Source organism: Vicugna pacos, chromosome 2, assembly GCF_048564905.1.
Source record: "Vicugna pacos chromosome 2, VicPac4, whole genome shotgun sequence".
NCBI lineage: Eukaryota > Metazoa > Chordata > Mammalia > Artiodactyla > Camelidae > Vicugna > Vicugna pacos.
The window spans coordinates 103,398,803-103,542,981 of record NC_132988.1 but is presented as its reverse complement, the minus strand read 5'-3'; the positions used below and the strand labels follow the sequence as shown (position 1 = coordinate 103,542,981).

The 144,179-nt window shown below is 43.6% G+C and overlaps 1 protein-coding gene and 1 non-coding gene across 2 annotated transcripts; one reads left to right on the top strand and one right to left on the bottom strand.

The window, feature by feature from the left end:
• Positions 1 to 25,487: 25,487 nt before the first annotated feature.
• On the bottom strand, positions 25,488 to 123,595 carry SEL1L3 (SEL1L family member 3). Its single transcript, XM_072945547.1, has 24 exons — positions 123,260 to 123,595; positions 110,417 to 110,987; positions 98,709 to 98,835; positions 96,942 to 97,063; positions 96,462 to 96,577; positions 93,918 to 93,976; positions 87,595 to 87,727; positions 85,609 to 85,741; positions 83,937 to 84,077; positions 71,977 to 72,188; positions 70,564 to 70,743; positions 62,169 to 62,288; positions 60,281 to 60,421; positions 56,648 to 56,710; positions 53,460 to 53,636; positions 51,006 to 51,133; positions 48,123 to 48,206; positions 41,110 to 41,200; positions 40,893 to 40,977; positions 39,692 to 39,801; positions 35,473 to 35,600; positions 34,758 to 34,860; positions 34,604 to 34,676; positions 25,488 to 26,626 (listed from the first exon to the last, which is right to left on the bottom strand). The coding sequence occupies exons 1-24, from the start codon at positions 123,422 to 123,424 to the stop codon at positions 26,499 to 26,501; spliced, it is 3,390 nt and encodes a 1,129-aa protein (XP_072801648.1). The 5' UTR covers positions 123,425 to 123,595; the 3' UTR covers positions 25,488 to 26,498.
• Positions 79,176 to 79,282, top strand: LOC116276867 (U6 spliceosomal RNA). The gene has a single exon (XR_004186388.1). It is a non-coding gene; the product is annotated as a U6 spliceosomal RNA (small nuclear RNA).
• Positions 123,596 to 144,179: the final 20,584 nt, after the last annotated feature.

The window sequence follows — 144,179 nt, the reverse complement described above, 5'->3', positions numbered from 1 at the left end:
TATATATGTCCAACAAAAGCTAATATATTCCCCAAAGCACAAATTACTCAATGCACTCCCTAGTCAATATTAATAACACAAATAGGATCAATGGAAAAAGCCAATCCTATGAAAATAAAGGAATTCTCTCCTAAGTAATTCTTTTGTCAAAGATGAGACCAAAATGCAACTGTGAGATACTTAGAAAATAGCAGGAATGGGCACAGTACACAGCAAGCCTGTAGGACCCGACAAAGCTGTAATTAGAAGCAAATTCAAAGTGGCAAATGCTTTCATCATTAAACAGGCAAGAATGACAATAACAGAATGATGCAGTAAACTAAAGAAGCCAGAAAGCAAAGTAGCCTGGAGGAAGTCCAGAGAAAGGAAGTACAAAGATAAAATAGAAAAAAAATCAAATCAGAAAATGGAAGGGATAAGTAAACAGTCTCAGATTTTTATAAACAACAATAAAATAGATAAAATTTCACTTAAGATCTATTTTTTAAAGGAACTTATAATAAAAAAGAAAGTGAAAAACTCAAATACCCACTATTAGATGCATAAAAGTAGCCCATATTTATCAAATATTTCCCATGTACCAGGTACTATGCACTTTACCTACTGTAGCTTACTGCCAACTTCCTTATGAACAACAAAGCATTAAAATCTCTGTTTTTCATTTTCTGTATTTCAGGAGCCAGGATCAGAGAAGTCAAAGTAATTTATCAATAATTGCTTAAAAGTAGTTGCACATTTTGGTATACCTCTGTTTGACAGATCTAGCAATCAATCATGCTTAGTTTTATGTACTGGAGTTTTGTTTAAAATTTTTGTCTCTCTTTATGTAAGTAAACATCATCTATCCCTTTAAAAAAAAAACAAACTTAGTGCCTGAATTAGCTTTAAAAATGGAATTGTGACACAGTCTAAAGTTTCTGCTCTTCCTTGTCCTAGAATAATTTCTTTATCATGGGGATTACTTATTCTTCAAAGATCTTTTTAAAAAGAATGTTCTCTTATAAGAACTCAGCCCAGCATTTTTGTGGAGGCAATCAGCTTTTCCTTCATGGTTAACTGCTTTGTTGAGGTTACCTATTTCTTGAGTCAAGTTTGGTGATTTACATTTCACGTGCGGCTCACATCCTTTGTAAGGATTTTTAAATATATCAGCATCAAGTCGCACCCAGAATTTGTAATTTTTATATATATAAAACACCAAATGCTGTTAGGTCAGGAATGTAAGAAGATTTAATATAAAACTTCTAAAGCTCACATCAATATCTGTTCTCTTGGCAGATAATTTTGAAAAAATTTAATAAACTCCAGTATCTATTTCTGATTGATTTTAAAAAGTAAACTTCAATTTAAAAAACATGCTTTCTTTTCATGATATAGAACATCTCTCTCAATAGCCAACATCTAACAGCTATAAATAAGAATTAACATCATGCTTAAAACACCAAAATCATTCCCATTAAAATCAGGAAGAAGACAAAGTCCCCACAGTTATTACCACCACAACTATTTACCATGATTCCAAAAGTTTTAGCCACTTCTAAAGAAAGTGCAAAGAAATATCATTCACAATAGCAACGATGCCATTAGAAACCAAGGAAGAAATATGGAAAAAGAAGGAATCAAAATTATATACACAGTATAATCTTTATTAAATAAAAAATGCATTGATAATAGGTAACTTTTTTATTATACTATCTTAAACTTTTCATTTAGCATAAGCATAAATTTTATAATCATAAAAAGATAAGCAAAAGCAACAAAATAAAAATTTAAAAATCCCTGGCAAGAGAGAGAGCTGGGGTGGGAAATGCGATGTGTTTGCAGTGTTAGGAGAGGGAGGGAAGATGGGAAAGAAGTAGACTTGGAACCAAGGTGCATGTCCTCCTCTCCGCATGATGACTTAGGAAATACTATTTCTTGGAATATGTCTCTATTCATCCAGAGCTGAACTTTAGGACATGGGAGTTCAAATTCCTCAGTGAGTCAGTCTGAAACTGGCAGGCAATTAGATGGCTGTAAAAGACACCAGAGGGCAAGCATGCTGTGTGATAAAGTTTTCCCATCTGGTTAAAGTCCTTTAATCCCAGATGGTGTGCAGACTGGGCTTCTGGGGCCCGAAACTGAATTGGGCTAATGGCCCAATCCTTCTCAGTGAGTGCACAGCCCCAGCTGAGGGCAGGGTGTCTTTGCTGGCCAACTTTTCACCTCCATTTTCGTAGGGCCAACCTAGAGACAGGGAGAAGGTGTTTGTGTGCGCGGATGTGTGTGGATGCACAAGTGTCACTATATTCTCTAGATGTTTCCTTTACAATTCACCCTCTGTCTAGGAGAACAGGAATTCTGGTTCACTCCCATCAAGGTCTGCAGGTCAACAAGAGGACTTACTTACACCTTTGGTGGTGACTGGTCACCTTTTATTCCAAATTACCACCTTTTGTTCCAAACCACCTTTTGTCTCCTGCCCGCAGCTCCCGGTCGGGTCACCGCATTACTGCTCACTCGGTGTTGCTTTTACCCTTCATGCTCCTGAAGCACCAAGACTGTTATTTAAAGTCAGAGGCTTTCTTGAAAACTTGCCAATGTCGCAGGGTGGACAACGCAAGAAGGAGAACGTTCATCTCAACTCAATCTGTTAGCTCCCCTATCCGGCTTTCCCCCTGGCTTACCTCCCTGCATCTCAGCCAGCTCCTTCCTCTCAGATCGTAGCCTCGGTTCAATTTCCCCTCCGGCCAGGCCCAGGGACCTCCAATCTCCCTGCATCCCCGGTGACCACAGAGGAAGTCCCAAATCAATGAACATCCTGGCAAGCCACGCTGACTCTTGGCTCTGCAGGACGGTGGAGCTGTTTCTTCAGACCTGCGGACGTCCAGGCCAGGCCCCAGCATGAGCACTGGGGAGGTTTTCCGCCACCAGAAGCGGCCCCTCCAGGGCCCCGTCTTCAGGATGCCTTCTGTGGGCCACGTGTTCCTGGAGTGACCACATTTTCACAGAACCGGTTAAAAGGCAGAACCCCGGGCCCATCCCAGACACTGCCATTCCGCAGGTCAAGGGCCAGGAATCTGCATTTTTAGAAAATGTTCCAAGTGATGCTGATGCTGGATAATCCTGAGATAAGATTTGGAAGGACTCTGCCCCCAGCAAAGGGCAAAAATTTAGACCCTTTTTAATCAAGTTTGCCAGGCCTCATCTTTTTCTCTCCATCCCTCCTTTTTTTCTTTTTTCCTTCCTTCCTTTCTTCCTTGCTCTTCTTTCCTCTCCTTCCTTTCTTCCTCTCCTCCTTCCTTTTTTTACAAACACAAAAATGTTTTTTTTAAAAAATTGTGTAACATATGTTCTTTTTTAAACTATTTCTTTTTTCTTTTTCTTTTCCTTCGTTTCTTTCTTTTCTTTTTCTTTCTTTCTATTTTTTTTTTCTTTTTTGGTGGGGAAAAGATAATTAGATTTATTTATTTATTTATTTTCAATGGAGGGACTGGGTGGCAGAGCCTTTGCATGCTAAGCACGCACTCTACCACTGAGCTATACCCTCCCCCTAAAAATGTCAACAATCCTTTCTGGGTGGTAAGAAATATTTATAAAGAAAATTGTATATATATTATATTTATATTATATATTTATAATTCACATGTATAAATATATAAGAAAATATAATCACTTGTATATATATTTTTTGGCCCTCCTCCCAATTTTTTGAACTTATATTATTTTGTCACTAGTTAAAAAAAAAAAAAAGAAAAGAAAAACTTGAATGACTCTTGGAAAGTGTGTCCACTGGGAAAATGGACTGGACCCTGGAGTCTCCCTCTGCTCAGGGACAAGGCTTCATCTCCTTGTATCTATCTCCATACCCAGGGGGTAACTCCTGTGACTCCAGAGAAATCTCCCAGTGACTGTCAGTGTTGCTCCGGACAGGATGTTCCCCGTGGCTTTGGCCAGATGAGCCCCCAGCCTGGAAACGGAAATTGTGCTTGAGATGAAACGTCATCTGTCTCAGGTCTGCAGAATCCTGCTGACCATTTCCCTCCCTCTCCACCTCCTCCCTCCTGCCTCACCTCGACAGTCCCCTGGGGCCTCGGTGGCAGCCTGGTGACTTTGATCCTTCTCTGTATCGCTCTTAGCAAGACTCGGCATCAGCGCTCTCACCTGTGAAGTGGGCAGAGCAACAGATCATCTTTTCTTCAGAAAGGTTTGGGGGAAATTAAATAAAAATGGTTGTGAATGTGCTTTGCAAAGTGTGCCCAGCAGTCAGTCCCTCTTGCAGCCCTTGGCTCTTTCCACAGAAACCTTCAGAATTTCCACTGTGCATCAGGAGTGCGCTGGCCATGGGAGCAACACACATTCCTGCTTTCAAGGAACTTCAGCTGTCTGTCCAAAGAGAAACAGACATACAGACAAAGCCAGTGTGCTAGTTCTGCTAGAGCAGGAGGGCTCAACCCAACCTCAGAGCAAATTCTAGCCCCTCCTGAAGACCTGTGACACGGGGCAAGTTATTTTACCTCTATGGGTTGCTATCTCAGAAATGTGAAGATATGGATTTCACAGGGTGGTTGTAAGGATTAAATGAGACTTCCCCAAGCCCCAGGAATTAGCATCTCTCCCTTAGAATGTTTGCTCCATCTCTCTGCAACCTCTACAATTAGTTCATTAACATCGCCACCCACTTTGCTTCCTAAGCAGCAATATTTGTGAAATCAGTGGTTCTAATATGTGAGTCCTATTTTTTCTCTAATGAACATTAAAACAAATGATAGCTATAGAAATTCAAGTCCACCTAGAATCATTTCACAGACCCCCTGTGGTATAACTATAACACTTAGATGGAGAAATACGGAGATTCTTAGTTATTTTGCTTGGTGCCTGATAAGGCTGAAATACACACAATTTTGTTGATTCTGAGAAGTCAGCACAGAGTAGGTGAGAGGACCCAATGCCTTAGGGCTGGGATGGGGAGGCTTCCAAGAGTGGGTGACATCTAAACACAGCATCAGACTGATAAAGGGCAGGAGGAGGGGCCAAGGGAGGTACTTTCCAAGAAAAAGGGACAAGGGTAGGAGCAGAACAGGACCTTAGAACATTTCTGAGGAACTGCTCGCAGGGCAGCAGGTTGGGTATGAGGGGAAGCGTGTGAGAGATGAGCTTGGAAGCGTAGAGAAGTCATCAGATACAGATTAAGAAGGGCCTGCATGCTCTTAGGAGGAGTTTGGACTTGATGCAGGTGGTTGGGTGAAACCCTAAGGAGTCACATTGACAGTGACATTTAAAGTCCAAGAAGATCTCAGAATTATCTGGAGTAGCTCAAGACGAAAGGCCCACAAGGCTGCCTGGTAAACCTGCAAAAACACTTCTCTCACTTCCTAGTTCTCATCCCTTCATTCACTAACTGGGGCTTCCGCATAAATCCTGTTGATTTCAGCAGAAATGAGCACTTTGCTTCTGATGTCAGCTTCCTCTGTCTGAAAGAGCTGTGGCTGTTAGAATTGTCACGCACCCACCTAGTGGTAAAAGCCAGAAACCTGGGAGCTGTCTTCAATTCCCTCCTGGGCCTCACCCTTCACAACCAGGCTCAAGCAGCCTGTTAACGTCCCCTCTGCGATACTGATCAAATCCTGTGCATTTACTGCCCCTGCAGTTCATGCCCTTTCATCTCTTGCTTCGATGATTTGTAATGGTCTCCAAACTAGTCTCACTGCTGGTTACATCAGGATTCCTCCAAGCTGCTGCAGCACCCTAAGCAAATCCCTAATCTTATTAGATCTCAGTTTCCTCATCTGTCTAATGGGGATAATGTATTCATATATCTGTCTCGTAGAGTTTTGGGGATTGTGTGAGCTACTGAGTGTCAAGCCCTTACTATACTGCATGGTACATAGTAGAAGTTCAATAAGGTCTTGGTATTATTCTTATAGCCCCCTCTCATTTTGTAATCTATAGCTGCATTAAAACCCCAAACTCTATATGGCATTAAATTGGCCTTCTAGTGTTAGTCACCAGCCTCCCAGACAGGGTCCATGGAGTCCCATGGAGCCCTTGAGAGTCATATCTGCTCTCTGTGTGCAGATTACTGAGCCATGCATGGCTAAGGATCAAGAGGGACAAGGCTAGGTTGAGGCAAGAGAGGCACTTGGGCCACAAAAGTGAAGGAGACTCTAACCCTCAGGGTCATGCAAGTGCTTCCTTTGATTCCGTGCCCTATTCCCAAAGGTGGGTGTACAACCTGCTGTCTTTTCCTCCAGTTGAGTGAGCTGCATGTAGAACCAGGCTCTCTAGCTGTGGGTAAAAAGCAGGCAAGTTCCAAGGCAGCCTCCCGGGTACCTAGGACCCCAGCAGGCAGGAGGAAGAAGGAGACCCCCGGGGAGGCTTGAGGTTACAGTGACACCAGTGAGAGCAGTCCTGGCGGGGAGCTTAGTGTCAGTTCCCAGGCACCCAGACGCCCAGGGATAAGGATCCGCCGTCAACCTTAGGAAGACACAGGCTGCCCATTAGGCTGGTGCCTTTCAGTATTAAAGTGTGAATCTATAATTTCTCTTACCACCAGCTCAGCTTTTCAGCAAGGAAGCAATGCTCCCGCTTCCCTCTTGGTTGGCCCTGATCCTAAGCAACTAAAGCATATGCTGATTAGCTGAGGTCATCCTTCCACGCCCTGACCAGCTTTATATTGCTGATTATCTGGGCAAGTCTGGATCTACCGGGCAGGATTTTGAGGTTTTAGTGGGTGGCAGAAGGCAGGGACAAGGCATCATCCTATGAAGAGGTGATCTGGGCAGACACGTCTGTCTTGATCCCTCAGACCCAGCGTGAGCAGAGGCTTCTTCTCTTCCAGGGCTGAGTAATGCAAGGGGTGTGGGGCAGGGGTGAACTGGAAGTAGAGGACAGAGAGAGGGCTCAGATTTCCCGTGCATCTGTCCTGGCCAATATTTTAGAACTCCTTTCAAATCAGCAAGTTAATGTAGCGAGGCGAGACCACATCAGGCTGGTCCCAGTCTGGTGCTTGCGATTAATGTATCATGAAAGGAATCAAGGATGTTGCCGAGGCCAATTAGAAAGTCAGCGGGGTTGGGAATACCAGTCAGCAGGGTGTGCACCCCACTGCCCCTCCCACTGGTCCCCACCCTTGGAGGGCCTTCCCTTTACACCGTGGCTCTTTCTTCCTCTTCCTCCTTCTCCTTTCACCCTTGTCCCCCTCCAATAGGCTTGGCTCTGAAAGTGACTTTGAGTAGAGAAGGCAGTGCAATGGCCTAGGAAGCATATATGTTTGGGTAAATGCCAGACTAGGTTTGAACTCTAGATCTACCACTGACCATTGGCGAGGTATTGGTCCAGGTATGTAACCTCTTTGAGCCTCAGTTTCCCCAGCTGCAAAATGGAGATTCTATACTTACCCAGAAGATGGAAGATAAATGTGGTTGGATTTGCTAAGGACCTGACAGTAGAATCCACTAATGAATTCCTAAAGAATTACACTCAGGTTAGTTCTGTCTCACTTTTTTTTCAAATGTAGAGGTGGCTGTTGATTATTTTTTTATAATCTTCATAGGAATGTAGGAAGAAATAGTTTTGTTAGGACTTTTGAGGAAGTTTTCTTGTGGGTCCCTTGGGCGAGAATTATTAATAATGATGATAGAAAACACGTATGGGGTCTTTACCATGCGTGTGGCTCTGTTCTCAGTACTTTGCATGGACTAACTCGTTGATTCCTCACGAGCTCTGGGAAGCAGGAACTACTGTCATCCTTATTTCACAGACCAAGAGAAATACCCTCGTCCCCTCGAGAGTGTGCTCACCTGTCTACTCCTGCTGGATTGTTCGTTTGTTTGTTAAAGAATGACTTTGGACCTCTCGTGATTTTTAAAAAGAAATTTATTAAGGTGAGATTCCTATAACACAGAATTAACCATTTTAAAGTGAGCAGTTCAGTAGCATTTAGTACATTCACCATGCAGCCACCACCTCTATCTAGTTACAAAACACTTTCATCAATCCAAAGTAAAACAGCTTATCTGTTAAGCAGTTTCTCCCTGTTACACCTTCCCCCAGTCCCTGGTTACCTCCTGTCTGTGTTCTCTATGGATTTATCTGTTTTGGATATCTCATATAAACAGATCATATAATTTATGACTTTGTTGTTTCTGGCTATTTTCACAAAGCATAATGTTTTCGAGGTTCATCCATCCACATTGCAGCATGTATCAGTAACCTTTTTATGACTTAATAATACGCCATTTTATATACCATGATTTGCTTATCCACTCTTTCAATGATGGTCATTTGGACTGGTTCCTCCTCTTGGTTACTATAAGACCTGATGCTATGAACATGCTTGCGCATTTACTGGTTTGAGTTTCTGCTTTAAATTCTTCAAGATATATACCTCGAAGTGGAATAGCAGGATCATATGGCGCTTCTAAGTTTAAATTTTTGAGAAACTATCAAACTCTTCTCCACAGCAGTTGAACTAGTTTGCATTCCTACCAACAAAGTATGAGAGTTCCCATCCTTCCACATCCTTGTCTATACTTGTTATTTTCCATTTTTAAAAAATTCTAGTGAGTGTGAAATTTAAATGCTTCAATTTGCATGTCCCTAATGACTAAGGATATTGGCATCTTTTCATGTGCTTGTGGACTATTTGTACATCTCCTTGGGAAAGTTGTCTGTTTAAGTCCTTTGCCCATTTTTTTCAATTGAGTTGTTTGTCCTTTTATTGAGTCCTAAGAGTTTTTTATATAATCTAGATACCAAACCCTTATCAGATGTATTATTTTAAAATGTTAAAAAAAACACCCAAAAAAGAATGTTTTCTCTTATTCACAGGTTGTTTTTTTCACTTTCTTTCTTTCTTTTTTTAATATTTTTTTATTGGGTAATAGTCATTTTACAATGTTGTGTCAAATTCTAGTGTAGAGCACAATTTTTCAGTTACACATGAACATATGTATATTCATTGTCACATTTTTTTTTTCACTGTGAGCTACCACAAGATCTTGTACATATTTCCCTGTGCTATATAGTATAATCTTGTTTATCTATTTTGCATTTTAAAATCCCAGTCTGTCCCTTCCCACCCCCCGCCCCCTTGGCAATCACAAGTTTGTATTCTATGTCTATGAGTCTGCCTCTGTTTTGTATTTATTTATTTGTTTGTTTGTTTATTTATTTATTTTAGATTCCTTATATGCACGATATCATATGGTATTTTTCTTTCTCTTTCTGGCTTACTTCACTTAGAATGACATTCTCCAGGAACATCCATGTTGCTGCAAATGGCATTGTCATTTTTATGGCTGAATAGTATTCCATCGTATAAATATACCACATCTTCTTTATCCAGTCATCTGTTGATGGACGTTTAGGCTGTTTCCATGTCTTGGCTATTGTGAATAGTGCTGCTATGAACACTGGGGTGCAAGTGTCTTTTTGAAGTAGGGTTCCTTCTGGATATATGCCTAGGAATGGGCTTGCTGGGTCATATGGTAAGTCTATTCCTAGTCTTTTGAGGAATCTCCATACTGTTTTCCACAGTGGCTGCACCAAACTGCATTCCTACCAGCAGTGGCTGCTTCTACTTTTAAGCCTTCAGGGAGAGAGCAACGGGTGCAGGAATATCTGGTCACCAAGGGTGGAAATGCAGCAGGCGAGCAAGAGTGAGCAGTGGCTGAGCCCACAGGGCAGCTTCAGCCCAGGAGGCTGGAGCTGTTCAGAAGCCCGTGGAAAATCCAAGCATCTAAACTGAGCGGTCAAGCCATCCTCAACCTAAGCCGCCAAACACAGTGAGCCATATACAACCAGTCTTAAATCGCACTTTCCCTTTGATCCAGCAATGCCACTTCTGTTGATTTATCCCAAGGGAATTACTATGGAAATCACAGATTTAGCTACAAGTTTTTTTTTGTTTTTTCTCAGAATTTAATACAATAACCAAAAAATCAGATATAACATAACTGTCCCACATAAGGGGATTGGATAAACCAAATAAATATATCCATATATGAAATATAATTCAGCCATTTAAAATATGGTGAAGGAAAACTAATTTTTGATATAGAAAATCATTAAGTGAAAAACAAGAGTTAAGTCAGAAAGATCAGAAATCAGTATTGTCTGTGTACCTATTACCTCTAGCTCCATAACCTGAAATGTAAACTCTACTAGCAACAGGAGACCTCAGCTACAGGAATTATGGAGGTTTTTGTGCTTTTCCATATTCTCCAGATTTTTCTGTAATTTACTTGCTACTTTTGTAATTAGTAAAAAATATTATTCAGAAAAGAATTAAAATCAAGCCAGAGTCTCATAACTATCTGCAGGCCTTGGTAACCACCACTCTACTCTCTGTTTCTATGAGTCAGCTTTTCTTAGAATTCATATATAAGTGAGATCATACAGTATTTGTTTTCCTCTGACTTGTTTCATTTAGCATCCATACTGATGCAAGTTCCATCCATATGGAAACAAATGACCAGATTTCCTTTTTTCTACTGGCTCAATAACATTCCATTATACATTCATAGCATGTCTTCTTTATTCATCCATTGATGGACAATTAGGTTGTTTCCCTATCTTGGCTATTGTGACTAATACAACAACATGAGAGTGCAGACACCTGTTCAATCCCCTGTTTTTTGATTTTTTTTGGACATATACCCCGAGGTAGGATTGCTGGGTCACATGGTAGTCCTATTTTTAATTTTAACAATACTGTATTATATACTTGAAATTTACTAAGAGACTCGATCTTAAATGTTCTCACAAAGAAATGATAATTATGTGATGTGATGGAAGTCTTAGCAACGCCATAGCAGTAATCATATAGCAACATATAAATCATATCAAATCAACATGCTGTACACCTCAACTTCACAATGTTATATGTCAATTATAGCTCAACTTAAAAAAAAGAAAGTGAGAATTTGGTCTCACGTCTGGATGAAACGTAACTGAAAATAAGGAGATAATCTTGGGAAAAAAAATTTTTTTTAAGTTTGCTCTTACCAGGAAGCTGAGTTTTGACAAGAGCTGCTAATTAAGTCTGCAAGGAGGATACAGAGCTGATTAAATCAGATGTACTTGCTGGTGGAAAATCCTCCGAAATAATGAGGAGATGTCAAATTCTTCCAGCACCATGGGGCCACAGGTACATGCTCAGCTCTTTGGGGCTCATTTGCATGTAACCCACCAGGATACCCACAGTGGCACTTACTACAGGTTTCTTGGTATGAAAATAGGAAAAATAAACCTGACCAGCCCTTCTCCAATGACTTACTGTGATCCTTTTCTGTACCAGCATTGTACAGGGGCTAGGGGTGGGGGACCCCGAAGTGCCCCTTCTTTAATAACTGAACAAGCAAGTTCCAAAGTACAAAGGCCTGGACAATGTGACAAGAGTATGTAATTAATTCCTTCATTGAGTGGTAAAGTCAATGAGCTTGGGGAATTCATAGGAGGGGCAGTCAATGAAGGCTGCAAGGCAGCAGCTCCAGCTTTGGTGTCAGACAAATGGAAACTGGAAGCCAGCCCCTACCCACCTCCACAGGAGACATACTCTTCCCTCCTTACTCACTTAGTTACCCATGTAACTTGCTTCAGCTTATGGGACATGAGTGGAGTTAACATAAATGAAAGCTTCAAAATGCTTGCCTGGTTGAGTTTTGACACTTTTGTTATGAGATGGTTGGGGAAGATAAACTTGTCTTCCATCTTCTTCAGTTTAGTGAATGGGAGCCTGCAAATTAAACCAATAAAAGACATATTAACCAAAAAAAGGCATATACTTTTTAATTAATATATTACACCCATGAGAAAAAGAGAAATGCAAAGAAGTGATTAGACAAAGGAGCTTGTATACCATTTTAGCAAAGGAAAGGGGGTTTGGGATTTGAAGGATAAACTAGGAAGCAACTAGAAAATATGTGCAGAAACCAATGGGACACATGGGTTATTTTAGTAAGCTTTTTTAATGTAGACTCATCTCAGGGCTGACTCTCCAACTCCAGTGATAAGAGTTGCTGGTACAGGAGAGAAGGAGGTACTTTCACAAAGGAAAATTTATGCCCTGCTTTTGGGCAGAAAAGAAAGGGGCAGAGAACTCTCCCTGCATCTGCTGATCGTCAATAATCTTTATGCCAAAGTGGTATATTTTGGGGTTGCATATCCTGATCCCATTCAATATGCCCCAGTTGCCTACAGACCCCAGAAAAAAACACAGAGAGCAAGTTTGAACCCACCCTACAGCCTGGAACTAAGCTGAGCCTAGATTATTTGAACCACAGCCAACTTGCAGGTGCCTGAGCAAGAAATAATTGCATATGGCTGTGTGCCACTGAGATTTTACAGTTACTCATTCCTCAGTATGATTGCAACACGAGTTTATTCATCCATAAAATGGGAGAAATGTGTAGCTTATTTGCAGTGGTATCATGAGAATTAAGTGACATATGAACCTGATGTCTCAGAGTTCCCCAACTTGAGGATACAACTGAGGTTGCATTAATATTGATACCTGACTGACAAGGGCCCCTATGCTCATGAGGAAATTTCCTTCCTGGAGGCAGGTTCATAAATAGCCCTGATGTCCCTCAGTTTTGGGATGTGCCTCCTCACCCAGCAGCCCCTGGTTCCCACAACTCTGCCAGGGGACCACTCTCAGTTCAGTTTCCTCATTATTAATTGGCTTAAGCTGGTCATTTGATGGAACTGCAGGGGAGACTCACCGATAAACAGCAGAGGATTTGAACTTCATGATGCAGGATGGCTTGGTCCATTTACTTACTTAACAAACGTCTTCAGAGTACTGAGCAATGGATTTCAGCAGCACACGGAGCAGGATTCGTGACTTAGGGTAATGGTTCTGATAAGGAGAATGGGATACAAAATATCCCCTCCCTCACTTACACTCTACAGCCTGTTAGGGCCCCAGAGAATCAGAATTTAGGGAAACAGCTCTTTCCAATATGACATATTTCTGGAATGGCAGGGTTAAGAAGGGATCATCTGTAAAGTCGATCTAGTTCTCCCCAGCAGCCCCACGGGTACATGGCTGTCTAGGGTCTGTTTCCCTCCTGGTTTCTGTAAGGGCTTCCCAACCCATGGCCCTCAAGTGTATTAGGCATGTCTGAGCCCCAGGCATGAACAGCAAATCAAGATACATTCCCAGAAGACATTCCAGCCTCCACCCGAAGATGAGCTTGCAAATGGTTTTTTGAGAGACGGGGTACCCTTTGACCACTCCCAATGGATAGATTGGATCCTACTTGGATTCCAGCTTATGAAATATGTATGGCATGTACCAGTGAATGCTAGATAGTCAAGAAGTGTTGATTCTCTTCCACCTCCTGGAAGAGAGGAAACTCAACCGGGATTATGGAGTGGCTGAACAAAAAAGAGAGGGGCCAGAAGTCTCTGTACCCAGTGTGAGTTAAAAAACCCAATCCCTGTAGGTCAGAGCTTGAAGACAGCTAGACCGGTGAAGTGGGTTCAAATGGCCTGCTGGTTGCTCAGGGCCACACAGCAAGCCATATAGGCCGAGTGTCCCCACTCTGGGCGATTGTGGACCTATGGGTCCTAGAAGACACTCTTCTGGGGATAAAATTATTTTAAGGCCTCTCAGAATTCCTATAAATATTTCCTTAAGTCCTAATGAATACTATTTTTCTTACATTTGTGACTCTTCTTCAAATGTTAATGTTATTCATTTTAAACTGTTACTGGTCCCCTTCAGCTTTAAAAAAATTAAATGAAATTTATTTCTTTAGCTTAGTTTCAGGCCCATAGCAAAACTGTAGGGAAGGTACAGAGATACAGCTCCAACATGATACTATGCTGCAGAGGAATAGGGTGTGTATGCGGTGGGGCGGGTGGGGGTGGGGAGGAGGTTTCTGAGCGAGCGGGCGTTTTCCCTAAAGAAACTAAACTACTCGATGGCACTGTATTAGTTTATTACATTGGAGTAAAAAGTTTCCTGACCCCATTCCTCTATCCAACCCCACCAGTACCCTGAGGACGTACACTCAAAAGCAAAACTAGATTACAGGCAAAAATAAAGAATTTTGAGTGTAATACATTTGTAAACCACTCCCAAGATAAGATAAGAGATGTTTTTCAAAGCATTCAGTGTCACAGGGCAATAGTGGTAGCCAGTAAACGAGAAATAGTCACAGAGGTGGGGCTGAGTCTTACGAGATGGGCAGCACTGGGCCCACGTCAGAAGAGGGGAACCACCAGAGCAAGGGCTGGAGATGAGAGTATGCATGTGTTGTTCAGGGGACAGCAGGGAGAGGGTGGGACAGAGAGCTCCTGTTGGGCCTGTGGTGCCCCCCGTTGGTTAGCCCGACCTTGGAACGCAGCTATGAGTAAGCTCAGAAAAGGCCGGCTCTGATAGGGCCTGGATTTGCCTTCTGGAGACTTTGCAAAGAGAAAGCCAGAGAATGTGGCCACCCGAATGTTAGTTGGCTCCTGAATAGGCCGAGGAGCTGAAAGTGACGGTGGGATGGCTCCCGGTGCCTGAGCAGCAAACAGCGGCGGACTGGGGTGATCCTCTGAGCGCACGGCTGAGGCCCTGGAAACACCAAGGGACATTCTCCCAGTAGGTCAACTTAAGGAAACCAGGGACTCAGAACAAAGGTTAGCTGGCTCACCAAAATGAACGCTCTTATTTTCTAGTTCCTGTTCACTCCATGAAGAAAGTACCTGGTCAGTGTTTGAGAAATGGCCTGGCTCACGTTTCATGCCACCTCCTGGGGCCAAGCTGCTCAGCCAGGCAGAACTCCTTGCTGAGAAGTCACGAACAAGAAAAAGTTGCTGGTCCTGTTACAGAAGCAAACAGGAACTCTCAGTCATTGCTGGTGGGAATGCGAACTGGTTCACCACTTTGACAGCTCGGTGGTTTCTTATAAAACTGAACATACTCTTAACATATAATCCAGCAATGACACTCCTTGGTATTTATGCAAATGAACTGAACACTTCTGTCCTCACAAAAGCTTGCAATCGATGTTCAGAGCAACTTAAAAATAAAATTGCCCAAACTTGGAAACAACCAAGATGCCCTTCAGTCGGTGAATGGATAAACTGTGATCCATCCAGACAACGGAATATTACTCAGAGCGGAAAAGAAATGAGCTAGAAAGCCATGAAAAGACATGGAAGAAACTTAAATGCATATTACTGAGAGAAAGAAGCCAATCTAAAAATCTACATACAGTATGATTCCAACTAAATGGCATTCTAGAAAAGGCCAAGCTATGGAGACAGTGAAAAGAGCAGTGACTGTCAGGGCAGGAGGGACACACAGGAGTTTTAGGGCAGTGAAAACCCTCCACATGATACCATGACGATGGAAACAGTGTTCATCAGTGTACAGAGCTTAAAAAAGTGTTTATTCAAGGCCGTAAGAATTACAGTTTGGAAGACACAGAAGAGAATGTTACTCCGAAAGAATGTTCTGAGGAAGAGAGAGGGACTTATAAAAACAAAAAGGTGTGAAGTTGTTAAAAGTTGCCTGGTGAGAATTGTGATTGACTCTGACCAGAGTCAGAAAATCTTTGTTCTCAAGGAATGACAATTAGTTTTAGGGTAGGGATCTGACACTTACATAGACCGTCATGAGTTATTTTAGGGTAAGGATTCGATAAGTATCTTGAGTTTCTGGCAGTTTCTGTACGTCACTTTATCAGGTCAAAACGTGAGATTTCATTCAGACCAATGTGTAAAAGTCACACTTCCTTAATGACCTCCTGGCTCCATTTTAGAGACCCATCTTAGCGATAGAGACCCATCTTGATTTTTCTTTCACAGTGGGGTGCTTGTGGTGATGTGTATAATGTCCTCATACTGTTTAGTCATTGGTCAGCCTCTGAAGCTAACATCTGCTTCAGCAAACTCATGATCCCTTCCTTCCCTTGTCTAGGGCATTACTCTCAGATACCCTCTCCAACTTCCTCTTGCTGATGGGCTCCACTTTTGGCTCCACTGGTGTTTAAAGAATCCCAAAGATGCAGTCCCTGCTGGCATCTTGGCAGCCAGCACCCTCAGCAAATTTCCACATCTCCTCCTTGGAGCACATAAAAGTTTCTCGACACCTTCTAACCACACAGAAAGCTGGCGAGACTCGGGGAAACCAAACCCAGGCTCTTTCCTTTGGCTGCAGCAAACAGAGGCACTGTTGAGCCCCATGTATGGGCAGGGAGTCAGCAAGTCTGGTGCCTTCCAGTGGAAGTAGGAGAGTATCTCTCTGCCCCAGGACCTTCCTGTGTTTGAGGATCAATCCTCCTGGGCACTTGAGAGGATAATAAAAAAGGAAACTGCGGGATCTGCATTCCTCCTCTAAACTCTGTTTTCCCCTTCTTTCTTTTTGCCACCACGCTTCAGGCTGGAAGGAGAGGATTTTTCTTTTACTTCCCTTATTATATTCTTTCAACCATAGTATTTAGTTGTCACAGATGGAAGGGATACTGTCCACACTGATAGAAAAGTCTTTGAACTAGTACTCCAAATCTATCTTGATATAAGTAAAGACTGTAGGAAACCCATCTCTACTATGCTAAGTTTGCAAGTCCATTACTTTGTTAATGAAGTCAAATATCTACCTTCTTCCGTCTCTGGTATAAGCTTCAGGGGTCTCTCTCTCTGAGGGAGAAAGCTGCAAAGGAACATGAGTCATAGGGTAAATTAAAATACACTGGCTTAATATTTGCAAATATTAACCCAAATTTCATCTTGTTTAACATCTGTGCTTTTATTTAACTTTTTCTATTTGTTGGTCTTGTCTCTACAAGTAAGTAAAATGCTTGTTTCATCTACCAGAGTTTCACACACTATTATATACAGGACAAAAAAAATTAAAAATAAAATTTTACAGCTTCATTGAGGTATAATTGACATACAATATACTGCTTATATTTAAATAATATAACTTGATGAGTTTTGAATTATGTATGCACGAGTGAAATCATCATCATAATCAAGATAAGGATGACATCTATCACTCCAAGTTTAAAAAACATTCTTCCCCATAACTTCACCTCAATCCTACATGCTGTAGGCAGTCAATGCTCAGCTTTCTGTCACAATAGATTAGTTGGCACCTTCTAGAATTTTATGTAAATGAAATAATTTGATATGTACTCTTTTTTTTTTTTGGTCTGGCTTCTCTTACTAAGTATAATTACTTTGTTAATTATTCTTTTTTTTGTATCAGTAGTTCATTCCTTTTTTTGTTTTTTAGTTTTTTTTTTTAATTGAAGTGTAGTCAGTTTACAATGTTGTGTCAGTTTCTGGTGTACAGCGTGTTTCTGTCATACATGTACATACATATACCCCTTTTCATATTCTTTTTCATTATAGGTTGCTACAAGATATTAACTGTATTTCCCTGTGCTGTACAGTAGAAACTTGTTGTTTATCTAGTTTATATATAGTAGTTAATATCTGCAAATCTCAAACTCACAGTTATGAAGTAATTTGTTCCTTTTTATTACTGGGTAGTAATCAATTTTATGGATATACAATAATTTGTTTATTTATTCTTTTGTTTATGAACATTTGGGTTGTTTCCAGTTTAGGGCTATTTCAAAGAAAGCTGCTGTGAACTTTGGTGTGCAAGTGAACATGCATTTTCCTTTTTTTTCTTGGGTAAATACTGGGTTGGCTGGGTTGGAATGGAATGGAATGAAATGGCTGGGTTGTATGGGAAGCAGAGTTGCCAGATTTAACAAATAAAAATAGAGAGCATCCAATTAAATTTAAACTTTAGACAAACAGCAAGTAATTTTTTAGTACACGTATGTCCCATGTGATATTTAGGACATATCTATATTAAAATTTATTCATTGTTTATGTGAAATTCAAATTTAACTTTGTGTCTTTTATCTGGCAACACTAAATTAGGAAGAGTACTATTAACTTTTTAAGAAACTACCAAACTTTTTTTCTGAAGTGATTTTATCATTTTACATTCCTGCAAGCAGTAAAAGAGAGTTTCAGTTGCTTCATGTCCTTGTCAGCACTTAATGTGATCAATCTTTTAAATTTTAGCCATTCTAGTGAGCATGCAGTGGTATTTCAGTGTGGTTTTATTTTGCATTTCCATAACAACTAATGATGTTGCGTATATTTTCAGTGTGCTTACTTGCCATCTCTATCGCTAGCTTGATGAGGACCCTGTTTTGTTCAGTTTGTTTCCTCTTTTTTGTATTGGGTTTCTGGTCTTTAATTATTGAGTTGTAAGAGTTCTTTACATATGCTGTATCCAAATCCTCTGTCATACACATTTTCGGCAGATATATTGTCCCAGTTTGTGGCTCGCCTTTTCATTTGTGTACCAATGTCTTTTGAAGAGCAAGAGTTTTTCATTTTGATCAAATCCAATTTATTGATATTTTTTCCTTTTATTCTTGTCCTTTTTGTCCTACATAAAAAATCTTTGCCAAATTTGAGGATACTAATATTTTTGTTCAGAAGTTTTATAATTTTGGTCTGTACATTTAAATTTATGATGCATTTTGAGTTAATTTTTATGTATGGTGTGAGGTAGGATCTGATTTTGTTTTCTTTTTGCTTATGGCTTTCAAGTTGTTTTTATGAAAAGATCTTTCTCCAAGGTAATTAAACATTTTGGCAACTGTGTTGAAACTCGATTGACCATATAAGTGTGAGAATTTCTGGAATCTCTATCTTTTCCCATTTATATATATGCCTATTTTTATGGGAATACCACACTCACTGTCTTAATAACTGTAGCTTTATAATAAATCTTAAAATCAGGTAGTGTCAGTCCTCTCATTTTGTTCTTTTCTTCTTTTTTCAACATTGCTTTATCTATTCTAGGTCCTCTGCACTTCAATACAAATTTTAGAATCAGCTTGGCAATTCCTACCAAAAAAAATCCTGCTGTGGTTTTTTGATTGTTATTGAACTGAATCTATAAATCAACTTGGAGAAGATTGACATCTTGAAAAAATTAAGTCTTTTGATCCATGATCATAGTATATATGTATCTCCATTTTATTTAAGTTTACCTTAATTTTTCTCAGAATACTGTTAGTTTTCAGAATACATATCTCATAAATCTTTTGCTACATTTATCCCTAGTATTTCATACTATATGACAACCCTTTTAAATAGTTTTAATTCTTTTTCATCTTTCAATTGTTTATTGCTGATGTATCAAAATATATATTGGTTTCATATGTTGACTTAGGATCCTGCAGCCTTGCTAAGGTCACTTAGTAGTTATAATATCTTTTTCTTGTATTCTTTAGAATTTTTGAAAGGACTTTCAGTTCAATACTGAATAGAACTGATCAGAGCAGGTATCTTTGCTTTATTCCCAATCTTCGGGGAAAGCATTCAGTCTTTCACCGTTAAATACAACATAGCTGTAAGTTTTGTTATAAACATCCTTTATTTCGTTGAGGAAGTTACCATCTTTTCCTAATTTGATGTGTTTTTTTAATCATAAATAAATGTTGGATTTTGTTAAATGCTTTTCTGCACTTATTGAGCTGCTCTTATGTTTTATCTTTTTTAGTCAGTTAACATAGTGAGTTGTATTGATTGGTTTCAAATGTTAAATCAACTTTGCATACCTAGGATAAACTATATTTGGCCAGGATATATCCTTTTTGTTAACTGCTGGTTTTAATTTGCTAATATTTGGTTAAAGATTTTTGTGTCTATGTTTATGAGAGATACTGATCTGTAGTTCAATATTCTTTTCTTATATTTTGTCTGATTTTGATTTCAAGGTCATGTTGGCCTCATAAAATAAGTTCAGAATTATTTCTTCTTCTTTTTTTTTAAGAAAATGTTTGTGTAGAGTTGATATTATATTTTTCTTAAATGTTTGATAGAAGCACTGCTACAGCCATCTGGAATTATCTTTTGGGGAAGGACTTTAAACTATGAATTCCATTTCCTTAAATGCTGTAGGCCACTCAAGTTTCCTATTTCCTACTTTAGCTTTGGCAGTTTATGTCTTTTAAGGAATTTTAAGATGTCAAATTTATTGGTATAAAGTTTCCATAATATTCCCTTACTATTATTTTTATGTCTATAGGATCTGTAGTGAAATCATTCATTTATTTCTGATATTGGCAATTTTGTGTCTTTTTCTAGAGCTTTATCAATTTCCTTGATTTTTTCCAAAGAACTAGCTTTGATTTTGTTGATTTTCTTTATTTTTCTGGTTTCAATTTCATTAATATCTTCTTTTTTATTGATTATTTTTTTCCTCTGCTTACTTTGGGTTTATTTTGCTCTTCTTCTTTTTTTTCTTATGGTAAAAATTTAGATCACTGATTTGAAATCTACCTTGTTTTCTTATGAACAGTTAATGCTATAAATGTCCACAAATTTTGGTGTGTTATGTGTTTATTTTTATTCAGGTCAAAGTATTTTCTAATTTTCTTTGAGATTTCTTCTTTGACCAATGGATTGTTTAGCAATGTGTTATTTCCCAGCTATTCTAGCTGTTTTATTTTTGTTTTAGTTTATTTCCTTGTGGTCAGGTAGTATATTTTATGAGATTTCTATATTTTGAATTCTAATGAGACTTGTTTAATGGCTCAGGATATAGTCTATCTTGGAGAACATTCTGTGCACCCTTGAATGAATGTATATTTTGTGATGATTAAGGTGTAGTGTTTTGTGAATATTAATTAGGTTAAGGGGGTTGGACAGTGTCATATAGATCTTCTGTATACTTACTGAATTCTTGCTGTATTACTGAAAGAAGTGTGTTGACACCTACAAATTCAATTGTGATTTGATTATTTCTCCTTATTTCTCTGTTTCTGCTTCATACATTTTTGATACTTTGTTACTAGGCATATATATATATTCATAATTACTTAATCTTCTTGATTTACTGACCCTTTGAATATAACGTAATGTCCTTTTTTGTCTTTTGTGATACTCCCCGTCTTGAAGTCTATTTAGTCTGATATTAATAAAGCTACTCTAGCTTTCTTATTTCCCATTGGTACCTTTAGTAATATGCTACTCTTAGAAAATGTTACTTATCTTAAAAGGCTTCTTTCTAGCTTTTCCTTATTGTAAAATCCAGGTAAGTTCATCAGGGCTGATCTTTTCTCACTTGTGTTTGGTTCTCTGTTTTGCGGATCTCCACAACTGATCTCTGTCTGTTGGCTAATCGGGCACAGTCTCCCTGACACTAGAGCTTTTGTGAAATACACTCCAGCTTAGACTAATTAAAGGAAAGCCAAGGCTTTCTCACTGTCTAAAGTCACAGTGAAAGCCAAAAAGCAAGAGGTTATATAGTACGCTAAATTTCTTTGCCTTCAAGGATAGTCAGGTTGTGGCAGACTCAACTCCAACAAACACCTGCCAGTTCTGAGCACTGAAGCCGATGTTAGTTTGTTTTATATTTCTTTATTTCTTGTATTTGGATCTCAGGTACCCAAAGTTGAGTTAATCATTCTCTCAGTTCATGGCACACCATCAACATTGTGTGCAAGACTCTGCTCTCTTTTTATTGTAATATTTTTCCTTTCCTCACACAATCCATCTCCCAAGCCCCACCTCTGAATATCTAACTAGCCACCCTAATATATTTGATATATGATTTAAGCCAGTAGTTCTCAACCAGGGCAGTTTTGCCATTCTTGCCTGCCACTACCTCCTCTTCAGGGACAGTTAGGAATGTCTGGAGAAATTCTGGGCTGTCACAACTGAGGGGGTGCTACTGGCATCTACTAGAGAGAGGCCAGGGATGCTGCTAAGCCTCCTGTAATGCATAGGACAGACCCCTACGACAAAGACCCATCTAGCCCCAAACGTGAGCCTTGCTGAGGTTGAGAGCTGTGTATGAACCCTGAAAAAAGGTATGTGTGTGTGTGTGTGTGTGTATATATAGATAGATACATGAATATTTGCATGTACATAATACATATTTACCCACATATGTGTGTAAAATGTTTTTTGAGGGTTTGATTTTTAATTTACACAAATACTATTGACATATAGATCTGCTTTAATTTCTTACTTTTCTCATTTATCAATATATTTTTAACATCTTTCTATGTTGCTCCTCTCAAGTCTAGTTCTTTACTTGCTGACTAGTGTGATTTTCCATCCAGTTTCTCCTACTGGTCTTGCAGTTCCACTTTTCACAGTTAAATCTTTAATTTATTTGAGATTTTTAAAATAAAAGACATGAAATACGGTTTCAGTCTTATTTTTCTGCATGTGATTGACCAATTCCCTAACTCTTTAAATATTAAATATGAAATATTCCACTCTTAGTCCAATTGATTTGTGATATTATTTTGTCATACCCCAAATTTCCATATAAATCTGTTCTGCTCCTTGGCTCTTGATTTTTTTCCCTTAAACCATTTGTGTGTTCCTGCATTATCACCTCACTGCTTCTGTTATTATGGTACAGTGGCTTTGTAGTATAATAATATTTGGTATGTCAGTTCTCTTTAGCCCTTTTTTAAAAATTAGTTATTCACGGACTTGTATTCTTTCATATAAATTTTAAAATTAGTTTGCCAGTTCCCCACAAAATTAGAACTTTGATTAAAATTTCAGTGAATTTATACATTAATTGTGAGGAAATTGACATATTTATATGTTATTATTTCATCCATGAACATGGTATATTGCTTTCTTTATATCTTCTTTATGTACTTTAAAAAATTTTCTTGGTAAAGATCTAGTGAGTTCATGATTAGATAAATTATCAAACTTTTTATGATTATATTGTTTTGGAAATGAAATATTTATTTTTAATAAATACAATTCTTTAATATTTTATATTTTAGTTATCTATTGCTGGTATAGGAAAATACCTATTTTTAACTGAAATATAGTTGATTTACAATGTTATGTTAGTTTCTGGTGTACATTTTTTTTTTATTTGACATTTTATCTAGAAATATTTTTGAATAGTTCATTGGGACTTTAAATGATGCACAGCTTAGCATCTCCCTCTACCAAAGAGTAGAAAGACTACCATTTCCCCACTTTCCAGGGACTCGACAGTGATTAAGCAGTAGATGAAGTTGATGGTCTGTTTCAAACTTGCCAAAATGAAGTCATTAAGAATGAAGAGAAGGAAGTCTAAAGCATGGATCATAAATTCCAATGCCTACATGAGCTAAGTGTAAAACAGCAGGGAATGGTGGGGACTGGGGCAAATCAGAAAGCACAAGCTCTATCTTGAAGGAGCAGACCTACTTGGCTTCAGCTAATTCTTGCCATGCAGCAATGAAAGCTCAGCTTTTTCACATTTGTAGATTGTTTTTTAAAGAAAAGCCCCAAATCCTTGATTTTAAGATAACAACTTAATCAAAATTAAAAAAAAATAATGGATGGGCCAAAGAAATCACATCTGTGTGCTCAATCTGTTTCATGATCTACTAGACTGCACCCTCTGGTCTAAGAATGTCCTAAGGGAAGGGGACAATAGGGAAGTAACTGAATGTCAACTGTGGACCCCATCCTTCCATTTCTTTTTTCCTTCCTCCGGCTCCCTGTTGATTTCATTTTGCAGGGTTCTACTCCAGCCAGCTTGGACACCAGCCTGGAAGGAATTGAGCTTAGAACTTGAGGAGAGAAGAGGAAGGTCAAGGCTGGCAAAGGTATGGTCTGGACCCAGATCATGTAGGCTGAGAACTTTCAAGAGAACAGGAGTCTAAGCTGGGACAGGAATTGATGTGTGGCCTACAAGCTTCACCTGAAGTGGTTTGGCATTGGAACCACTCCAGCTCTTTCCAGCATCACCTGGAGATAAACATATTTGGACAACTGTCTCAGATCAGAGTGGCTCCTGTAAGTCCATATTCTGGACCTGGACCAGCCTCCCATAGTGTTTTAGGTTGGTGTTATGAGCTGAATTTTGTTCTCCCAAAATTCATATATTGAAGTCCTAACGTCCAGTGCCACAGAATGTGATCGTATTTGGAGATACGGCCTTTAGAGAGATAATTAAGGTAAAATGAGATCAGTGAGGTAGACCCTGATCCAGTATGACTGGTGTCCTCGTAAGAAGAAATTAGGACACAGACATACACAGAGGAAAGACCATATAAAGATGCTGGAAGAAGACAGCCATCTACAAGCCAAGGAGAGAGACCACAGAAGAAACCAGCCCTGCTGACACCTTGATCTTGGGCTTCCAGGCTCCATGATGCAAGGAAATACATTCTGCTCTTTAAGCCACTCAGTCTGTGCCACTTTGATACAGGGGCTCTAGCAGACTGTTCCTTGGAAACAGACTGTGGAGGGGTACAGAGTTGTATGCGAAGGTTCATGGGAGCAGTGTCAGGAAATCCTATGTGAAAACAAGGAAGACAGAACTGGGCAGAGACAGAAACTGAACTATAATGAGAGTGCTACCAAGTGGTGTTTGTGGTGGATGGGGGGAGTGACCCTTCAGGACTTCCAAATTGAGGCAAGGAGCCTTTGTTTTCCTACAGTCATTCTCAAGGTGAAGGAGGGAAGGTGATTCCCACCCCCCACCCCCCATCAGGGAACATGTGGCAATGTCTGGAGACATTTTTGGCTGTCATGACTCGGGGATTGGGGTGTGTGTGGCGGAGGTGCATTTACTACTGGCGTCTAGTGGGTAGAGACCAGTGTTGCTGCTTCTATACATCCTAATGCACAAGACGGCCCCCAAAACAAAGAACCACCTGGCCCCAAATGTCAGTAGTACAGGGGTTAAGAAAGCCCCCACTATATCAACAAGCCACTGGACATGAGCTGCTCTTGCAAGGATTTAACCGTGGGCAGATCCCTGCAGCTGATGGCGATTCGCAGCTGAGGGACGCAGCTGTGAACTGTCAGCAGCCTATGTTCCCAGTAGCAGGGAAATGGGCATGCTTGCCGTGAAGAGGATCTGGGTAGAGCAAAGAGCCCTTGGTCTAGCCCCTCAGCCTTCTCTTTCTAATAAAAATAACCAACCATGTTGAGGACATTGTCCTGGGAGTTTTACATATGTTATCCCACTTAAACCTCATGAAAAGCCCAAAAGCTGGATTTCATTGCCTCTATTTTATAAAACAATAATCCGAGACTCAGAGAGGTTAATTGCTCACCCAAGACTGAGCTGGTATACTAGCTACTGAACCAGAATTTGAATCTGGGGCTGTTTGACTCCAAAGTCTGGCTCTTTTGCAAACAGGAAGGACAATCTTTGCTAAAGCAAGGGCAGTGCACACAGCGTACACGGGAGAACGAGGGCAGGCCACAGACGACCCAGAGCTGTAGACATGCAGCCTCACAACAGCCAGAACCCTGAAACGATGGCTGATACTGTGCAAACATCACAGGGGCCAGACCCTGCACTCGGGCTCCCGGAGAAGAGCCTCCTGTCACTTCTGTGTCCGTAAATGTTATAGTTGCCAGAAATAATCCCTCTAGTAAGGGGATTTTCTTAGCCTTCTTGAGGAAAATGCATAGATCTTAGGACTTTGTATGATGACAATAGTAACTCTAAAAAGAAAAAAAAATCCACTTCCCAGGAGTCAATGGTATAAAAATAATTTTTATTTACTACTGTAAATAAAGTAGTGCAAAGAGTAGTTTGAACCCACAATATTGCATTACTGATTTATCTACTACCTTAGCAGCATACAGTGTTCAGACAGTCTGCTCTCTCTTCCTTTCCCTCCCTTTCTCTCTCACACACACGTGCACACACACACACACACACATGCACGCATGCGCGTGCACACACACCCCTGCACAGACTCAGGCAAGCATAAGGGGGCGGGAATGAGACTATGAGCTGAAGGCTTGTTTTCTGCATGTTCCACTGCTGCCAGTCTATTCTAATAGGTAAGTCATGGAGAAGACTACACTTCAATACTAAGAATTTTCTAAATGTTATTGTATGGATTGCAATTGAAAAAAGAAAGAAAACGATATCCAACAGTGTCATTAAATGATTCGGAAGCACTACGACCCTAGAAAACCTCAAGGAGAAAAATGTAAACCAATTTACAAAGCCATCGCCTTCCCTGTATTTCCAGCTATAATCTATTTATTTCAAGGTGCCTTAGAACTGCTGGGTCTTGGAAGTCAAATTGAAATCTGCCCACGGGACGGCGAGGAGCAGGGCAGTGGCAAACACACGTACCAAAATATTATCTGTGTGGTACAGAAGTCATGATTTTCTGTTCTTTAATAAAAGGGAATGAGCAAGGGGCTAAGATTCTTAAAATATATGTCAGTGTGTAAGGATTCAGATCCACCACAGGACAAACTGACTTCCTCATATACACAATCATCCGTTAACCTCCCCGGCGTGCCCCTGTGATCAGGATGTTCCTTGTATTTATCTGCTAACCTTTGGTATAACCACTGTCTGCTCTGGGTATATCCTTAGTTAAAAAGAAAAAAAAAAAAAGATACCGAGTGCAAAATTCGCATCCAGTTCACAAGACGTTTAAGGTCTATAATGCCCTGGCCCCAGTTTTCCAATACCAGCTGTTGAAAGGATTCTCTCTCATCCAGTGAGACCTGGAGTGTACAGTTCACCCACGCGGCTCTGGGTTATTAGTGACCGCGGGTTGGTCCTGAGCGGAGGCGTCTGCAGCTGGACTTGCAGTGGGGGCGGTCGGGTCTGGGGACGCCCGGGCTGGTGTTGGACGGGAACCGCTGGCTGCAGAGACACACGCACAAAAGGTGCTGAAGTTTCAAAACAGTATGTGCAGGACACACAACCACACCTAGACCCTAGCAAGCGAGGAGCGATGCTCCTAGTCTAGTGGTCCTGACACTAACTAAATGAGCAACTTGGAACCATGATCTAGGTTCTTTGGACTTTGACGTACCCTCCTATAACATGGCAGGTTGGAATAGGCATGCAAAGATCTCGATGGTTCTGACATCCTGGGACTCTAAGTCCTGCATTTATGCTGCGACTTCTGGGCAAATAATTTAATTTTAAGAAGGAAGAAAGAAGGAAGGAAGGAGAAAAACTCAATTCTTTGGTCTTTGTTTCCTGTGGTCATATCTCTTTTTTTCACCTGGTGTGGATGCAATGCAAGCTATGAATTGTAACAATCAGAAAAGAGTATTGGTTTTATTCACATTCTTATCCCATTTGGATGACATTCCAAATGGGCTGTAAACTGCCTTATTTAAGTAAATGTCTATAAGTTTTGGAAAACATAATTATTAGGTTTAATTGTTTATCAATCTACCTTTAGTAAAGAGGTTGGACCACCATAAAGGCTTATAAAGTTTTATACTTTATGTCAGTAGTTTTCTAACTGGGGACTGACTCCCAGGGGACAACTGGTAATGCTGGTAGACGTTTTTGGTTGTCAAGACTGGAGGGTGGGGTCTGCTGGCATTTAGGGGACAGAGGCCAAGGATGCTGCTAAGTATCGTACAATGCCTGGGACAGCCCCCTCCCCGCTCCCCCCGCCTCCATCAAAGAATGATCCAGCTCCCAGTGTCACTTAGTGGGGAGGCTGACACATCCTGCTCTATGTACTGGGACTGAGGGGTGTCCTGGCTCACCAGATTGTGGGTTCTGGAATCTGGCTTCTCTGCCCTTTATCAGAGCCACTTACCTACTTCCCTTCTGCCTCTAAAAACTGGGGAAAATAAGAATACCTATACCTACTGAATTGCTGTAAGAATTAAATGAGCTCACGTACGTATTGTTCTTAGAACAGTGTCTGGCCCTCATAGGTACTCAACACCTGGTTTACTGTGCAAATGTGTTGATTCATCAATTTCTGGGTCTGACTTACAGGACCGATGTAAAGAGTCAGGGTGTTTATTTCTGGGATGCCTACAGTCCTCTTTTAGCCCCCAGTAGCCTGTGAAAACAGCCCAAAATTTGAAGCCAGAAAGCCCAGGAGCTACATGGTACTAAGAATTAGCAGTTGAGTGATCTTGAGAAAGTTACTTAATCTCTCTGAGCTGTAGTTTCTCTGTCTATAAAATGAGGGTAGCAGTTTGCAGAAATGTGTGGCTGGCACAGTCCCCAGTTTGTGCAAAGAATGGCTAGTTTGTTTTAAGCAGTGATCTTAATTAAACTCAGCAGTCCTTGAGTCTTATACAGTTTTCAGCAGGTGGGACCATCTTTAAAGTCCCCAAATGTCGATCCTGAAATGTACTGACTTGTACAAGATGCCACTACAATGCTGACATTCTGGCTTCTAGATAAACCTTTTAAGAATTTCACCTCCAAGAGGCTATTCTAGGAAATTCAGGAATGAGCTCCAAAGCCTCTGGCCTCTTTGAATACATACAGGAATTCTCCAAGGAACCCTTTCCAATATCTACAGAAGAGCTTGTGAATCCAGAGACTGTTCTGAAAGACAGGATGGTGGTGGTGGTGGTGGTGGTAGTGGCGGCAGAGTGAGGAGGAGACACTCAGGTGTTGCATAATGATGTAATGCTTGCAAGTCAAAGCCATCACTCTGGTGGGTGATGTAACCATGGCAGGGACCAGGAGGCCCAGTGATGCAGTACAAAGACCATTTATGGAGTCAGGAGACCTGTTTCGGGCAAGTCTCATTTATCTACCACTAATAGGTGACTCTGGGGGTGGATACTGAATGAAGACATTTCAGTCCTAAGATGCCTGGATCTCACAGGCCTTGGTTTCCTCATCGGTGAATGAAAGGGCTTGGATCAGCCGTTGTCCAAGACCTTCTTGGGCCCTAAGATTTATCTTTCTGATGCTCTCTGAGGAAGTTAATGAAGTACTAAGGCATGTATTTTTCCTTTTGAAGCTCAGGGAAATGTTTAAATCACCATGGTAACAAGATAAATCAGCAATCAGTTTTCTGATTAAAACAAAAAAGTGCCAGTGCGTAAATGTAGAAGGAATGCGTGATTAGCATTGCCGCCATTTACATCTTCTTGTCAGAGCATAATAAAAATGCTCGATGCTTTTCCCCAGTTAGTTTGTTATTATCCATGTGAGAACTCTCCCATTTCCATCGGGGGGTTTGCAATCACTGGACCGGCACCCCCACGGCCCATCATAATTTTAAAGTGGCCTCTTTGTCTCCGCTCACCTGGAATCCGAGCTAATTTGATTACCGGACTTGAATCAAGGTAACCAGGAAAATCAGCGTGCTGCTTAAAAAATTACAGAGTATTTTCCAGAGCCAAATAGAAATGATTGTTGCATTATTTGCTGCTTGGGGGACCATTTTCTGTACATTAGTGAGAATAATCAAGAGCTGGCCCCGAGCTGGCAGACTGCAGCCCATGGGCCAAATGTGGCTGGCTGCCTGTTTCTGTACGGCTTGCAATCTAAGGATGGTTTTTGCATGTTTAAACAGTTGCACAAAAATCAAGAGAAGAGTACTATTTTGTGACATGTGAGAAACATATGAGATTCAAATCTTCACATCCACAGCAAAGTTTTATCGGAAACCGGGCACACCATTCGTTTTCCTGTATGGTCAATGATTGCTTTGGCACTAAAGTGAAAAGTTGAGTGGTTTTGATACAAATGGCCCACAAAGCCCAAATGTTTATTATCTGGCCCTTTATCGAAAAAGTTTGCCAACCTCTGTTGTGGACCACTGTAGGAAAAATATCTGGCTGCCAGTTGACCAGATGGGAGGATATAGGAGAGAAGATATGAGTGAATGTATCGGGTGAATCCAGAGATAATAGAACATTTACAAAGATCGGGGGCAAGGAGGTGAGGGAGGGAAGGCTCTGGAAATTATATGCTATGAATAAAATCTAATCTACTTCATTTGGGCCCTGGATCCAGCAAGGCCCAGTACATGTATAAGATGCACATCATTTCAACATTTCTTATGAGTAAAGATACCGGGAGGGCACCAAGGGTAATGAGATAGGAGAAAAGTAAAATCTCATCATTAAATCACCCTGACTTTAAGGCTACTTCTTTTTTCATGAGCACCACTTTGTGACATTTTACTGTAATTTTAGTAGAAACCTCATTAACTGGAAGTGTAGAGGACAGGAAAAGAGTAGGAACAGGTTTAATTAATCTTGTTCATACCGTCTTACTCTTTTTAAAAGACCACTAGACTAACTGCTTAGGCGAAAAGGATGAGTTGGCTTAAATGATGAATGTTTTGAATAGGCTGACATTGGTTTAAAAGGTGACCCCGTCACACCTGGAGCTGCTAGTTGTGCAGATGTGCTCTGTCCCGTGCGTTTCATTTAGACATAAAGCCTATAATAACACAGGAAGGCAGGACTCTCTCTTTGAAGTGACCATTCACGTGTTGTCCCTCTAAGTCTCCCCTTCACCTTCCTGCCAGGCAGCCAGCCGGCCTCCATGCTTCTTTGGTCTCAGGGGAGGCTTGTGGTGGGGCAGAAATGGAGATGGTTCTAGACATACTTTACATTGGGAATTTTTTGTTTTTTTCCAAAAGCCCAAGTCTATTAAGGCAATTATGCTTGGCGTCCTTGACAGGGAAGGGAGAGGGAAAGTGCTTTAGTGATGAAATGAGGCAGGGAAAGGAGGCGTATGGAGTGTGGGAAAGCGACTGCGCCTGACTGTGGGTGTCCCCGCAGCAGGGCCCTCACCTTGCCCCTTCGGCCATCTGAGAAAGGAAGACTCGAGAGAAAACAAAGGCTAAGGTGCTCAGCTTTGGCAGAGATGATGGGACTCGCAGGTGACCCAGAAGCTGCAAAGCCAATGGACCTGGAAGGATGGTGCTGGACCGGGGCCATGTCTGTTCTGCTATCAGATGGGTGACCATCTGAGTGACGAGTGCTACCCAAGACCTAGGGAAATTGGTATGTCCCTGGGAGGCACTGGCTTCAAGAAAGACTGAGCTGCTTTGGGGAATGCAAGCTAGGAGTCAAAAACAAGTTCTTTCAAAAGAAATAAAAGAGATTTTTGTGTACACAGTGTTTTTTTGTGTACTCATTTTTGCACTCTTGCTAGACAAGTCAACAATGCCTTTGTTTAGCTGCTTTAAAAAGAGTTTGAGTTATTAATCATTTAATTATTTTACTTTGGTGGGGGAGGTAACTAGGTTTATTTATTTTTAGAGGAGGTACTGGGGATTGAACCCAGGACCTCATGCATGCTAAGCATGTGCTCTACCACTTGAGCTACACCCTGCCCCTGAGAGTTCTATGTTTTAGAGAGTCTAACAGCATAGAAAAGCACTCTACACTCGCAATCATGTCTGTTTATTGATGTAAACCAAGCTTATTTAAGTGTGAGCATTACCTGGTGTCAGTATGCTTTTTTATTTTATTTAAAATTTTTTTTCAATTATTCTTTTTTTAAGCATTTTTTTTTCAATTTCACATTTTTCAAATATTTATTTATTTACTTATACTTTTTTTTTTTTGGTGGGGGAGGTAATTAGATTTTTGTCTACTTATTTTTAATGGAGGTACTGGGGACCGAACCCAGGACCTTGTGCATGCTAGTCCCACACTCTACCACTGAGCTATACTTTCCCCCACAGCATACTTTAATTGCACATAAAATGCCCCAGAGGGCATGACTTCTTAGGAGCTACCAGCTAACGTTACTTTTCTTTCTTTCTTTTTTTTTTTTCTGTCTTTATGACTGGCTCATTCTTTTTCCAGCTAATATTTCTTGGGTTTTAAGTCCTCGGCACTGTGTGATCTCATCTGGTTCTCTCAACCACAGTCCGAGGTAGGTGTACTACTGTTTCTGCTGTTGTAGAGAACGGGAAACTAAGGCACAGATAGTTCCCTCCCTTGCCCAAGGTCACACAGCTAGCAACGGGCCAGAATCTCGGCGGCCCGTGCTATTAGCTACCGACCCGCGCTGCTAGCCTTCTGAACGCAGGACAATTTAATGTGGCGAATGCGGTGAAGTGTTGACTATATATCACAGAGCGCATAAACTCAGAAGGAAAATGAAGGTAGCTGGAGCTGAACGCGAAATGGATGGACAGCTCAATTTAAAGGTCTGACCATAAATCATTAGTTTTTAAAAAACAACTGACTGGAAAAAAATGCAAATCATGAAGTGACAAAGAGCCCCTCACTTACAGCACACCCCTCACAAAAAGTGACTTAAGGAGGCTTCCAGCTCTCAAATCCTGTCCCTCTTGACTCGGGCAGGCAGCACCCAAGGAGACTTACTCTGCCTGCTTCACGGCGCCACGGTTACCACCAGCATCGACGCCGTCTGCCCCACTCCTCCCCGTGGGGTGGGTCATGGACCGCGGGCACCGGCTGATCAGGGAGACACCAGACGTGGACTCTCTGCCCTCTGAGTGCTCCCCCCTGCAGTGCTTCTCTCCTGCTTTTTGTGCCTGGATGGCTCCTGCCCCATCGCCTAGTCACTGACAGGGTACATTCCTGTTTCAAGTTATTGACAAATTTGCACTTATGTTGAGGACTTTAAAAATAATTTACTACATGTTTTAATTGAACACTAGTTCTAACAGGGCTGGTAGGTACCACTGTGGGGGCTTGTTTTGGAGGTATGTGGAGATTTTATTTTATTTTATTTTATTTTATTTTATTTTATTTTATTTTATTTTATTTTATTTTTACTTCCAGGCCCTTAGGACTCTAAGTGTGGTCCATGGTACAGCTGCTTGGACATAATCTGAAACCTTGTGAGAAAGCCTGGATCTCAGGGCCCATCTCAGACTGATTGACTCAGAATCTGCATTTAACCAGTTCCCTGGGTGATTCATGTGCATATTAAAATTAGTAAGTACGGGGCTAGAATTTACATATTGGAATATATATTATTTTAATTACTTTCTTTTTCTTTCTCTTTGTATTGTTTGTTAGGGCATTATTTTTTAAAATAGGTGTGTAGGCAGATTACTTGTCATTTATTTCAGGGTACCAAAAATCTGTTAAAAAAAATGTCTTTATGTAAGGGGACAACGGGTCAGAGACAGATGGTAGCCACAGTTTTAAAGTATTGTGAGTGTGGAAAACTTTGGAGTTCTGTTGCCCTACATCCTTTCTTGGACTTTACTGTATGATTTTGGGCAGGCAACATCATTCCTTTGGCCTCAATTTCTTCATCTATAACATAAAGGGCATAGAATTAAATTATTTTAAAAATCCTGTCCAGACTTTTCCAACATTAATCAAGAGGGGACACAGTATGTACAGGAAGAAGCAAGTGAAAGAGTTTGGAAAAATGAAAAAAAATGTGTGAAAGAGCAAAGGATACATAGGAAGGGAAACAATCTCAAAAGGCAGGGAGATGGGAATGTGGAGGGACTGACAATGAAGTCTCAGAGAGAAGAAACAAAAGACGGCTTCGGATAAAAGTCATTCCACCAGCCTATGAATTTTCATGGCTACCAGCTGGCATAAAATCATAAAGACAATTTTCAGCTCCTCTAACGGAATTGCATTTGTAATAATCATAACAATATTTCTACAGAGTAAAAATGACAAAGATAATTTGAAATGGAAAACACTGACAAGATGCAAAATAAATGTGCTATACCTGGCAACAAATTTAGGGACGGGACAGAATTTGCATGAAGAAAATGGATCAGCCAGCCGACTACAGGGCATCAAACCTGGAAGGGCTTTTGATGGTTCCTTGTTAACCTCCTCAGGTAAATCAGAGGGAAGTGATTCCATATTAGCCTCGTGGAACAGTGGCTTCCATCTCACCATCGAATCTGTGGTGAAATGCTCTCCTTTCGCCTTCATTATCTGTGACATGAATAACGGCTGTGCAAATGCTCCAACGCCGTGTCTGGTCCTAACGTTTCTACTTGTAAACATCCCCACTGGTGTTAGTGAGGGATTCTGTCCTGCCGTAGCCATCCAACATGGTGGGGAGTGGGAATTCACCACTGAGAGATGCTGGCAAAATTGAGCACCTACTAAGTGTGAGACGGGACCAAGGCCTCTCTCTGACTCTGCCTGTGGTCTTATAGAGAAGATAAACATGACAGCTAACACTATTGAGAGGGCGTTATATGTCAAATAAATAGAACAGCTAATATTAACTCCAGGGGTCATTTTGGCGTCTTATGTGTGTTTTTTTCACTGAACCCTCCTGATATCCCCGAGAAGCAGCTACTGTTAGAACCTCATTTTATTGATGAGAATCTGAGGGATCAGGAAGTGGTCATATGTCACACTTAAGTGAACAGCTAAGCCTGGACTCTACACCAGCTCGAAAGGACGAGCGTGCCTATCTCCTTAAGTCCTGCCCTGCACTAGCTCAGAGAGGTGACAGTGATGAGTGGAAACCACACTAGACCACACGCTGGCTTCACATTCCTCCTCGGCGCCTCTCTCTGAATCTGTGTGGCTGGGTATTCATTACAAGTGCTTGTTTATTATCCCACAGGTTTGATTGCTTCACCAGGATAAACAGGAAGACTTCCTGCTGGAGGGGCCTCAGAACTTGGATTTTAAGGCACACAAGGTATAGTTTTGATAGCAGGTGTACTTTCAACGGGAGAAGACATTTTTGCCCAATTTCTTCAGCATCTTGTTAAAAAAGAAAACTTTGCTTACTTTGAAAAATACAATTGGAGCTTTTTATCAGCCAGAGGTCACGTTACAGCCCTCGGGGTGACCCCCACCCTGTGAATGACCATCCTAACGGCCTGAGGAGGAACGGTGTCATTTTTCCAGTGGGGGAGAAAGAATCCCTACACTTTTTCTATTGCCCTGGCCTTTTGTAAACTTTTACCTGAGACAGACTGGAAATACTGCACGATCCAGGCGATCGATACGGACAGCAGGAAGGTTCCCAGAAAGTAGATCTGCAAACATTGGACGCACATGTCAGATGCTGACAAAGGGCTGGGACCCTGAGGGCAGGGCTGAAGGGAGATGGTTCCTACCAGTGCAGAGTGCAGGACGGCGCCCCAGAGAAGCCGGAGGTTAAGGTAAAGCCAGGCCAAGGAGCAGGGGCTGAAGGACTCCTCGCTGCTGTGGCTCCAGCACCTGCACACAAAGAGCACAGGGCATTCAGAAGCATCAGCCAGCTTTGGTAGCATTACTTACGACCGGTATTAGCAGATCCTCAAACCCGCATCCTTCTGCTTCAGGTCAAAAGAACACGTGTAAAATGAGAAGAAAAAGAAATAGAGCCAGTTCTAAAGAGTTTAGGCCTGCCCTGAAATTCTAGGATGCTGGCAGAAATCTCAGAAAAAGGTCAGTCCTGTCTTTCGTAAAAAGCCAATAGGTCAAGGAGGACCTTATAGCGTGGGGGCTGCCAAGCAATACTTCTCTCCGAGTGTCTGTCCGAAGTCCAGACATTGGAATGCCTCCCCGTCTTGTAGAACAGCTTGCGGATCAGACACATTATTTTTTCCACGATCACTGAAAACCTTGGTCAGCATTTTAACTTCAGATCAAGCACTTTCTGTATCATAAGCCTCAGATACTAAAAAAAGGAGTGAATTTGGGTCCAGCTCAGTGTTCTCTAATGGAAACAAATCCTGAGCCCTTTACAACCACTGACATTAGGAAATAAGAATAAGGCTAACTGTAACCAAAAGCAAACACCACCCACTTGGGTTCCCCCAGTGGAAAATAAAGAGGCTCTGAACTTACCTTTCATACAGTTCCCGGAGGATGGAGATGTTATTAGAATGGATGGTTGGGTCAATTTCCAAGAAATCTAAAATATGATGTGGGATTTTAGCACCTTCCTCAATCAGCAGGGCCAGGTTAAAAAATCCCTGAAAACAAACCACAAACAAAACTCATTCCCTCCGTATAATAAAACCTAGACGCACACCCTTCGTCAGAATGTAAACTTTTACAACATTAAGATTTTTTTCAGTCCCTAGAGCCAGATGGTTTTGTCATCTTCATTGATGAATTGTTTCCCTAAATATATGCATCTGAGAAATTTATTTGCAGGAGAACCAGGAGGCTTTCAGAGGATGCTGTGTCCCATCTGCTCAGAGCCAGTCAACCGGGGGAATCTGTCCTTTCCTGCTCACTCTCTCGAAACAGAACCTGCTGGAAAATGTGCCCTTGTATCACCAACAAAACCAGAATATCGAGTCAAAGGCAATGTCCATCACTTACAGACTACACCCTGGGTCACCACCAGCACGTCAGAAATCTAACAAAACGTTTTTGTGGCTGGGGGTGCTACTCATGGCTCATGTTTAAAGTAGAGAGGGTCTCTGATGCACAGAATAATGTGTAGGTATTTGTCTCATCTTCCCTAGGTCAGCGTGGAAAACCTCCTCTCTCGATTACTTTTGGCACAGACCCCCCTCTCTGGTACGCTTCCCTACCTCTTTCTTATTATACATTGTGTTCTTGACTCTCAGGGGTAGGACCTGCCTTGTGGGGCTGTGAAGGTCCAGTACAACAATACAGTTAAGAGCCTGATGATAGAGGTGCTTCATGAAGGATGGAAACTATCATAGCACCGGGAAGAGAGGCACTGTCCACTGGGAGCTGAGCATGTGGCCAGACCAAGAAATAAAGAAACAATGAGGCGTTACTTATATTTAGGGCTTTATAAATTTCACTGAATTGTTGCCCTTCAAAGAATCCATGATCACGCTTTAATGACTTATATCCTCCCTGCTACCTTTCCTTTCATTTAGTTGATTCTAAATAAAAATCACCCCCCTCCGGGTTGTAAACACCAGGGCTCTCACAAGTAGGCTATGTGATAATCATGATAAAAATAATGGCAACCAGCATTTTCTGAGTGCTCGTTGTATGTGAGGCATTGTTCTGCTTTTTATATATTTATTTAATCCTCATAACAACAAATTGAGATAGGTACTATTATCCTTCTTCATAATCAGCTGAGACACAGAGAGGTTAAGAAATCCACCCTAGGTCACACCGCTGGAAAGGGGCAGACCTGGGATTAAAACGCAAGCAGACAGGGTCCAAAGTCTCAAACCTTAACCTGCACCATGCTGCCAAATAACCTCTAAATAGATAAAAGTGTTACGCATCTTTAAATTTCACACAGACAAACACAGGCACACACAGACAGACAATAGACTGTTTCTCTACTTCTTGAAAGGAAAGTATTCTTAAAGCTTGAGGTATTAGAAAAAAATGACTTTATTAAATTTTAAAGTCTCTGAATGACGGAAACATAATAAGACTAAAATAAATGGGGAAATGGACTAGGGGAATATTTGTCTGTAATGTAATAGTTTAAGGTTCATTATCTACTGGGCAAATGTATAAAGAACTAATTATAATTTAAATTAAAAAAATATCAAAACTTCAAAAGATAAGAGGGCAAAGAGTAAGAATAGAGAATTCACATAAGAAAATATGAAGAGGAAATTATCACCGACAAATACATGTCAAGATGTCCATCCCCAGTAGCAGTCAAATAAATACAATTTAAAACAATAAGGAAGTATCAACTTACAATTATTCAGTTAGCAAAACTAAGTCGTGAAAACATCCAGTGCTAACAAGATTTCAGTTATCCTTTTATACTTAAGCACTGCTTGGTGATGTATTAATTGGGAAACCCTTTCAGAAAGCCAATTGGCAACATACTATTATTATGTCGTGGCCATAAAAGCATTCCGGCTGTTTGACTCAGTAATACTATCCCTCAGATTATAAAGAAAGTATTCAAATGGAAGTAAAAACATGGAAATATGGAAGCATTCATTGTAGCACTAGCTATAATTACAGTGTAATTGGGAACGACCTTCATGTCTTCCTTAATAGACTGTAAATCCCATGAAGACAGAAATATTGTCTATCTTTTAATCCTCCATCCCCACCGCTAAGCTGTATCTAAGACGTGACCGGTATTTAAGACGTGACAGGACTACATAAATATGTGACAAATCAGCAAATAAATTAGCAAACAAGAGAATGAATGACCACCAATAAGATAAAACTTAATAAATTACAGTCTATCAGCTCAACAGACTATGAGGCAGCAGTTAAGAGCAATAATTACAGACACCCTGCAATAAAGTGCACGCATTCCTACAATATGTGAAAAGGGGCAGATTTTTCAAGTGGACACTAGTTACCATTACAGAGATCCACTCGCCTGTGGCCAGGACTAGACAGGGACATGAAAACTGGAGGAATAAAACTCTTGACATGGAATTGTGGGCGCATTCTTTGTTTTTTCCCTCTTTAAAAATTATTTTTTAATATTTTTATAACATTTTCTTCCAAACAAATAAAAATCAGAACTGGAAAAAAAAAAGAGGTCCAGGCCTAATTCTGAGTAACAGCAGGAATCATCCAGGGGAGTGTGGCTCTCTAGCAAGTCCTTTCAGCACCAATAATTCAATAGCAATAGAGCAGATCATGCCCACTGAGCTGGCTCAGGGCTGGGCTCCGTGCTTGACGTCAAACATCGCATTTAATCCTCGTAACCTATGAGGGAGAGGCTGGCATTAACCCCGGTTCACAAGTGAGAACACGAGGACAGTGACGGAGGGACTTGCCACGTCCAAACAGCTGTGAAGTGACAGGGATGTGGGTAAAAGTAAAAGCAGTACTTCCTTCAAAAAAAGACTGAGATGGGGATGAGTGTCCACCTTTTGCTCTGTGAGCAGATCACAAACCACCACACCAGGAACCTGCGGCATAAAGAGGGTCACAACTATTTCAGCCTCCGTCATGAAACGGTCCTGAGATTCTCACAAGAGAATTCCGATCAGCGAATGTAGGAGGAATGAGAGAAATAGAAAATGATCATTGGCACACCGCAGTTAGTGGCTGCAGGCAAGATTTACTGAAGGATACTAAAATCAGTGGACAGGAGTTTGAGTAGAAATAGAATGTTTGCCGTCTCCCTAAGATAACTGTAAATTAGGAAGAGAAAAATACTAACTTTATAGGAGAGAAATCCAGCAGAAACCACCTTAGCCGAGTGGCTGAGATCAACCTCACCAGTAATAAGGCCTCATATGATACACTGAAAAGAACACATCACTTCTGGGCAATCCTGGCCCAAAATGCATTCATTATCTCAATTTCTTTGGGAGAAAACAGAAGACAGACCCAAATCGAAGGACATTCTACAAAATATCTGATCAGATTCTTCCAAAGTGTCAAAGTCATGAAAGACAAGCAAAGACAGACTGTCCCAGACTGAAGAGGATTGAAAAAATTTTGACACTTAAATGCAATGTGTGCTCCTGAGCGGAACCCTGAAACAGAAGAATAACAACAGAGGAAAACTTAAGGAAACCCAAATAAAGTCTGAAGTGTAATTATTGAATCCACATTGATTCCTTAGTTTGATAACAATATTGTGGCCAAACAACTTCTCTATAAATCTAAAAATATTTCAAAATAAGAAGTTCCCCCCACCAAAGGGTCACTGAGAGCAGAGTCCTAGCACTAAAGTATTGGCCCAACTATACAAGTAAACTACTCCGGATTTGGACCACACTTTCAGTTTCTTGAGATTCTGGTGAGTTAGTTTGATGGCATCTGGTAGAAAGACTCCTGGGTTTGGAGCCAGAAGACCTGGGTTTAGACTCTGGCTGCTTCAGCTACTAACTGTCTGGCCTTGGGCAACTTTCCACAGTTTTGCTATTCTCTACTATAAAATAATTATGATAATCCCCCCTGCCATCAGATGGCTGTGGCGACTGCGTGGGAGACACAGTAAGTGCTCAATAAATGTCCGTCACTATGGTCAGTGTACTTTGAGAGGTGCTGTGAGGGGCTCGTGAAAATGGATGAGAAGTGACTTTGTAACCTGTGAGGCAGACAGAGATGGGTGGGCATGTGAGGACTCCGGGCCTTGCAACCTCACAAATGAGCATCCCCAAGAGCTCCCGTGGCCGTTTACCTGCGAGTCTCCGTCCAGGGCTGCTTGGGCGTACATCTGCACAGACAGCTCAAGGTCCTGTGACTGGTTTTGGTGGCCATAGTAGTAAAGGTCTCCCATTTTCAAATAGGCTGCAGGACAAAAAGCACAGGTCTGTTTGTCAAGTGGCTTTATTTCAGGCCGACATTTTAAATGATTGGCTCATGTGCGTGACTGCAAGTTTTTCCCGCCAGAATCTGAATACAGACACATATTTAGGTTTCATTGGTACGTTGGGAGGGGAAAAAAGGGTTTCTCACTGAGCATCCCCATTTCTAGGCACGTTTTCTTGCCTGGCCGGGTAGCTCTCCTGAAAGGGTCTGCAAACTTATAGCCCGATCAGCCAAGGCTGTTTTGGGCACCAACATTTTGCTGCCTGGTTTTGATAACTGACGGGCATTTCTTTACTCTGTCTGAGCCACATATTTTATTTTTCCTCTGCAGAAAATGTTTTGTTTAAGAGTGTATATTTCACTCAATGTCCAATCAGCAAAATATAATCTATGTCAGGTAGTTCAAAAGAGGGATTTTAATACTGGAAATGGGTTGGAAGAACTGAAGGTGCAAATGGGAAAGAGTGGTTAGCAAGGCAAGAAGCTACTACCTTCCCGGGGCTGGGGGCCAGCTGAGACCACAGGGGACGGACTGCCGGGCAGGAGCTGGAACCATGGAAACTCAGCCATTGCCAGAAACAGCCCAAAGCAGAGAGAGAAGGGGAGAAATACTTGGGCTTCTCACCCCTTCCCACCCTGCAATTTCCTGCCAGCACCTCCCTTTGGCTGTAACTAAGAGATGACCCAGGGCAAAGGAGTCTGGGAACTGTAGTGTCTAAGGGTCAGCCTCCTAACACACCTAGCAGAGCCAGAAAGACAGGGAATCCATCCGAGGGCCAAAAGGCAATGACTGGCCCAGAGAATCTCTCCATACTAGCTTTCTCTTTCGAATTCTCACCGATCCCTTAGAAATTGTGGGTCCAAGTATTCGATGGACAATGGAAGAAGAGAAATGTATTGCTTGAGGCTGAAAGCAGAGTTTAGGAAAGATCTTAATAGCTGAGATTTTTCACTCTCTTTCTTAATTGTTTAGAAATATCACACTCCCCACAAAGCTGTTGGATGTTCCCTGTTACTAAAGATTAAAATCCTCCAATGCTTCAATTTAGCGCCCGTTTCTCTATACATACCAAATGAAGGAGCATCGATTTGAAAAACAGAGAAATTATAGTATCTCCAAACACAATTAACACCCAAGTATCTCTTGGCCAGGTCCTAAGAGGGTGAAGGGGGAGAAAAAGTTAACTCATTAATATTTCGGCCAAGTGAGTAATTTTGCCTTCATAAAACCCAATTCATTACCCTTAACCTTAGAGCTTCTAGTCTGAGAAGAATCCATTTACTTACTGGCCTCTCCTCACAGATGTGTGCTAAATTTGTCTGTGACACTTCAATTCCAGTTTCTGCTGCTAAAACATAATACAGCAAAGCTTCGTGCCTAAAAATAGATGATTAATAATAAATTTCACATAGTGGCTCTTACTAATATTCATGGAAAGCTTTATACTCACACATAAGAGAGCACAAAATAAGCAGTTTTTTTAAAATCACAAAATCATGATTTTTTTTTTAAATAAATACTGTTGTTAAAAATACCACATGCTCTGATTTATTTTCTGTCTTAAAGGCTGAACTCACAGACAAGGTTGGGAGCTAGCTGATGCAACAGCTACCTCTACTGGCTGAATGGTATGATGCGTGCTGGCGGGGGAGCTGTCAGTTAGTTTTCAGTCCTGAATCCTTCCATCCTCCGTCCTCGTCCTCGCTTAGAGGAGATAAGTGGCATTAAGAAAAAGCCGTGCACTTTCCAGTCCTCTGTTTTGTGAAAGGCTTTATGGGGCTTAGAATTCTGAACAAGCTTAATTAAAGCTGAGCTTCTGTGGTACATTAGAAGTTTGGCAAAGGAGAAGCAGTTTACAAGGGGCTTGATATCAATGGCCAAAAACACATCTGAAAAAAAATGTATTTGACACCACTGGCAACTGAGTACTTGCAAAACAATGAGAGACCACTTTTCATCTGTTAAAAGACTGGAAAGATCCAATTCATAATATGGATAGCACCAAGGGCTTGGGGGAAACGGACATATTCTTACAATCGGGAGGCCAATTAATGCAATGATTAAATGTGGGAAGTCTTGCGGGGAGGGGTTAGCTCAGTGGTGGAGCAAGTGCTTAGCATGCATGAGGTCCTAGGTTCAATCCCCAGGACCTCCGGTTAAAAAATAAATAAATACATACCCCTACCCCCCAACACACACAAAAATATGGGAAGTCTTAAGAATGTGCACACCACCTGGCCCATCAGTTCTGCCTCCTGAGGGTTTATGCTAAAGAAACAATCAGAAACATATGCTAAGATTCTGTGGCAACAGAGTTCATGGCAGAGCGTCTATGTGCATGAAGAAAAACAAACAAAAAACCTAGAAACAACTCAAATACCTGAAAATCAGTGACTAGTTAAATGAACCCATGGTTGTAGCCCCCTTCAGATGAGGCCATTAAAAATAAGGTGGAGGAAGAGTATTCAAAAACGTAGAAAGATGTCTATACAGAATTTTCCATTGGGTGAAAAAAAAAAAGCAGGATTAAAAAAAACAGTGAAATTCCATTTTTGTAAAACAAAAATAAAATTGAATACACACATGGATACACAGACACGGATATATATACACACAGAGGAAAAACACAAAACCTAAAAATGATCTACCAAAATGCTAATAGGACTTAGCTCCAGGCGGTGAGAATGCAAGTGATTTTTATTTTTCTTTTTATTTATCTGATTTCCTCCATTTTCTTTCTGTTACCCATCTCATGAATAAAAATTTATTTTAGTCATAAATAGTTGTTCCTAAAGCTTAGTTTTTATTTTCAGTAGCTGATTTTAAGAACTCTTTCTTAGTTTTAGCTCCACCTAGGAACTGGTTTAAGGAAGGGTGAGGGGAGGTGGGGGTAGGGGCATATGGAAGCAGATTTTGGAGTCATCCTTTCTACATTGCCAAAGAGCTTCCGGTAGGCCATCCCTCGGGAAAGAGAGGTGACCCGGAGGTCAAGTTACGACAGTCAGACCTTAAATCAGACAGACTGCAAGTCACGGGCCGTGTGGCTGCTGACTGGGCTAATTCCGAGCCCCTGGGATACCCAAGGCAGCTGACCAGTCAGGCATGACTCACACTCAAGAGAGGAGGCTGGCTCAGCAGTGTCCCCGCACCGACAAGCCAGATAACAAGCCCACAACTGCAGAGACACAAGGACCCCCAGGCACTTTCTGCACAGCCTGCAAAAGTCATGTTTGGTGACAAGAATATTCAGAGCAGACCTCAGATGGTAGAACCGGCAAGGGAGGCTCAGCAGAAAGTCCCCATCATTCTACAATAAGGTCCAGTTCCAAAGGTCTTACAATGTCAGGCTTCTTTGGAGACACTCAGGTTTCCCCAGTGCCTCAGTTTCCCCCAAGATGAATGCGGGAAGGAGATGGTGTAGATTTGCCAGCCCAAGGTCAAATATCAGGCAGGCTCCCTCTGCTGCTGGAACTGGATAGAATGGGGCTCATGTTACTGCAATGTAATAAAGTGAGTTTTTCTTAGACAGCAGTTGGGCGGACTATTAGGATTTGGGGAGGGGGTGGGGTACAAGGTTGACACTTCCTGTAAGAACAGAGTCACTATGTTAAATTTTATAAAGACAATATCTTGTCTCTAAAGTTACTTGGGTGGAGGGGTAGAGAAGGGAGGAACACGTTTTATAGGAAGACTTCCATTGTCCAAATATCATGTAAGTCAGCAGGAAATTTCACAGAATTCGCAAGCATTTCCTTTGAGGAAGCACTGAAATCCATCAAAAAGAGACGTCTAAAAACGCTGGCGTCAATAGAAGCAGTGAACAGACATCTACGCAGTCTTTCGTCTTGCAGAAGCCATCATCAGAGACAGTGGACTCTAAAACCACCACCATCTGTTTTCATATATTGAAGAGTGAACTCTAGGCAAGGGTCAGGACACTGAAGACAAGACTTTCTCAGCTTATTAAAAGACTGCAGAAACAACATCTCTGCAGAAACCCTATCTTCATTCAGCCTCCCAGCACTTTGCTCTTTCTTGTGTCTCAGCTGAAACTGCCTAAAAGTATTGATTACAGGTATTGCTATCCTTATATTCATAAAGCAAATATTTACTCGGTATGTGCTCTGTGCAGGAAGCCCAAAGACAAGCCACAAAACTGTACTGTCCTTCCATGAATTTCTTCAAGGTTTAGGAAGTCGACCAGAGCATCCGGCTTTATTTCTAACGCACAAAAGTGAAACTGTCCTCCGGGCAGTCATTCTGATGGGGATGGGGTGGAGGTACGCAGAGAGGAGGGGATTTAGAATAAAGAATGAGTTCAGGGGAACATTTGCTGCCTTTCCATTTCAGACTCGGCACATTCGTTTACAGAACTTTCATAACGATGCACCTTAATAATCAGTCATGTGGCTGCTTGCTGTGAATTGTGAATTTGAGTATCTCTGAGCAGTTTCTCAAACAATTCTATTATTTTCTCTGTGCTCTTTTCTTCCAATGTCTGAAGCAGCTCAAAGTGGAAGAATTAAAAAAAAAAAATCTGGTGTCTCAGTGGAATTTAAGAACCTTGCTCTGTGGCAAAAAGATGCGTCTCTTTCAAGTGGAATTTTGCGTGCCTGCTTGTCTTGCCTCAAGCTTATGAGAATCTGGCTAACCTCCTGGGCTAAGCATTTGGGGTATGTTTAAGACAAAGGACAATGAAACACATAGCTCACAGATAAAACACACAGAGAGAGGGATACGCTGGAGGGAAATGAAACATGACGGGCAGCCTCTCCTTAGCTGACTTCTCCTGATGTCCGAGGACAGCCTCGGGCAGGACATTATCTTCTATATTATGCCGATACAGCGAAAAGCCCCCTTTTCCATCATGCTCCTCTTTTAAACTATCCCATATAAATCTTGGAACAACACAGAAAAGCACAAGCTCATCAAACTGACACATGTAATTTGAAAATAATGTCCAGAATAAATTCACTCATGGAAAATGAAAAAAAGGGGATGGACTTGAGACACTGATGGATGATTTAGTTCTATTAGGGCAAAATAGATGGTATCAAAAAAACGCCACGTGGTGGTGTGGGGAAGCCAACACTCATTTATTTCCTGTTAAACTCAGGGGGCCGGTTTGGAGGCTCAGAGAGCAGGAAGAGATAGAACCACTTTGTCTCAAATATATTTGGACAAAGATTTTTCACTTTGGGATGGATACTAGATGTTTCTTCCTGTTGAGAGGAAATGGTCTCAAGTCCAGATTAAGACGTATCTTTTACAATACTTAGCACCAGCATCAAGATTGGCAAGGGTATGGAGAAACAGAAATTTATACATGGTTAACAGAGTGCAAATTGGTAGAATAGTCTGGAAAACAGTTGGCATTACCTTGTAAAGTTGAACACACGCCTAGCCTGTGACCCCACTCTTAAGATTATATTTTAGAGAAACTCTTCTTATATGTGCCAGGATACACACACACAAAAAATGCTCTTTTTTAAAAAATGGGAAACAACCCAAATATATGTTAATATGAGAATTGGTAAGTAAATTGTGATTTATGACAGCAACGAAAATGAATGACCTATGGACACCTGTATCAAAAGATAATAAATCTCAGAAACATGAGGTTAAGCAAATAAATTAAAAAAAGCAGTTGAAGAATTATATATAATATGATTCTAATGAAGTAAAGTTCAGAACCAAGCCAAATCTATTGCTTAGGAATACATCCACATGCAGCAAATCTAAAGAGAGTCAGTGGCAGGGCAACAGCAGGGCTCAAGATGACGGCTAGTTCCGGGGGCGGGGGGCGGGGCTTGTTTCATGTGCGCAGGACATGGAGGGGGCTTCAACAGTTCATCTTCTTAAATAGGGTGGTAGGCTTACAGGTGTTCATTTTGTTGTTAGGCTTTGGAACTTACACACATGGCACACATTATTTGGTTTGTATCAATTGTTGTGTGATAAAAGACAGGAGAACAACTTTCCTGGCTCAGACCACAGCTCCAGCTCAAAAGTTCAGCTCCTTTGACCTGGATTGCGAACTAGCTCCTGGATTCACGCTCTCCCCTCTCTTCACCACCATTCACAGGTGTCTGATTAAGCATCTCAGAACCCAGCCTTGTCATGTCACTACCCTCTCCCCAAACCATCAGTGGCTCCCCACTGCCCCACAAATGAAGTAAAAAGTATATGACCTGCTATTCAAAAGTCCACAATGCAGCATCACTTTGATCTTGCCATTTTTCCCTCCCTTTTACAAATTTTACCCTCAAGGCAAACTGGGTGACAAAGTTTTCTAGACATACCCAGAACTTTCCTATTTCTTTGATATTCTTTAAATACAGCTCACGGCCCTTGAGTTATGGTTGTTCTGTCTATTGGCCTTAGTTCATTCTCTCAGTAGTTTTTGAGTACTTCCTAGGTGCCACCGGCTACTGGGCATTGGGCTACACACCACAGGGCAATCAACAAATAAAGAGCAATCATGATCCACGCAAGGACAAAAAGGAGTAAGGAGTTAGGCAGAACTTCTGGGCAGAGGGAACAGCAAGTGCAAAGGCCCAGAGGTCAGAGAGAATATGGGCATGGCAGGTAGTTTGGCACAAGGAAGAGAAAAGGCAGCAGACTTCTCCCAGCCTTATTCGTGGCATCCCCTACAGCTACGGCAAGGTACCTTGCATTTAAGTGTACTCAGTAAAATCTGCTGAACTGAACCCAAAGTCACCAACAGTATAGAACACATTTAGCCCTCCTCCCCCCTGCAAAAAAAAAAAATCAATCGTGCGATGTGGTTGAATATTCTGAGGACAGCAGGCAACAAAAACCTTAATTCCTCTTGACCTTCACAGCAAATGTTTAAGTGTGCGCCCTGAACTGCTTTGTGATGTTAAATTCAAAAGTAGGTAAAGAAGCTAAGCTATTAGCAGATACTCTCTTTATGGGAAAAAGTGTCAGACATCTTGAGGTGTGTGTGTGTGTTGAGAGGGTGTTTACGGATATGCTCTCCCTTTGGGAAAACCCCACGTATAAACACTTGGAGGTCTGAATGCTTAGTTTCCCCTAAGAAGCAGTGGGGAGTAAAGGGAGGGGGAACTTGGAGGGTGAGACATAGAGAACAAGTGGAAGTCAAAGTCAGTGCAGTTTTATGAACTGAGGCTCATTTGGGAAACAAGATAAAACAGCATAAAAATTGTAAGCTGTATCAATCGGAAAATGATCATTGCATTGAAAGATTTCTCTCTGATTATGCAAAATGAGGCCACAGGTGATAAACTTTCACAGGATAATAATAATAAACACTTTTATCTCATGCTTTTTGCACTGGACTCATGTTCCCTGGACTCATTCTCTAATTTGAGATTCTCCTTCACTGAGATGCTCTCTGTAGGTTATATGGGCGCCCACGGACCAAAGGAGAAACTGGCATTCTTTTGGACTTATATATTAATTTTTAAGAGTTGGATCTGAGTATGATTTATGATAGGTCTGCTCTAATGTCTTTGAGGCAGTGGACCAATGGGATGTGTGCTGATTTGCATATCCGTTTTAGTTATTATGGAAATACCCAGATCACTTAGGTAATCAACGAGCCAAGAAAATGTGGCCCAAGGAAAAGTAAGCAGGAGTGCAAGGCCTGATAGAAGAAACGAAAAGATGGATTCAGGTTGAGTTTGGAAAAGTGTGTCCTTTTTTGTAAAATCAAGTGAAAGCAAATGGAGGGTATTTACAAGTCTTCACATGTGGTGTCTCAACCCAGTCAGTAAAGGACAGGATTTGCTAACTCCATCAGAAGGTTACAGGTAGAGTCTATCTGGCTGTGACAATGGATGTCTAGTGAGTGACTTCCAGCAACCCTAGGCTCCTGGAAGATGCAGTGAAATATCTATGGGAAGATGTAACCTGAGCTTTCTCTCCTTCCCAGGTGGAACAAGGTAGAAATCCTGGACTTTCTGTGGCCTGCTAGTGAGAGACAGAGGATCAGCTAGGATCCCCTGAGCTATCTCCAGACTCTGAAACTGAGAAGAGTGAGCTTGAAGGGAAGAGAAGTCAATGTATTCGTGTGTCTCTCAGCTTGATGAATGTGGACGCTCCCCCCAAAGAACTAATTTTTGTGTATAATTAAACATGGAAATGCTATGTTTTCCAATCAACGGCCAATCAGTCAGTGAAACTCTGAATATCATTACTGGGAGGCTATGATTTCCCTGCAAATTGCTTTTTCAGTTGCATTTTAAGACTCCATCTCATAAGACTACGCTGACAAATTGAAAGGTAAGGACTGAGAAAGTTCAATCTAACTTACCAAGAGCCCTCCAGGTAGGCGTTGAGGCCTTGGCGAATAACGTGGCCCAAGTAGCCATTTTTCTCAGCTACATGCTTTGCCCATCTGGAAAGGAAACAGAAGAGAAAATATCCAAACTGTGGCAAATTAAACAATTGCTTTTTGCTTCATATGATTTTATAAATCCCACTTGGGGAATATTTTGCTTGTGAGAATTTTTATGGAGCAACAAACCAGAACTGAATGTTAAGAAGGTAAAGAAAGATACATTTTGAGTGCCTGGCATTCAGTGTCCTTTCTAATGAATCTTAGGCACTCTCATTCTTGGAAACAAAGACATGAAAAATGTCCGCCAATATGGAAAAAAAAATAACCTTTATCAAGCGTTCTAGTACTGTCTCCATTAAAACATGTTTACTGATTTATTATAAGGTTTCCCTATTTTGTTTCTGCCCCTTAATTTATTCCAGAAGAGCACTAATAATAAACTAGTCTGTTGTAATCTTTAGATTTACAATCACTGAAAGAACATTATAAAAATATGTAACTGACAAACTAATGAAAAGGGGGAAATACAATAATTTTTTAAAATATTTGAAAAAACACTTGATTAATTTAAAGTAAGGGCAAGAAAAGAGAATTAAGGTACAAGGAAAAGATGGGACAGACAGAATAAACAGTAAAATGGCAGATTTAAAACTAAATATAACCATACTTACATTAAATGTAAATGAGCTAAATATATCAATTGAGAACTAAAATTGTAAGACTAAACAAAAAGTACACAAACCCCAGTTACAGGCTATTTACAAGAGGCACATGAAAATTAAAAGACAGAGAGAGAATGAAAGTGAAAGAACGGAAAAAGATAGAACATGCAACTGCAACAACAAAAAAAGCAGGTGTAACTAAACTAACCTCAGAAAAAGTAGACTTTAAGGCAAGGACCACCAACAGAGATAAAGACGACATTGTGACATGATAGAAAGGTCACTAAGAAAGTAAAACAATTTTCAATCTCTATGATCCATTATATATTCAAAATATATAATTGACAGGACTTAAAGAACTAGAAAAGTATACACTCATAATGTGAGATTTTAATGCACTTATTTCAATAACTGATACAACAAGAAGAAAAAAATCAGAAAGTATATAGGAGATCTGACCAACACAATTACCCAACTTGATGTAATTGATATATATGTAGAACGTTGTGCCCAATCAGTTCAGAAAACACACTTTTTTAAAGAGACTATAAAGCATATATAAGAATTGACCATATTCTGGTCATAAAGCAAGCCTCAACCCATTTTAAAGGACTGAAGTCATTCAGAATATATTCTCAGATCACAGTATAATTAAGCTAGAAGTCAATAACAAAAGGCAAACAAGAAAATATGAAACATATGAATGTTCACACCAAATAGCCTAACTAATAATGATAAAAAGCCCCAAGTCTGTCTAAGCCAAGTTTCATCACTGAGTTCAGGTCAGATTAAATTTGCTTTCAAATGTCTTATGAAAAATAACCTTTTGAAGAGCCAGACTATACATACGAGGTGGAGGTGTCTAAAGCAGAAGTATTCAAACTTTTTTTTTTCTGTAAAGGGCAAGATATTTTAAACCTTGTAAGCTACATACAGTGTCTGTTGTATTTTCTTCATTGTATAACCTTTTAAAAATGTAAAACCCATGAGGAGGTGTAGCTCAAGCTTTAGAGTGCATGCTTAGCATGCACAAGGTCCTGGGTTCAATCCCTGGCACCACCTCTAAAAAGAAGTAAGTGAACCTAATTACCTACCTCCACCAAAAAAAATGTAAAACCCTTTAAAAATATAAAAAGGCTTCTTCACTCCTGGGGCCATACAAGATGGGCAGTGGGCCACATGTTATCCGTTGGCCATAGTTTGCAAATCTATGTAAAACATTTTCAGATACGTAAGACCTCAAAAATGTGCCTCCTAGTCATAGTCAGGAAGCTACTGGAGGGTAGCTACCAAGATGTAGGAGTCAACCAAGAAAGAGGAAAAAAATGGTCCAGCAAAGAGGAGAACCAAATAAGACAGAGATGAAAGGGAAGGGAAACCCACAATGATGATCAAGTTAATTTCAGGAGGACAGCTCTTCTTGAATAAAGACTCCTGGAGAGATGTCACCAAGAAGATTAAATGAATAGAAGAACTGATGGGTGTAGACGTATTGAGAGGAGATTTAGAAAACTGAAGGAGAATGTGGAGATCAAGTACACAGGAAATGAGAAGTACACAGGGAGTGAAGGAAATAAATAACAATAAAAAATGATTATTATTCCACAGAAAACCAAAAGTAATGCAAGAAAGAAAAAGCAGTCATAGTATACTACATGGCTCAGCTGTGAATAGTGTTAAACAGTCATAATAAATAAGTGTAAACCCAGATACCAGCCCAACCAAACCAGTGATGCACATATTAGGAAGATGGGAGAGGGTAGGAAGTGTGAACGTGTTGGGTAGCAAGAGGTGGCAGAGTAAAAGGGAACTGTATACTTTATCTTTCCCACTGGCACATCATCAGACAATGCCTATAAATAATAGAACAAGATATAGTAGTTATTTAGAGATAGAGGCAAATAAAAAAGAAATAATTAAACGCTGAGAAGTGATTTATTCTAGGGAGCAGAAAATGGAGTGTGGTTGGGGGAGATTTCCTGTTTTCACTCATCAAATTATTTTTTAATTAAATTTTTAAAAATTTGCCTCAAATGATTTGGCTCTTTAAACTCTGTGTACGTGTAACTGATAAAATTAAAATAAACAAATTCTAATGCAAAAAGAATAAAAGAAAAAAGAATGCTATTTTCTTAGGCATGGTGAATACAGTATATGGCTTTCCCTTCACATGCAGCATCTGCGGGGTTCTTACACAACAGCCTTCTCGGGATCTCGAGGGAATGTCTCCAGGTTGCCTGTGATATAGTAGAGAGAACACCACAAGGTTCCTTCTATGTGTCCACCTTGTGCAGCTTTGTGGAAATATTCACCAGCTAAAGTCTGCAAAGAGATGAACACATGTCACTATCATGAGGGAGAAGTCCTCCCGGGCTGGTTTCATCAGAGCTTAACTGGTGAGGTAACTGATACAAACATCACAGGTTTATAACTTCTGCTATCTTTAAGAAAACCAAGTCAAGTTCCAGGAAGACAGTCAGTCACACAAGCTGGCCTCCCGATGTGATGCCCTTGACCGCAGCTATTCTGTTAAGTGTGCTCGATAAATAAGACAACACGACGCTACTGGTATCATTGCCCTCTCATCGGATCCTCGCGTAACCCCCACCAGCTAGACAGAAGACCACATCAAAAGTCACACCAGGCGGAAACTCAGGCACTTGTTTTCCTAACCTTGCTTAATACCTTTCTTCGACTTCAAGTGCAAACACTGCATCCCCAGTAGGAAGGTGAGAATTAGAATATGACAATAAAAAATCCAGGCTCGCAGATGTGTGGAAGAGCTGAGACATTTGCAAGGCATAAAAATATACAACCTCACACGGAGTCAGAGAGAGGTAGAGGGAAAAAACAAAACAAACACTTAGATGGGTATACATTCCACAGATTACTATGATTTTTTCCCAGACAGTTAACCACCATTTTAAAGCAGAGGGCTTAAAAGTATTTTTAAGTTTTGAAGCCAGATAGACCTGGGTTCAAATCCAGCTCTGCTCCCAACTAGCTGTGTGACCTTGGGTGTGTTAGTTGATCTCTCCAACTAAAAGAATAACTCAATTTCTACATCTGAAAAAAATGCCTCTAGAGAGTATCCAGCATAAAAGTTTGTTTCAAGGATTCAATGAGATAACGTATTCTCGAGGCTTGGCACCATGCTTCACAAAAAGTAATCTGATTCCTCAGCTGCAAATCTACTGCCAAAGGCTGCCCATCCCCAAATGCCCCCTCTTTTCTTCCCATCTCAATACATGCCAAATACTTTGGAGTCATCCTGACTCCTTTCCCCTTCTCGTGCCTGACATCCAATCATCTTCAAATCCTGTCACCTTGACCTTCAAAATACATCCAGAATCTAGTCCCATCTCAGCCCGTCTTCTGATACTACCCACCCTTCCTCACTTGGATTCAGTCATTAACCCCCTGCTCTAGCTCTTGTTCCTTCAAGCCTGGTCTCCATCAGGATCTAGGAGGAGCCTTTTAAAACATAGCATATCACTGCCCTGTTGAGAGCTGGCCCATCCCGCCCACGGCAGCTGCATCCTCACATGGACCTGGGCGCCTGCCTCCTTGACCTTCTCTCCCCCTCACCCCACTCGTTGCCTCCGCCACTCCCGCCTCCCTGCTCTTCCTCGAACCTGCCAAACCTGCTTTCTTCTAGGGGCTTTTGCTCTCTTTCCGGAATGTTCTGGATATTCATGAGACTCCTCTAGGAATCTGTACAATGTCACATTATCAGGGAGGTCTCTGATCTCCCTTATCACATAGCTCCCCCTAATCTCCACCCTCCCCATCCTCCTTATCCTGCTTTATTTCTTCCCATAACCCTTATCTCCCCCTGCCCTCATACTATACATTTGTTTATTATCTTTCTGCCCCATCGGAATGTAAGTTTCCCCAAAGCAGGGACTGTTTTGTCTGCTGCTGCATCTCCACTGCCTGGAAGAGTGCCTGACCTAGGACAGGTGTTCAATAATTTGTTGAATGGCACTTGGATTATTATTACCATCAATATTATTATGAATAACAAGGGGCTTCCATTTCATAAGGGGACCAGGGCCTGACTCTATAAGGAGTATGACTCTGAGTAAGTTATGTAACCTGTCAGAGCCTCGGTTGCTTATTCCATAACAGAAAAGTAGTAATAGTAACTATTCCAGAAGGTGGTTAGAATGACATAGGACAGCCCATGGAAAGTGTTTATGAGTCTCTGGCCCGGAGGAAGTCTTCAGCAAACACTAAAGATTGTGTTTTCATTATTGTTTGTTTTTCAATTGTTGTCTTCATTATTATTAAATCTGGTCTTATACTGGGCAACCCTATTTAGATCCAGCTCTTTGCTTCCAGTAAGATCAATCACCAATCTCTGCACCCTCTGTCATTCACTCTCACCTTGTATCATCTTCTTCTCCTCTCCCGCGCTCAGGCCTCTTCTTCCATGAAGCCTTCCTGACTACTTCAGCCTTTACTATTTCCCCTTTTGAGAACTGTTTGGCAGTTAGCACATAGTTGGCATCTGGCTAATGTCAGCCTTTGCCCTCCCTCTCTTGTGTTCCTAACTGGGCCCTTGAGTTCCCTGAGATCATGGTCTGTGTCTTGGGTGGTGTCTGTCCCAACCCTGGGGCCATGGCTGGTCTCAGGTCTTACTCACTTGATTCCTTCCAGGAACTCCTGGGAAAATGCCATCCAAATACAGGACTCCAAGATTGTATGATGCATCTGGGTTTCCCATTTCTTCTGCTTTTAACCAGTACTTTGCTGCTTTGGCATAATTTTTCTTGAATTTGTGGTAATACCATCCCAGGCCATTGACAGCCTGATGCAGTCCCTGGATTTCAGAACAAGAATTACTTTTTTTTTTTTAAATGAAACCTAAAGAGAATCAATTGTTGTGAAGGCATTCTGCCTGAGTCTACCCAAAACCTTCCTGTCTCTTTTTCAGGGGAAGATGGCATTAAAGGAAAGCTACGTGCTGGAAAACAGAGGCCGCCTTAGCGTCTTCCTGGGAGGGTCTCACCCAGCTGCTGTTGGCATTTCTGCCTTCCAGCTCAGCAGTGATGCTGGACCCCAGGTCATCACTCAGCCCCTGGGGGCTCTTATGCAGCATCCTTGTCTACAAAAGGCTTCTTACTGCCCTGCGGTATCAGTGATGCCCTTGAAATTCAAGAGCGCTTAACTGTGATAGGAGGCCAGAGGTCTGCCCTGGATGGGACGGTTTCTAGGTGGCCTGCCTGCCCATCTGCTGATTCCTCTGCCCCAAACACCAACAAACCCTCTGCAGAAAGCAGCCACAACATCCTACTTGCAAAGCATAGGTGTCGTGTGATTGCTCAGCATCCCGTCTCTGCCGGGTAGCGTCTGGTCGGGGCTGATGCAGAGGAGAGGGCGGTGGAGAAGGCAGGGAGGTTTCAGACCTGTAAGCCTGGGACTGTCCCAGGGAGGGGCTGCTTCATGGGAGCCTCCCTGTTCTTGCTGATTCATGCTCTCAGGTGCCCGCCTCTGCTCTCCCCAGGTGCTCCCACCTGCTTCTGTGTGGCCGCCTGGCGCCTGGTTGTTGAAGGCTCAGGAGCCGGGCAGGGGTGTAAGTGTGCAAACCTGGGCATTCAGTGTTCTCCTTCTTTCTTTCCTGCCGCATCCACAAGACCATGAACAAGCAGGGGAAAAGGGAATGGAGAAGCCAACAGTGAGTGCCCTTGCATCTGCGAGACCCGGCAGAATCCAAGCGGGGAACCAAATCTCTCGCCCCACCTTTCAGAAGAGAGGGACGGGTGTCTTTCCTCACAGATGCCAAGATCGCAGCCTGCAGCCTTTTCAGTCCGCAGCTGCTCCTAAAACGCTCTCTGTCTTAGTTTTTATGTTGGACTCGGGGTGCCGGGAGGACCAGGAGAAACTGGCAAGGCCCCTTAGATCAGATGCTCCACAAGGGCAGGGAGTTTTGTTCTGTACCCCAAGCACCTGCATTAGTACTTGGCTTAGAGTCAGTGCTCCACAAATGTTTGTCAAGTGAACGGAAGCCGTCCTTTGAAGGCTGATGACACATAAAACTGAATCCAAATCCTACACTCCGTGGATCAAGGGTAGTGTTCAGATTTGCAGGCCCCCCAGATAGCCGACACTTGGGCCAGTGAGCTGTCAGTGCTGTGGACCAGTCATAGAAGCATTCCCCTTGAGCCTCGCACGGTACCAGGTGCAAGGCAGCCCCCTGAGAAGTTGCGGGATGAATGCATTTCCATGAAGCCACAGATCAGGCCCTACTGTAAAGTGGTGGGAAGCAGCTTTGGAACAAGCTATGGAATAGACATCAAAACGGCTGTGCAGTGCTCACCGCAGGAGGCCACAGGCTTATTCAAAGGCACCTGTCATCACTCAAAACATTCACAGAACAATTCCTTTGGAAATTGTATTTGGACCCAGTTCAGAAGCCCCTCGAGAAATCTTATTTTATTTCTTAATCCTCACACTTTGTTCTGGACATTTATAACTGTATCAACAGATATCCTTCCAAGTGACTTCTAGCTAATTCCAAAAATCACATTATGGGCTTCAGCACAGTGCCTGACAAAGAGTAAGGGCTTAGTAACTCCCTGATGAGGGCATGAGTGAGATCCTGTAACGCTTTTAAGACTGCGACTACTCCAGGCCATAAAATTGCATTTCCTCCGATATTCATCTAAGCGCTGCTAAAAATCCATTCAAAATAAAGCACCTTAGACAACAGTTCACCACTAGCATGACTAAGGGGATGCAAACTGCACCCCTGCCAGGAAACCCCATCACTGTCCCGTTTCAGGGTGCTCTGAAACCAGTGCCCTCAATGACCGCCGCCAAGCTGCTTTTCTATTTCTATCGTCTGCGTCAGGGAGGAGAGCCAGTGTGCACGGTGGTGGGCTCCCTTCTCCTGGTCACTGGCCCTCTCGAGGCCACCGAGGTGGAGAAAAGGCCTCCTGGCTTTCTTCCTCCACGCTCCAACTTTCTACAGAAAAGCGACACTCTGAGCTCTTTAAAGAAAGGGAACGAGGAAGGAAAATCAGCCTGGTTATTTGAGGAGTCTTGGCTGACAGGGCGAGCACTAGCGGCCTTGGGGATGGAGGCACATTCAGAGCCTGAAGGGCTATAAAGGGCCCTGTCAAGGTTGTAAAATTACAGTGGTTTCTCCAAATCTATTTGTTTGCAAATCTGTATGCAGGCACCGGGGAGTATGCATGTGTGTGTCTGCATGCATTGGGTGTGTGTCTTTGCACACAGGGATATGTATGCCTCTGTGTGTGTGTGTGTGTGTGTGTTCCCTCACAAGTGACATTATAACCTCCATCCTCTAGTGCAATGTTGAAACCAACTGGCTTGAAGATAACTTTGAAGAATAAATAGGGACAACAGAAAGCTAATTCTGAAAGCCGGCAGTAAGCTTGATAAACAGCCCCTTTATCAAAGCCCAGAGAAGCAAATGCGTGTTGGGCAAGACAAGGTTAATCTTCAGAGGAATCAGGCTTTTGGTTTTCCTAATTCGATGGCATTTACATTCATTCAGTTTCAAGGAGCCCCCACTGCTGCTTGCTAGCAGGGCAGCCCTTGATTATAATTTTAGCCTTCAAACAAAATCGGTCTGAAGTCTATTGACTGGAAAGGGAGTTTGGCTTTTGAATTCTGCCATCCCCATTGGGCAGGTTTCTGTGTGTGTTGTAGCTCGAAAATGACTAATCACTGCGATGCCAGGGACCCCTCCTTCCGCACTGCAAGTCTACCTTCCTCGGAAGGCTGCCCACTTACTCTCGGAGACATGTGAGAGCGTGGGTGTGTGTGGTGGAAATGTTTCGCTCTGACGATATGCACAAGTGTTACCTTGGAAGCTGCTTTCTTCATCAGCTCTAAGGCAAGCCGTCTGTTCTTTTTCACTCCTTGACCCTAAACAACGGTAAACAGCAATGATCAAGAAGAAAATAAATGCAAAGTATACGCAAAACCACCACACAGATCCATCAGTGTTTGATAGAAGATACTTAGAAATAAAGCCAAGGCCTTCTTATTTAAAAAGCTAATCTTGAAGATTTCTATATATGGAGCTCTTATATCATCACAATCACCATATTATCATCACCATCATCACCACCATCATCATTTTGCTTATATTTGTAGAGCAGAGGCAACACACCCCACCCTCCCAGCTTTGCATCCCCGATTCCCCGTTTATCATCGAGTGAATCCCATTCCCGCCAATCCACAAGTGCTGTTGGGAGAAGCCAGGAATGAGGTTAAATGAGCGTGGTCATCTTGGATGCCTTGCTCTGGGGATTCCCTAATTTGTGTGCCAGATAAAGCACTTGATCTGTGTTGGACAGTCAAGAGTTATTAGGCTGTCATTTGCAGCCTTCCAGGGTCCTGTTGGGAGACCCCACCATGGAACACTGTGGCTTCAGAACCAGCTCGAGAGCCAGCAGCAAAGGGCCCCTTGGAATCAGTTGTCTCAGACACTGACAAACTGACAAGCTTCCTCCAGCAAAATCAAGGGTTTCCAGCAGAGATGGTTTGTGCATCACAGAGAGAAATGGCTTTGGGATCCTTGTTATACGAGAGGAAATCTGTGGGACCACACTGTTGTGTCTGCAGGACCACGTGGAAAAACAGTGAGTCTGGGGAGGGTGGGGGTGGTCCTTGGTCCTCTCTGGACATAGATCTGATTGTGACCATGAAGATGGCAGGCAAGAGGAGCAGGATGAAAACTGCCAAATTCTAAGTGCACTCTGGGTCTGTGATTGACCCGCACACTGCATGGAGCCCTCCTGGTCTGAGACTCAGCACTGGACGGGGTCACATACAATACAATGTGAGAGGGCTTGGCAATGAATACAGCTGTTCTCTCTGTTTAAATGCTCAGCTCTACAGTAAGTGAAGACAGCACTGCAAACATTCCTGTGCTAATTACCGTGAGCCCAGGACCCTCCTGTCACCTCTAACCCTCACTCCCCGCTCCCCTCCCCCCACAGTGCTGCTAGCGTTCTTATGGGAGAAACTTGCCCAGAATCGCACAGCGAGTGAGAAGTCAAGGCAGGATTTGAGCCCAGGCAGGTGGGCTCCAGGGTCCATGTTTGTAACTGCCACGCTGCATTTTTCTCCCATTTATTTTCATTTCTATGCCGAGAATCTATAAAGATTTGTAACCTTCTTAGAGGATACAGAAAACATGCTGCAAACTATGTTTGTCCTTGTAGTTTTCAGAACTCAAAGTAAAACTGTGAATCTAGATAAAGGTTAAATTACATACACTGAGTTTCTACTAGATTTTAAGTTACTTATTGAATAAAACCGATGAGCTGAAGCAAAGTGGAAGATGAAAATATTTTTCAGAAGTGCACCATCACTTCGTTTAATTAGAGGGAGAGGAAAGAGAAAGGACAGGAAGACTATTTGGAATAACTGGATGGGGCAATGAGATGACCTTTTTGGACTTTGGGAAAAGAATCAGAACCATCAGGCTGACAGAATGTTAGAAACTGCTTACGTTCAAAGTTTATCTTCTCCAACTTCTTTGTTTTGAAGGAATAGAAATGGGGCTCAGAAAGGTTGACTTACTCTAGACCTCACAATTAGATCTGCAACTAGAACTCAGATGCTCTGATTTCTAGGACGGGGATTTTCCAGGATAATTATGTAATGAGAGGTGGGATGGTTTCTGGCAAAAAGACAACACACGATGCACAAATGTGAGTAGTACTGGAAGTTGTCAAGTGACAGAATGTGAATTCCTGATACAGAGTAAGTGCTCAGTAACTAGCCACTGAATGAATTCATGGAGGACAGTTGCTGCAATAGAAGTCAAAGTCCCATCCTCGTGTGGATGTGAAATGGGACGGACTCCACCGTCTTGGACACACTACTGCCATCATCGTGCAGTCATCTTTGAATTCAATAAGCCAGGTACCCACACAAGACAAAAAGCCAAGTGCATAGGACTGTTAGATAAAAGGTTTCCTTCATCCCACTCAAAGATAACTTAGTTAGAATGCAGGAAAACCAAAAAAGGTTTCTATGCCACCTCCTAACTCTCCTTCTGGATTTCAAGCTCCCGCTGGGCAGAAGAAATGTCTGATTCATGCCTTTATCTTCCCTGCACTTTGGGCAGTAGTTGGCCCCACCCCCGGTGGGCAGGTGCCTCTCCTCTGTCTTCCCCTCGAGGGTCTGAGACCCCTGGGGTCAGGGATATGGCTCATGCATCCATATGTCCCTCCTCTAGCACAGAATCTAGCATTTTGTCAGCCCTTAATGGGTGTTTATTGTTCAAATACACGAATACCTTGGCACATGGCTAAGAGTCAAACCATTTCCATGCTGATTTGACGATGACAAAGAGAAAGTCTGGGCTTTAAATCTGGAAACCATAACAACTAATAGGTTTTAAGGCTTTAGAGAGTTAGACATTTAACAAAAGTCATGATTGTTAACCAATGAGCAGCCACAGCTGTGTTCTGGAGATGAACCTGGCCATGGGCATCCAGGTCCTTGTTTGAAGACATGTGTATCTGCAGGCAGCTGCTTCCTTTGGGCCTGGACATAGGGGCCAGGGGTTTCCTTACTAGAGCCAATGGCTTCTTACTTTTTCAAGATTGGTGAATTGATGTCTCTGTATTCAGGGGTGAAGAGCACAGATCCTGAAGCCAGGTTGCCTGGATCCCAGTCCCAGATCTGAAACGTACTAGTGATGCGACCTTGGGCAAGTTACAAAACCTTCCTGAGCCTCTGTTACCACACACGTAAGCAGAGGTCATAATACACCATGGAACCTACCTTGCAAGGTTGTTGTGAGGACTGGATGTGTTAATACACGTCCATCAGGGAATAAGCACCACCTCAATCAATGCGAACTACTATTATTCTGTATAGGATAACATTTTTCAGTTCTTGAAGCCCTTTCCTTAGGTCATCTCATTCCATCTGTGGTCATGACCATTGTCCCACCGGATCGGGTAAGTAGAACACAGCTGATGGTTGCAGAGGAGGGACTTGAACTCCATTCTCTGTCTCCTGGGCTAAAGCTCACCCCATCCGTCCTCCTGCTCTCCCACTGGCCTAAAACCAAGATCTTTGTTCCGATCTATGGGACTGTTGGGATCCAGCCCAAATATGCACTTTGTCTCAGCTGTGATTCAATGACAGCTCTGCCTGGTGGCAAACTTGCAGCACCTCTGGGGACTGCTGGGCACATACCACTCCATAAAATATGGGTGTCTCCTCCAGAATGCCACAGTTCTTGCAAAAGCAGAGAGAATCCAAACATAAGACTAATGATTAAAAATGAGACCAGGGAACCACTTCTGACTCTTGCCTTTTCAGCAAATACCTCGTTCCACCAAGAGTGACAGAAGCATATACTAAGATTCTTCAGCTCCAGACTCCCTGTTGGCCTGCACCCCTACAGGAACCCGCTTGGGAAGTCTGATAAGAATTGTGCGATTTCAGCACAAACTGCGTGATTCTCACCTTGAATAACACAATGGCGTAGTCGTATATTAACGCGGGGTCCTCGGTCTCCAGGGCGCCCTTGGCGTACCACTCGATGGCCGCTTCCGGGTTCTTGGCCACACCTTGCTGGCCCCAGAATAGCATCTGGGCCAACCGTTGCTTCAAGACAGCAGCAATTTAGAATAATGACTTGCCTGTGTAATGCTCAACATGTAAGACTTTAAAGGCGGTGGGGGTGGGGAGAGGGCAAACCTAGCTTAAAATGGTTTTCCATTGAGACGCAAGAGTTAGGTAGAAACGTGTCATTTTCCTACCGAGGACCAAAGCCCTGAAGGTGAACTTGTATAAATACAAGTCCTTAACATGAGCTGGAAATGGGGTATGAGTGTGTGTGTGTGTGTGTGAATGAATCTATGGCACCCAGACCAGAGCTGGATGGAACTTGGTCAACAAACACGCTGTCTCCTCTCCTTTGGGAGGTACTGCCCATCCTCTTGCCCCAGTGAGCGGTGTGGCCAGTGCACATCCGTACCGGTTAGGGTGCCTCCGACAGCACCCGTCTCCTCCTATCCCAGCGTCTGTCCTTGTGGCTGGCTCCACCGTAGACTTGAGGCTGGGAGTCTTTGCGGGTAGGGACCTCAAGAGGTTGTTTGTCTGCCCTTGTCCCCTCAGCTCCCACCCAGCAGAACTCACCAGAAACTTACAGAAGCTACCCAACTAAGATTCCCTGACTGAAGGAAGAGGTGTCCACTGTTGGGAAAGTTCATGCACGCTCTGGGGCACCCAGGAAATGGCTGTGGCAGTGCTGTTTCTGGACTATGCACTGGATTTGCTTCCTGTACGAGAAAGGCTGCAGCCTGGCACAGACCCCAGGAAGGGGCCCTAAGCAGCGCTTGTTAACATTCTGGTCCCTTGTGGGCCCCTTATTGTCTTTCCTTCTTTCTAGTTCTCTTTTCATCTCCTTCTCTTCTCTTTCACCTCCCTTCCCCACCAAAAAATTAAACCTTGTAAGTTCCAGGAAAGCATCTCCTGAGATGCTAAGAAGACCTTGAAGGAGGGATGGGAGATCCGTTACTACAGGGACTCTGAAATGTTTGCTTGTCAATGCATTTGTTCTTTGGTTTTCTTTCTCTTTCTCATCTCTGGTTTTCTGTCTGCTTAGCAGACCCAGAGACGCCTCCTGATGCTGTGTACTCACCAGGAGCACAGAGCAAAAGCTAAATCCATCCTTAGGGAAGGAGGTGTCTTCCCTCCAGTGCCATCAGCCTTAGCTGGCTCCCATAAAGTCTTTTCTTCATAGTGGAATCGGGCAAGAAGTCAGATAGGGGACATTGTCCCAGCCCCCTGTCCTTTCTTGTACCCCTTACAAGTCCATCCAAAAGACATGTTCAAGAGACAAGGTCGGTCCTCTTGGTCTACCATGCCAGATTTTCCCTCATTCTCCTAGCTGACTTTGTGGCCTTCCTCTCGATGCCCATCTAATCTCTCCTACACCCCAAGATGCTTTTTAAAATTTCCTTTTATTTTATGTTTTATTGTGGCTCCCTCTCCTCTAGTTGCTGGGTTAGACTACATTTCCAGCCCACTCGAAGTCAAGAGTGATCAACTGACTCGTTTTGGCCAATGAAATGTGAGAAGTGACTCGTGCTCCTTCGGAGCAGAAGGATTAAGAGCCACCCTGTGATGTGTCACGCCGTTGCCCTGTTGCAGTGGCTTTGGAAGTGGGAGTTTGGGCTCCTACGGGACTATGAGAGCACAGCCCATGCCAACCTCATGGACTGGCAGTGTGAGCAACAATAAACTGGCGTTGTGCTAAGCTGCTAGGTTTGGGTTATTTTGCTACCAAGGCGTGACCTAGTCTATCATGGCTGAGAGAATTTCCAAGACAGTGGATCGCATTGTTTACCTGAGCTGCTGCATTGCCTCGGGTGGCTTCATGCTTCAGCCACATAAAGACGTCTCCATCTTCTTTGGTTTGGACCTTGAGTATTTCATCATCTTTTAGTCTAATTGTTTCAACATACGCCTAAAAAAGAAGGAAGGGAGGGAGGGAGGGAGGAAGTAAGGAAGGCAGGAAGAAAGGCAAGAAAGGAGGGAGGGAGTGGGGAGGGGAAGAAGGGAGAATGAAAATCTCTAAATGATACAGCATGCAAAAAACATGACATTATTCTTAAACTAGCAATTTCTCAAGCAAAAACTATATGGATAATTAAAATATGAGGTATGTCCACAGTGCCGTAAGATCAAACCCTTTTTAAATGTATGTTTCACATGTCATGTATCTAAACAGGGATTTTTGTTCCTATCAAAGTTGCCTGGGGAGGACAAAGTTTATTTCACCTCTGCCTCCATCACTCCAGCTGGTGTGGAAGTTCACTTCTGGTCCGCCAGTTTCAGAGCCAGATTACCCACAGCATCATAAAAGGTAAATCAATATTTTCTAAGTATAACCTTATTACTTTTTTTTTATCCCAAAGTGTTATTATCCTGCATGACTAACCCTTTTTATTTAGCAGGCTCAGCCTCAAATGTCTTTCGGCTATTTCCCAAAATTAAATCTACTCTGGGAAAAAGAGGGCACATCGACTCTGAGGACATGAGCAAGAAGGGGCTGGAGGCACTAAAGGCGAACTGAAGGGAAGGTTCACCAAACGCTCTGAATTTGCACACAGCCTCCCAGGTATCTGCCTCCTTTGAAGAAAATAAGACTCATTTTTATGTATATATTTTGGCTGTTTATCCAAAAAACGGTCCTGCCATTTTAGTCTCCCCTTACATAAAATGAACTCTATCCAACCGTGAGGGCGAGGAGGTCCCTCCCTGAAAGGGCTTCCCAGCCCAGAGCATGGCACGGGCACATGGTGAAAAAAACTGGATGTGGATGAGTTTGGGAAAGAAGCCTCGGAGAACAAGGGGCCAGGCCTGATTTCCCCTCTGACCTTTTCTGTTTGTCAGGGAAGAAAAGTACTTAGATTCACAAACTCTATCCTGCAGCCCCATTTGCGGCAAGGTCACCCAGCTGCCTCCTCCACTGTGGCCCCTTGGAGCCAGAGGTGCCTATCAGGGGCAATAGCGGGCCGACTTGGGGACAGCGCTAGGACGCAGAACCCAGCGGGTATCAATTCTTGCTGGATGGTGAACCTTAAGATGCCACCGAGCAAAGAGCAACAATTAGAATAGTGATGCCCACTACCTTTTATTGAAGCCAACTACATGCAGGGTGTTTAATGAATGTTTTTTCATTTAATCCTCACAACAGGGCCGTGACCTAAATACCACTGTCCTCAGTTTATAGGCAAAGGAACTGAGGTTCGGAAGGTGAAACCATGAACTCAAGGTCACGTTGTAGAGGTGGCCCGGGAGGCCAGAATGGCCTGATTCCAAAGACAGGGCTCTGACCGGCTCCCCTTCAATGTCGTCCTCCAGCGGGAAGGTCCTGGAACCCGGCCTGGGCATCAGCCTCTCTCGCCTAGATTCTTCGCCAAGTGCGTGGCCAAGGAGCAGGCGCTGCAGCTCAGACTCCAGGGGAGACTGTTGCCTGTGATGAGCCTGGAATAGGGCTGGAGTTTGGGTTTCTCAAACAATGGAATCCTCAGCTAGATTTTTTTGTTCAACTGGAGATTTGGGGTGTTTGGATTTGGGGTAGATGTTTTTTTCTTTTCCTTATTTTGTTTCTACCTCCTTAACTTTGTCATGGGACTTAAGTGAAAGACATAACATATGAAGACACAGTTCCTATCCTGCAAGGATTTATACTCTTTGACGTTTCTGCCACTCTCTGGCAGTGATGATACATTACACTGGCACGGACTTTGCGCCGGGTACTGTTCTAATTGCTTTGCGCAGATTGGCTCACTGCATCTCTGTAACCTCATAAGACAGTCACTATCAACATCCCCATTTCACAGATGTGGAAACCGAGGCCCAGAGAGGTTAAATAACTACCTAAGGTCATATGTTTAGTTCTTCAAACTTAGGAATCAAACCCAGGCTGGTTGTGGGGCTGACTGTCCTTCCTCAGCCTCCCCACCCTGCAAAGGACTCGTGCGTCTGGGAGGAAGCCAACAGTGGGCTGTTTCATCATCTCCCCTGTATACCCTGAGCTCCAGCTAAGTGTTGAGGGGAGTTCTTGGCAAAGGCCACACTTCCAGAAGGCCTGGGCAACCATGCATAAATCTGAAGAAGTAACACTTTTATCTTTTATACCGCTGTCCCCTGACCTAGCCCCCTCCTGCTCCTCTGGGTAGGACCATCGAGCCTGGCAGCAGGACGGGGTCATTGAGAGCACGGCTCTTCACATCAGACCCAGGGGACATGGATTCTAACTTGTCACTAACTACCTGTGGACCATGGGCCACTAACTCTATTTATCTGAGACTGAGATTCCACAACCGTAAAACGGAGCTTAACAGGTATGTGCTATACCAAAAGCACTCAACCTCTTAGCCATTATTTTTTATAGTTCAAAGAGTTAGAAGCACCTAGTTACAAATCTAGGCTCTGCTATTCATTTGCTGTGTGTCTTTGGGCAAGTTCTTTGGCTTCTCTAAGTCTCGGTTGCACCATCTGTAAAATGGGAACCATACCTGAACTGACCTCATAGAGCTGTCTGTGAGAGATCTTATCAGCGCATCTGGCACACAGTAAGCTCTCAGGAATGGCAACTCATCACTTTTTAGGTCCTCATTTCACGCTAACATGGAAAAGGCTGATGGCAATTTAGAACGTTACCTTTTCTGTTGGTGTTTGCAGTTTTGCACAGCTCCAAGCCTCACCTTGTGGAGCTAAAGATCTAAGAGAATTTGATGCTTCTGAAGACGGGAAGGATAGATTTGAGGAGTGGCTGCTGGGACCAGAAACATTTGAGAGAGTCACAGTGTGTATTGGGCTCCGCTGAGCATACATTATATGGACTCTCTTATTCACACTGTAACAACCACGTGAGGTGTAGACCATCCTGGCAACTGCTTTACGGGTGAAAACTGTGCAGAGGAGAGAAGCAACTGGAATTATCAAAACTGCACACCCAGGGAGCAGCAGATCTAGGACCTGGACCAGGCAAATCTGGCTCTGGAGCCTCACCACAACTGCCTTCGTCAGCCAGGCAGGTGGCCATGTCTTCATAGTTGTGAGGTCACCACAGTGGCAGCCAGCACCAGGTCAGGGCCACGAACCCAGAGCTTTCTGTGAAAGCCAACCATCTACAAAGACATCTGATGAAAGAACGTCCCTAAAAGGGAGCAGCGCTGGGTTGTTTGTCCAGCAAACACTTTGAGACCAGGGAATGATGCTTCAGATGGGAAAGTAACCAATCCCGAAAGAGGCGTGGTGTGAGAAGCCACAGTGGGGGTGAGGGTGGGGGCAGAGCTGCAAGATGCTGGCAGGGACCCAGTCCCAGACTGACCAGTTATGGGATCTTTTGTGACTCCAGGGTGTTCTTTCTGTTGCTGTGTTATGAAATCAACGTCTCTGGAACAAGCAGTTCATATCCTACACCGTAGGGTTAGAACCCACTGACCAGGTTAGAAGAGGTCCAACATCCGGAGACTCTGAGTCCTTAGACCCCACCCCGGACCCAGCGTCAGGGAAGGCTCCACCCTGTCCCAGGGACGCTGACACTTCACATGCTTTACCTCCGCGCTCTCTGCTCAGCCTACAGGCTACAAGGGCAGTGTTCTCAGCACGTCTGCTGTCTGCCACTGCTCACAGGAGAGGCAGGACAGAGGGCAGAGTGGGGAGGGGGCTAGAAGGGTGAAAGATGTGGTGGCCTTTGCAGCTGGGAAGCAAAGGCTCTCAGCGGCCCCCCACTTTTCAGAGCATCTGCATTCTCTGAAGTTGTGAAGGGTGAAAACTGTGCAGAGGAGAGAAGCAACTGGAATTATCGAAACTGCACACCCAGGGAGCAGCTCAGCCAGCACTCCCAGGAATGCAGGAGCAGGGTAATTTCAGAGCCTACATTTAAACCACCCTCTCCCTCAGGGCCTGTGGGAACCACCACGAGGAGCCCTCCTCTGACAGCGTTTAAAGTCAGCTTTAATGTTTGACTCCTAATAGGGGATGTGGGTTTTCTCTGTTGAAATTTAACATTTTAGGAATTTTAAAGTAAGAATGGAGGAATATCAGCTGTAATGATGGAGAGACAGGGCATCAAGTACCCAGGATTCCCCAAATGGGGGAGGCCCCATACTGAATACAAGAGAGGCGGAGCTGAAGGCCAAGTGCCCTGGGTCCTTGCTGTTGACAGTGAACACTGGTCACATCAAAAAGCACCAGAGAGTCAACAAGACATCATGATCACTTTACATCTGCTACTGGATGCTCTGCACTCTCATCCTATCCATCACCCCATCAGTAAACAGTGAGCGCCAACTACATGTCCAGCACAGTGCTGGGCACTGGGAACACTGATGTGAAGATACAAGGTGCCTGTCTCAGGGAGCTCACAGTCTACTGGGAGAGCCGGCTCTGAGACCCTGTACACAGCAGCCATCACAGTGCCCGGGTACCATGACGGCACAGCAAAGGGGAGAGCCAGGGAGGAGGTGACGTCTGAGCCCAGGTTCTAGCAGGAGGAGGAGTCTGCAGACAGGAAAAGGTGGGTGGGCGTGGAGAAAGCAAACCAGGCAGAGGAGACCTAGGAGGGCCAGGGGTGTGAACAACATGGTGTGACCATAGACTTGGCATTTCCAGAGGGCAGATCAAGTGGGGATTGCTGAGAACTGAGGCTGGGGAAGCAGAGAGAAACCAGATCAAGGAACAACTGCTGTGCCAAGTGATGAGCGGGACTTAGTGCTTCCGGGTCAGTCCTCCTCAACGCGGACTGCACATTAGATCATCCGAAGAGCTGTCTAAAAATACACGTACACATGTGCACATATATGCGTATTACATGCCTGGGACCACCCTCTGTCCCTTCCACAGGACCATGGGGTGGAGCTGCACAGAGGTGCTCTCTGAGCCCCCACACGACTCTGATGTATAGCCACGCTGGGAATCTCCACTGCCGACAGCCCCCTTCAGCCTCGGTGGGAAGAGAATGGGAAGGGACAAGACTGGTGACAGAAAGGCCAGTTAGGAGGTGGATTCATCGGCCAGGATCGCCATTACAAAGTACACAGACCGCGTGTGGCTTAAACAATAGAACAGTATTTTCTTACACTTCCGGAGGCTGGAAGTCCAAGATCAAGATGCTGGCAGGTTTAGGTTCTTCTGAGGCCCCTCTGCTTAGCTGTGTCCTCACATGTTCCTCTGTTTCATCTGTGTCTTAGTCTCCTCTCCTTGTAAGGACACCAGTCATACTGGAGCAGGGCCACTTAATGACTCCATTGTAACTTCATTATCTCTTTAATGGCCCTAGTTCCAAATACAGTGTCCCATTCTGGGATACGAGGGGATGGGGGGTATTTAGGGCTTAAACATATGAATTTAGGGGTCAGTTCATCCTGTAAATCAGTCCATAACAGGAGGCTGTCACAGTGGCTCCAGGGAGAGATGATGGACAACTGTGGGTGGCGGCAGCACAGTGGATGGAAATGGAAGGAGAGAGAAATCAGCATGTAAAGCTGTCAGGGATTATGACTGTCAGGGTGATGGGGGATCCGAGATGACCCCCAGGTGACCCCCCAGTTGCTGATATGGACGATGGTGTCATTGGTTGAGGTGTTGTAGGGAACGGAGGGGAGGAGATGCTGTGTTTCCTTTGGGGTGTGTTAAGATTGAAGACGGGGTTGTAAAAAAAAGAAGGTTTATATGCCATCAGTATGTGGAGGGCGGTTGGAACTAGGGATGTGGGTGAGACCCCTCAACCTTCTAGAAGATGTAGAGAGAGAAGCCTGAGGACCAAAGCTTTTGGAAGAGAGAATTCTGAGGAGTGAAGAGAATGAGAACTCATTTGTGATGAAGCCACAAAAACAAGCCAAAAAAAAAAAAAAAAAACTCCTAGCATCTTCTCTGTCTTTAAGCTGAAACCAAGTCCCCCTAAATCATCAAGAAGTGACGTGAAACAAGATTACTAATAAAGAAAATGAAATGATGTGGACCACGAGTTACATAAAAGGGAAAATGAAACAAGAATCAAGAAGGAAGTTACTGACGGATCCTTGGTTTGTTAATTAGAGGTCTGGCTTTCCTTATCTCCTCATTTGTTATGTGCCACTGTTGAATTAATAGATTTCTCAACAAAAAGACATTTAAATCAACGTATGACACCTGCTGAAACTCTCCAGAAGCCATTAATTACACATTCTTAAGAAAATGAGCTATGATACAACTCTTCTAACTGTATAATTCCTATCTATGAGTCTTAATCATACGACTTCCCAGCTGCAAGATAGATCATCTCTATTCATCTTCTCTGGTTCTGACCAATTAAACATTTTCTTTCATAATCATAACATTTCATATGTCAAATCTTCAAAAGAAAAGGGGTCTGTTAGCAACATACCATTTCCCGTTGCTAATTTATGCTGCATGAGAATTCCTGAAAGTACAGTATATACATATAGGACACTATTAACACATTCAGGCTTAGCAGAACAATGGCACTATTATTTTGTAGCTTGATTTCGTATGCATGTGTTTTCAGAATAATTTTTCTTCCAAAGAGCTTTTATCAATTAACAAATTAATTCCTGTCAAATTGAGGTCAAATTTTGCACGTAGCGTATATACGCTGAGAGAATGCAGATGGCAGTAAGAGTGTGTCAGTTCATTCAGAAGAAATCATTATCTTCTAAAGGAGTTAGAATGTCTCTATAGACAGGCTCTTGGTGTTTTATATCTTGACTCATGTTTAATGTTCACTGACAACATATATCTTTGAGTCATTTATTTCATAACTATCCAGTGGCCACTGTAGATTTCTTTTCCAGAAACCATTTATTCTCAATCAGCAAAGCACGAGTCTTCTGCACTGGGGGTTTCTGAGTGCACTGCAGCAGCAGTGCAGGGAACAGTAAGTGGTCTGGCTCCAGTAGCTGCTCTGCCTAAGATTCCACTACCCTGACCTGTCCCCTAGGCTCACCAAACATAAGCAGGCAAATCAACAGTTTATGTCCTAGGGGAGGGTAGAGCTCAGTGGTAAAGTGCATGCCTAGCATGCTGTGAGGTCCTGGGTTCAATCCCCAGTACCTCCACAAAAAAGATAAATAAACCTAACTACCCCCAAAAAGATTTAAAAAAAAAGTTTATGGTCTAGACCAGAGCCAAACCCAATCAGGCAGTAACCAACTGTCAATGACTGCACAAACCCAGGCACCCACTGGTTTATATATTGTCTCTGGCAGAGTTGAGTGGTTGCAATAGTGACTATAAAAACAAAGCCTAAAATATTTACTATCCAGCCTTTCACAGGAAAAACTGGCCAGCTCCTGGCACAGACCTCTGTGTATTTCTCAGCTCAGCTACCTCAAGTGTTATGACCATCAAGACAACTTAAATCCATTCTAGAGAAAGAGATACAGAAAAACACATTCCAAGAAGCTGACCACGTCATCGTCCGCTCCTATTGGGTGCAACCATCTAAAAGGAACTTTCTTTTTATTCTTACAGTGTCACCTTTATTTACAGCCTTTTATTCACGCTCCCCGAAACAAACCATCAGTTGGTCTCATGTAGCACATTACATTTTTCCGGGCAAAATGCGAGCCACTGATTTCTTTCCCTAATGAGCCTGCAAAATGAGGGGCTGGAGTTAGAGCCCCTCATCCAGTCCTTAATCTAGGATGGGGCAGAGTCTTTAAACCTTGCCTGCTGTCAGTCACCTGGGAGCACTGCACTAGCAAGGCTCATGCTATGGGCCTGATGCTCCTCAAGGTGCCCGGCAGCAGGGACATAGCTGGGATGGAGGTGGCTTCCTTGTACTGTAGACCCTGCTTGCTTGTCATGTGTTGATAGGAGCCCTTGGCTTACTGCCCCCACCCAATTCAACCCAATCTCTCCTAACATCTCCAGACCCCAACTTCCCATGGTCTTGGAACAAAGACAAAATACCTGTTTCTGGTATACATTTTTTTTTCAAAATCAAAATCTGTCCAGAGCCGTATCTACCCTTCCCATACCGGTCCTCCCACTCACGAAAAGCTTTTCATGCATGGGTGCAGGACTGTTCCTGCATTCAGCCAGAGAACACAGTGAGTAACTATGAACTGGAGAATGCAAGAAAGGTTTCCTTTCCATTGGATTCTGCTCATACTCTGAAGGCCAGGGAATAAAGCAGCCACAGGTGCAGACACTTTATAAAATTGTTCAGGAAGCCCTCATAAGCAGGACCACAACCATGTCCACCCACTTCTCTCTTGTACCTGATCTCCTTGCAGAGTGTGCTGGTCAAGGGGTGTCTTCGTGGCAATGTTGCTGTAGTAAGCATAGGACAGCTCCCAGTCCAGGGGGTAGTGATCAATGCCCTGGTAGTGTTTGTACCCAAGGTTCATCGAAGACAGCCTCTCACTGCCCTGGCCTCCAATCAAACTATACAACATGCCCTGTTGGGGAGAAATTGACAGTGTTCACAAGAGTGTAGAAAAGGGTCATAAAATCCTAAGGCTAAAAGGTCACCTGCTCCATCCCTCTATAGGTGCCTAGTCATTCCAGAAACACATTAAATGCACCTTCTAAAAAACACTTGCGAAAAGAAGCCACAGAAGTTTCCGCATGGTTTACAAATTTCCAGCTATTTGTCCTCCTCCATGTCTAACAGCTCAGAATTCCTTTGATCTTTTCTTAGTGCAAACAGCGGTCTCCCCTGTCTTATCTCACAGTGTCTCTTTATGTGTCTGCCAACTGTTCTAGGGATCCTGGTCCGCTTCAGCTACATCACCTACGGCCAGACAATCTGACTAGTGGGCCATGTCCAGCCTCATACTCTCAGAACATCAGGGCTGGGAAGTCTTTGGAGATCAACCGGTCCAACAACCTCATTTCAGAGTTGAAGTCTCATATCCTTGGCTTACCAGCCACTCTGTGGCAGAGACAAGGCTAGAATCTTCTGCACTCTTCCACCTTGGCGGGCATTACCTCAGGGACTCAGGAAAGCATGCCATCAGTTAACGAGCTTCTATGAGCCAGAGACATGCAAAAAGAAGGAACAGGGAACCACCTGGGAAGCAGGTCTGAGTCTCTTCTAATCCAGGGTGAACAACCGCGTGTACAAATACAGTACCTGAAAGTGGTCGGGGGCCATTTAGCAGCGCTTACAACAGCGTGATTCCAAATGTTAGAACGGTTGCATAATAAACTTGGGATCAACACCATGAAAGAAACTGTCCAGTATGACTTTTATTTTATTTATTTTATTTATTTTAATGGCAGAAGGCTGGATGTGACAATACTTGGCTTAGAGGTCCAAATTACGGCACTTAGCTAAAAAGTCATATGGGATAATGGACCCACAGCCAGAATAGTTACAAGAACTGGATAAGAGGCAGCTGTTCTTGAAGGACTGGGATGCTGGTAAGCCCTGCCCGGACTATTTCTTCGACAGTGTACCAATCATATCCCCACACCTGGGTCCTGAAAGGGATGAAGTGCCCTTTTTCACTCACCAAAAGCAGGAGATCCTGCACTTGACACAGCCCTAGGCTGTTTTTCTTGAGTGTAAAGATTTTAAAGGACTCCAGGGAGCATGAACACGTCCACGTCCACCAGGGGCATGAGAGCATTACTCTGCAAATATAACGCAGGTGACTGATGTTCCTGGAACCCGTGAAATACTCTACCTGCAGCTGATCCCGGGGTACATTTAATCCAGTTTCATAGAAGACTGCGAGGTAGTAGGATGCTTTATGGTACCCACAGCAGCTGGCATCCATCAGAAAGGGGACGACAGAGCTAATTTGGTGAAGACCATCAACACTGGAGAGTCTCTTAACAGCCTTCTCGAATATCCTCCCACCGATTTCTAATACAGATTCACTTTGGTTCCTTGGCACTGTAAATAACACAATTCACAGCACACATAATTAACTACCACGGAATCGACATGGCTTTAAGAAGAAGTGGGAAAAGCCAATTAAACTACCTGAGTTATTAATATGACTGGGCCTGCAGTGCCTTGATATATACCACCTTCCGGGGAGGTAAATCAAACCCTTGGGGGATGCCAGGATGTCATTCTGTAAATAGCTTTTCCTCCGGCACTAAATGACAGCCTAGTATCCAGGGGAAAAGGATGTGTCTTCTAGAGCTGAGAGAGCACCTCAAGAGAGTAATTTACTCAGTGTAACTCCCCACCAAATCAGGACCACTGAAACTGCAGAGACGTTTTTGTCCCCTCTAAGACTCTGAAGAAGAGTGTGTTTTGTCTCAGAAATAATTCCTAGGTGCTGCTCTAAAAAGTTGAGCACAAGAACCTTATTTTGAGATGCTTTCTTATCATTTTTTGCCTCCAGGTTTTCTTGAAGGTTTCTAAATACAATAAAAAGAATGAGTCAACTTTTATTGAGGGCTTATAAGATGCCCAATAGTGGGTTGGATGTCTTATGCAAATTATGTCATGGAATCCAAAACAATTTTATGAGGCAGGTGCTATTATTAGCGTCCTCATTTTTCAGATGAGGAGATTGAAGCCTGGAGAAGTCAACTAACTTGTCTAAAATTACAGAAGCTGGCAAGTGGCTGAGCCAAACTTAGAATCCAGTTTGGCAGGTCACAAAAGCCAGACTCCCACTCACTCTGCTACACCTACCTCCTGACTAACAGGCAACCAGCTGTCTTAATAAGTACCTTACCACCATGAGCAGAGATCTCTTTACCCAACCGCTTTAAGCTATATGATACTTCCTTTTACCTAATCCTTCCATAAACTGACAAACAAATTCAAATAATCAAGTCCTATGGCCCTACAGTGTGTTATAGTCTTTCAAAGTCTGTCTACATTATTCATCTCTATTGTTTATTAATTTAGTCAATGAATGTTTGCTCTTCTATTCTGTTCATCTATTAGATGCTGTGTTACAAAAGGCCATACAGAACTGCACAGGTATTATTTCTATTTAAAAAGATACGGGAAACTGATTCAAAACTAAAATTTTCTCTCCCTAAGAGTTATGTCCAACATTCTTCTTTGGTTTTCTTCATTCCATCTGAAATTACAATGTTACTAACAACTTGCAGGAGGCAACAGGAGACTTTATCAGCACTCCATCAAGGAATAAACAGAGACGAGTTTCCAATGGGGAAAACTCTCAATGGGAGGATTTGAGATTAGATTTAAGGGCAATTCCTTTGCAGAGGTGGATGCTAAACACAGAAGCCAGTGGGACCCACGGATGAAACTGTGAAACTCAAGCCATTATTTATGAGCTGGTGGCAATCCCTTTGGGCACATAGAGGGGCTGCCTGCCCCTGAGAGGGGGGCACATGTCTTCACTTGCTAAGCTGTGGAGAAGAAGCCCAGCCACCACGTCCAGCCAGAGCCAAGGCAGTCCCCTCTTCTGGCTCCGGGAAACCCTCACCCCACCTCTCTGGGTTTCTGAGAAGCAGCAGCTTGGATCTGCTTTTACTCTCCCCCATCCCAAGCAGCAGGTGCTGAAAAAAAGCCTCTTTACTAAGCAAATGGAGTTTGCTCCATTTTTTAAAATCCCTACAAAATTGCTGCACGATATAAAAAAAAGTCAAACAATGTAGATTTGTATAAAACAAAAACAGAAGCCCCTCTCTCCTAATCCTTCTTTAACAGTGAGGACAAAATGTTAAAAGCTTGGTGTATATGCTTCCAGACTTCTCCTTGGCATGGACAATATTCATTACACATCTGTCTGCCCATACACATACACATTTTCTTTCCAAAAAGCTCCCATAGATTCTGACCTGCAATTTTTTCCCTTATGAATATAATTTACTTTTTATTGAACTATAGTTAATTTACAATATTCTGTTAGTTTCACGTGTACAACAAAATGATTCTGAGATATATGTATATGTATACATATATGTTCTTTTTCCGATTCTTTTCCATTATAGGTTACTGCAAGATATTGAATATAGTTCCCTGTGCTGTACAGTAAATCCTTGTTGGTTATCTATCAACTTTCTTTTTTACATTAATCACATACCACAAATACCCATCCATGGCAGTCAGAGGCTCATTCTTTCTAAAGTTTCCATAGTATTGCATTCTATAGCAGTGATGTTTTCCCAATCAGTTTTCTATTTTTAGACTCAGGTTGCTTCCAGTGTTTTTGTTATAACCAACTACACAGCCATGAACATCCTTGAGCATTTCCCTCTGCTCGTTTGTTGGGATGGATCTGAATAATAACACCATTTCCCACCAGGAGTCTGGAGATCTCATTTTGGATTTTCCCTTTGCATAGTTGAGAGATGAAGTTCATCCTACCCAACACTTAGACAGGATAAGAACCTTCTCCCCTGGATTCAGTACGCCCTGCAGCACTCAGATGGAGTTGCAAAATAAAGCCCACTCCAATTTCTTCGTATGTTTACTTTTAAATGCATATTAATCTCAGATGCCCCTTTCTACACATTCTGAGCAAAGAGACATTAACATTTTATTAACAATTCATCGCAGCCTCACCTGCTCTGCCAAAGACATAACTAAGATGATCAGTTTTGCCTGAGTACCCACGGACATGGGCTTTGTGGGCTCAGAGGAGAGAAGAGACTCCAAACCAAATGAAGCTCCAAATGAAACACTTGCCCTGCTGACCTCTGGCACAGAACCCCAGAAATCATTAGCCGGAGTGCCTAGGTAGCTGGGACTGCTGGACGATATGGAGCAGCAGGGGAATCCTTACAAAGCTCACATCCTTAGCGTGTACACACACAAGACTGCAGAGTGAAACACAGGCAGGTTGAAAAGCCTGCATTATTTCTTTTACCCATTAAAATTCTTAACTCCCCTCAAACATTACCAATCAGTATTTTCTCTGCAAAAGAATCCAGACAATTTTCTGCACTAGTGAATATAATAATAAAATTATAATAATTCTAAAGGAAAACCACTCATTTTGCACATTCTTGAAAGTTCAAATTCCAAATGTGGCACAAAATCAAAGCTCTGATGCCACTGGTGATCTTGTAAAACTGGCAATTTAAAAATCAGTTTAACAAAACTGTTGATTTCACCCATCTGGTTTAGCATATGCATTTTTTTTCTAGTCGATCTGTAACTAAAAAACGTGCCTTGTTTATGGAGATTAATGATATACCAAAAAACAAACAAAGTAGAAGTAGGAGCCATTTTCCCATTTTTCTTTCTTCCTGTACCAGAAGCCAAGGAAACAAAAGGCACCACCACTGATCAACTCTCGCTATTTTCCAAGTAGCCCAGCAGTTTTTATTTTGCTGTTTTTTCTTTTTTTCAGCCATGCCATAAGGTCATTGTATGTGCGCTCTTCGTTAAGAGGCAAAAAGCAGAAAATGAGCAGGTAGTCACATACTGAGGAAGCCAGAGTCGAGTCTGATTGAGAATTCAGGAGGAGAAAGGCAGACTCTTTCCTTGGGAGGGGAACAGGACATCGATAGGAAAGTCATTTTTCGTTCCAAGCTTCCAAAAGGTGTAATGCAACCAGAGTAGAAGTTTGAAAGGCGGGACGTGGAATGAAAGGAGAAAATATCATTTAACCAGAAGAGGGAAGATCCTCACTAAGTTTCCTAGCCTAAAAAAGCAGGGCACATTCCTCATTTGCATTCTGACTCAGTGAGCCCTGCTGGGTTCCTGAGACCTCAAGAGGTGGCTTACTTCTCTCTCAGAAGTAAACTATTCACAGGGAACTATATTCAATACCTTGTAATAACTTTTAATGAAAAAGAATATGAAAATGAGTATATGTATGTACATGCATGACTGGGACATTGTGCTTTACACCAGAAATTGACACAGTGTAACTGACTGTACTTCAATAACAAAAAAGAAGTAAAATATTTGTACTTTTCTATACTGTGCAGGTTTTCTGGTTTTAAACACGTAATTTCTCTCCCTCCTTTCTCCACTCCCTCTCTCCTTCCCTTTCTCTTTCTCTCTCTCTCTGTATTTTTTTAAACTGTAATATTTGCTTTCTTAAATTAAGACAAAATGAGATAATAGTCCTTCAATGAAAAAGAGTAAACATAGCTACGAAAGGACACAGTATCCTGGCATTATTATATAACATCATTGTGTTTCTATCTTTTCCGTGCTCTGCATGCTAGTCTCCAAATAAACAGTGCAATTGTTGGCAAAAATAAGAGTTAGAAACAAGCTAGAATGACCTTAGTGCAGCCAGTCACCCCTCAGCACATCATGCAGAGGACCCCGGTCCCCTGCACTCAGCTCTCCGAGGCCCGGGGCAGGAGTCAGGCCGTGGTCCTGAAGAAGCAACGCAGATGGTCTCAGCCCTGGGAGTCCAGGCCTCAGACTTGGCCTCCTCCCGAGAACCATCTGCGGGCAGATCCCAGCCTTCCTGTAGCCACAGTCACCAGCTCCCGTGGGCTCAAAGAGGCCCAGCCCAGCATGAAAGGAAGAAGGGGAGTACTCAGTTCTGGCCTTGGGGCAGATGTCCGGTGGGGCGGGCTGGCCGGCTCACCTGTCTCGCTTACCTGGCCCTCCTGCCTTTGAGTCCCACATGCACCTGAGCCTTTGTGTTCTTGCTCACTCCTTCCTACCACTGCTGGCTCTCTGGCCAGAGCCCTGCCTGGCACTGCCATTCCTACAGCCTCTTCCCAGCTCAGTTCCCACCACCTCTCTTCCCAGATGCCAAAGCCCTGATCACAAGGTTTTGGAATTCAAAGGGTTCCGTTTTGACAAGAAAGGTGTGACAGGAGAGTAAAAGAAACAGCCAGCACACCTCTTAAGTGATGAAAAAGCTTGCATACTAAAAGACTCCCATCCTTGCAATAGAAAAAGCCCAAATGCTAATAGGGCAATTTCTATGCTCTGACAGGAGCCATTTTCCTAGGGAATTGGCAGTTCCCCAGGGAACAACAGAGAGGTCAACCCATCAGTGTGCTCCTCCTGAAGTCTCGAATGTGGGGTCTTGTGTTGGATGCCACCCAGAGCCTAGAGAGCAGTGAACTTCAGGACAGAGCAGCATGGGAGAATTCCTGGACCAAGCAAGGAAATCAGGATGCTGAGCCGAGGTTCTGGAATGCCACGGGGCAGGACGAGTGCGCTGCACATCTATGTGCACCACAGCCGGGTGCCCTGAGGAGGGCTACCGTCTTTAAAGCAAAGGCGTGCTGGCTCTGGATGGCGGGGAACAAGTCCTGTGACACTTCAGAGTGGGAACCACCAGTGGGGACAGCTGCATTTCACACTGGCTTGGCGCATCAGCTGTCAATATGTAAAAAGCCTCCCCCCTCCGCACACGCAGCCCTTGGCAGAGAGTCGTGTGTGGGCCGGTCCACACTTTTCATTACAGTGGTCCCAGGGCCCAGCGCAGGGCTTGGAGGCACTCAATGCATGGGTGCCAAGCTGGGTTTGCATGTCCCTTAGGGCTGTTTTACACCTGGCAACCTGTACACCTCAGCAACAAGGCTACAGACATATGAAAGCAAGAACCATGAGGGCTGAATTTTGGGAATTCTTTCGTGATGGGTGTGCAGAGACTGAGAAGGATTCTGGTCTGCTTTTGTTGATGAGAGAGGGTTGGTTGACAGCTTCCCGGATGACCTGGGAAAACAGGACTATTTTGTAAAGGTGTTTTCAGAGCCAGATGGCAGCTCCTGCGGAGGAGCAGGCTGAGGAAGTGTGTGAGAAAAGGCCAATAAGTCCGCAGACTCCATCAGCCTGGATTGGCGTCATGGCGTGGCCAGCGCAGACCTTGTATCTCCTGGAAGTCAAGTTCCTTGTTCTTTCAGTGGTTCACAGACACCCAAGAGATGCTTTTAGTACTTACAATGGGATCACGTATTCATTTGGAGTGTGTTCAGTGACTCAAGAATGCTTATTGAGGGTCTTCAAAAAAAACCCCTAGATCCTGTTGCTGTCTTTGAAGATGTCTAAGCCTCACTATGGGATCAGACAGGCAAATCAGTATTGTAATGCAGTAAGACCGGTCCTGTTAAAGGGAGACCTACAAGGTGGCAAGGAGAGCCTGGGAGATGGAGCCGACTGCCTGGGGGGACAGGAAGGATGATGCAAGGAGGAAGTAACTGAGCTTGGACTTGGAGGCTGCCCACAGGGCAGGCAAGCAGAGGAGCGTGGGAGAGTGAGGTGTGCTCTCTGAGGGGAGTGGCGCAGAAATGTGCAGTGAGGGTCACACGGAAGAAGGACTGATAACTAAGCAGCTAACAGATGCCCAGCACCACTGCAGACACGGTGCAAGAACAGGAAGTGTAAGGGGATATGCACACTTCTTGCACTACCCTCAACAAGCTCGACTGAGCAAGTGACAGACACATAGAGGATCAAAGAGCTACAACTCAAGGCAGACGAGATGAGCTCTATTCGAGCAACCCTATCTCTTATCTCTGCAGGGTACCTTTCTGTCCATGAAGCTCTTTCACAGATGCTGTCACTTCATGAAAGCATTATGTTCTTAATTCCTATGAAGCCAGACTTTCCCTAGTCTGTAAATTACAAACATAAATTACACTCCACACCCGTGAGGATGGCTACTATCAAAACCCCGGAAGGTAACAGGTGTTGGTGAGCACATGGAGAAGCGGGAACCGTTCCACACTGCTGACGGGAATGTAAGATGCTGCAGCCCCTATCGAGAACAGTACAATGGTTCCTTAAAAGATTAAACCCAGAACTACCAGATGGTCCAGCAAGTCGACCTCCGAGTATATATCCGAAAGAATTGAAAGCCAAGTCCTGAAGGGATACTTGCACACATGTTCAACACAGCACTATTCACAATAGCCAAGGGGGGAAGCAACCCAAGTGTCCACTAACAGATGAATGAATAAACACCATGCGGTAGATGCATCCAATGGAATATTATTCAGCCTTAAAAATGAAGAAGATTCTGTGCTCGCTTTGGCAGCACAGACACTAAAATTGGCACGAAACAGAGAAGATTAACGTGGCCCCTGCACAAGGATGACATACAAATGTGTGAAGCATTTTATATTAAAAAAAAAGATGAAGATTTTTGACGCAGGCTACAACATGGATAGACCTTGAGGACTTTATGCTAAGTGACATAAGCCAGTCACAGAAAGACAAATACTATATGGTTCCACTCATATGAGGCACCTTGCTCATCAGGTTCATAGAGACAGAAAGGAGAATGGTGGTTCCCAGGGCCTGGGGGTGGGAGCAGGATGGGGGTTTGTGGTTTAATGAGTGCAGAGTTTCAGTTTTGCAGGATGAGGAAGTTCTAGAGACCTGATTATGCAACAATGTGAACGTACTTAACTCTACTGACGGGCACACTTGAAAATGGTTACAGTGGGGAATTTTACATTATGTGTCTTTTACCACCGTTTCTTAATTTTTTTTTTAATTGAAGTATAGTCGATTTACAATGTTGTGCTCATTTCTGGTGTACAGCATAGTGATTCAATTATACATATACGTATATATTCATTTTTACATTCTTTTTCACTATAGGCTTTTGCAAGGTACTGGATATTGTTCCCTGCACTATCCTGTAGGAACTTGTTTCAGAAAACTTTTTTTAATTACAGGCCTTCAAAAGTGAGGGTGTGAATATTGGGCGATTCTTTTTTTGTAGTAGAAAAACAGAGCTCAGTCTTTTGGGAACAATGGAGGTGGTGGCCACTCCTGGTCTCACTGGGCTAGGATGCAGAGGACACTCCCACTGGTTGTTGAGAAAGCCCAGGCTTCTAGCTCTCCACCCCCTGAAACGCTCTCACAGCTCCTTTGAAGCGCACTGTTGGCTCGGAACGGGAGCAGTGATCCATCTAAAACCACACAGCGTGGGGAGAAAACACTGAAGCCTGACACACGCACGCGTAGCCACCTGGAAGTGGGATTGGCCAAATACGTGATGCGATGCAGCCAAGAAAACAGTGCCTCTGTGGCAAAGAAGCAGCGATCACAGGCCACTGTCTCACGCTGTCATATATGTATATTTTTTAATGCCTGCAAAAACTAATTCCACCAATTAATTCCCTTTGTGAGCACTATGGGACCTGACATTTTTCCTTGCACTGAGCCTAAGTAACTCTCATTCAAAACACAGCCCCATCTTTGTTCTCTCCTGCCTCACAGGGACCACTTAGTCAATACGTGTTTAGTGTGAATGACTGGAAGGTTGTGATGTGAGCGACTTAAGGAGCTGCTCACATAGTTAAATTCCTTATCTGTTACTGCGCCCACTCAGTTCCTACAGCAGACATTCCAAGCAGCCAGCATCTGATACTTGGGTCCGTTCTTGTAGCTCAGCTCAGATACGGGAAATGTAATACGATGAGGGTGTTCTAGGAAAGTCAGCAGGACCGAACAGCTCAGGCCAGCAGCAGAAAACATGATGCGGACATAGTTCCTATTGACTCGAGTGGCCCCAAGCCCTCCAAAGCCGCTAGACACTCGCGGCAAGATAAACTTGGAAGAAAAGGTATGTGAGGCACCAGGAATAGACGCACAGTCACACCCGTCTGACTACTACTCTTTTTATAGGAGACCAGAGTAAAGATATGTAAATAATGTAAACTTGTGAAGTTTTTTTTTTAATCTCAATTTACAAAACCAGATTTTCTGCATTTTTCTCAGGACTGTTAGAAATGGGGCACAACGTGTGACACCACTCTCTCTCCAGGGTTAGCCTCAGGATGCTATGGTAGCACCACGCACGGGCCGTGTGCCAGAGAGAGATGAACTGTAATGACGCGTGAGTGCCTTATCTCTGCAGAAGGTTCCCCAGTCCCTATGGATGGGACTGGTAGAATAGGGGCTGAAGGCAGAATGGGGGCCTGAGGTGGGCTCTGGAGATCTGCCTACCCTTCTTGCCCTCCCGCTCGGCCTGCTCCTGGGCCCCAGGAAATGGTAGGAGAGGAGGAAAGGAGGTGGCTGTGTGCCCAGAGACACAGGCCCCTCAAGGATACGTTTGCTGGCACTGATCTAAGCAGACTTGGCACCAGAAGGACTCAGCTGGCTGGCTGGGCACCAGCCGTGGGCCCCAAAGTGGCAAATCTGGCTTGGAGCCCCATCTCCCATCACGGATGGGGGCCCCCCCGGAAGTCAAACAGAGGGCGTTTCTGTGCTGCAGTGTGACAGCTCCAAGGCATTGCAGCCCAGGAAGCCTTCAGGTTTGAGGGCTCCTGATCTGGGTTTTTAATTAGCTCCCTTTCCAGGCTTCCACAGAGAATAAAATCCTTCTAAATTCTTATAAGCAAAACTTCTGAGCTATACAGATAACATGAAAACACTTTTTATCGAGAGTATTTGCTTTAAAAAGAATGTTTTGTGAGAATGATTCACCTCTGTTCCCAATCAGCAAAACTGTATTTAAATATATCAGAAATCTCATGAAACCAGTGCTGAGGTGGATGTGGTTTTAGCCCGTTTAGCCTACCCTTTCCAACATGCATCTCCTTCTTCTGTTCGCCTGTCTCAGGGGGCAGCCCCGCCACCACCCACAAAAACCCAAGAATTTTCTCTGCCGGGTAATAAGAATATAACACTTACACAGCAGTGATTCTTAACTGGAGGCGATTTGGCCTCCTTGGGGACACTTGGCAATGTCTGGAGACATTTTGGGTTGTCATACTTGAGAGGGGGAGCCATGGGTGGGTAGTGAGTGCTGCTGGCATTCAGTTACTAGCGACCAGAAGTGTAACTAAACATCCTATAATGCACAGGACAGACCTCTCACAATGACGAATTATCCAGTCTGAAATGCCAGTGGTGCCAAGGTTGAGAAAAGCTGCTTACATCGAATTTACTAAGTGCTGATACTCATCTAAGTATCAATTCATTTAATCCAACACTAGGAGAGAAGGACTATTATAACTTCCATTTTGCAGATGAGGAAACTGAGGCTCAGAGAAACGAGGTATCTTGCCTAAGATCACACAGCTAGTAAGGACTAAGTGAAAATCGGAACGAGGTCACCTGGCTTCAGAGGCTATGCTGTCCCCAACTCCACGTGGCCTCCCTCACCGGGATCCAGGCAGTCATGAAGTCCTTCAGAGCCAACCTCTTTACATCCCTGGGCTCCGTCTCCATCACTCTGTCCCATTCAAGCCTGCAGCCTCTCCTCCCTGGACCATGCAGTGGACCCCTGTGTCCGGCTCCACACCCCTCTAGTTCATCTCCCTCAACCTCCCACTGCTGCCAAGAGTGACCTCAAAACCCCAAATCTGATCATGCCTCTATCCGCTGCTTGAAACCCTTCAACAGGTCCCTGTCACCTACAAGGTAAAGCCAAAATTTTCCAGGATGGTGTCTGAGCTCGAGTCAGAATCGTCACTCTCCAGGCCCTTTCCTGCTTCGCAAACCCCTTGCACATCCTGAAAAATGCTGTGCTCTTCCCGGCTCTCTGCCTCTACTCTGCCTGGAATACCCACCCCCACCTTGCTTATCTGGCAAACACCAACTGACTCTTCAAGAATCAATCCTAGTGTCAACCTCCTCCAGGAAGCCTTCCCTGAATACCTTAGACTTCCAAGTCAAAGTTCCCACTCTCTTCTTTGGTGCCTTCGCCAATTACTCCCACAGCTTTTATTTTTTTAAAAAAATGCATTACCATTTTCTTTGCTTTCAAGTCTATCCCTCAAGGGCAGAAAACTTGTATTATTTTACTTATCTCTGAAGTCTAGCCAAGTAACCGAGCAGTCACCCAATAAATATCAAATGAACCAGAAGTGAAATATCTTGTATGGCTTGAATTCTTACAAGATGGGGTGAGGGTAAGACACTATCTGCAAAGAGAGTCTATCTTGTTGGACACTGCTGTTCTTAAGAAGTTCTTATTTGAAGCAGAAGTCAGTTTCTGTGTGGCCTTGACTCAAGGATCTGGTTGCATGCAGAACACAGGCTGCCGCTCACCGATCATTATCATCACCCTCCTTATCATTCCCTTCCCCAGGCAGAACATCTCCAGGGTCTCTCTTCCTAACAGACACTGTTTCACAATCCTTCATGGTCCTACAGTGTGTACTTAATTATTCAGCAAACCTAAATCACAATGGACTTAAGGAGAAGCTGGCCACATCTGGGATGTTTACGTAGATTCCTGAGATGCTGCTTAAAGTGAACTTCAAATCAGGGGTCTCAAGTTCACATGCCTGAGGGCCCAGGCACGTAAGAGCCATAAATGAAGTAGGCAGGCGGGGCTGTGGATGGACAGAACATGCCTATACCGACCATTCAACCTCTGGGATTTTGGCCATGTAGGAGTGTACGCCCAGTGTTGCCAGATCTTTGGATTTTTTGAGAAAAACTAGAAATTTGCATTTTCATATAAGCTTTTAGATACTGGTAACTCTTTTTTTTTTTTTTTAATTGACAATAATATGTATGCCAAAGCAACCACACTTGGGGGCCAGCTCTGGGTGCCAGCTGTTCATCTGTGGCCTTGGCTTTAAATGAAGAATTTCTCAAGTGATTCCTAAATTTAAGTTTTTGTATTTAGTGTCGGAAATGGGCACGGAGATACTGAGAGCCGTGGACATACAAGGGCAGAATTTAAATCTGAAATGAAGCTAGAGCACCAGGGTTAAAAATAACTTCGAAGTAAAAATCACCAAAGAGGGCGAGGAAAAGCAGAAATGCAGGGACCTTCCTTGCCAGGGGCCAAAGGCAAGGCGCAGACCTAATTACCTGTCACCAAGCCCATCTCCAGCAGGGCCCGGAGCAAGCTCTGGTGCTTGTCTTGCAGCTCCTTCTCCCAGGGGAAGGCTCTGCACGTCGAGGGCCTCCCGTACCTGAGTGTCAGGTCCAGGTAGGAATTCCGGAGGTCGCCTACAGGAAAGGGAAGCACAAGATACCATTCCCCTTAGGAGAGGGAGGGTCTCCCCTCCTTAAACCCCTTCCTCTTAGAGGAACTAGAAATCAGAGCTCAGACTTAACGTTACTGGATGTTGGTTTGAGTTCATCAGGGATTTAAAATTGGCTATGATGCCTCTGCCTTGAGGTCACAAATTCAAAGCCACGTCCAAGGGAAGTGTGCCAAAGCTGCTGATAGCTGTTGAATAATTCTACAGAATGAGCAGCTGGCCTCGGATGGGCCCCCAGGAGGCCAATATCTAGGCCATTTTGTTGGCAATGTGAATCGAGGAGCAAAGCACAGGGACCCCCAGGGAAGCCAGGCTATAGAAGATGTTAGGAAAGTCTTCCCAAAGCCACCAAACCGATCAGTATGCAAGACTGGCCTTCCGACTCTGGGTACCTCTCCTGAAAATTGCATCAGCTATCAAAATCAGTTTCTTTCCTGTTTGGGATATTACTATTCCTATATATCTCCCCCCTCTTCTGACAGCATCATATTTTCTGGATGATTCAGCGGTGAGAGTGGCAGCTGGGGGACCAGTATAGCCTATTCTTAAATTAAATTGCAGAAGTGCTGCCTTTCTTCACTGACCTACCACCAACTCTAATCACTTCCCAGGACTGTTTTATGTGAATCTTGTCGGGATGGGGTATATTCAAGACGTATCTATCCCTCCCTGGTCTGGGATGGGAAGTTCAGTTCTGGAGATGTTGAGACATTTAGGCAGGACAGAAATACTCAATTCGTTTTTGCTGAGATGGAAAAGGCCCCAGAGGAATTTCTCTTCCAGAAGGAACATATGTGAGTAACTCTAGAGCCACCATATCATGCAAGAAGATCTATAGCCAGAGACATTCATAAGTGCTAGATCCAAGCCGGAACATTGGAAGACAAGACGGGGTGAGTTTTGTAACAGACACACACTCCTGTATGAATGAAAGGCTGTCCGTGCAAATATGGGCAGATACGAAAGCAGTCAATTTGAAATTCATTCCTTCTGTTGAGAAATTACCAGTGTCTTCCAGAATGAGTCAATTTCAAGGATTAAAAAAAAAAAAACCCAGTCCCAAATAACAAAGTCATTGTTCAACATTTCTGAAAGCTAATATTCAGATATTAATGGTCCAAGACAAAAGTGCACTGATGAGGAAATACTTTTGATGATTAATTTATTTTCCAATTCATTTTTATTTTCTTAGACTGGCCTAAGATCCTATTACAGATGGGCATAATGCAATTTGAGGCTCAAAACACTCATTTATATTCTTAAACTAAATCACGGCTGGTTGAAGCCACGAGGCAGGTTTGGATTCTCGCTCGCTGTTGGTCTTATTGGAATTCAGGTGGAATGCAGATACCTTCATCTGCATCCATCTGGGGAGGTCACACTTGTCCTCACCGGTCAAGTCACATATGTTCTATTTTAACTCCCCTAAAAGAAGCCAGATGTGTTGCTACAAATGACCAGAGTCAAAAATTGCCCACCTGAAGTTCAATACTTACATGCTTCTTGTCTCCTGGTCCCCTGCTGTACCGTGGATGTGTACACAGACACTATTTCTTGAACCTCTGCACACCTTTCATAATATAAGTTGATTTGTTCAGCAAGTTGCTTTTCAAGGAGCGGATTGAAAATCTACAAGAGGGCAAGAAAACAGAATGAACAACTGTCAACAAACACCCATGGATACCTATGAGGCTATGTTCAGGTGGATTTCCTCCTCTCACTGATGTTACCAGGTGGTTATTTGTACACAGATCACCCACCCTGGATTCTCAAGAGAAGGGTGTTACTAGTAATTCAAGGATATGCAGGCTCAGATCTCTTCCCTCCAGCTTCTTTTTGTAGCCTCTTCCCTGCAGAGCTTCTTAAGTTGTCAGGATTTCCCAGAGACCAGGCCTTCATCCTTTTTTTTCCCCACCACTGCCTGCTGTCCCCAGAAAATGATAGTTATTTCCCCGGAGTTCCCAAAGAAATGCCAAGTCTACCGATGCTGCGTATGCTGCCTGGAAGCCCTCCTCCCCTTTTTTCTGCCTCAAAGGCTCCTACCTCAACCTCGAAGAGCCAAATCCCAGTCCATCACTTCAGGGCAGCCTCCTTAACAGCCCACCCCACCAGCACACATGTACGCAGGCAGACAGTGGCACCTCTGTACTCCCAAACACTGTGCTCGAGTCTGAATTAAAGCACATACCCCATTCTTTCGTGGGTTACCTGTTTGAGACCCAAACAGGGAGCCCCTCAAGAACAAAGGCCTTACCTCAACTCAATTTTCAGTGCAAGTTGTGACCCACTACAGGGTCGTGAAATTATTTCAGTGGATTGTAACCAACAGTGATTTTAATTTTTACAAAGCAGAACACAAAATATTAGAGTACACTGAACATAGCAAGGGCAGGTATGCTTGGTAAAACTTTTGTTTCAGTTTTGTGTTTTATATATATGTATGTGTGCATGTATATACGTGCGTATGTACGTGCATGTGTGTGTGTATGTGTGTATTTGTATATTTATATGTATGTACTGCTAGAAATGCTAGAAATAGATTTCTGGGAATCACCTCCAAAAAAACCTTTGAAAACCACCACTTTAATTCATCTGGATGCCTCAGCATCTCTCACAGAGCCTGGCACATAGTAGTTGCTCCTTAAGTACTTGCTGCACAAATGAATAAATGAATTTCATTTTTTTTCCTCTTACAGAGGTCTCTTAATAGGGGCTCCGAGATGACTCATGGGTGATACGGTGCCTCATTTTCTAAATGACTTTGCCGAGTAACTCCTGCTTTTCTCAGAAGAAACCCCACGAGTTCACGGGAATGAAACAATGCTCCTTTTTCCTGTATCTGGTGTTCTAACCAAGGCAAAAAAAGCAACTGCAGTGAAGTTTCTCTCTTGGGGCAGCCCTCCTCTACCTGCCAGCCCCGCCAGAGCTGGCCTGTAGACCTGGACGGTGCCACCTCATTTGTGGCTGGGTTTTGGATGTGCAAATTCAGTTCTGAACACAAAGCCCTTTGCGATCTCTACCACCGCAGCCAACCCACCAGTGGGAGCCGAAGGCCTGCATTTCTGGAGAGAGCAGTCAGCGGAACAAAGATGCTAATTTGCTGGAGTGTCTCCTCTTCTGATACTTTAAATAATAGCATATAAAAGAAGCTTTACCAAATAACTAAGATTCTCGCTTTTCATTAGCTTAATCACTGGATAGGCAACAGCCCGATAAAAATCTACTCTATAATTAAGCTACTAGTTATTAAAACAGAGGAAGTAAATGGTTTCCATTTTATGAGTACTAAATGAGCCAAACGTTCACACAAATCTATTATCACATTTGCTGGGGGAAAAGTCTCCATATTAATGATATTTGGTGACAGAGCCAATGCGAGGTCCAGCTAGGATGAATCTTTTGTTTGCAGAGGGCTGCAGGTCCCTGAGCCACATGCCCATCACCCACGAGCACCCGAGAGCTTCCCGGCCCCCTGGGCTCACCTGTGCCGGGTGCAGAGCGTGCAGACGGTAGTACCTCAAAGGTCCAAAAAACCCTTCAATGCCGGCCACATACCTGCTCCCTCCGATAATGAAGTACCCAGCGGTGTCATTATAATGGAAATCCTCCCGGAAACTAGAGAAGAACAAAGGATTAAGAGGGCTCTGGGTTTGAACCAAAGTTTTTTTAAAAGAGACTCTTTCATTGACACTCCTTGAATTAATACCCCCCAATTTCCACAAACCCCTCACTCTTGAGTTCTGAAAGATGAGACTAAGGTGCAGTCAGGCAGACTTGGGCTAGGATCCCAACTCTGCTGTTTACCAGCTGTGTGACCTTGGACCAGTTGCTTAACCTCTCTGAGTCTGAGTTTTCTCATTAGCAAAATGATAATTCCTCTCTTACTAGACTGGTAATAGGATTAAGTAGATGTAAAGGCTTAGAGCATCGAGCATAAGTACTCAATACTTGCTGGCTATTGATATTGGTGAAATTGTTTGGAATCATTGGAATTATTTGAAATTGCTCATCTTAATTGGAAGTATTTTATTCTAAAAGGGAAAAAAGAAAACTTGGTGAATGGACAGAAGATGGCTGTGGAGGAAAATAAAACACACCCTATTAGATAAGAACTGAGGTCAAATTCAGAGTTAGGAGAAGGAGGCCACAGCAGAGCCAAGGGGCTTGGCCAAAGACAAGAGGTCAGCACGGGTGATGTGTTGGAAGCCCGCTTTGTCCTGAAAGACTTGAAGGATCAGAAAGGAAAATGGAGGGGAAAGAAAAGTTGGCATGAATAAAATTCACGAGGTTGTTCCCTGTAGCATTGTTTACATTCACAAAAGAGTGGAAAACCCAGGGGTCTGTCAATGAGGACTGGTACCCACACGCATCCAATGGGCCCTGAACATGAGCTCTTTCACAACATAGCTTAAAAAAGGACAAAGGGCTCCATGTACTGAGCTGCAGAAAACTCTAAAATACATTATTAAGTGAAAAATTTAAAAAATGTAAGAGCAGAACAATGACTACACTTTTTATCCAAGAAAGAAGAGAATGAATTTTTTTTTTTGTATTTGAATTGAAAAATTCTGGAAGTATCTGTAAGAAAGTAATAAAAGTATTTTCCCCATGGTGTCGGGGTGGGGGTAGAGGGTGGAGTGGATGGGGACAGAGCTGGAAACAAGACATCTAACTGTATACCTTTTCACAGAGGTTTGATGTTTTAAACCTTGTGCATTTATTCCCTATTTAGATATTAAAATAGGAATGGGTGGACGAGGTACCATCAGAGCATATGTGAACAGCAGGGTTGGAGGAGGTCAAGACTGGCATCAAGTGAGGAGCCAGGCAAAAACAAATGAGCCAGGGAGCGCGGGGGACAGATGGAAGCAACAGGAAAGAACACAACAGGTCAGGCCTCAAGAGTGACGGGCCAGGTGACACAGACGGGGACAGAGCAGCTGCCAGTGGTCGGATCAGAGAAGCCAGGCAACCTGGGTTATCCCAGGAGAAAGGATGGATTGACTGTTAGCCAGAAACCCGACCCTTAGAGGGTGCTCCTGGCCAGAGGAAGACCAAAAGGTGAAGAAACGGGCACTCTGACAACATCAACCGATGGCAGCAAGAGGGAACACTTAGGGATTCGCTGTCTGCAGTGGCAACTAATGTGGAAAAGAAATGCTTTATCTCCTATGTTTCTTTTTCCAGAATCTCAGGCTTGAAGGGCCACGAGAAGATAATGACCTCCTCCCTTGTCTGCAGGAGGGACCACAAAGTTACGATTTCTGAGGGCTGTGAATTGACTCTATTTTTCAAGACCTGCGAAAGATTTGAACATTCCAGCTACCCCCACGAGGAAATAACCTGGCACTCGGTGGACACAAAGTGATGCTTCTGAGGCGGAAGTTCTAGTGACAGAACGCCACTTCACCAACTCACCAGCTCACCTGGGGGCCCATCCCTGCGACATGCTGGATGCTTGCCAGTTGGACGCAACTCTGGAGCCTTCGTCTTCTAATTTTTAAATGGAGACAATAATAGTACCCATCTACAGGGTTTGGGGGAGGACTAAGTAAGCTGATGTTTAAACAAAGCATTTAGAACACTGCCTGGCATACAGTAGACACCATATCTATTAACTCCTGTTATTATTATTAGTTATTATTATTAACCTAGTCCCCTCTTGGATTTTAGCTGTGATTTCTTGAGTTGGGTGCTTAGCAAGAGTAAGATGTGTTTGTTCCCAAACCTCTCTGTTGCCAATTGTTCAGTCACTGTAACCATACGCTTTAATTAAATCTTATGTAATCCAATAAAATACGGATGGAGAAGAAAGAGATGTTCATTCTATAAAAATTAAGTTGAATATTTTGGGTGGACTCAGCAAAGAATGGTAACTGAAAAACTGTTATGGAATTAAGACAGCTGGAAAAGGCTGGAAAAAGAAACTGAAGAAACCTAGGTGGATTGGGTAATTTCACAAATGCCTTTGCTTTCTTTTCATTTGGGAGAAATAGAAATTGGGTATCGCTTATGCAAGAAAGATCACAGGGAACTCCAATCAGCAGATTCAGACTCAAAGGCAAGGCCCTATCTGGAAAACAAATGAATGTACATTTCTGTTTTTTTAATTAAAATGTTTATGAAATCTTTTTTTATGGCTCTTTGCTTTAACTGAATTTTCAACTAATTAATCCATTACTTGTTCCTTCCGGTCCTAGACTGTGATTTTTTATCGTTGTTCTAATACAACTGATAGAGCTTCCCAGCTGGGCCTCCCTCTACATCGGTGCCTCCAGGTTCTTCTCCTCTAAAATTCTCAGTGGCTGCACCAAGACTGCAAGAGATTCCTTGTACTGTGCATTGTTTGATGGTTATCAGTTTCGAGGACATTAAAGCTGAGCTAGATGGTTCAAGAGCCCAAGCTGGTCCCCTTCTCAAGGCTCAGGCATGCTGGCAAACTATCTTTACTCTTACCTGACGTGGGAGAGTGCCCTGGTGCGTTACTGTGGAGGACCAGCAGTGGGAAAGAACTGCTTCCATCGTTAAATAGGCCTCGCTCAGAATTAGGGAACAGCTTTGGCTCGAGGGTTCTTTAGGGAAACTTAGAGCCTCAATTTAGCTGTCCCTCTCACCCCTTAAAGTAATTCTCATCTTAAGTGTCACTTCACCAGGGCCTGGTCTAAATTCGGGCCTCTTTGTTATCTTCTCAGGCCAACCTACATTTCCTTCCCTGCATTCACCTCAACTCATAACTTTAAATTTACTTGTGGATGTATTTGTATAAGATCTATCTTCCTTCCGCTAGATTTTTTAGCTCCATGAAGGCAGGGATTCTTGTTGCTCATCGTTTTATTCCCAGAGTCCTGCACTGTGTCAGGCACATGGTAAAGGTGTTGGATGAATGAGTATATACTGGATGGATGGATGGATGAATGCAACACACACTACACGGGTCTGCAGCTGTGATTGTAGCCTTTCATTGTGTGCAGCACTGCACCTCTGAGCACTTAATTATTCATCTTCCTACACCACCTTTGTGGGATAACAGCTGTCATTATGTTCACACTATAAGATCAAATAAAAAGAAGAATTAAGGGGCTTTCCTTGGAATACCTATAACCATCTGAAATATTTGATGTTTAGTGCACTGGCTTGGTCCACTCTGAAATCTCACTGCTGAACGAGAGTCCAAATATCTAACCAGGGAAAGCCCAGGTGGGCCCCATGTTAATTCTTCAGCTGTTCTACTGATGGAAGGGGTTCCAGGAGTACAGGATGGGCAGCTGAAGTGGTGGTGAGGGGCACTCTTGGGCCTGGGGACTACCAGCATTACCAGGCGAGGAATCACTGCAAAGCTTTCACTGGGATATCGAATTGGTATGTACCAGCAAGTCAGCTCTGATCTCTGGAATCTTACATGAGCATACTGATTCTGTCTTTACTTAAAATTTTGGGATTTTGTTCATCATGGATTCTTAACATTAATTTTGAGTTTTAAAAATATTGTATGAAATATTATTTATCATGACCCCTGTTATGAGTTGAATGGTACACTCCCCCCAAATTCATATGTTGAAGTCTGAACCCCTAGTACCTCAGAATGTAACATTATTTGGAAATAGGGTCACTGCAGATGGAATTAGCTAAGATGAGCTCAAACAGGGAGGGGGTGGAGGGATAAATTGGAGGTTCAGGATTTGCAGGTACTAACTATATATAACAGATAAACAAGGTTCTACCATATAGCACAGGGAACTATATTCAATTTCTTGTCGTAACCTATAATAAAAAAGAATATGAAAAGGAATACATATATGTACGACTGAAACATTATGCTGTATATCAGAAATTAACACATTATAAACCAACTATACTTCAATAAAAAAAAGTTATTTAAAAAATGATATCACACTGGAGTAGGATGGGTCCTTAATCCAATATGACTGGTGTCCTTATGAAAAGAGGACATTTGGACAAACACAGACACTTTCACACGGAAAACGCCATGTGAAGACGCGAGGTTACACTGCCACAAGCCAAGGAAGTGATCGATCAGAGGCTGGAGAGGGGCCTAAAGCAGATCCTTCCCCAGAGCCTTGGCAGGGTGCACGGCTCAGCTGACACCTTCATCTCGGGCGTCTAGCTTCTAACACCGCCATAAATTTCTGTTGTTTAAGCCAGTTTGTGGTACTACGTTCTGGCAGCCTTGGCAAGCTAATATAATTTCTGAGCTTTCCTGGAGCCTCCTTAAATTTTATGCGGAGGGCATATGTCTCGCTCACCTCACCAAGGTCCCAGCCCTCCATCCTGCTGTGATCCACTCCACTCCTGCCAGCACCTGCATTTCTGGGGTTTAAGAGGAAAGGAAGCCCTTACATAGAAAATGAAAAAGAGCCTATGAGATTCCATTGGTTGTCAAAAATGGCCTTAGTCGGGGTGTGTGTCAGGGGAGAAAGGGAACGATATTATTTTAGACTTCACCTTCTGAAGTCTCAACTTCTGGGGCAGAAGAGGGCACTGGAAGAGATTTCCAAAGGGGTCACACATCATCTGTTTCTCCAAAGCAAATTCCCAGGCCTTTCCTAAGCTCCAACTCTTCATCAAAGGCCTTATGGCCCCTGTTCTGTAACAACACTCATATCTACTGAATTCTTTCTGACCAGTCTAAATCCACCAGAGTTAAAGACTTCTGCTCTGTTCTTAGACTTCAGCCTCAATGCTTCAATACAGCTATCAAGTCACCCCTGACTTTCTTTTTGAAGGCTCAGGAATAACACTTCTTTAGCCTTTCTGGAAACTTTAATCTGGTCTATGTGCCCAGGGCCTAAAAGAAATTGTCTGACTTAAATGTAAACAGAAATGACAGGGGAAAAAATGTAGAGAATATGCCCCCCTTATACCCTGTCATCACCTCCTCTTGGCTTTCTTTTCTTTAAAATTTTCTTTTTAAAGAAAACTTGGATTGTGTGGGGACTCTGAGTGAATGGAGCCTGTTTGGAGAGACAGTTATCTGCTTGGCATAGTGAAATGATGAAAGGATGGAGGAATGGAGGCCCCCCTCTACCAACCAAAGTACCCAACAGTCCTGATACATTCTTCTAAATTATGCATATGAAACTGGTAATTATTGTTTCTGTTCTTTAGATTTTTTGGTAAGCATCTGATTATAGATAGATAGATTGATACAGATATAAATAGATATATATCTATGATAAAGTATACTGAGTTCCTAAAGCAAGCTGCTCCATGGTTCTGCCACTATAAAGCCGACTCACACAGGGATGTAGAAGCCAATTAAAAAATGATGACATGAAGGCAAGAGACCCAGTTCTCAGTTTCCGTAACTCTCGTAGAGAATCATTGTACAAGGATGAAAAGTTATAGCAACATCAATAGTTGCATTCATTTCAAATCTAGATTACAAACATAAATACGAAGGCAGTCTGCTTGTTCGTTTTATACTAAGCCATAGTTACCAACTCTTCTCCATAAGCAACATTAATCCTTTGATTTATTTTTCAGAATCCTTTGTAGAAGGTACTTTTCAAAGAAAATGAATTATACAGAGCCATGCAAGGAAGAATGTACAATGAGACCGGGAGAGAGAACTAGTTTCTCTTGCTTAGAAAAAAAGATTGTGGAAGAAATAGTTTGTGGACGTTTAAAAAAGAAAAAAACGTATAAAGGTTAGCTACAGGGCAGACTAGCTATCGTCCAGACTTAGAAAAGCTGAATAAGGAGGCGGGGGAACCACAGTGTGGGTATGAAGGTTCCCTAACCCTCATCCAGCAAAATTTTGAATCCAAAGAAAAATCACACTTACTTGATGGTCTGATTATGGTGGTTTTTCAAATCCTGTCCAGCGCTGGTGGTGACTACTATCTATGTGGGAGAGATACACAAGGATCAGTTATGTCTCAACACCCCACATCAGAAACACAGTCCTGGGTATCCATTATGCGTAAGTGTTCCTCCTGATCAGTTTCCACAAAAAATTAAATTAGCAGTTTTCTAGCCCTGTGTACATTTTTCTCCAAATGACTCGATGTGATAAAAAGATCTATAATGCAATTTCCCCACAGTGGGCTTCAGACACTTTCCAACTACAAGCCAAAGGTTCACTCACTGGGTGTATTCATGCCTGAAAGCTGGTTACATAGCAAAACAAGGAAATGTGTAAGACGCTGCAAGGAGTTTTTCAAATTTTACTCTGATTCCATGAGAGCCTTAGGGTGAAAAACAAGACTGGCGCTGAACGCTCTTCACGCACTGCTGTTTCCCGCCCTCTCTCCCTCCGCACTGAGATTCATCTCTGTCATTTCGATGGTGACAGTGTTTTCATCGCCGATGTTGTTAGCTGTCATGTATCCTTCTCGTGTCTGGGACTGCAACATGAAAGCCCCTGGGGTGAAGGGGCTCCTTTAGCTCCCCCAGCGCTCGCACAGAGCAAGTGTTCAGGAAACATGTTCTGGCTTAAGTAGATTCTCAAAGAACTGGCGCCAACACCGCGTGTCCAAGACAACCTAACCCAGAGGAACTAACCCGGCTCAGCCATAAGCAACATGCTGGTTCGGAGAAGAAAATGACTCAGACCAGTTGTTTCTCTAAACCAACTATTTACTTTACATAAATCTGTCCGTATAGTCGAAGCAATGAATACAGTAGTCTCACCACAGACCTGGATTTTGTGTAGAAAAACAATAAATACTGTTTTGCAATCTACGTGTATTGGGGAGACCGGATGGGATGGAAGGAAAGAAGGACAAATGGCAAAGTCTACAAAAGAAAAATCTACATTTTTTTCCCACCCCATCTGTCTCCCTAATCCTTCTCTCTTGCTTTACCTGATCATGTACTCTGCCATTAAATTCATCTCTTCAACGAAAGGACTGCTTTAACTTACTCTTCGCTCAAAAACCTTCGTTGACGCCATGCTGCCTTGCAAATAGAAATTCAAATTCCATGATACTCAAGATTCTCCACATTCTAACCCTAAAGACATTTTTTCTTCTATTAGTGTTCTACAGTCTGCAAATTTCTACTCCAGACTGGTTTATCTGCTAGCCCCCAGTGATGTGTTAAATGTTCCCTCCTTGTTCCTCCATCTAAATTCTGCCCATCTGTAGAAACCTTCCCTATGAAAGCTTCCCTGAGCATCCCAGCAGGAAGTGCTGTCTCTTTTCCTGTGAATCAACATGAGTCATTCGGCAATTAAGTACACCCTATGACATCCCGTCACCTGCTTAACGTGACTTTCATAAAAAGTCTGTGAGCTCCTTGAGCATACTGCCTTGCGTACAGTAGGTGCAAAACAAGATCTGTGATTTGCTCTGGTGATTTGATACCCGTCTAAGTGACCCACGGTACTGAGCTGACCTTAAGAAAAAGCAGCAACCGAACTATAATGCCATCATAATCCGCACATCAGCGAGAAGCTAAAACACAGGCAACAGCGATGCCACCTAACATCATTTAAGGAAACAAACACTCAAAAAATGCCAGCTAACATCTTACAGACTCCTCTCAGGAAAGCTACAAGGACCGACCTGATTTCTTTTCTCTTCAGAAAAAGGAACTGTGATAAACCTAACCACCGAGGGAAGTCTGTGTATTATCTAATGCACACAACAAACGAAACACCTCTTCCACTTTTCTTATGGGAAAATCACAAATCAATAAGGAAAGCTGACGAGAAAATAAAGCAACCAGAAAAAACATAGCATACCGACATCGCATATATCAAGAAATAGAATTATCTTCAATTATGACAACAGATTTGCCCATAATCCATAAAATCTCTGTTACGAGAGCTTGAAACTGTTATATGTAGCATTTTATGGTACAAAGTACATAAAACCCTCCGTCTTACCAGAATTATCACTTAGGTTTGTTGGTTATTATTTGTCTGTTTAATGTCAAGCATAAGCAATTGTTTTCACTGCCAAAAACATTCAAAGCATTTCTTGGCTGAACTAACCAATAAATTTCCTGTAAAAAAAGTTGTAGATTTGATAACACTATATAAATATGGCCAAGGCTGTTTTAACATTTATCTCCCTAATGCCTAGCTAGCTGGGAGAAAAGGCCTGAATTGCTCGGGAAATTGTGGTTATATAGCTGGCTATATTATTTACTCATTCACAGTATAGTTGAAAGAAGCACTTGAAAAGTTAATTAAATGGGATAAGAGTTTTATGATTTAAACTTCCAACTATAAAAATTTGATTAAAAAAAGTGTATGGTTGTAAAAGTTTATCAGTTACCACAAATTTGTTTTTGCAGATTTCCTAGCTCCCTGACTTTACAGCACTGCTCCACGTTAAGTGATGATGCTGACGTGATTCGCCGGGGAGTGAGCCTCCAGTACCTGGGCGCCGTTAAAAGAGATATCCAGGCGAAACCACTCCTTCAAAGGCATGGTGAATTTCGTTTTTACAGCAAGGTCTTCTCCTTTGACAAGATGCATTTGAATATGCAAGTGGCCTGAAAGAAAAATTAAAGCAGGTAAAAATCACCCAAAAAAAAAAAGTACTTAAGAGTGATTGAAGTGGTTACAACTTTTCAACAATTGTCCTAAAAGGCTATGAGACTAGGTCCCATTCCTTCTTCCTTTATCAACTAACCAAAATCAACCAACCAAACAGTCATATAAGTGCATTCCTCTATAAATAAGATGTTTAAGCTTCCAGGAAAGAAGTTTAACTTGAAGTCCATACTTGTAAACCATCACTCTCATTGACCTGCCATGCCGAGAACATCTTCCTTACTCTAGACAGACGTTATCTGTCAATAGACGAGAGTATAAGAAAATTACACTATTGTTCTAAAGGTTTTGTTTCGTACTTACCCTCTTCAGTAAGAAACACAGAAGGTGTGCCGTACATCTCATTAGAATCAACAAAGTACAGAATCCCACAGAGGTTGGCCTTGCAATAATGGAGTAAATAAAGCCACAATGAAACAGTAAACCTATAGAAGTGAGGGGGGAAAAAATTCTGCAGATTGATATCATCCAAGAACAGGTAACTACAGTTAACAATGACTGAGTAAATTGTTTTCTTTCCAATGAAGGGATGAATATGCCTTCATGTTCATCATGGGAGATCAACTTGTAAAGCTTGATTTTTGAGACAAAGGAGGTAGTTATAGTAACTGCAAAAGACAGGAGTTAAGCATCATTGTACAAAACTAGCAGACATTGCACCATGCACCACAAACTCTTTCTGTGCCTCTCTGAGAATCACACATGCCTGCCATTTGAATTTTTGATTAAGGCTTATAAAGCCAGACTCAGGAAAAAAAAAATCTGGATTTTAATAAGAGGTGATTTGATAAGAAGCTATTCTAATTTCAGTGATTAAAAAAAAACATAATTAGGGCTTTTTGAGCAATTTTGTGTCTTTCAAAGATAAAAGCCCTAAGGCAGAAAAATGTCATAATCTGCAAATGGCATCACTATAGGCTAATCGGGACACAGAGATCCTATTTTAATGCACACATTAGGTTGTTCAGTATCACAGTTCTGGCTGACCAATGTGGAACAGCTACTCTAATTGTTCCATTTCTGGGCTAGGGCTATTTTAGTTGAAAAAAAATATTATCCATCTGTGATTTGTGGAGTCAGGATAAAATGACAGTAGTCAACTCACCTAGGACACATTGAACCAAGCTATGTGATCCATCAATCATTCGACAAATACTTGCTGTTTGAACACTTGCTTGATGCCACACATCATGCTAGTGACCAGCAGTTCAAAGATGAACTGGGAGTCATTGCATCTTGCATGTGAAGTATGAATCAAGATCAAGACCAGTACAGAGGATGCCCTCCATTATCCCAGTCACCAACTCAAAGTTTGGGTTAAAGTGGCAGCAGCCAAGTTCTCTGGGGATACATCCCAGCAAGACCTTTAGAATATTCTGGGCTTTATAATCTGGCCTCCAAATCGGTGGTGAGATATGCAAACAGATGGTGCCACACAGCTCCCTCCTGACCCAACCAGCTGAGCAAGCTCATGAAGATAAGTTATTACAAGGAAGCTTAGCAAGAACATACGCTTAGTAAAGTGACACAAGATCTTTCTACAGCCAGCAGCATGGGAAGATTTAAATCACTCTGCTAAATCCATCCAGTCTGAGGTGAACCAGGAACCATTTTCAGCATCTTCAATTCAGCAGAAGGAAAAAAATATATATCTGGATTTTGCTGAAATCAATGGAGGAGATCACAAGCTGTGAGATTTCAAGCAGTTCATTCAATCTTCCAAGACAGAACAGGTAAAGCAAAGGCTGCAATCTGGCTGGGCTGTGGCTGGCTGCACATGCCACCTTGCAAAGCCTCAGGCTCCAACACCTGCCTCCCCTACTTGGGTCATTCCTGGAACCAACGTATGAAATCTGAGGCAAATTGAGGATTGCTAAGTGCAAGAATAATTTCAGAGAACTTTGAGGTTTTCGGGTCCACAAATTCTGCCTAAGCTGAGTAGATCTCAACATTTTCCTGAAGCATATTACAAAAGGAGGTCCTCCTAACTGGCTCCAGTAGTCTGCTCTAGTCCTTGGATAAAAAGTGAGCCTACCATCCCACCGACCCCCTTCACCGGCCCCTGCTTACACTGGGTAATCTATCCGCTGGCGTCGGGTGGCCTCCAGCTCTCGATTCTGAAATCTCGGAAACTTCTTCACGATGCCTGTGTTTTCTCCACTGGAGGCATAGAGAAAGCCCAGGAGGGTAACCACATCTGTAAACATCAAGATGGCTGCCTTTTAATTATTTTCAGAAAAACACTGCTTCCAACATCACATTCTTCCTGGAAACCTCTGCCTAGCTCCTATCACATATTTAAATGAGATAGTCTGAAAATATGAGCACACTGAATATACGCCCAGCGTCCGAGAAGCACTTTACAGAGCTATCTCAATTAGTGTTCATAGCAACCCTATAAAGGAGATTCTATTATTAGTCCCATTCTACAGATGAAAAGCCCAAGGCATAGAGAAGTAAAATAACTTGCCTGAGGTCACAGAGCTAATAAGTTGTGGAACCAAATTTCAAATTTTCAGCTCTGGTTCTATGTGCTTAACCATTTTACATATACTGCCCTTCTAATGCTAAGAAAAGCATTTTGAATTTGTGTAGTGATAGTAAAAGATAACACTTCAGTAACACTCACTATGGTCCACAGTGCTATAAACATAAAATTCATGTAATCCTCATTAGTATCCTCAATCTACAGATGACGAAATGGACGCACTGCTGCCAAAATAGTAACTAACATTTATGTAACCCTTCGAATATGGCAAGCAACATGCTAAGTACATTTCAGGAATAATCGCACTTAATTTCACTACTAAAGAAATAGACTCTAACGGGTTTTTTTGCGTTCTTTTTTATTGAAGTATAGTCAGTTTACAACATTGTGTCAGTTTCTGGTCTACAGCATAATGTTTCTGACATACATATACATACATATATTCCTTTCCATATTCTTTTTCATTATAGGTTACTACAAGATATTGAATATAGTTCCCTGTGCTGTAAAAAGAAATGTTGTTTATCTATTTCATATGTAATAGTCAGCATCTGCAAATCTCAAACTCCCAATTTATCCCTTCCCACCCTCTTTCCTTCCAGTAACCATAAGTTTGTTTTCTATGTCTATGAGTCTGTTTCTGTTTTGTAAACAAGTTCATTTTTTTTTAGGATTCAACATATAAGCAGTATAATATGGTATTTTTCTTTCTCTTTCTGGCTTACTTCACTTAGAATGATGATCTCCAGGTCCATCCATATTGCTGCAAATGGGATTATTTTTATTCTTTTTATGGCTGAATAGTATTCCACTGTATAGATATACCACATCTTCTTCATCTAGTCATCTGTCAATGGACATTTAGGTTGTTTCCATGTCTTGGCTTTTGTAAATAGTTCTGTTGTGAACATTAGGGTGCAGGTATCTTTTTGAATTATATTTTCTCCAGACATATGCTCAGGAGTAGGGTTGCTGGATCATTTGGTAAGTATATTTTTAGTTTTTTAAGGAACCTCCATACTGTTTTCCATAGTAGCTGCACCAATTTACATTCCCACCAACAGTGTAGGAGGGTTCTTTTTTCTCCACACCCTTTCTAGCATTTACTATTTGTAGACTTCTGAATGATGGACATTCTGACTGGTGTGAGGTGATACCTCATTGTAGTTTTGATTTGCATTTCTCTAATAATTAGTGATGTTGAGCATCTTTTCATGTGACTGTTGGCCATCTGGATGAAAACAGATCCTATTATATCCCCAATTAACAGATGAAAAAACTAAGCCTTAGAGAGGGTGAAATAATGAGAGGGATTCAAACTTGAGCAGTCTGGTTTCAGGATCCATGAACTTAAAATTACATAGTTTTTTTCATTTTCTATGCAAACTTTCCACATAAACTCAACATGTTACCCTGTGCAAATATTACTAACCATGCCTCTTAAAATTAGGAAGGCTTCCATTTTACTTTGCAAATGTGGAAGAATTTTGTGGCTCCAGAAAAGAGAAGTGTCCATAACAAATTTTAAAGGGAAAGCTGAGTTATTTCATCTATTTTTAATTCCTCCAAGGCTAATACAGATTTTTTTTTATTTCCAATACCCCTACCCTACTTCAAAGAAAAAATAATTCACCAAAAACAACCTAGAAATAAAGATCACTTTTCTCTTTCTCAAAATGATTTTTGGTTTAAATATTCAGAATTAAATGGTGGAAACAATCTATCTTCCTGAGCTTCATAGAGAGGGAAGAGCTGACTTCTGTGCAAGTTACCAAATACCAATATTGGCAAAAATTATAGGAGCCTCAGCCTGGGATATTGGACATCCCAGCTCTCATATCTCAATGGGGAAAAGATGTATTATATAAAGAGGTACTTCTGGTTTATTATAACTTGGAAATCATAAGATTAACATTTTCATAGTCTCAGAGATGCATTTGGAAACCCAAAAGGGTGGAGTTATCAATTCCAACAGAAAAACTTCACATCTTTTTTTTCTTTGCAATTTGAGCTCAACCTGGGCACACTGGACTTGCTGGTCAGTTATGGGAGCAGGGAGATGGAATTAGAAATGGAAATACTGCAAGGGTGTCTTCAGAATCCAAGGAAAAAATTTCACCAAGAGGTTGATATCAGCCCAACTCCGGTTGGCTTCCACCGTGTTGAGCAAAACATAAGCGACCAGATGGTCACATTAGCCCCCTGGGACGCCTTCTGCTAGTGATTGCTGTTGAGTTATCTAGTATATAGCAGAAACATTTATCAACATGAGGGCAATTTGATTCTGCCTAACCTGACTCCAGTAAAAGGTGGCTTCATAAGGAAGGTTTCCAAAGTGAAGGGAGTTAAAAGTGAATGTTGATGAGCCTTTCCTTTATCCAGGGATCAAAGTAAAGCTGGTTGAATAGGAGAACTTGCAGCAAAAGACTGTGGAGGGAAAATCTAAGACCTAAAGATCTAAAATAATTTTACAAAAACATGTATCTTTTGTATCCCATCAAACCAAAGTGATGGTGGTTTTCTTGTAAAGACTGTAGCTTTAATAGTTCTATGATTTGGAGTTCTATTCATTTTCCCTCAGTTTAATACTGTCTTCCCATTTAACTAGAAATAATTAATAAGGATGAAATTTTGGAGCAGGAAAGGACTTTCGAATTCATCTAGCCCAAGAGAACATTTTCTAGTAACTGATGGACTGCTTGGAGCGCCATCACTCTTAAGTGATGGTTGTCCTAGGCACTAGAATGGGGAGTAATAGTACCAGTGCCATTCCCCATTAACGAATTTATAGGGAGGAAAACTTAGGTTAAAGAGGTTAAGTGGCTTGCCCAATTTTCTCTAAAAATGTAAGTTCCAAGACAGCAAGGACTTTATTTCATTCATTATTACATCCCCAGACCCAGAACAGTGGTCAACACTTGGTAGAGGCTCCATAAATATTTAGGGAGTAAATGAATAAATCAGTCAAATGAACAAATGAACATAAGTGTAGCCAAGTCAGGATTTGAGTGTGTCTCTCTTTCTCCCAACACATTCCATAATTTTATAATGTGCCCCACGCTGCCCAAGCCAAATAATTAATAGTTTCTCTTCATTCAGATCCTTCCCCCAAATCCATTTCTCTGGCTAATCTTAAATGAAGAAGTTAGGTAGAGAAAAGTGATCCTTATGGCATAAACCCAAAATGCCAGTTTGGAATCCCTTGGCCATTGTGCTTGTTTTATTTTCTCAAATTTTATAGCAAGAAGAGGCATTAAATACAACCTAGTGCAAACTCCTTCATTTGGAGACAAGAAAAGTGTCAGTGTCTTGTTGAAGGTTGTATAGCTAATAAGAGATCCAGGTATGACTCAAACCTGGTGTTCCACTGCAAACCAATGGGCTTTTTCTTAAACCATAGCACATCTCACAAGTCCTCCCAGAGAGAACTAGGCATGATGTTCAGCTGGCATGCCCCTGTGTGCCTGCACTGGTTATCAAAATACTGAAATACATCCATATGGGTTAGATGACTGGTGTTGCCTTGAACATCCAAGGCCCCCATCCACTACCCACCCTGGCTTCTCCTTCAGAGTAGAGTTTGGCACAGCAAGGATCTCCAGTACCATCCTGCTTCAGCACCAGGGCCAGCACCTGGGAGAGACTGGGGCCCCCACCTCAAACTATCTGTTAAGTATTTTGAATATCACCCTGAGTGGGGTGGCTGCGGGGACGTTCTCCGGTTCAGCAGAGTGATCAGAGTCCTGACATGGATCCTGGCTCTGGGGAGCATCCCGTGTTCATGTGCCAAAGCCCTATTCAGGATGAGCTTCAAATACACCACAATGATGCAGCTGAGGCCCTCAGTCCCTTAGTGGAGAAATTACAGATAGTCTTGAGGCAAGAAGTAACTGTGGCTAACAGTTTGTAAGGGGAACCTGGAAGAAAAGGAGCTAAGATTTTCCAAAGCAGAGAAGTTAGGATGCTGATAACTCAGTCTGCTTTCCAAACACAGGACACTAAACAGGCAGTGGCGATCGGGAGTTTTATTTTCCTTAAAGCCAAAGCCTGAGAACACAAACTCTATTTTCTAGCAAGTATGATTTAGGTCAGAACTTCCCCTGCCCCCCCACCAAGGGGTACTAGACAGTGAAGTGAGTGACTAAGGAAGTCTGTAAAATATTCAACACCAGGAGTCATAAGAATAAATAAATTCCACTCCCAGTAATTTATCATCCAAACATATTTATTTTGTGCACAAAGATACATGTCCAGGGATGTTTGGTAAACCTTGTTGTTAATAGTAAAAGACTAGAAATGACCTGCATGACCATCAGCAGAGGCAGGTTACATAAATTATAAACTGTCAGGCAATGCAATACTGAGGAACTATCAAAGAGAAGGGGGCTGTGTAGCATGGACTGCCGTAGAAAAAATATCTCTGCTGTGTTGTTGATGAGCACAGGGCAGAGTCTATGGTATCCTCCTCCATGTGTATGAAAAGAAGGGGCTACCAGTTTAAAGCCTACATGAGCAGAGAGCATCTCTGGAAGGGGACACAGACACTGGTGTTACTGAGTTTGCCTCTAGAAATAGGACCAGAGGAGTGGGTGGGTGGGAATTTACTCCTCCCCCAAACCCTTTTACACTCTGATTTTTTTACCGGGCACCAGGTATTACTTTTTTGGCTGCAGTGGAAGAGAACACCATCTCTGAGCATTTTCGTGCAGGCGGGGAGAAGGAGCCAGCCACATTCAGAGGCCTCCCCGCCCTGGACACTGTGGGGCGGTTCAATCCACTTCAAAGAGCAAAGTCCAGTGGGTGAGGAAAACAGGGTGATTCATGTCGGTAAAAATTCAACTTAGAAAAAAGCATATTCCTTCTAATTTAGAACCTGGGTTAGGACTGCATTAGCATTTTTCAGAGAGGCGGCATAGCCAAGTTGAAAGAATCAGGAACTGGATTCCATTAAACAAGTTCCCTGAGCCTCAGTTTTCCCCTCCGTAAAGAGAGGAGGAGGATCCTGTCCTTCCCATGGGACTGTTAAGAGGATTAAAGGAGACACTGTGCATGGGAAAAGTGGTTTGAAAATCATAAAGGGCAATGCAGCTGCTAGGCATTAATTAGTGGTATTACTAAAAATTCAGACTACTGTGATTAACTGGTGGGAAAAAAAAGAACTGCCTCTTTTTTTTTTTCCCTGAAAGTGTCAAATGTATAGTTCTTAAAATTACAAAAAGTATCATTATGCCATTGACTTGAATTGTCCCACTGAATAAACTGAGACTTTTCACAGAGGCAGGTAAAGTCTGGCTCCAACATGTGACTTAATCTTTGATTTTGTTGTAACGGAATTTTGTTATAAGAAATCCCACTTCCAATCCATTGGGTCTGAAGATGAGAATGAATTTTTAGTGGAAGGAAAAGAGAGTGGAAAAGAAGGAAACTGCCATGTTCCACAGTTTCTGACCTAAGAGGGTAGGTCAGGAAAACGTTCATAGTGGTAGGACAGAACACTTACTACACCTTAGCGTGACATTTGAGACCCTCCGAAGTGTGGCCTCCAACCTGCCTTTCCAGTCTGCTCTCCTGAATTGCCCATCTCACACCAGAGACTCTACCTGAACAAATAATCTCTCAGGTGCTGCTACTGCTGCCTGCAGCAGACACTGTGCATCAACCCGCCGGGCGCCCCGGCTGCCTAAGCACAGACCCGGCCTCCGAGCCCTTCTCACACTCTGCTCAAGGTGGTCATTCCTGATCCCTCTGAGCTGGCGTGCAAGATGAAACGCATCTGCCAACCCTCACACCAAGGGACGCAGACTCGTCCCCACTCCCCCATCAGTCTGTATCTCCTCCCCTTTGCCTGGATGTCCTTCCTCCGTTCCTTTATCTGACTCCGAAAACCTGACTCATCCTTCAAGGTTCTGTCCAAATGTCACCTCTTCTGTGAAGAACCCTAGCAAAGCAGACTGCTCAGTAACTTTTTCCAATTAATAAGTGACTTAAATAAATAAATAACTTCATGACATCACCCGGCAGTACAGCTTAATGCTTAGGTGTGGTGTGTAGGGGCCAAAATACCTGGGTTCAAGTCCCAGCTCCATCATTAGCTGTGTGACCTCAGACAAGTTACTCTACCTCTCTGAGTCAGTTTCCTCCACTGTAAATAACGACAGTAGAGCACTGGGCAGATTAAATTAGATGTCGCATAAAGTGCTTAGCACAGTTCCTGGCACGTAGCAAGTGTTCAGTAAGGGAAAGTGGTTGATACTATTGGTAGCTGTGTTTACCTCCCATATAACCACCTTAAAGAGAGGGAACCATGTCTGCATCTTTGAGCCTCCAGACTTGGTACAGAAATTGGTACATGATAGGTGTTCAATCAGTTTTTACTGAACTGAACATGATACACATCATAAGGGGTGGTGGGTATCAACAGAGAATGGCTGGGTAGGAAGTTAATTTCTGATGTGGGAATCCAAAAAAAGAAAAAAAGAGAGAAGAAAAGAAAAAAAGCTTGTGGGGAAGGAGTGGAAATTGGAGGGGGCTACTGAAATATGAGACTGATTTTGCCGGGAAAACATGAAAGGAGGCAGTGGGGGAGGAGTGTTGGGGAGGAGCAGGGAGCCAGGGAAAATAGCTGCTGGTAAAAGGGGCTGCTTTAGCCAAAGCACAGGGGAGGGGGAATCACAGACTCAAGCTAGAGGGCAGGTGCAGGGCAAGGGTGAACTCAGGTGTGGCTGTAAAGGAGGATCACCACAGCTTCACCAGCACAGTCCTAACAGGCTCCACTTGGAAGCCTGAGTATGTGCGGGCCCCGAGGAGGGCACACAGCCGCCCCCCAGCCCCACATGCTCCCCACTGTAGCCATGAGAGGATGTTGTCACAGTGTGATGGTCACACACAAGCTAAGAAAGAAAGGGTCCTTGCCTCTTGACTAAAAGCGTACATCACTCAATCAACAAACAGTTACCACGAGCCTGCTGTGTGCAGGGTACCATGTTGGGCACTGGAACCAGACAGACCAGGATCCTGACATTATGGAGTGTATTCTAGTATGGAGACACTCAATAGGAATAAGCCGTTAAATATATGTAATTACAAGGTCCGGGTGTGCTAAGGCTATGAGGAAATAAAAGGTGGATACGGATGGGGCGGGAGCAGCAGGGGTGGGGCTGCTGTCTTAGATAAGGTGGTCAAGGAAGCTGCCTCCAATAAGACGACATTCATGCAAAGGTAAGAATGATCTAAAAGAGCAAGCCACGTAGTCATCTGTCAAAGGAGCATCTTAGAGGACAATAAAGCAAATATCCCAAAGTGGGAATGAAACTGGTACATTCATGAGACACAAGCAGAAACAGGAGGGCAAGGGGAAGCGCGGCAGGAGATGAGGCCGGCAAGGGGACGGGGACAGATTCCACAGGCCGCACTAAGGGCCGTGGCTGACCCCTCCTAATGTGATGGGAGCAGGCACCTGCAGGGGGTGCTGCGACCTGCTTGCACGGACTGCTGTGTGGGGAACGAGGGTAAAGCCGGAAGACCATTTGCAGGCTAGGGCTGGAGTCCAGAGGGACAATGGTGGCTTTGCCTAGGATGCCAGCAATATACGTGGTGAGTAGTGATTGAATATGCGGTATGGGCTGAAGATGAAGGCAGCTGGGCTAGCTGCCTTCTCACAATAGGACGTACATCCAGGTGCGTCCTACAGCCACCGGCCTGTGTGGTTGATTTCTTTCTCTGGGTGAGCTCATGCGTGAGTCAGGCACATGTGTGACTGGTGAGGGACAGCAGCTACCGCCCAGTACCTCCCCCAAGGGAACAATGAGCGGACCGCAGACACAGTGTCCCTAGCCACTGATGACCCACAAGCCCAGAATAAAGCAGGAACAGGTGCATTGGAAGGGCACGTGTCTGAACCATGGCATACACGTGTCCTGAAAGGCTGCCGGCTTCTGATCTGGGGTAGGTTTACTCAGCAGGGCCAGACAGAAGTCAGCGGCACCTCCACCGAAAATCAGATCACTGCATGGTCTTGGCAAAGGAGGTAAGCGGCAGCGTGTCTGGACACACACAGCTCTGGCCCCAGGAGCCTAACCTCAGGCTTTGGTGGAGGGGCACTCCATCCACGCTCACGGAACATCGGCGCACGGGGACTTGGCTCTCTCTCTTTATAAGAAAAAAGGAAATGCGAGCAAGTCAGGGGGTACTTAGTTCAGACGCAGAGCGCTCGCAGGATACAGGGCACTTGACACAGAAAAGGTCCCCCCTACACTCTGCACCCCCCACTGGAGCTGGCTGCAGACTGTGCGGAGGCCAGGCATAAAAGCTCCCCTGTGGTGCCCTAATGCCACCGTGTTGTTCTGACTGACTCTGGTTCTTCAAGAGCTGAATAAAGAAGCCCCTGCTGGGAACAAGCCAGAGGCCGGGCCCCCTTCCCTTGCACAGCCCGTATCAAGAACAAAGGTCGCAGACACTTTGCAGGGCTGTTGCAGAGGCTCTTTTGATTTGTCTTTTTCAGAGAAGGAGAGGAAGTGCTCCCCTTTTTTTGGGTGAACAAATCACAGCCCTGCGAGCAGCTGGTTTCGAGGGTAGCCGAAGCCCCCTCCCCGCTACTTCCAGTGACTCTGACTCTTAGAAAAGGTGTTCCTCTGCGTTATGCCTCTATTAGACTGGTTCTCACCCCAAAAGTAAAAGTCTGAAGGAGGTGGGGAGAAAAAAAATCCCACTGTGCTGTTCCCGAGCCCTGTGAATATGGGAAGGAACAACAAAAGGAAGAAAAGACGTTTCACATTTTAAAGGCCTCTTCGGGCGCCCTAAGAACTCGGCTGGTTCGTAAATGACTTCATTTGAAAACTTCCAGCTTGCAATTCAGTCATTCTTCAGTGAGAAATATGTGATTTGCCAAACATGAAATGGAATCATTAAGCCCTGACAAAACCAATCGGAGGCAAGGCAAAACTGTGGCTGCGTGTGCCCCGTGCTTCCTTCTCCTTAACAAGTGAGGTATCCCTGCGGAAGGCATTCCAGAAGGATGCTAGCATGGGGTTCTGCCTGGAAGAGGGCTGCACGCTGATCACCACGACACCTGCAGCGCGACGATTCCAGACGTTTCGTTGCCCACCCCACCCTCCCCTCAACACACACACAGAAAGGGGATTTGTCTTCTGCTAGGTATCTCTGTTTTTAAAGCACTGCACCAACACTAGATAAACCAGACACAGAGCAGGGCTATTAAAAAATGTAGGATAAAATTGTACAGAACTATGCACACACACGAAAGTGCATGTAAAAACAGGTGTAATCTGAATAAGGTCTGCAGTCTAGTTAACAGTATCAGACTAACATCAGTTTCCTGGTTTTGATATTGTACTTTAGTTATGGAAGATGTCACAATTAGGGGAAGCTGGGGGAAGGATGTAGGGAACTCTCTCCCATTTTTGCAACTTCCTGCAAATCTATAATTATTTCATAATGAAGTTTTTTTTTTTAATGCCACATGTATTGGTTCTATGGCAAGTGGCCTCTGACTAACAATAACACGGGGTTGCTCTGGCCCTTTCAGTTTCCATTATATGTAGGGTGGTTTGGGGGTGGCCCCAGGAAATCCTCACTGCCATTGTTTTCACTGTGTCCTGAAGTCAGCTTGCTCCAAACCAGTCCTCTTGGAGACAAGGAGGTGTCAGGCACGTCCCATAGAAGGGTCTGCTGTCACAGGCCTGTGGATTTCCTCCACCCACCAAGTCTACCTGGGGGTTTCAGCCCCTGCAACTCTAGATCCGAGTCCCACCAGCTCTACTCCTGTTCCATAGGGTCTCAGCTTTAAGATACATCAGAGTCTTGGGAATGTATTTTAAATGCTGGTTCCAGGGCCCTGCACCCCACAGATCCTGGCTGAGGAGGTAATGGATGAGGCCTGGGCATTTGCATTTGCAGCAAGAGCCCCAGGTGATTCTGTTGCAGGTGGTCCTAGGGTCTCACTTTAGGAAATGCTGCCCAGACTCCAGGTGAGCTCCTGGGAGCATGCCTGGGTAGGCTCTGCAGGATGGGGAGAGGAGATGGCAGGTGCTCAGATTCCACCTAGCAAGATGCCCCAGGTACCAACAGAGACAACTTCAGTCCCCTTCTTCTAAGTGCACAGAGCTAGAGATCTCCAACCCGGGGCTTAAAGAAGGCTGAAAAAGGGCATGGAAACCTCCTCTATTGGGCCTGGGACCATGTGACATTTAGGATAAAATACAGAGTTTGCATTCTTTTATCATGATGGCTACTTTTTACTGAGTACTGATTACATGCTAAGCAAATTACATCTCATTTAATTCTCTCAATGCTGCCCTGAGAGAATTGTTATTTCTTACCCCCATTTTACAGACAAGGTAACTAAGACTGAAAGTTCCAAAGTTACACAGGCACAAAGTGGCAGAGCCAGGAGTTGAACCCAGATCAACTTGGCTGCAAAGCCAATGCTGCACTAAAACTGACACTTGAGGCTTTTTTGAGGGAGACCAGGTATAACTGAGCAGGACCCTGTGGAGCCTTCCCGGGACAGACCCTTCCCCCATATCCTCCTCTGTAGCTCCTCTTGGAAGTACCCAGATAATAGCATCTCATGTATATCTTCTGAATTTTTTAGATGCTAAAAACCACCACCAAAGGGAAGAAATTACCTACTTGATGATTGAGAGCACGTGGCCGCCAGACCTTCTGGGGCTTAGGGGTTGATTGTGCTGAACTCCTTGTTACCCCAACATCCCAATCAGAGGATTGTGCATGAGTTGATCACATACCCTGAAACCCACCTCCCTTACCTGGCCTTTAAATATGCTTTGCTGAAACCCTTCGGGGAATTTGGGGTTTTCCAGATTTTCTTGAACACAAGCCACCCCACCCTCCTTGTTCGGTCCTGCGATAAACCCTTCTCTGCTCCAAACTCCGACGTTTCGGTCTGTCTGGCCTCACAGGGCACACGAACCTGCATTCAGTAACACAGTGGGTGGGGGTGGGGGGAGAGGAGGAGGACTTTCCAGATCCTTGTTTCAGTGTCATTAACACTCCTTTGCAACGTATAGCAGATCCAAGCCTCTCAGGGTCCTTTGTCCCTGTCTTACCTCCATCTTCCATCCTCTTCTCTCCTACTTCCTCTTCTCTGCACCTTTTCACTTTTCCCCTTTGACCCCAAAGTCCAAAATTACAGATTCCATCTCCCTTGTGTCCCCCACTGCTAATACAAGAATGTGTCCCTGCCCTCCTCTTATGACACAGGCTGTCTGAAGAAATGAGAATTGGGCTCCCAGCAAGGCAAGTGACCTACCATTCTCAAGAGGACACTGGGGAATCTTGTTTGCTCGCAGGTTCCAAATATAATCCATGTTCCACTCAAGGCACACTTGATGATCTTTGAAAGGACGTTCGAAAGGTGGGACGGTCTTCAACAGAGTATAATTCTTTGCTACAGCGTGTAGCAAGTTTTCCTCCCATTTAACATTCAAGTCTCCACCGCTATGTTTGTGAGTAATCCAGGCGCGCAGTATCACCGCAGATACCGAAATGGAGTTTCTGATGAAATAATCATCTCTGTAAACCATGATGCTTGGAAATTTCACATGTACTATTTGTGTCCTGCTGGTGTGAAGATGTTTCTCATTCTTCCACCTTTTTTTGTACACAGGGATGCTACTTCTGAACTCAGATGAAACAACGGCTTCCAGGTTGACAACACAAGGCTGAGAGCATAAATACTCAACTGAGACTTCAGAAACGTTGCGAACATCTCCTTCAAACACAGTGAAATAGATAAAGTCTTTGTAAGCGACGCTCTGTTCAGCTCTGGGTATCACCGACGTAGTCAGGGACGTCTGCCTGCCCAAAGACGGTACAAAATTCTAAAAAGAAAAAAAAAAGAAATAGAGAAAGTTTTAAATTTATCATATTAACAGATACGTGAATCATTATTTTCCTGGAAGAAAAATATAGCCATTTACATAATGAAATGAATGTGGAAGATAAAAGATGCCGAAACCACTACTGAACAATTGGAGAAAAACCAGCATACACACAAATGAAGATTAGACCACATTAAACTCTCTCCCCAGACTCAGGAGCATCTGCTGATCAGAATGTGACTTTCAAAGCTACGTGGCAATCATTCCAGAGTTGGTTTCCAAATGGAGGAGCTGGTTCACGACGAATCCAGCAACAGTGAATCTGCCTTAGGGTGAAAGAGGCAGCCCATCTCCAGACATATTCAAACTATTGTCCTGACATCAAATGGTGGTCAGATGCAGCCAAATCAAAGGGTAGGAGAAGGGTTCAAAGTGCACCCGTGAGGAAACGTATCAGGGACGCCAACCCGGCCCCTCTTTCTCCCTAAGTCCTGAGCCAGGACAAGCGTGCATGACAAATGGGCCGGCAGGAGGTTTCCATTGCTCCAAATCAGACACCGTCAGGCTTGGACCACAGACCGTGTTGTCTGAATCTTTCACCATGGAAGGGGCCACATATGCCAAGAAAGATTTTAGCTGCCGGTTTAATTATCTAGTTCCTAAAATGACGAAGCCTTCTCAGTGTGGACATTACTTCCAGAAGAAGTCTGGGAAGTTTGGTCACGAAATCAAGGCAATGTTTTGAGCAGGAGGCACGGATTATGGATGCTAAGAGCTCTTCTAAATGTGACTTTGTGATTTAGGCATCCAAATCACAATAGCAAAAATGTTAGACCACTTAACACCCATTAAAATGGATATTAGTAGAAAAAATAATTTAGAAAATAAAAAGCATTGGAAAGGATGGAGAGAAACTAGAACCTTGTGCATTGCTGATGGGAATATAAAATGATGCAGCCACTGGAAAGAAGTACAGCAGTTCCTAAAAAAATCACACACAGAATAACCATATGATCCAGTAATCCCACTTCTGGGTCTGTACCCAAGCGTTGAAAGCAGGGACTAGAAGAGATATGTTCATAGACTTACAGCCATGTTCACAGCAGCATTACTCATAATAGCTTGAAGGCAGAAACAACCCAAATGTCCATTGATGGATGAATAGATAAACAAAATGAGGCAGATTACACACAATGGAATATTATTCAGCCTTAAAAAGGAAGGAGATACTGACACATGCCATCCTGTGGATGAACTTTGAGGACATTATGCTGAGTGAAATAAGCCCGTCATGAAAGAGTGAATACTGTCTGATTCCACTTATCTGTGGTACCCAGAGTAGTCAGATTCACAGAGACGGAAAGTAGATGATGGCTCCCAGGGCCTGGGGGAGGGGGATGGTGCACTGCGGTTTAATGAGTACAGAGTTTCAGTTCTGCAAGATGAAAGGAGCTCTGGGGATGGATGGTGGTGATGGTTGCACAACAATGTGAATGTACTCAATGGCACTGAATTAGACACTTTAAAATGACTAATATGGTAAATTTTATGCTATGAATAGCTTTACCGCAGTTTTAAAGAAAAAGGTCACTGTGGTCTTCTCCAAAGAAGGAACGAATAGGGACCCTTTTCTTCAATTCTGTCATGGGGCTATAGGGGAGGCCAAGGTGGACTCATGTTTATAAACAGCAGTGACACCAGGCAGAACCTGGCCAGGGTTCCAGTCAAACTATAAGCAAACCCTAAGGCAGCACAGAGGCAGTGGAGAGTGATTTGCCGGGACAGGCTTTATGGAGGAAATGGCATCTCAGTTCAACTTTGAGGAATCAAGAGAAGTTCTTTAGATAGAGAGGCAAGGGGAGGACACTGCAAGTGGTGTGAACAGCTTAAATAGGAGCAAGAAGGCAGGGAGACACAGCTGTATTGGGGGTCTAGCAAGCAGCTTGGTTTGGTGAGAGACTAGAAGAAGGGTAAAGACATAAAAGGACTTGGGGCTACGAAGATGAAAGAGAGGCAGAATCCTGACTCTGGAGGACACTGAATCTCAGCCCAAAGAATGTGGATTTTTATTCTACTGACAGCAAAGAATTGATGAAGGTTTCTATAAAAGGGGATGGTGTTTCTATTTTAAAGCACTAACGGTCAATTAGAAACAAGACTGACAATCAAGAAAAACAAGAGAACGACATTGTTCATTGATAAGGAAATTCTCACTTGGAGGCAAATTGAAATTACACTGAAATACTATTTTGAACCTATTAGATTCACAGAGATCAAAAAGTCCAAAAACACATCGTCCTGGCCTGAGTGGGAACGCGTGCCTCTCATGAATTGCTGGTGGGAGTGAGGTCTGTGGACATCAATCAGGCTGTATCTATCACAAGTGTAAATGTCCCTATCCTTTGGCCCTCGAATTCCTCTCCTAGGATTTTCTCCTACAAACATACACCCTCAAACTTGTGCAAACTCATACACAAACAAATTTCACTGCAGCATTGTAACAGCAAGAGATGGAAAACCTAAATGCCCATCAAGAGAAGGCTGGATCAATAGATTATATATAGTACACCCGCCCCTGGAGTACCACACAGCTATTCAATCGGGAAGATTTTCATGTTCAGATAACGGGATAACCTCCAGTTTTGTTTGTTTGTTTGTTTGTTTTAAGCAAGTTCAGAAGTACAACTTGGCTTTAAAAAAAGGTGGTGGGGATGGGTAATACACACACATTTGCTGCAGCACACACAGCACTGGCTGCTCACATAGAAAAGGACAAGGTGACAAGGGGAGAGGGCAGGAGATAAATCTACACTGTCTTTGCTTATTTTTTGAATTTTTGTACCACATGAATATTTCCCCAAAAAAAGTCGAGGCGGCAGGGACAGAAAAGCAACAGTCCTAAAAGATGAAAATGGAAAATGCATCTTCTCCAAATGGCAGGGGCAGGACAGAAGAGCTGGCCATGCCTTTTGATTAGTCATGGGAAACCTGAGGGATGAACTATGCAAAGAGGCAGGTAAAGTCCAAACTGCCCACCCCCACCAGGAGGGATCTAATCTTTTTATGCTCTCATTTAGAACTCCAATTTACAGGAGAGGAAACAAAAATAAAAATAACATTATAATTAGAAGTAGAGATTGTCAGGGCAGGTGAGCACTTGGTGACGAACCAGCCCGCCTCATGTTTCGGATGAGGCAATGGGAACCCAGAGGGGATGTTCTCCGACGTCCTCCAGCTGGAGGCTTAGCGGAGGCCAGCCCAGAAGCCCGGCTCCGTTTCCTCCCGCCCACTCTGACGCTCTCCACCTCGTAGCACACACCAAGAGAGGGAAGAGTTGCCATTTCCAGGCTGAATTCTGCTTTCGTAGGAAGAGAGAGAGAGCCAGCCTTTGTCCACAAGCGGCGGTTTACCTCTACGGCCAGATATGCTGAGATGCGGGCCCCCTTCTCAAGATGCAAATCAAGCTGTTAAGCCCACAGCAGAGTTCAGCCCAAGCCAGAGACTGAAGTTGATGGAAGCTGGACCAGAACAGTGCCGCTGGGTGGCCGGCTCTCCCTGGTCCAAACGCCCCCAGCGCTTCCCTTTCTCAACCCTTCGGGAAGGAGATGTTTGCTTATTTAGTGAGACAATAGGAAGCAGAGTCCAGGATATGCTGTGGTAGATTAAATATCCCATTGTGTTCTTTCTCACAGAATGACTTAAAACCGCTTCCTCATTCTTTTCATGTATACTTTAAAACCTCACCCAGGCCCCATTCTCCCACTTTGATTTTTTAAATCATACATATATATATATTTTATTGCTGATGCTAGGAATTCCAGTGAAAACATCTTTGAAACAGAATTCCAAGCGGAAAAGCGATCTGATGTCATGAAATTTCACTGGAAAGTGCAGTTACTAATAGTCACACTCATTAGTTTACATCTTATTGCTAGAAATGCACCGGCCCGCTTTTCCGAGTTAAGTGCAATTTCACTATTGTTTGGCGACCCACAACTTTCCAGACCCCAGGGTCAAGCTCATCTCTCTGCAGCTGGGCGGTGAGAGATGAGAACGAAGAAGGTATGGGACACTTGACTGTGTATTTTCTTCTGGGTCTTCCCTTTAAATTCTGTTTTCAAGGAAATCTCTACACACTCAGATGAAGATAATTTTATTTTCACCCGCTTCAGAGTCTCATATGAAGTAAAAGTAAATCCCAGGTTGACGGATGCCAGACGTCTGCTCTCCAGAATGGGAGCCGGCAGTCATACTAAGCACTCAAGTTGAGATGCTTTGTAACTATAAAAGATACACTGGATTTCAAAGACTGAACATTAAAAACAGGTTGGAAAAATAACTCATTGATAATTTTTAAACTGATTACATGTTGAAATGATAAGATTAGGATACAATGAGTGAAATAAAACACATTACTAAAAATTAACTTTACCTCTTTCTATTTACTTGTTTTGTGTGGCTGTTTTCTAAAATTTGAAATGACATATGTGGCTCAAATTTGTGACTCACATTATATTTCTACCGAATGGTACTTTTCTAGATTTGAGGTCAGCAGACTTTTCTTGCAAAAAAAGGGGGCCATATGGTAATTATTTGGAGTTTTTAGGCCACTCGATGTCCATCAAGAAAGTAGGCATTGATAACACACAAGTCAGCGAGTGTGGCTGTGGTCCAGTACGACCTTGTTTACAGGTAAGGGTGGCTGGCCTGCTAGGCGCAGGGGCCATAGTTTGCCCAAACTGCTACTCTAGATTATCAAGCTTTTATTCTAGACAGTTTGGAAGAAAACAAAGTGACAGGAGTTATGCATTTTAAAGGAATAATCATATAGGAGAGATGAGATGAATAGCCCAATCAGGCATCATTTTCTATATGTGTAGTTGATGGGGCTTGATTTGTTATTTTGCCCAGGGTCCCTCGTGGCAGTGTTGACATCTTGCTAATGTTTCTTTCAATAAAGATCTAAGCAGGATGAGAAGTTGGAGTTAGGCTGGGCAAAGAGATCAAATTTCATGGATGTATTATTTGCGAAGTGGGAAAAGCATGAGTGACAGCTGGAAAAGAAGAGCAACTTCAGGGATGGGGCGATGTCCTTAATAAGATGGCTGTGCTGGCCCCAAGGAGGACCCCAAAATCACTGCATGTGGCTTGAGGCAAATGGCCTAAAAGTCCTTCCAGAAGGCATTAACAATCCTGAGTCTTGTGGGCACCCATGTAACACAAGAAGCTGGCATTGCGTGAGTTGGAGCAGACCCAGTGGGCAGCTGCTTCACCAGGAGTTGCGGCTACCTCTGTTATGTACAAAACCAACACCGATTAGCAACACATCACACTCTAAATATTGATTAAGCTGAAGCTGATTTCCTGGCTCAAGTCATGTGTGTGGTTATGAGCTATTTCCTGCCAAGAATATAAGGCAATTAACTTGAAGAGTTTCAGCTACAGGCATGACACGTGTCCAACCTTCATAGGTATTTTCACATGCCAGGTTGCATTAACATAAGCTAAAAATCACCCAAATGTCCCTTTGTGTAGAAATTATAAAGTCAGAGTCCATGTCTTATTCATTATCATGTCTCTGGCTTCTAAGGTAGAGCTTGGCACCCAGTAGAATTTGGAGAAGTGTTTCTTGCTGAAATAAAGCACTGGGCAGGGGCACTTCTGCTGGGCACCTGGTGGTCCATCTCAGGTCGACTGCCCCACAGCCCTGGAGGCACCTGCACATAAACCGGAGGACTGAGTTTCCACCACACTGCCTGACATTCACAAGTCTTTTGGGAGGGGGCCCTTGGTACTTCTCTGTTTTCCATCCAGCCTCATTAATCCCTTTCCAAAGAGCCCTCACCCTCTGGCATCTCACTGGGTCCCTCGGGGTCAGCGCTGACTTGGGGGACTGTGAGGTCAAGGAAGGGGGCATTCTGGCACCCATCCTGCCCCTTCAGCATGAACTTCTCTCAGCTACCGAGTCCCTCCACACCTTTCAGACAACTGCCCTACATTCTAGAACTTTTCCATTTCTCCACACCAAAAATACAAATTAAAATTTAAAAATTTCTGATCCTTCCACCTCCTGTGGGACTCCTGCTCATCTGGCAAGTTCATGCATGTTAACGTGATCATGAGAAAGCACTGTCGCAATGTCACGTTTCTGCACTTTTATGCCAGTCTTGTGGAGACGATGCCTTAAAAACAAAGGCCAAATGCACTGCAGCTGTAAGCAAGCTATCTGGGGTGCAAAGGGCATTTCTGTGCCCTTTCAAATTATGCCATTCAAGAAGCCACATAGATGTTCCACCTCGGAAGCTACTGGCCTGCTCTGCATACAGTGGAGCTGGGCTCTGAGAGGTGCCTGAACCCTCAAACATCTGCTTATACCAGGAGGCCCTAATCAAAGTCACATTTGACAACATCCCACACAGTCACAAAACACAGATTCCTTTGTCTTTGTGTAATTGTGTATGTCTTGTAATTTTTTTTTAAAAAAAGGAAGAAATGGGTCGTTTAATGTGTGTTCCTGATAAAAGACCCATAATTGGAGATCTAAATGCATTCAGTTCAGCCTGGGAATCAAGAAACAGATTAACTTACATATCTTCTGGATAGAAAAAAAAAATCTATCAATAGTGCCCAAACTTTTTTAGCATGAATGCATCTGATTCCTTTAAACAAAATCAATAAGAAAGTCTATTCAAATAACCTTCCCTTGTTCAAAAGAGCTGAGAAAACTTGGCTCTTTTCTCTATATGATTCCCCTGTTATTTAAGGAAGGGACAGAGAGATTAGAAAACCTTAATTCATTTGCGTCTGTCTACAGGAAGTTCATTTACACTTACACGTGTACGTGGGTATGTCTGATTACAAACAATAATTGACAGTTTTTCTCATCTCTGCCCATTCCACCCCATGGTCACCTAAGAAAACCTTGGCTCATGAGCACTTTCTCTCCCAACTGGCTGGATCAAACTTTCCATGGGTCAAAAAGGTAATTGTATCAGCTTAAAAACCCTATGTTTCTGATTTCTGCTGACTAGAAATAAGCAAAAATTTTGTTTACGTTAACAAAATGTGCAATTAAACAGACTGAGCTTCAATATGGACTTCAAAGTCAAGATGCACCTTGGGACACATTTCCCAGCCAAATAGTGTGTCTTCCCAACCTGAGAGCTGGCTAAAGAAAGGCCATCACGATAATGATCAATGGTCCTCATTGTCATCCTCTCCCCTCTTCAAAACTGTCTGATATGTTATTTCTTTCTAACAAATCTTACGAGGAAAACTACATTTTGGTTCAGTTTAATTTCACTGAGTACCTACTATAAGCCGGGCACTGGGATGTGTAGAGTAAGTTTTTCTTCTCACTCACTTCTAACCTCATCCCCTCACACTGAATTTCACAGAACTTCTCCCCTCTCACCTGCTTCTCACAACAGCCCCCTGAGGGGCCCAGCACTCCAGTTTTATAGCTGAGGAAACAGAATGGATTCAGAGTGTTGGGAACTCTCCCGAGAACCACCAGCTACTAAAAAGCAGAACCAAAACTCAAATCCACAGCTGCTGACTCCAAAGTCAGTGATGGTGTGCTTCCTGACTTCCAGAAACACCCAGAATGATGCCCTCAACTCACCCACTTACTTCTACACCTGTCACTGCTTTCTGGCTACAGGTGGGGGAATCCTGGCACTTTGCCCATTCCCGTTTTGAAAATGGGAGGTGAGAAGCTAAAATCCCATGAGGTCCCTATACCTTGTGTCTGGGGAAGGTAGACATTATCTTACACACACGCACGTGACACACACACACACACACTGCACTGAGCCAACTCCCCAGCTCCAGAGAGCCCTTCTTCGAGTGAGGCTGCAAGACAAACAAGCCGCCAAAGCAGAACACCCTCTGCCCTCTGTAATTCCTCAAGTCCTGCACACCCTCCTGCCCGGGGTGCTGTTCCCCAGGGAGTCGGATGAGCCAACAAGCGGGGTACCAAATTCACGTCAGGCTATGTGTGGTCTATGCCAGCCGATCCATCTTCTCCCTGAACTGCCTGGGTCCCTTCTCCTTCTCTTCTGCTTTTCCTCCAGCTGCTCCATTCCACCAATTCGTGGCTCCTACACTTTTGCCCACAGGCAGCCAAAAGGAAGAAAGGGCAAGAGGCAAATGCCATCACTTGGGAGATTTTAGGGGCTCTTGTCGGGACGAATGTGGAAGCTACTTGCTGATGTGAAGTTTGAGAATGGCTTCTGCATTTCAAATATCCCTGATCACTGTCACACAAACTGGATAATTAAGGGTCTCTATACCTTTTTGTGAACTTCTGAGGTCCCATGTTACACAAAACAAGGAGTTAATGAATACTTCTAGAGGGTAACTGATGGTCTGTGGCCACTTACAGAGAATTCCCTACAAGATTCTGTCACAGCCACTGTCTGCTAATGAGCCCCATGTATATCTGGGCCACTAATGCCCTCTTATTTCTTTGTCCTCTGGTTGTCTCACAAGAGCAAATGTCCACTCGGAATATTTCAGCTCTACAGCTGACATCAATACCAGCCATTGTGAGATCTATTTTCCCATTTAAAGAAAAAAATTCTACATTCGAGACCAGAGTTCAGAATAGACAGAATTACTTTCTACAAGTGCCATTGTCACAGAAGGGGCGGGGCAGGCTGTTCTAGCCAAGTCTGGAGGAAGGTAAGAGTTACTGATGGATGAGAACAGCAAGGGAGTCTGTTTGGCAGAGCAAGACCAGCCCAGACCACACCACTCAGCACCCGGGACCTCAGTGGAAGCAGTTTCCATTACCCTTGGCTTTCAAGGCCCCCACCCTCTCTGAGGAGCCTCTCTGCATCTTAACCTTTAGTGACCTCAGAATTTTTTTGGCAGCTGCCGGAACCCGGGATCATGTTTTCAGAAATCTGCTTGGCATCGTTCCGTGACTTATCTTTCAGGCTTCGTCACAATTATTCATGCTCTGGCAGTATCCTAGCTACAGTCACAGTCCTGTACTTGGGCTGCTGCTGAAGGTTACTCTGTCCCAGCCAACGGGGGATGAATGTGTCCATCACCTCAGGGCCCTGGCTTCAGGAAGCATGCTCCCCACGAGGCCAAGATCTTCAAGACATCTATGTAGAAAGCCAGTGTCAAACACCAGCCCTTATGACAAGCAAATAGGTAGGGATGACACGAAACAGGAATCGGTCCCCAAATCACAGACAATTTGTCTTTGGGATACGTTCCAAGGCACACCTGGCTCTACACTTGGACACATGTTCATACGAACTCAAGTGCTAAACTCTGCTAGCTGCCTCTGGATTATACAAGGGCTTCATCCTTCACCTCTGAATTGCGGATGGCAAGTATCTTCTGGTTTTACCTTTTTATTTTCTCTCTCTCTTTGACATCCTGCTTGTACTCTGTGGCCCGGGCTTCCTGCTTTGCATATCTTAGGCTACTTTGGACATAACCTCACATCCTGGCCAATTTCACAGTAGCTGCTAATTTAGAGAGCTTTGCTAATGGCCGATACACCTATGAATGAGGGGAATGGGTTACAAGCAGGAAAATCTAGAAGGCAATATGCTAGCATGGCTAAGAACTAAGGCTCTGGAAGGGGACAGACTTGGGTTTCAATCTTGGACTACCTGTGTGGCCCAGGGCAATTAACTTAACCACTTTGAGCCTCAGTTACCTCATTTGAACGAGGATCATAATAGCGCCTATCTCACTAGGTTAATGTTAAGATTAACATTGGATAATGCATATAAATAGCCTAGCACAATGCAAACTATTGTTATTATTATTATTATTATTATTAATTAGGCTTCCAAATTATGCGGTAGCTTACTTCCTCCAGTGTCTCCATATTCTCAGGTCCTGCCTAGCTGTTCTGTTCCACTTCCACCCTCCACCTGTCCACCCCCCTCCCCTGACCAATTACTTTCTCTAGGAAATATTCCTTGATGCACAACATATACATGATTATGCATCTCCTCAGTTGTTTCATGTTTTTCATGCATTCATGCAGACATTTTATATTTCCCCCAATTTGCAATTGAACTTCTCCAAGGTCAAGAAGGCTTACCTGTCAGCAGTTTCTCGGGTAGCACATACTTCTAGAGCAAAATTCCTAGCAAATGCTAGACCTTTAGGACAATAGGTGAAGCCCACTTTCCAAGTCACACTTTTACTTCCCTAGATTTTGCAAAACTTTCTTCTCCAATTGCAAAATGGCTTTCTTGTTTAGCCAAGTCTTTTTTTTCTTTCTTTCTTTTTTACAGTAGCATATCTGAAGCCCATCTGAAGGAAACCCACATAGTCAGGGAGCACTGACATTTCCCTCTCCATGAGAGTTTCCAAATCCATTCCTTCCTTGTCTGCCAAGATATGCATTCATGCTCTGGTTACTTTCCACATTTACAGTATTTTCTATAATCTCTTTTCCGAGCCCTACCACACCACTTCAGGAACTCACCATAGTCTGCCCAAAGCCCCATTTTTCTCTCCTGTGTGATCTGGTCTCTCAAATCCCCGTTGGTCCACACAGAACTTTTATACTTGCTCCATCATCTGTCTTTGCTCCCACGGACCACTTAGGCCTCATTGTTCTTGTTACTCTGATTTCTTGCAACTGTCAAGAAGCGGTCTTTCCTGGCCAGGTCTTGGGATTCCCTTGTGGAACTTTCCAACCACTCATACATTAATGTTTCACACACTGCTCTACTACATCATTTCCGCCTCTATGGGTAAGCAGTGCCTTGTGGACGGGAATCATCTGTTTAAACTGAAACCCTGTCATTTGTTATGACAGTTTTATTTATGAGCCTGTGTGCTGTAACCCTGTGGCATAAATATTAAATAATAATATCTCCTGGGTGAAAAAAAAATCATTCATGTTAACTGACAACTTCTTATAAAAATAGGAACTAAATCCAACCACAAAATCTGGTTCTGGCTTATTTTACAATATGAGGAAAAGCATGGATTGCTCAACAGGTAGAAGCAAAAGCAGAATTACAATCTACATTTTTATATCCTCTCGCTTCAAGACATGAAACATCTAAGAAGTAAAGAATGTTAAAAGAAACTTGGGCTGGGTGACAAATATCTTTGGAATCAAATTCGAATTCCTGCCAGTGTCTCCTAAGCAGTTTTTAGCCTCAGAGAAGACAGATTCGGAATAATGACAATGCCACATTAATGAAAAAGAATTCTGGATAATGACACTGCTCAATTCCTTTTTCTTTTTAGCATTTCATGAATTTCCTATTACATCAGTTTCATGATTCAGCATTTTCCATTTCATTTATTTACAGTAATATATGGCGAGATAACCCAAGGTTTCTGCAGGATCCTGGAACATAAGGTAGGCTGGACAGAAAGGGTGTCACCTTCTGTAAATTTCCTATTGTTTAGGAGAATTCCAAGCAGAAGCAAGCAAGCCATCAAAGGAAATGAGGAATATTCCCCCACCTTGTTCTGAGGGTCTAAATTACTCTGGTGTTTTAAAAGAGTTGGTTTTGAAAAATAGGTTACTGTCATTTAGTTGAAGACTAAAACAGAAGCCAAGAAGTGTGCAAATAGTAAACTGACATGCATGAGCCAAACGTGTTCTCTGAAATGACAATGTTCAAGACGCAGCTAAAGTCAGCAGTCTGGCGGTAAGCGTGTTGCAAAAAAACTAGATTTCTTTCTGGCATCCGCAACTTGGTTGGAGTGACCATGGAGGAGTTGAAGAGCGCTGGAAATACGAGGATCATCGCCGGGTGCGTCGGTAGAAAACGGTCCGGGCCAGGAGGACCGGGTGGAAACTAAAAGGAGGGTCGAGGCGGGTGGCGTTCGCAGAGAGAAAGAGGCGAAGTTGGGCACGGGAAGGAAAGGAGCGGCGAGAAGATTGTGAGGGAAGCCCAGGACGGGCAGGGAGGGGGCTGGAGACCCGCGCGCGGCGAGGAGGGGAGGGAAAGCAGGGTAGAGAGGCTCCCAGGTGGAGTCGGGGACAGGACTGGGTCTCGAGGGGAGCCCGACCCGGGTCTGGAACGGGTCTCGGAGGAAGAGGAACAGACGCCGGAGAGAGAGGCAGCGCCGCAAGTCCAGTCCACGCACCCCTCTCCGCGCCCCGGGTACCCATCCCAGGTGCCGGGAGTGCGCGGGGTGCAGTGGCGAGGGAGAGAGAAAACTAGCCGCGCCGTGCCCGCCCGCGAGGCGGAGGTCTCCGGCCGCCCCTACCCGCATCCCCGGGGCCCCGCGCGGAGGGGAGGACCCGAGCAGGGTCCGGCGCTCACCAGGTAGCAGAGCAGGAGCAGCGCGCAGGCAGGGCGGCCGCCGAGGCCCGGGGGGGCGCCGCCGCTCGGAGGGGCCATGGCTGCGGCCCGGGGGCCGACCGCGGGCGGCGGGGGTTGCTGCTGCTGCCGCCGTGGCCACCCGAGCCCCGCGCAGCGCCGCTGCATGGCGAGGCCGCCCGGATCCGGGCCGGAACAGGTCACCTGGTGCAGGGACCGGCCCCCGCCCGAGGCGCCACCTTCCCGCCCGCCCCCGGCCGGGCCGGCCGCCGCGCGCGGGGCCACCTGCCGCCGCCGCTGCCGCCGGACCCGCCGCCGCCTCCACTGCCGCTCCCGCCGTCGCCGCCCCCGCAGCCCCAGCCGAGCGCCGGCTCCTCCCCGCCTCCCGGTCCTCGTCCCCTCCCTCCGCTCCGCTCCTTGCCCAGCCCGCCTCCCGGCAGCTCCCTCCGGCCCCCAGGCCTCCACCCCTGGGGGCAGCCGGGGCCCCCGCAGGTGGGGACCGACCCCGGTCCCGCCCCCTGGCCGCCGCCCCTCGCTCTGGGCCGGCCCCCCCTTTCCCTTTCTTTCCTTTCCTCCCCCGCCCCCTTTCCGCTCTCTTCCTCCCCATGATCCCGCTCCCCTCCGTTTCCCTCTTTCCCTCACCCCAGTTCTCTCACTCTCACCTCTCTCTTCGTAACCCCGCTTTTTTTTTTTCTCCCACTTTCTCCTTTCTCTCCCTCTCAGTTTCCTCTCTCTCCTCCCTCCCTTTCTCATTCTATATTCCTCTCTGGCACATCCTCTCTCTCCCACCCACTCCTTTGGCGGGTCGCGCAGCCCAGTTCCCGGCCGTGCAATGGGTTTTTGTTTGGTGGCTTTTTTGGCGAGGGCGCCATTCCCGCCCGGCGCCGGGCGAGTGTGCCCCCTGGAGTTGCGCCACGCAGCGGCCCAGCTTCCATTCCTTGAGGATGGATTTTGACCCCTGCCAACCAACACCTGTCCACCTACAGGGGTGGGGCGTCTCCCTGCAGACATATTTTTAGCCCGGGTTGTGCCCCACCCTGCCGGCTGGTTCGTGGCACGTTCTGGATGCTTCTCGAGGGTTTTGTGGGGGGCTGGCGCCGCCGCCGCCGAGCTCTTTGTTTTAATTGTACAGAGTATCAGCGCCCAAAGCGGCTTTGGATTTGATTTGCATCCCTGGGCCACGGCTTCCACTTTGGACCGAAAAGAAAATGAATTAATTAGGCCAGTGCAATTGCGCTCAAGCCCCAAGTGAAAGGGGTGAGGCTCTTGAAGTGTGCAAACAGCTTTAAAACATATACCCAGGTGCATCTTTGGCCCTGGGGACACAGATTGGGACTGGCTGGTTGCCAACTCGGATTCCGCCTCCAGGCCAGGGGTCCTGCTCGAGGGATCCCCAGCTCGCTCCAGCTCTGTGCTCTGGGAAGCGCGTGGCTGGGTCTAACAGCTCAATTTGCTTGGGCCCCGCGGCTGCTCTGAAACAGTTAACCCACCTTCGAAAGTTCTCAGCAGCTTCCCTTTGGCACTGGTGGATTTGTGCGGATTGGAACTAATAATAGATTGGTAGTCTGAGAGGACTCAGCCCTTTTTCCCTGTGGAGGGGCCACCACAGCAGGCCAAGTCCCGACCCCAACGGGCCTCAGGAGAGGCTGGTGGTGAAGACAGGATGCCCTGGGTAGGGGTTAGACCAACTCTGGAATCCCCTGTGCCTGCATGTGCCCTCGGACATCTCAGTACAGCCCTGGACACACTCAGCAGCTTGGCTGAGTCATCCCTCACTTTTTTTAGGTCACCTAAGGGCTGTGGCCCTGGGTCAGGCTCTAGGCTCCGAGTCACTCGCTGCAAAGTAATGGCTTCTTTCAGTGGTTCTCAAACTTCAGCCTGCATCCCAGTCACCAGGAGGGCTTGTTAAAAGACGCATCTCTGAGCAACCTGGCTCGAATTCTGGGTTCATTTGGTCCTGGGTGGGGCTCAAGAAGCTGCCTTGCTAACAAGCTCGTATGTGATGCTACTGCTGGTTCTAGAACCACTGGCTTATAGGAAAGGGTCACATGGCTCCTCTCTCATCCAGCTGCCACCACATTAAAGCGTTTGAGGGTTTCTTTGTTTGACCACCCCTTGTCCCACTTCCACAGACCCAAAGCACTTAAAATTCTCCCGTGTGATGTAGAAAAACATTTATTCCATCAAGTGTCCCAGAGGATAAAAGATTTGATGCCTTTGTCCCAGATCGTGTCCATATATTTTTTTTTAATGTTAGGTCAAAGTATAGACAATACTTTTTAATGTATGTGGAAGGGAAACTGTTCCAGTTCCAAAGAACAGGGTTTTGTAATATTTCTGGGGTTTCTACCTGTCTTCCTGGCCTCCCTCCGGGTTGTCTCTCCTTCCTCATTGCACACGGTTTGGGTTGGTCTTTAGGGAACTGAATGCTTCCCTCTGGTTGTTTGTAATCAGAATTCATGGAATCGAAATTTTCAAGCCTTATGAGCTTTAAGGGTTTGAGTTTACCTAACTGTAGTCCCTGTGGAGGCACCCCACAGGGGGCTGGGCTATTTTTAGCATGATATTCCCAATGTCTCACTTCCTCATCTTCTGCTGTGCTCCTACTTTGCATCTGACACCACCCCCAGATCCTGGGAATCCAGAGAAGCCGCAGGCTTGTGGAAAACTGACCAAAACACAATCTGATCCTCTAAAAGGACTGTCAGGTTGGTCTGTGGCCCAAGTCCCGGGATGGGGGGGGAGCGCGGGGGATGGGACTGACTGATTAATTCTGTACTGCAGAGGGGCAGAGAAAGAGAAGGTCAGGATTTCTATTCACAGTGGAGTGTGACATTTTGATCCAGAAGACAGAATCCATTATTGCCCTTAACTCCCCTCTAGACGTTTTTGGCAGTAATTGGAAGGGTGTGGTCTTAGTTCATCAGAAGTCCCCTTATTTAAAATTAGTCTTCTTTTCTATTGCCCTGTGGGAGGGCTTAAAATTCCACCATTACAATTCATTGGCTTGAATTAAGTTGCAATACTCCACTAAAACGCATAGGCCCCTGGGGAGAGTGTATTAATCTGGTATCACTCATTACCGGCTACATGTAAGTCAGTTTATTTTGCCCCCTGTAAGGAGACAGTGAAAGAACAACGCCACACCTCAACACAGGACAGGACACAGGCAACAGAGTCTGGAAGGAGGAGGGCAGCCTTGCTTATCCAAGCTTAGTGGAGGGGCATCCAGAGGCCTGGAGGGTGAGGGGTCAGGGAGAATCTGCCTGCCTGGATGGGCACCAAATAATATCTGAGGCCAGTCGTTCTGAAATGGTTTGAGAGCAGATAAATCTCAGGGACCAATGCACTTGGCCAACTGTTAACTTGCTGAATAAAAATATTTAAGCCAACCAACCAACAAAAACAGTATCATTTATCAACATTATTTCATTAAAAAGACAGGGCACTTTTACGAGCAAAAAAATTAGGAACGACCTAACATCATAATAAAAGACGGTCCTTTAAACTGAATATAATTTCCTTATGAAAAACTCCTAACTTGTCTTTGTCTCATTTTGCTATGCGCCAGAAGAAACTTACCTTCCAACTGGTGTTGACTACGGCTAGGTACTTGGAAACCACATTTTTAAGTACTAAGGATGTGCAGGGTCAAGAGATCTGCTCCTGCACAAACAGCTGACCTCAGGGTTACAAGAGGTGGGTGGGGAGGGCACCACGTAGGAGTGAAGAATGCTCTTTCTATCCCGTCCCCTTCTCCATAAATGCCACCAGTTCTAGGGAGCCTCCCTGGTCAAAACTTCAATATCTTGTAATAATTTGAAATAAATATATATAATGGAAACATAACCTGAAATGTATGTATATAATGACTTTGCTGTACACCTGAAACTAACACAATACTGTAAACCAACTATGCTTCAATTTTTAGGGCCACTAAATTAAAATACATACTTATGAAAAAAAAAACCAGCCTCAATTTGTCATTTCTCTTTGCTCCCACTGAGCATTGCCTGTAGCAGTTTAATCCTGCTTTACACCATAGTTGGTTTCTTGGCCAGCTCTCCTCCCCAGGTAGGTGACAAGCCCCTTGAAAGCTTGTTTCTTAATCAGCCCTGTGTAGTCCCCCTTTGCCTTGCATAGAAAGTCCTTAGACAGATTCGCTAAATAAAATTGAACCCATCATCTTCCTTTTTCATTTTTTCTTCCATCCTCCCTTTCCTGTCTTCCTCCCTTCTTACTTCCTTCCTCCTTTGCCTTTTTCACTCCTGACTCTCTCCCCCATCTTCTTCCATTAGAATACAGCTCTTCCAGCAGTCAGGGCTCTCTGGAGTCCTGCAGCCTCCTCTCCCTTCTGTCCCCCTCTTCCTGTCTGCAATTTCAGATATTCATAATAAAGATGAATAAACTGTGACATTTGCCTTTTACATCAAGATAGAAGAGAAGAAAACAGAAAGAGAAGCGATGGCAATGCGCTCCCATTCTGACTGGAAGACCATGACTTTCTGCCAAGGGTGACCTTCAGGACCCAGCTAAGCCCTACACACCGTTTTTAAGGTTTAGTACCTCTGTTTTTCTCCTGACACCTATTCCTTCCCTTCCCTATATCCATTTCCTATCTCTCTGTTCTTTCCATTTTGCACTCTCTGTATTGACCGATTACCTCCCAATTCTTCCTACCTCAGAACATCCCACCAGGTACCATCCTCATGTCTTGATCCCCAGACCTTATCTTTTGAGCCTCAAGTCTGACTCTGCAGACTCTCCTCCTGTGCCGGCAGAGCCCCTACTCTGAGAAGTTGTAGTGAAGAGAGAATGGATGCTCTTGTGTAACCTCAGACTTTTTCCATGTATTTCTCTGGGAATGCTGAAGATCTCGGAACTGCTCAGTCTGTAGCTCCGAAATGAGCTCTATTTCTGGGCCTGTCAGATGAAATGCTGTTGCTCCTAGTTATTTTTGGCACGTTGCCCTTCTGAATAGGTGCATATTCTGCTCAGTGCTCCCCATCCCACCCCCCCTAAGCTGGGAAAAAACAGGCAGCTTCCGTTAGCCAACTTCCCTTCCTCCCTCCTGTGTGAGGAACACTTGTCCCCTTAAGCAGCAGCTGTCCTCTCTCTGACTGCACCCAGGATGTCTGTGCAGTGTCCAGGTGGGCAGCAGGGAAATCCACTCTCTGGCCACTGATGAAGAACTTTGTGGGCTGAACATCCCTGAGCAGGTGCAGCCAGGTATCCAGAGCCTCTTCACTCATACGTAGGTCTGCATCCTGCCCTGCTGGGCATAGGTGCTGAACTTCTCCGGCCATCCTTGGGGGAACTTGGGATGGAGAGAGGGCGTTTCAGGCTCAGTGAGAACAGAAATATTTGTACCCGAGGGTCTGAGGAAGGAAGGTGCCCTGGGATGCAGAAGGTCAAGGGCATGTGTCCGTAGGTGGAAGCATGTCCTTGGATAAGCGTGTTGAGAAGAACATGTGTGGAAAGGGAGTGGAGTAGAGAGAAGTTGGGTGTGAACATTTAGATCCACTTGGGACAGAGAGTGAGGAGAGAGCAGCTGGGCACTGAGGGAGAGAATGTTGGTGGAAATAATTGAAGAGGAAGAGGGAGCACTGAGAGCTTGGGGAAAGCAGCTTGTGTTGTCAAGCCCTGACAGTATTTTATAAGTGCATCCTGCAGCTGAAGTCATGACACTGAGGCAGGCATTAACATCGACCTAGGGCTTTTAGTCTGTCCGGTAATACGCAGTATCAAGTCAGTATCAGCTGGGACACTTAGTAAGGTCCGCATAACATCAAGAAAAGCATAAAGAAGGGGAAGCTAGACCAGAGCCCTCTTAATAGCTAGTTATCTCTACAGCTTTTCACGGAGAGTTTTCTTTTTAAAATTCTCACGAGTATAGCTTTGATGCATTAATTCATTTAATCCGTATGACAGCCCTGAGGGAGTAAGCATTATTATCATCAACAACCTCATTTTACAGATGAAGAAACTGAGTCATTTAAAAGATCCCAGGTCCACGGTTGGGAAGCACCAGCTGGGATTCAGTTTTGCTCAAGGACTCACGTTCACACCACTACACGAAACTCCCGCTGGGTGTGGGGTGATGGAGAGGCAGGCAGGTGTTGTGCAGCATATCGGGGAGTCACACCTGGGTTTCAGACTTCGGTTTCTGTTTGGGTTTCACCAAGTGCTTGAGAACATAGGCTGCTGTCTCAGACACCCCTGTCCAGCTGTGCTATCCCACCACTTCCAGCTGTGTGACCTTAGGCAAATCACTAATCCCTTTTGAAACAATCCCCACATCCATAAAAATAAGGATAAAGTCACTGGATCTGACCCCTTACACAATGTTGTGAAAGCCAGGTAAGGTAGCACAGGTGGGCGCATAGTCAATTATCAAACCCTAGACGAGAGAAAAGCATCATTTGTGTATTATTCATTCTTGACTACTTAAAAAAAAAAGGCTCACAAAGATATATCCCTGATAAGACCATGAAAAATAATAAAAGGTTAATAAATAGCTGTGACAGCATGTCTCCAAAGATGACCCCCACCGTGAACATCTCCCGTTACAACCTTGCGGAGAAGGAATAAATTCCCCTAGTATGACCCGTGGGGGAATCCAGCCACCACGCGTGAACTGTGACCACTAGCACGATGTGAGAAAGCCCAAGCTAGCCATCTGGAGGGAGAGAGATAGCCGGCCTCCAGCCACTCCGGCCATCTCAGCCCTGTGACTGAGCAAACCAGCTCTCACGTTTATCCCTGTTGAGCCTTTAGATGACTCCAACCCCAGCCACACTGGGCTGAAACTGCATGAGTGTCCCCAAGCAAGAGCTGCCCAGCTGAGTCCTGTCAACTCACTGAACCATGAAAGATAAAAATAGATTGTAGTTTTGAGCCACCAAGTTTGGGGATTGTTTGTTCACAGCAATAGATAACTGAAACAGTGCCCTAGGCTAATTTTAGTATATTAACTGAGCGGTCTAGTTGACTTTGAGCTTCCTGGCATTCTAAGCAAAAAGAGGAACAGGGCGGATTATGAGCACTTCTTATTGTCTTGAGGTATTATGATTTACCTGAATGGAGAGTTCATCTGACCCATCTGTTTGCAGTCAAATCAGAATGAAAATTAAACTGTCTTCCTTACATGAGATCGTCTCCTCTCTTTACTGAACTTACAGTTGCACAGGTTCTGTAATCTGGCTTGCTGGAGCAAACCAAAGAATTGTAGCTGTCTTTAACAAAAAATGTCCCTTGCATCTGGCCCAAATCTTTCAGAATGGAACTCACTTTCTCGTTTGGTTCTCAGGGCATCTTCTGCCTCCCGCCTCATACCCATCCCAAATTAAGTCACAAATGGGCTCGGTGACTCCAGGGTCCTAAGCAGCCAAAATTATTATTAAAATAGAAATGCTGCAAATAGTTGAAACTGAAGCAGATTGGATGATTTATTCAAACCTTCAGGAAAAATTACTATTCAGCTCAGAATTGAAATTTAGACTTGTGATTCCTAATCAACTAGAATGCAGTGCTTCCCTGATGTTAACCCCCTAAAAAGGAAAAGGGGGAAAAAAACCACATAAAATATATATACGGTTGCGCTTGTGCCTTGGGTCCTTTAGAACCTGTGCTCTGAAAGGTCAGGAACTACATCTATCTTCTGAATAGTGAGATGTTTAACACCTTACTGGCACTTATTAAAGCTTTTCTTCATTAAGTGACCTTCCAAGTCTATGATAATAAAAGAACTAAAATGAGTGTGAATCAGTGGGTTCCATTCTCTCCAGTGTGGCCTTGACAGATGGGACCAGCAGGCAATCAAGGCCTGGGACGTTTGGGGAATTCTGGGTTAGCACACGGGGTGTTTGAGGTGACCTCATCACCTGGGCCCTGAAATGGATCCAGGCAGCCCCGTCAAGGTAGTGAAGCTTGTCTTCTGGGTCCTTGATCTCATTTTCTACACTCTTCACCCTCACTTGTCTTCATACCCGTAGCTTGGACGTCAGAGTCCTTGTGCTGAAACTCTTTGTGGATAGCTTAATGGTTGGGAGAATGTGCTGGACTCAAATCCCAGCTGAGTTCCTTAGCCTATATTTGCATAAACACTTTCCAATCAGCAAGACACTTCATGTACGTGGTCCAGTGCATTGTGACAAAATCCTCTGGAGTAAGTTATGGGTTGAATTGTGTTCTCTGCAAAGATGTGTTGGAGTCCTAACCCCTGGGACCTGCCAATATGACTTTATTTGAAAGTATGGTCTTTGCAGATGTGATCAAAATAAGGTGAGATCATAGGATGGGTTCTATTCCAATATGACTGCTGTCCTTACAAGAAGATGGAAATTTGGACATAGACATGCACAGAAGGATGACAACATAAAAACACAGAGGGAAGATGGTCATGTGAAGATGAAGGCAGAGATTGGAGTTTTGCATCCATGAGCCAAGGAATGCCTGGGCCGACCAGAAACTGGAAGAGGCAAGGAAGGATCCTTGTCTAGAGGTTTCAGAAGGAGCGTGGCTTTGCCAGTGCCCTGATTTTGGACTTCTACCTTCCAGAACAGTAAGACAATACATTACTGTTGTTTCAAGCCACCCAGTTTGGGACACATTGTTCCAGTAGCCCTGGAAAACTAAAATATAGGTGTTATCATTTTTCCTATGCTTTTTAATCCAATGTTCTTGGGTACCTACTGTGTACCAGGCTCTGTGCTGAGCTCTGGAACCCAGACACAAGGCTATAGGTTAATACAAAGCAAATCAGAGGCCCTGAGCTGCCTGGTGAATTTCCATGCTCATTCTGTTGTGTCTCAAGCTCCCCACAGCCACCCACCGCTCATCACCACTGACTGGTGTGTACCTATTCCCACAGCTGTCTCAGAGACAGGCGGTGCTGGCACTGGAAATAACTTGGGTGATCTCCTGATCCGTCTTCCTGGTTTTCCAGATGTGCCAGCTGAGGGTCAGAAGCATCTTGTCACCAGCAGAAACACAGCCTTGGACTCCAAAGCCTCTTCTCACTCCCTGGCTCTGATTAATTCATGTTATGAATAAATTCAACAAACAACAAATGTTTGTCGAATGAACACTAAATTATTAACGACTGGTAAAGAGAATGCATTATAACTCCCTGAGGTATTTGAATGTGGAACAATGCCTTCACCCAGAGAAGGAAATTTCTGAGAGTGGAATGTGGGCCTGGGGGTGGGGAGAGTTGGGGGCAAGGGGAGTCTTGCACTGATCCTTTCTATCCCTAAGGCAACTTTTGTATCTGCTCAAGACAGAGCTGGCTACCTTGGAGGATTCTGGAAGTGGGCCGAGGAAGAGCTTGGTCTCCTCTGTACTTTGAGAGGCCGTGCAGGGCTGTGACCAGTGCCCTCCTGGATGTACAGGAAGCACTGGCCTCATTAAATGCGTGTACCACGACTGCTGTTTTAAACTCCAGCCCTGCTGAACAATTCAGAAATAGATCCATTATAGGTCTGCTTTAGCCCCAGGGCTTTAACACAGGTCACTAGAAAATCCAAGAGTGCACCGTAATTCAAATTCTCAAGAGGGAAAGAAAAGAATTCTCTTTGGCACTTCCCCATCCTCCATCCCTCCCCTCCCCCAGCATAACCAGCCGGCCTCTTCCTTTCTATAGTGCTTTGGAATAAATAGCTCTTACATTGAACTTGAAATCTAAAATTTCCTTCAGCTATTAATTGATAAGAGCAGCTCATTTTACCTCTCTTGCTCTGAAGTAAGATTACAGTGTAAATAAACTGGGTCAGGTTGAGCAGGATGGACGTGAACAGTTCCCTAATTCCCCTTAATCTCTGGTAAAGGAATAACAAGGCTTTGGACCTCAGCATTCAATAAGCAATTATGTCACCCCTTCAGACTCCATCTAAATTAGTCCGCTGTTCCCTCAGAGAGAATCCAAGGAACCGCCAAACCACACTCTTAAATTGCCACCTCTTTGTTTCATTCTAGCCCTTGAGAGGAGTTGAGGTAGTAGGGGGGATGTGATTTGATTGATGTTAATTTTTAGAGTATTAGGGATCTCTTGTTTTACTCGAAACAGATCAGGGTTTTGAAAGGGGTCAGTAAACAAGGTTTTCCCGATTACTGATCAGCACGCCGTGCTCAGCGCCTCATGAGCCTGCTTCTCATTTTCACAGTGCATTAGAATCATTGTCTCATTATTAACCTCACCCTAGAGTTCTAAGGAGCTTATGACGCCCGTTGAAGTTAATGAAGGCTTTTACCTATAGATCTGGCACTAAATCATTGTGATTGACTGAGTGGCCACAACGTGGTGGGCACTGAGAGAACCAACAGAAGGGAAAAAGAATTAAACAGAAGGAAATCAAAAAGAGGGGAGGGTACAGCTCAGTGGTAGAGCACATGCTCAGCATACACAATGTCATGGGTTCAATTCCCAGTACCTCCTCTAAAAAAAATTAATCAGTAAACCTAATTACCCCCTCAAAATTTTTTTAAAAAATTTAAAAAAAAGAAGAGGAAGAAAGAGAAAGTGCCAGAAAGGAAGAGGGTAGAGGAACCAAACTTAGACAGGAACTTCAAAACATCTCATTAGGAAAATGAGGCAGTTAAGGAAGAACTCACCAAGTGATCTGCTTAAACTTTAATTAATTATTCATTTATATATATTTATGTGGCACACTTTCTCTAGGGAACCCAATGTGCTTTGCAAACATATTAAATAATTAACTCTCAAATCTGAGTGAAGTGGAGAGGCAGCCAAATTATGCCATGAAAGGCCGAGGGGGTGGGTGAGTGATGGCCAGATGTCTTGCTTTGAAAAGGCAATCCACGTGGCGCTCACAGAGGCCACATAGCGCAAGACTTCTTTTTGGTCTGATAGTCTGATGGTATGTCCTAGCACCTTCCAGAGTAAGCATTTTTTGTTTATATGGGTAAATGATGCTACAGAACAGACGGACCGGCAGGCAGACACACAAACTGATATGAATTACTATAGGAATCCAGTATATTTTGAGAGAGGGTGTTACTAGAAGAAAGTCGAATGGGGCACATTTGAAAAAAAAAACAAAACACTGCCTTCAAGACGAAAATAAAAGGAAGGATTTCAAATCAAGAACATCGAATATGGCATTAAATGAAATGAAACTGCAAAGGCCAAACGCCAAATGATGAGCCATAACATTTACTAGGTTGTGTTTAAACATATTTTGAGTGCCTAAAACTGTATCCTCGCTGTACTGTTGACAGGACACACATTAAAAAATATACCTTTACCATGAATGGTTTCAACATCTCTCCGGAAAGTAGAAATGTACCCGCCAAATCAGTGGAGGGCAAAAACAAACAAAAAACTTGAGAAATTAAAAAAAAATAAAAACTGAGAAGTGAAAGAGGCAGCTGCTGCGGTGCTATGGGCGTGGCTGCCGTGAGCGAGCAGGCCAGCTGTGCACTCCTCGGAAGAGCCGCACCTCCGTGGGCTAAGATCTCTCAGTCAGTTACAGGAACAGACTTGTGTTCAGTGCATCTTAAAACTGGTACATGGGAATCCACATACAGAGAGAGACAGACAGACACGGTCCTTGGCGAGATCACAGTGATTAAAACCACAACACGCAGTGGTTCATGTACCTATCACTCGGCGACACGGTGGCCGGAAGCTACTTTTGAGATTTGGCCAGCTAGCCTACAGGAAGTTTCAGTGTGGGAAAGAGATGGTGATTAACAAGAAGACAGGTTTTCTTACCTTCTTAAAATGAAAGATGATCTTACCCCAGTACCACTAGCAGGAAATTAAAATTAAAAAGGGAAGGGTGGTAAGTTGGAAGGGAAGAAACTTTTCCAAAAAGCAAACAAAACCATCCTATTGATCCGAAATTCCACCTGGAGCCCTGACTGCTTTCAGGTTTTATTTTATTTTACCCTTTTTTAAAAAGGGGATTTATCTTCTCTCTCTCTCTCTCTTTTTTTTAAGGGAAGCAACTTGGTGTAGGAGCTAAAATTGATTCTCCACCAATTTCCAATCAAAGGCCTTTGAGCAAGTCCTTTAACCCTTCTGAGCAGGCTTTATCCATTGAAAATGATGACAGCCACTCTCAGGATTGTCTTGAGGATTAAACGAAATGGTGGCTGAGAAGTGCTTTGCAAACTGCACAAATGCAGGGTTATTTGTATCCTTTTGGACAGGGATGAAAGTCTTACTGTTCAGGGTGCACACTTCTGAGTGCCAGGACTGCAAAACTCACAGGTCTCTCCCTCCCACCCTCTTCCATGGACTAACATCCCACGCTGCTGCTGCTGGAATGTTCCAAAATCATGCTCCAGTTTCAAAGATGTTGGTCTCATTTTTATAATTTGCTTTCCTTGCTAGACCAACCCCCGTTTATCTGGTTAATTTCAGCATCAGTCAGGGATCCTAGTCTTTGGTCTTAACATAAATGGACCAACATTTTCCTTCCTAATCCTCCTACTGCCAGCAACATAGACCACAAAACAAAACAAAACAATCCCTGTCTCTATATCCTTTCAGGGATAGTAGATAAATTCTCCTTTTCCAAGATAAATACAAGGGCTGCCTGGGGTGACTTCTGTCTAGGGCTTCCTGACATTCAGACCAACTAATTTTTACTAACTCCATTCACATTTTCAATAGATATAGCTTCTAACTCTTAATCTAAAACACCAAAAGCCTTTCAAATCATGTAAGCCATTCAGGTATTATTAAGGTATATTATTAAGGTATTATTAAAATTTTCAGATAGTATTTTATTATTATTTACATTATGAATCTATTCTAGGATATTTGCTATAATATAGTTTGAATCTATTTTATGTATTAACTATACAGGGAAAACAACTATATACATATTACATAGATAGACAAAACTACTATAGACAAGTTTAACCTTATTTTGCATATGTAGGTTTATATAACTTATATATTTTATATATACATGAAATAAGCTTAACTTTGTCTATATCGAATCTCAATTGACCAGATTTAAATTTATGGTGGTTGACAGGTACTTCTGTGACATCTCTAAATCCTGCATCTCCAATTATATTAAAGAAACATCTGCCCACCTAACCAACTTAACAGAACGAAGTAGGCAAAATAACGGGAAAGCCCTGGCAGCGTCAAGGTGAGAAGTAACACTCCTTAAATGATAACACCAGATCCCCCAACTGTGATCTCATTAAACCTCACGACACTCGGATAAGGGATTCAGCTGCTGCTTTTGTTTTTATTCTTAGAGAAAAGGACGGTGGAGGTCCAAGGAGATTTGGCCAGTTTTCAAGGTCACTCACGTACAGCCCAGCAAACAGATGGAAAACAAAAAATCTTCAATCTACACGGTTGCGGTGACCCAAGCCGGATAGTGCAATTGGTCCCAGCAGAGGAGGGGGAGCACCGGACCCCTGTCAGAGCACTTCAGTCTCTTGGGAAATTTCCCAAAGCCTTTCCAGTTCTTCCAGACTATGCGTAAGCATCCTGATGGTTGTATTACAGCTGTTAATAACCTCCCGTCTCCCACCAAACCCGAGATGGGGAGAAATCATATAAACTCTCAAGAGCACAAAAAATGAACACCCCGTTCCTTTTCTGTTCTTCTGCGAAGGAAGACATAGCAAAGGTGTTTTTGCACTTCCAACTTAAAGTGAAACGGTGGACTTGCAGAATCCTAAGCTCACCTGCCCTCAGGGGATAAAAAGGGGCCTGCCCTTAGCTGGGAGTGTCAAGTGCAGTCATCTTCCTACCCATGCTATGTGTCTAAATAGTTTGAGAAGTAAAACTGATTTCAGGCTGCAGAACCTCTGGCCACATTCTGTGGAAAATGTTAAAAAACACTTTTATGTAAAACAATCAACAAATTATTGGCAATGTTTATTTTTATTACACCAAAGCCTCTACACCAAGTGCATTAATTATGGATACTCTAGTTCAGGGCTCAAAAGTGGAAGGTGGACTTCTTCCCCCAGGGGACATTTGGCAATGTCTGAGATGGTTTTGGTTGTCACAAGTGGGAGAGGGAATGTCGTGTTGTGGGTGTCCAGTGGGTAAAGGCCAGGGATGCTGTTAAACATGCTGCTTCGCACAGGATAGCCCCACGACCAGGAATGATCCGGCTCCAGGGTTCAAGGTCACCGAGGTTGAGACACTCTGCTCTAGGACAAATCCATTCAATATTCAGGAAACAGGTGCCCCTCCCCTTCCTTCCCCGCCCAGAATTCTGCCTGAATTCTTATTGTTATTATTGTTGTCTTAACATGCTCTGCATTATAACAGCTTGAATCAAATCTTTTTTCAGATCTTTTACATCTCCAAATGTTCAATACCTGAGTCTGAAAATGCCATTTATGATGTATTTTATGTTTGGTGTTCTAAATGGGGTTAAGTTTATATTTTGAATTTATCTACATTGCATCTCTGTTGTAGATGAAAGCTTCAGTGCGCAAAGGCCACATGCTACCTTTCAGGGGAGAGATTATGTCAGTTGGGTATCTTGTGTACTATTAACATTGAAACCAGTCTTCCCTGTCAGACTGTTACAGCTAAACGCATTTGGATCTTCAAGCAGCAAGCACAGACATCCTGCTCAAATGGTTTCTTGTGCGCAGAGAAGAGAGCAGATCCAGACCACTGGAGCATGGCCCTCTGCCACCCCTGAGCATCCTCCCCATTATCCGCTCAGGCCTGGGAGGCCTGCCTGCCTGACAGCTAACAGCTGTCAGGGGACACCTGTAATTGAGTCAAGTTAAGGACCAGGGACTATGTAAGCAAGAACAAAAAGTTCTAAAACCCTCTTCCTTGAGTGCCTCTGAGTCCCACAACTCACACTGTGAAATTGAGTCTGTTCCTGTCTTCCACCTAGTCTTCCCCGAGTATCAATTTTGCTCTTAAGATAAGGACAAAGATCCTTTAGGGCCCACAAGGTTCTGCCCACACCCTTTGCTGTCTCCATTCCTGCCACACTGACCTTCATTCTAGCCCTCATGTAGGTCACACTGTCCTACCACAGGGCCTTTGCACAAGTTATTCTCATTTCCTCAAGTTCCCCTCCATTCCCCCCACTTTACCAAGTTAATTCACTTGTTCATTTAATAGATATCTGCCCAGTCATCTCTTCCTCAAGAAAACATCCCAGACCTCCCTAAGTCAAATCCCTCTAATGCACATTACCATGGTAGCATGTCCTTCCTTTAATGCACTCACACTTGAGATTTTACGATTATTTGTGTAATTATTCAAATAATGTCTGGCGATGACACATCATTGTTCTCTGAGCACTAAGCAAAACACTTGGCATATCATAGATGCTACATAAGTATTTGTTGCCTGACTATTTAGTTAAACAAGTGGACAAATGAATGAAACAACAAATGAATGAATGAATGAATGAAAGTATGAAGCTGTCTTAAAATCTAAAGTCAGCAGCAAAGCCATAGGTGTGAAGCTGTGTGTGTGTGTGTGCTTAGGTCCAGGTAACTATCTGGACTGTCAGTATTTGATATTTAGATTATAGGAAGGAGCAGAAGAGAAACCTTGCCTATAAAACATGCAACTGAGAAAAAAATTGTATACCTCGCTTAGAGCATCATTAAGTTAGAGAACAACTCCCACACTGTGCTCTCAGATGAAGCCAACATCCAGATTCCCATTGCAGACTTGGCTCTCCTAGAATTCTCCTCTTCTTTCCCCAGATCCTGCTTCTTCTTCAACATAATATATCCACAGCTGCACCATTTCTTTACATTGTTTTTTTCTTTTTGGCGAGGTTAACCTTCCTTCTTCAGTTGTATATTGTGCAATACCCAAGAGGCCAAGACTACTATTTGAGATATTTAAATATGACTTTGAGAAATGAGTCTGTCTGAGATATAAAAGCCTACAGTCACCATGATGAACATGACTACAATGTTTAAAATCCCTAAATAAAGAGATGCAGCACTTTCTGCATATTCATGCTGAGATGAATATTATATATGATTCCTGATTTTATAGGCATTCAAATAAGGCAGGAGAAGAGAATATGTATTTACTTATTTTTATCAATGAAAACAAACTGCACTTGACTGAAGAAAGAATTGTTTCCTCTAGGATAAAGAGTAATGTGTACATGGAAGGCAGTTCTGTGTATTAGTCTCTGAGCAAAGCTTTATTTCTATATTATTAGTCATTTTATGCACAGTGCTCAAGTGCCTTGTCAGTGACAGCCACTCATTAAATCACTTAAACTATCATATAAAAATAAAGATGGAATTTAAGCTACATTGAGCCAGGCAGTCCGTTAGCAAATACTGATTACTCCCCATGGGGTCCCAAGAATTCTTGCAGGTGATAGAGGTATATATTAAAGAAGTATATGGTCCATTTCCTTGAAAGGACTTGGAGGCAAATCTAAGTGACAAATAGATGAACATGTAATCAAAATAAGAGCATTCAGATAAGTGCTGTCTTAGAAAAATGAATTGAAGTTCAGCAGTGGATCCTTTTCACAGACAGAGGAGGGAAGCTGGCCCCTGAATACGAAATAGTTTGGTGAAAGGCTAGACTCTGAGTCAAGAACCTCCAAGAGGTCAGCTTGGTTGAGCTCCTCCACTTTGGGACACGTAAAGCCACAGGATAAACTTGGTACATATTCCAGAAGGGTCATCTTCCTGTTTCAGAAAATATATATATATATATATACGTATATAACATTTTCCAACATAGAAACAAACATGGCTATCTCATGGAGAATAAATTCTTTAAAAAAAAAAAAACCTATGGAAATGTGGAGCTCCCAGAACTTTCACAGACTCAAGGTGGGAGTACAGATTGGTTCAATCACTCTGGAAAACTGTTGGGGAGTATCAACTAAGTTGAGAAATGCAAAACCCACGATGCAGAAGTCCACTTCCAGATGTACAAGCCCAAATCTGTGCTCAGGTGCGCTAACAGGTGTTTACAAGAATGTTCGTGGACGTATTAGTCATAAAGACCAACTGGATCCAGCCTAAATGCCCCTCGACGATGAGATGTGTAAATAGACCATGTCATAATGGACACATGGCAATGAAAGTGAGTGAACTTGAACTACACCGGGCACAGTGATGAACCTCACACACATGCTGTGTGAAAGAAGCCACACACAAAGGAATAAATAGTGTTTGATTCCATTTACATAAAATCCCCAAGTAGGCAAAACCAACAATAGTAGTCGGTTTCCTATGGGGAGAAGATAGGGAGGCACAAAGGGGCAGGGGGTTTCTGGGGCATTTGTTTACATGATGGGCACATGTCTTGTGATGATTCATTAAACTGTCTATATTTTGTGTACTTTTTAGAGTGTATGTTATACATAAATCATATTCCAATGGTTAAAACATTTTTCTTAAAATGTGTGACACTTTGAAAATAAAAGCACTAGCATTCAAAGAAATATACTGCTGGCAGGTGGGACTACCTCCCACTCCTGCTGCCCCAAATTTGCTGAAGTATGTGTTCATCCTTTGTGATTAAATTCAAAAGATATTGACAAGGGAGAGGAGTTATCATACAAGACCTGGGAGCTGGAAGGTAGATGGGAGTTGACCAGATTCTGTTTCCCTCCCCTAGGGGGAATCCATCCGGGACACTATTGCCTGGGGACTGCCAAATGCAGGCACTGGACCAGAGTTACCTGAAGAGACTGGAAACAGATGAATCAACAATGGAAGAATTGGGTTGATGTATAGAAGCCAGAGGGTGGAGCCAGATAAATGACATCAAACGACAAATGTAACTGATCAGGCAGTAAAGAGGAAGCAACTGGACAGAAGTTGCTGAGGAGTTCAAGTGCAGGTCAGAAAATAGAAAGATGGGTCAAGGGCTGGGACCTGGGGGACTAGGACTGGCTGTCCCATGCTGCCATGTTCCAGCATTAACCCAGAGAATTCTGAATTTGAATCTAGGCTTCTAGGTGGTGTCAAGGTAGGAAGATAGAACACAAGTCTGTTAGATTAATTTATAGCTTCTAAATATTTGGATATATGGAATGCTGGTCTTCATTTGTACTCTTTCCTCAGGGCCCAGGAATGTTAGGGTGTGGACCTGCAGGAGCCTCATATTTCTCACTTAGGAGAGCACATTTTGGTTACTGCTCTAGCTTACAGAGAAGTTTTTTGGAACAATGATGCTGACATATCAATGCCAGTTATTACTGTCCCCCTCACCCCTCAGTTATGGGAAAACTTCAGCTTGGTAACATGGCTTCTGATTTATCTGTGCCAATAAAAATGCTGAGCAGGACAGGACTAAGTCCAGAGTCTGCTGAAAACTTTTTAGAGATCTTCGAGATTGATGTCAGCCCATTCACCCGTATATTTTGGGGACCATTGTTTGACCATCAACACAACCACCTAATCAGTTCTGTCCTTCCTATAAGGTTTGTGAACTCTGATGCAATCAATGTACTTGGCAGGCTGCTGATCTCATTCTCAGGGACTCTTGCTGAAAAGAACTGGAGTGGTTTGACCAGACATGCCCAGTTCCTGTGCTCAGTGTCTTGCTGCCTCTTTTGCACGTGATTCTCTGCTCTGTTTCCCACTCCTGGCTTGAAGAACACAATCAAATCTGGCCACTTGATAAAGGCCAAGGTGATCAGTACAAAAGGTAATGAGGTAAACCTTCAAGGCAATCTCTTAAGTTTCTGATCTGATGGGAAAGATGGTAAAGACTTTGGAGAACCAAAGGGCGAAGGTCAGAAAACTTTTTCTGTGAAACACGAACTCATAAATACTTCAGACCTTGCAAGTCATATGGCCTCCATTTCAACTCTTCAACTCTGCTTTGAAGTCAGCCATAGTATGAAAGCATCCATCAACGGTACTCAGCAGAATGATGAGATTGTGTTCTAATAAAACTTTATTTATAAAAATGGGTGGCGGACCAGATATGGCCAGTGAGCCATAGTTTGCAGACCCCTGTTCTAGGGGATAAACACTCTCTGAGAATAAGCAAAGAACTTTAGGAAATGGATTAATGTTCGGAATCAGTGAGAACAATACTACTATGTATCACCCTTAAGGTGGATCTCGTTGCGAGGCTGAGCTCTGCAGATCAGACCATCAGAAACTTCCATCCAAAACACAAATCTGCTTGAGCCCTTCTCAGCCTGAAAACTTTCAGGGCTCACATTCACACTGAGCCTGGCCCAGTCACCCCGCCTTCTTTCCCAAATTCATCCTTCATCAATTTCACATACTCAGTGCAGTCCAACCATGCCGACATCTTCCCTGTTCGCTCATTACCTGTGCAGTCATGACTCCAAATTTTTGCCCATCCTGTTTCTCTGCGGAGAAGACTCCCCATGCCATCTTCAAACTCTTATTCATCCCTCAAGACACAGTTCAAATATCTGTCTTGATGTTTCTCCAGCATCCCTAGGCTGGGTGAATTGCCTCCTCTTCTGTGTTCCCAGCACACTCTACATATAATCTATACTCCATCAGTGCTACTTCAGAGTGATCCCTTTAATTGATCTCTAATGATTTACCTTATCTTGCAATGTATTTTTAAAATTTCTTTGCTCCTTCCCCACTGGGTTGTGGACACTTACAGACACAGCGATGCCTAGTGAATCTTCCTTCCCCGGGAGTTAGCACCGGATCTGCCATGAAAAGGAAGCTGAACTCATGTATGCACAACTGTTTAACTCAGGGCGGAATCCAGTTGTGTCAGGGCCACTGGAGTTTCGTGGAATGATTCACAGTTTAGATTGTCTGCTATTTTTATAATATACTTGCAGTGGCTTAATAAGCAACTCTCTGACAAGGTACTTGGGAGCTGTTCACAAATGACAGAGTGATATTAAAATCAAGTCAGGTTCAGAAGTAAATATAACAAATCTCTCCTCCACCTAAATTATATGCTCCCTTCAAATCAGGAAAGATAATTGTTTGAGTTTCTACAGCTGCTGTGTATTTGCGCATATGTAGCTTTCTCTTTGGCAGATGTCTCACGAAAATCTCGTTCTCGTATTAGATATGGGACCATGTTGTATTTTTCCTTCTTTTAATGGATTTCCTAGATCTTGTTGATTTGCTCTTCAGTTTCACTTAGGACACCAAAATGGTCATTTCTTCAGTGGAATCCTGGCAGCTCAAAGGGTGGCTGCAATTTTTCAAAGTGCCTCCTGGATGACCCCTCATAGGGTTAAACCCAGGGGAGAACAGAGCTCAAAAAATGACAGGTGTCCCCGGGCCTACTGTTACATTGTTTGTCCAAGGAAAAGACAAACCGATGTTCGAGACGGACACGCATTAAGTACTGAGTTGCACGCTGCCACATCATCAGGTTTTCTGCAGCACCCACTTTTCAGATGCTGCTTTTTCTGCAAATTAAGGGATAGGGCACACAGGACAGGGGAGGGGGCAGATGTGCAGTTGTGCTCTGCCCTCAGGCCCAGCCAAGAGGGCAAGTAGGGGCCTCCTCACCCTTGTCCTGCCATTAGTCCTAGCCTCAGGCTGCCCCGGGTAGGGGTCAGGGGCAGCAGGTCGTCTTTTTATAACTTACATACAGGCATCTTATAGACCAGGACTGGCCCCCCCAAGGAAAACCAAGGCAAAAATTCCAAAGACGGGCACACCCCAATTCTCAATAAACCCTTACTTCCTCTAAAAGCTCAGACAGCCTCATGTTTTTCTCTTTACTTGCCCCAAGAATTCTTGGGAAAACAGAAGTTCCATGAGAATCCCCGTAGTGGGCAAAGGTGACTCGGTCCTGCCCCCGGTTAGGAGGTGGCCTCATCCCTTCTCTGCCTTTATCCTGTTCTCCCACACCAGCAGCTCCTGCTCCAGCGAGGAATCCGCCCTGCCTATATCTCCACGCCAGCCTGAAGCCCACATAGGCCTGCTCTTCAAGGTTACAGAGGCCACAAAACAAGAGCGGGGAGAAGGGAGAAGTGGTGGAAAT

What these genes read in the sequence shown, in the direction of transcription:
- SEL1L3 (XM_072945547.1), bottom strand. Translation starts at nt 123,424, where the DNA reads ATGCAGCGGCGCTGCGCGGGGCTCGGGTGGCCACGGCGGCAGCAGCAG. An exon ending in CCAGTGTCCTCTTGAGAATG is followed by an intron (nt 98,836 to 110,416) that starts GTAGGTCACTTG and finishes TGATGTTTACAG; the next exon opens with ATGTGGTTACCCTCCTGGGC. An exon ending in CTCCGGGAACTGTATGAAAG is followed by an intron (nt 34,861 to 35,472) that starts GTAAGTTCAGAG and finishes CTTTGTGTGCAG; the next exon opens with GTGCTGGAGCCACAGCAGCG.